Below are 121,896 nucleotides of genomic sequence, written 5' to 3' on the forward strand. Positions count from 1 at the left end.
TAGAATTCTATATGGGAATATCGGCGACGAATAAGAAATAAAGTAAAGAACTTTCTACTTCTATGTATGGTAGGAAACAGTTGGGGGGAACTTAGTGAGGAGAAGGGGGAAGAAGAGTCAGGTAATGTCCGTTGCAGTCTTTGGTTATGTTGTGTCGCAAGTGGCCAGTATTTTTATGTTGGGTCGGTGGGGTAGGCTCTTCTGAACAGGTCTGTCTTTAGTGCTTTCCGAAAATTTAGGTGGTCGAGCGTAGTTTTTACTGCTTTTTGCAATGCGTTCCATAGTTATGCGCTTAGGTAGGAAAAGCTGGTTGCATAGGTGGATTTGTATTTGAGTCCTTTGCTGCTTGGGTAGTGGAGGTTTAGGTATGATCGTGCAGATTTTGTGGAGTTTCTGGTTGGCAGGTCGATGAGGTCTGTCATGTAGCCCGGTGCCTTGCCGTATATAATTTTATGGACCAGGGTGCAGATTTTGAAAGCAATAAATTCTTTGATTGGGAGCCAGTGCAGTTTTTCTCGGAGGGGTTTGATGCTTTCAAAACGCGTTTTTCCAAATATAAGTCTGGCTGCTGTGTTTTGAGCGGTCTGAAGTTTCTTGGTAATTTGTTCTTTGCAACCCACATAAATTCCATTGCAGTAGTCTGCATGGCTTAGTACCATTGATTGTATCAGGTTGCGAAATATTTTCCTCGGGAAGAATGGTTTCACGCGTTTGAGTTTCCACATAGAGTGAAACATTTTCTTTATGTTCTGTAAATATTTAAAGGAAATATTGTCTGTAGCTATTTCTGATATTTCTGACTACACTTATTTAACTCAGGAAAGAATTAGCACTTGGAGCTGGAACCCATTCTACCAGACTTTCACCCTACCCCCCCACCCCCCTCCAAGTTACTTTTGTGCTCTCAATAACCCATATACGCAGAATTACGGGATAACCACAGTCCGCAGCTTGCTTTATTAAGAATGTTCAACTTTCAGTTACTATTACTACTACTACTACTATTTAGCACTTCTATAGCGCTACAAGGCGTACACAGCGCTGTACAAACATAGAAGAAAGACAGTCCCTGCTCAAAGAGCTTACAATTTAATAGACAAAAAAATAAAGTAAGCAAATCAAATCAATTAATGTGTACAAGAAGGAGGAGAGGATGGTAGGTGGAGGCGAGTGGTTACAAGTGGTTACGAGTCAAAAGCAATGTTAAAGAGGTGGGCTTTCATTCTAGATTTAAAGGTGGCCAAGGATGGGGTAAGACGTAGGGGCTCAGGAAGTTTATTCCAGGCGTAGGGTGCAGCGAGACAGAAGGCGTGAAGTCTGGAGTTGGCAGTAGTGGAGAAGGGAACAGATAAGAAGGATTTATCCATGGAGAGGAGTGCACGGGAAGGGGTGTTAACATCAGTAAATGATCTACCCCCCCCCCCAGCTACAGCTGTCAAAAGGCATAGCATCAACAGCCCCCCCCCTCCAACCGCTGCTCGCCTTGACAGCAAAACAACAACTTCCACTTATTGCTGTCGCCGCAACTCTTCCGACTCCGCCCTGACAGCAAGAGCCCTGGCCTGTGTGGACCTCCACACATTTATTCCGGGTCACCCAACCCGCCATTAATGTCCTGGCTCAACCCAATGAGCCATTGCTCCTGTAGCTCGGGATTTTTGCTGCTGCAACAACTCAAACGCACTCCACTTAAAAACAAAAGTACAACACAAAAGTCATGCCTCGCCCCTCCAAATCAGATGTGTGGGTGGGAGGGCAGGAAAAGAAGCCTCTGAGGATCAGGAAATGCTCTAAGCCTTGGAGGAAGTGCTGGTTTCATTCCCTCCCAACACTCCGCCCCAGCAACCTTCCCTCCAATCCCATCTCCGGACGGGCTCATGGGCAGGCCAGCTTCTCTTAAGCCATCCAATAGCCTCTGCCCCTGAGCCCCACCGGACATAAGCACCGCCACCCCCCCCCCCCCTTATATTCTCCTGCCCCGAGCCTTCCCAAACTGGCCCAGCCCGTGTTTAACTGGGCATGTCAAGACAGGGTCTCGGGCCTTTTCTTTCTCAAAATACCGAAGGAGCAGCAATAGACGTGTTGATAAATGAGAAGGAGTTTGATCTAAATTTCTGGAAACATCTCAAGATGATTTCCAGCACTGTGTTTCTCTTTTTGTAACCTTCATGTGCGTGAATGAGAAAAACATGTAGTTTTGCGTGCTTACTTTAAAAATAAAGATGCCTTGTATTGTGGCCAGAAACTCACGATATTTCCTGATATGGCTCAATCCACACAAGTGAAGCATAAGCAATTTCTTGAATTGAAACCATGGCTACTTGTGAGGGAAGTACTTTTTTTTTTAAGTGACCTTGCTAGTGTTTGACCACGTTTCAAGGTAATTATGTTTTCTTGATCCTGGCCAAGTCTAAAATTTTCTTTTGGATAGAATCAGCTATTGTGGACCATAGGTAAGGATTATTTATTTATTGAAAACCCTGCACTATATGACCAATCTAAGTAGGCTACAGTATCAATAAATAATAAAAAAAACCATAAAAAAACATGAAAAAAGCCCAATTAAAACAATATAAAATCAAACCATTAGGTTAATATGTCTTAGGGACATCTAAAGATACAGCTGTATTTTGGTTAGTGTTGTAGTACACCTTTCTTAAAATTTTTGCTTCATAATACACATACCCCCTAATATTATATATAGTGCTCAAAATTATGTGTGCAATTTAATTGCTTAATGAGCCAATTAACAATGATAATTGGGCACTATTATTGGTACTAGTTGGCAATAATTGGAGTTTAAATGTGCTTATGTACAGTTGCTATTCTATCAAGATGCATGCACACATGTTTTTGTGTGGATCTGAAAATGGGGTGTGCCCATGGGAGGGCATTTCTAGGATTTGCGCAGCATTAGAGAATTCGGGATCTATACCAGGATGCAGTTGGTGTAAATCCTTGCACCCAAAATTAGATGCGGATCCCAGCGCTGAGCGCTAGTCTATTTATGGAATAGCAATTAGCACGCATGCTTTATAGAATTGAGTCCTACTGTTCCCACAGAGGTGAGCTTGAGAATTGATTTTTCATTTTCCTTTCTATAGGTCAGTACAGTGAGTTGAGATACAGAGGAACCGGGTTTGATTCCCACTGCTGCTCCTTGTGACTCTGGGCAAGTCACTAAGGGGGTCTTTTACTAAGGCACGCTGGCATTTTTAGCACACGTTAAAAACAGGCGTGCTCTAAACGCTAAAGATGCCAATGTATTCCTATGGGCGTCTTTAGCGTTTAGCGCGAGCCTATTTTTAACAAGTGCTAAAAAAACGCCAGCACGCACTAGTAAAAGACCCCCTAAACCCTCCATTGCTCCGGGTACAAAATAAGTACCTGTATATACTATGCAAACTGCTTTGATTGTAACCACAGAAAGGTGATAAATCAAATCCCTTTCCCGCTATATATTTTTTTTTTGTTACATTTGTACCCCGCGCTTTCCCACTCATGGCAGGCTCAATGCGGCTTACATGGGGCAATGGAGGGTTAAGTGACTTGCCCAGAGTCACAAGGAGCTGCCTGTGCTGGGAATTGAACTCAGTTCCTCAGTTCCCCAGGACCAAAGTCCACCACCCTAACCACTAGGCCACTCCTATGAAACTTAAAAAAAAAAAAAGAATTCCAGATCTAAAGGCTGGTACCTTTAAAACCTATGCTTTAAAAACTTCGACCCACAGAACCTCCTTCTCCCAATCTCAGTCTCCCACTTCAGGTGGAATCTGTGGGGCAGCGTTCTCACTGTGACACCCCTGTCCAGAGATCTCTCGAGCATACACCACAGCTGTAGACTGTCCATCCCTGTGGCCCATGCTTTTCACCTGTAAAATATGCCACACAAATCCATCCACACAGGTCCCAGAAACCTTACATCTTTTGTCTGACCTAAATAGCAGCTTCGGTGGGGGTGGGGGGGGGGGGGGGAGTTGTGTCTTTTTAATTTTCTTTGAAACAGACTCAGATGCTACTCTGGCCTCTGCTGAAAGTGTCTCTGAAGGCTAATGATTCATTAAAAACAAAAACAGGAAACCAAAACTTCCACAAGGAAACAATAAGGGCTGTGTTTCATCACACAGGCCTTCATTAGGGGTCCTCATAAATAAACAAGACATAAAACAAACATTGTGACATGTCTTATAGAACATGGAAAAGTAAGATAAAAATATGAGATAGAAATGTGTGTAATGTACAAGAGGGTAAAAAACAACAACAACAAAACATAACTATATGCTAAAATGACCAAGTAGTGGGATGAGAAAGCTGAAAGATAAACCAACTAACCAAAAAAACTGTAAAAAAAAATAATAAATGATAAAACCCAGTGATTGTGACACCCATCAGTGGTGAGAAGTAGAAAAGCTGAAATATAAAACCAGCCAAACAACCGCTAAAAAAAACAGTGATTGTGAACAGTTACAAAATGACACCCAGTAGTATTGAGAAGTTTGATTTGTCCCTGCCATTCTCAGGGCACAGACCGTAGAAGACTGCCCAGCACTGTTCTTGTATTTTCAGTCCCTGCGCTCTCTGCATTTGGCATGAATCTCCCCTGGTATTTTTAGCCCTTCTGCTTTTTGCTGGAGTCTCCTCTGGTATTGTCTTTCTGTTCTTCAGGGATGGAAACTGGAATGGTTGGAGAGTCCCTGGACATAGATTCATAGTTGCCAGCTCCGCGGGTGCTCTGGAAGCTTGAGTACCCCAAATATTGGGCCAACTACTTCACTTTTTGTCTAGAGAGAGGCAATTTTTATTCAGTTAAGCACCCCTAATACATTTGAAAAAATCGGCTGTTATACATAGATTTCTGTGTCCGAGCAATGGTGCTGCAGATCGGGCCTCTGTGGGGATGGCAATATTTTGGTGGAAGGTAGGTGGGGAAAGAACCACTTCTTGGTGATAAGGGGACCTTCTGCTAAATCAGTTCCTGTGAAGTCTCTTTCTTAGCAAAGGTGGTTTAGGGATTTCCAAGCTGCAATTGATCTTCTTTTTGTTCATTAAATTGGTTAACTGAGAAATATAACAAAACTTTTCCTGTCAGAATGGAGCTAAAGTGACTCATCCTTGAGGTTATATATAGAATCAGTGACAGAACCGGGGATTAGGACTGAGGTAAAGGGAACTAAAGTGGTTCACCCTCGGCTCACACAGACAGAGTCACTGACAGAAGAGCCAGGGATTGGAATTGAGGAACGGGGCAACAAGGTTACAGTCAATGACAGAGCTGGAGATTAGAACTGATGCACAGGGAGCAAGAGTGACTTGTTCTGGGATCACGCCACACACGGAGAGTCAGTGACAGAGCAGGGGATTAGAGCCCAGGTACAGAGAACTAAAGTGACTCACTCTGAGGTCACACAGAGAAAGTTAGTGACAGAGCTGGGGATTAGAACTGAGCCATGGGGAGCCACAGTGATTGCCACAAGCTCATACACAGATAGTCAGTGACAGAGCTGGGGATTAGAGCTCAAATACAGGCAGCTAAAGTGATTCACTCTGAGGTCATACAGAGAAAGTTAGTGACAGAGCTGGGGATTAGAACTGAGGCATGGGGAGCCAAAGTGATTGCCACAAGCTCATACACAGATAGCGACAGAGCTGGGGATTAGAGCTCAAATGCAGGCAGCTAAAGTGACTCACTCTGAGGTCACACAGAGAGTGACAGAGCTGGGGATTAGAACTGGGGCATGGGGAGCCAAAGTAACTTGCCACAAGCTCATACACAGATAGTAAGTGACAGAGCTGGGGATTAGAGCTCAAATACAGGCAGCTAAAATGACTCACTCCGAGGTCACACAGAGAAAGTTAGTGACAGAGCTGGGGATTAGAACTGAGGCATGGGGAGCCAAAGTGATTGCCACAAGCTCATACACAGATAGTCAGTGACAGAGCTGGGAATTAGAGCTCAAATACAGGCAGCTAAAGTGACTCACTGTGAGGTCACACAGAGAGTGACAGAGCTGGGGATTAGAACTGGGGCATGGGGAGCCAAAGTGTGTCATGCCCCGAGGTCATACACAGACTAAGAACTGGGTCAGCAGTGGGCAGTGCAGGTAGGTGGATGGATGAATAAACAGCTGGACAGACAGACAGCTGCGTGGTGGAAGTGAAGCAGGCCGGACTCCCACCGCCGGTGATTCTGTAGCATTGTTTTGTTATCATTTCGGCAGAAAGTAGAAATCCCCTCTTCCTCCAGGTGCTTCACTGAAACCCTTGAGGTTGTACCACTGCATACCTTCTGCCTTTCCTGTAAATGAATTGCGGCAGGGCACATGACAAGGGGTGAAGGGGTGTTAGACATATAGCTTCACTATGTATGTAACTGTGATATGTTGTTTGCCTGTGTGTAGTATGTTGTGTGTGCAGGTGTCTCACTATTGTGTACCACTGTATGCTTGTGTAGAATAGTGTGTTTGTGTGATGTTAAAAGAGACCTGCTTTTCCTCAGGCTGGAATCAGTGTTGGGGGAGGTTAAAGGAGACCTGCCCTTCCCTCATGTTGGAATCAGCCTGTGTGTGATATTAAAGGAGACCTGCTTTTGCTCAGGCTGGAATCAGTGTTGGGGGAGGTTAAAGGAGACCTGCCCTTTCCTCATGTTGGAATCAGCCTGTGTGATATTAAAGGAGACCTGCCGTCTCAGACTGGAATCAGTGTGTGTTCGGTGGGGGGGGGGGGGAGTTAAAGGATACCTGCCCTTCCCTCAGGTTGGATTCAGCCCATATGTGATATTAAAGGAGACCTGACCTTTCCTCAGATTGGAATCAGCATGTGTTGAGGGGAGGACAGGTTAAAGAAGACCCTCTCAGCACTTGTTGGGAGTCGAATCAATCAACGAGCAGAGGGGTTTTTCCTGCATGGGAAAGTTGCACTTTGTTAATCAAACTGGCACACTATTCTTCATAGTGAAAGTTACGGTTTAGCCAGAGTTACAGTAAGAAAGCAAGATGAAAAAGAAAAAAACACAAGCACTGCACTACCACAGGAAAAGCTGATCAGATAAGAATTTAATACAATTGGCTGTTATGTTAAGTTTCTGTGTCTCTGCATTGCAGTCCCTGGGAAAACCTCCAGGGGCACTGTTAGGGTATCACCAAGTATGGCATTTCTTATTCCAGTTGAGTGGTTCATGCTGGGAGTCAGTTTGTAGGGTCACTGGTGTACAAGGTGAATTTGACAAGATGACTGCTTAAAACCATTTCAAAGTTAAAAGAGAAGGGAAGGACCAAGTCAGAGGAAGAAATACCAAATTTATTGTCCAGGATAAACCAAATACACTCAGATTAAATCAGACTCAACATGGAAACATATTTTGGCAACTCAATGCCTGCCTCAGGAGTTGATATTTTTGATGTGTCGTTTGAAGAAACGCGTGCAGGTACTTGTGACTCGAGTCTGCATATGACACTCCAACAGATTGCCAAAATAACCAATACAGACGTGCTCAGGCTCTGAAATAAAAAAGATATAGTGGAATTAGAAAAGGTGCAGAGAAGGACGATGAAATGATAAAGGGGTTGGGACGACTTCCCTATGAAGAAAGGCTGAAGTGGCTAGGGATCTTCAGCTGGAGAAAAGGCGGCCTAAGGGGAGATATGATAGAGGTCTATAAAATAATGAATGGATTTTGGGTAGATGTGAAGCGTCTGTTGTACGCTTTCCGAAAATACTAGGACTAGGGGATATGCGATGAAGCTACAAAGTAGTACATTTAAAACAAAATTTTTCTTCACTCAACATGTAATACATCTGGAATTCGTTGCCAGAGAATGTGATAAAGGCGATTAGCTTAGCGGAGTTTAAAAGGTTTGGACGGCTTCCTAAAGAAAAATTCCATAGACCATTATTTAATGGGGAAAATCCACTATTGCTGGGATAAGCAGTATAGAATGTTTTGTACTTTTTTGGGATCTTGCCGGGTATTTGTGACCTGAATTGGCCACCGTTGGAAACAGGATGCTGGGCTTGATGGACCTTTGGTCTGTCCCAGTGTGGCAATACTTATGTACTTATGTAAATAGCTTGAAGGCTTCATGTGCTGACTCATGGAGCCACAGGCATTGAGTTGCCAAAATATGTTTCCATGTTGAGTCTGATTTAATCTGAGTGTATTTGGTTTATCCTGGACAATAAATTTGGTATTTCTTCCTCTGGTTTGGCCTCTTGTGTGGATGTCCATTGGTCCTTCTTTCCTTTTGAATTCTGTTTATGTGGGGAATCTGCCTTTCGGGTTTTGTTTAAAATCATTTCAAAATGATGAAAGATGAATTTTCAGTAGAAAATTGATGCTTCTAAATTTGACTAAAATAGAGTACAAATTTCGGAGTGTGGTTTCTTTAAATGTCAGGCCTTATGCTTATAAATGCAAGTGTGCCACTTATTTGCTTAGATTTATGACCTTAATGTGGATAATTGATGTTTTGTGTTTCTATTCATGTAATTGTATAAATGCATCAATCAATCCATAAATATATAAATAAAATCAGTGGAAAGCTTATAACTTTTTTCCCCGTCCTAAAATCCACCCTGTTGCCAATCACTTTTAATGGTCCGAAATTTAGGAGTTTAGTTAAATTTTCAGTATAAATTTAGGCTCATACATTTTCAAAGAGGCCCGTTTAGGAGCCAAACTCAAAGTTAGTAGCATAAGCTTTTTACCTGCCTTAGTACTATCATGGTCTAAACTTGCTTAGATATTTCTGCAATTTCTTTCTCTGCTTCTGCAAATGCTACCTGCCAGGATGTGTCCAACGTTGAATTCGTGCCCCTTAACACCCTCTCCCTTCTTTGCATGTGGCCTGGCATCTTCTGTACAGCCCTGGGGATGGTCCTGCTAGTGCCAGCTTCACCGTGCAATGTGTACCTCTGTATAAGTCATTCATCACATTCTTTCATCTCCAAACTATGGGACTTTGCAGCCTGCTCCACTGTACTGGTTCATTTAAGGTTTTCCTTTCAATGCCTCCTATCTGCCAGTTTGCCTGAATGTCTTTCCCAACCTCTTCCCCTCACCACGCTATTATTGTCTGCTATCAAGACTGACATTAACCTCATGACATTCAAGAACATCAAGAGCTGTTGAATATAATTATAAATACAGGGCGTGGCCGCTGATATGGATGTGGTCGTGTCCCGGTTATCTTCCTCTCTGAAGAGCACCTGCAACTTCTGAATGTGTGGCCTACTTCACCAACAGGAATTCATATGGGCTGTTTATATTATGTGATTACAATTAATGTCTGACAGAAGGAAGAACTGCTGGAACAGTTTCCATTCAAAGTGAGGGATGTGAGTGGTTTTGCCCAAGCATATCCGTTTTGCAGGGATAAATAAAAAGGAAAGGGCACCGGAAAATGTAGAACAGGCTTCAGAAAGAGTGACAACAAAGGCGTCCATCTTGGCTTCTCAAGGAGGTCTGAAGCTCCCATGATGCCCTGCAGGTGACTGCATCACAGTGCTGGAAGCTAGGGAGATGGCTAAGGATGTCGGGGGCAGACAGAGGGCGTACTGCTGCACTGCTCGGGGGCACGTAAATGATGTGGCAGAGGCTGAACCTGGCACAGACTGGATAGGCCTTTTGGTATTTATGTGCCTTCGTTTTCTATGTTCTGAGGAAGGGTAAGAGCCTGCACTGTACACATTATACAGGCAGACCACACATCTACCACCTCCCTCCCCCTCCCACTTGTAGCCCTGGGTCTCCCATGACCTCACAGTAGAAGGCCGAAAGCCTCTCCATTTCTTACTTCAGTGCAGCAGTGAGAGAAAAGCAGAGACACTTCCTCACAGTTCACATTTCCCCTTCCTCCCTCTGACACTTCTATGAAAAGACTAATAGGAAGCAACTACCAGTGGGGAAAGAAAAAAAAAGTTTCACTGAGCATTATCTTCTTCAGAAAAAGACACAACATCACCATTGTTGTAACATGTCCTGTTGACCTACAGACACGGTTCAGGTTTTGCTGGAAAGCCTAAAGAGCCCACTTCTAAAGATAAATAGTGGCTTGAAGATTAAAAGAACGGCAAAGTTTGTAAAAATCATAAACAGGCCTGTGCTGGGTAGATGTTCTAATGGGTACTGTAGAAAAGGCCAACGCATATTGTATGTGTAAGTCTTTCAATCACAGCAGTAAAATGACAGTACATAGAGAGCTAAGAACATCCTCATGGAGCTGCAGGAGAGAGAAAGTAGGCTAAGGGACAGGAATATTCTGTTTGTGACACAGCAGAAAAGACAGTGAGTGTGGGACCATGAACACAGAAAAAGAAGTGGGAAGGGGATGGACGATCCAATCACCAGACTCCAGTTACACTCAATGTATAATTAAACTCTGGAAGTCATTGCTAGAGAAAGTGGTTAGCTTAGCAGGGTTTAAAAAAGGTTTGGCTACGTTTCTAAAAGAAAAGTCCATAAGCCATTATTAAGCTGGACTTGGAAAAATCCACTGTTTATTTCTGGGATAAGCCACATTTAATCTCTTTTACTCTTTTGGGATTTTGTCAGGTACTTGTGTCCTGGATTGGGCACTGTTTGAAACAAGATACTGAGCTTGATGGACCTGTGGTCTGTTCCAGTAGGGTAGTGCTTATGTAATGAGTGAGTGAAGGGCCAAGGCCAAGGGGACCATTACCTAGGTATTTTGGAGCTCCTGAAGGATGCCTTAGCCCAGAAGACCTGTCCTGTATTTAATGCACATTTCGGAAACACCCCGTGGGATCTCATTTCACAGACACCCTGTGAGATGTCGCAGGTAACACAAATAGTTCAGTATTTCCCGCTTCATGATGTGAAGTCAGCATTTCTAGCTATTCTAATAGCAGAAGCTGGAAGTGCTGAGTTGTTGGGGGAGTCCCCTTGCTTGCTGTCACCGCCGTGCTGGTGCCATGCTCCTGGGGGAGGTTGGGGCTGTACCCCAGGGCAGCACAGGCTTGGTTTGAATCAAAGGCTGCTTCTGTAACCACAGAACTTTACAAGGTGCAGAATCAGGGATGTATAAAAAGCTGCCAACTCGTGCTGGGAATTTGTAATTTAAACGTGACATTTTATAGGTAAAGAGGAATTATTTTGTAAGTATAGCAGGCCTCTCAGTAGGAGGTGAGGATAGCTCAGGAGACGTTAAACAAAAGATAGTTTTAGGTATGATTGTTGCTTTTGGTGGGGAGAAAAATAGAGAAAACTGGAAACAAGTACTTCAAAAAGTAAATTAAAGGGCCCTGGTGGATGGGGAGAAACCGAATTCAGATCCAACCCATAAAGAAACTTAAAACAAGGACACCAAAAGCTGTTTTTAAATAAATCACCTTTGTTTGGCGTTACGGTTTCTGGAGCTTCTGCTCTCAGTCTGACTTTAGCTTCAACTGCAGATATTTGGGGGGGGGGGGGGGTTCCTACTTCAGTCACCTCAAGGGTAATAGTGTTCTGGACAATAAGATAACAATACTTCAGTTTCTCTAAATGCTGAGAGGTGTATCCCCTAGGCGGGGATATGTATAGGGAATATACCCCTCACTACTATACCCCCTTTTCTATAAAGATTGACCAAATTTGGGTGCATATCCCAGATGCATGTGCTAATTAGCCAGTTAGGTACTATCAATCAATTATTGGGGTTATGTGGAGTTAACTGACACTTTGTGAAAGACATTGCTGAAGGGTAGAAGAAAAGTTTGCCTTTTTGGGCATAAGACGAAGATAGGCAATAGAGTGGATACTCCGGAGGGAGTAGAAACCCTGAGAAGAGATCTCCAAAAATTAGAATAACGGTTAAAGGTCTAGCAGTTAAAATTTAATGCAAACAAGTGATGCACTTGGGATGCAGAAATACAAAGAGATGTACAGATAGGAGGGGAGAGATTGGTAAGTCAGCTCAGCAGAGAGGCCTTGGGGTGATGGTGTTCAGGATCTCAAGGTGACGAAACAATGCAACAAGGTGGTGGATGCAGCAGAAGGATGTTAGGCTGCATAGAGAGGGGCATAACCAGCAGAAGACAGGAGGTGTTGGTGCTCCTCTACAAGTCATTGGTGAGGCCCCCACTTGGAGTATTGTGTTCAGTTTTGGAGGCCTATCTTGTGTGAAGGATCCCTCCGCTCCTCTCAGGAAACTCTGGCATCCGGCCCAAGTTTTCTATATGATATTCCACTAGGTACAACTCCCTGTAATCCTCCAGGTGTACCCTCTGACCTGAGGTACGTCAGCAGTACTATTCCAGGACAGCTCCCGAGAAATCCACCAGGGAAATTATCCCAGCGGTTTCAAGAATGCAATCCCAAAAACAAACAGTTTAGAAAAAGTAGTTTTTAATAATGCAGTTCCAAAAGCAAAGCAGTTCAGGAATCTCCACAACTTCAAAAAAATGCAGTTCATAACCAACAGGACATAAATCTCAGCAGCCCCAATGATGCAATTCAAACTAAGTAATCCCAAAGCAAAAAAACGTTCCACAAAGAAAAACAAGCAGTTCAAAGAAAACAATCACTTCCAACAGGCAGTTCAAACAAGCAGTTTAGAATCCCCTCAGCAGTTCAGAGGCAGAGAGCTCTCAGGGGTCCCCTCCCTCCTCTGGCCAGCTCTGTCTCCTGGCTTCCTCCCACTTGACCCGGTCGCCTCCCTGGCTCCTCCACCATAGTCACTGCCTTCCTTGTTTACCAAGACCCCGCACCAAGCGGTTACCTGCTGTCTGAACCTTTTACTTGTGGATCTTGCCAGAGTTGCAATCTCCATTGGCTCTTTCTTGCCTCATTTCTTCATCCTTTTCTTCCCCCTTCCATTCCATGGGCTCCTCGCCCCATCCATTCCCCAGCTGATCCTCATCCCCGTGATTAGCTCTGCTTAGAGGCTCCCCCTCCATTCCTGGCCTCCCTTCCGTGTCTTGGGTTTCACCTTTACCTGCCTTTCCCTTGGGCTCCACTGGGGGCTGCTGGGATAGGAAGTCTTTGATTCTGTTGTAAGACTTCCTTAAGGGCTGCTGGGAATCGTAGTTTTACCCTGCCTCCAGCCCTCTGGGGAAAATGATCTATGCTTTCTCCTGACATGTGGAACTTCCTGAGCTAAGAATCTGGGTTGTCCCCTCCTCTGGGCCTTATCTTCTCCTCCAACCCCCCCCCCCCCCCCCCCCATTCCCTTATTCCCTTCTTCACACTTGTTAAAGATGTAAAAAGACTGGAAGCTGTGCAAGAAAAGCGACAAAAATGGTATGGGATTTGCGTTACAAGATGTCTGAGGAGAGATTTGAATACCTGAACACGTGCACTCTGGAGGAAAGGAGAGATGGGTGATGTGATACAGACATTCAAATATTTTGAAAGGTATTAATTTACAAACAAACCTTTTCCAGAGATGGAAGGTGGTAGAACTAAAGGACATGAATTGAGGTTGCAGTGGGGACCGACTCAGGAATAATATCAGAAAGTGTTTTTTTTCACAGAGAGGGCAATAGATACCTGGAATGCCCTCCCGCAGGAGGTGGTGGAGATGAAAAGGTAGCAAAATTCAAAAATGCATGGGATGAACACAAAGGAGTCCTGTATAGCAGGCATTAGAACCAAACAAGCTTAGCAACATCGTCTACTGAGCGACTACTGAAAAGGTCAGTGAGCAAAATCTAAATAAATAAACACAGTAATTGGGAAGCAAAGCCAGTGCCGGGCAGACTTCTAGGGTCTGTGCCCTGAAAATGGCAAGGACAAATCAAGATCAAGTATACATATGTAATATCACATAATAACTTATGCTATGAGCTTTTCGTTAGGCAGACTGGATGGGACCGAACAGGTCTTTATCTGCATCATCTATTGATGTCCAAATATTTGAAAGGTATTAATCCACAAACGAACCTTTTTCAGAGACGGGAAGGCGGGTTAGAATAGAGGACATGAATGAGGTTGAAGGGGGGCAGACTCAGGACTAATGTCAGGAAGTATTTTTTCACGGAGAGGGTGGTGGATATGTGGAATGCCCTCCCGCGGGAGGTGGTGGAGATGAAAACGGTAATGGAATTCAAACATGCGTGAGATAAACACAAAGGAATCCTGTTTAGAAGGAATGGTTCCGTGAAATCTTAGCGGAGATTGGGTGGCGACGCTGTAATTGGAAGCAAACCAGTGCTGGGCAGACTGTGTTCTGATCGTGACCTGAATAGATATGGATGGGTGGAGTGTAAATTTTAAGGGGCTTTGACATTAGCTCCAGTACTTAGTACAAGAAGAGTGCTGGGCCGACTACTACGGTCTGTGCCCTGAGAATGGCAAGGACAAATCAAACTCGGGTTATAATTATCACATACCATTGTGAATGAGTTATCTTGTTGGGCAGACTGGAAGGACCTTTCAGGTCTTTATCTGCCGTCAATTACTATGTTACTCTTTGGGATTCTTACAAGGAATGTTGCTACTAATTGGGATTCCGGAATCTTGCAACCTCTTTAGGATTCCAGAATCTTCAGAACTTTTAATAAATGAACAGTGCTGGGCAGACCTTCTACGGTCTGTGCCCTGACAATGGCAAGGACAAATCAAGGTCAGGTATACATATAAAATATCGCATACCATGTAAATGAGTCTATCTTGTTGGGCAGGATCTGGATGGACTGTACAGGTCTTCATCTGCCGTCATTTACTATGTTACTATCATGCTTATTTTCGAAAGTGATCGCCGGCCATCTTCCGACACAAATCGGGAAGATGGCGGCGATCTCCTGAACCCGGTGAAATCGGTCTAATCGAAAGCCGGTTTTGGCCGGGTTCAACTGCTTTCCGTTGCAGAGCTGGCGAAACATCAAGGGGGCATGTCGGCAGGGTAGTGAAGGCGGGATGGAGGTGGGACAGGGGCATGCTCACGAGATGGCCGGCTTCTCCTGATAATGGAAAAAAAAAAGCCAGGCTTGATGAGCATTTCGCCGGCATTACTTGGTCCCTATTTTTCACGACCAAACTTCAAAAAGGGACCGCAACTGACCAAATGACCACTGGAGGGAATCGGGATGACCTCCCCTTACTCCCCAGTGGTCACCAACCCCCTCCCACCCAAAAAAAAACTTTTATGCCAGCCTCAAATGTCATACCCACGCTCCCTGACAGCAGTATGCAGGTCCCTGGAGCAGTTTGTAGTGGGTGCAGTGCACTTCAGACAGGGTGAACCCAGGTCCATCCCCCCCCTACCTGTTCCACTTATGATGGTAAATGGGGAGAGCCCTCCAAAACCACCCCCAAAACCCACTGTACCCACACTGTAGGTGCCCCCCTTCACCCCTTAGGGCTATGGTAATGGTGTAGAGTTGGGGGAGTGGGTTTAGGGGGTGGGGGGTTGGGGGTTTAACAGCCAAGGAAGGGAGCTATGCACCTGGGAGCTATTTTTATTTTAATTTTTAGAAGTGCCCCCTAGGGTGCCCAGTTGGTGTCCTGGCATGTCAGGGGACCAGTGCACTACAAATGCTGGCTCCTCCCACGACCAAATGCCTTGGATTTCGCCGGGTTTGAGATCGCCGGCATTTTTTTCCATTATGGCCAAAAAACCGATGGCGGCCATCTCAACCCCGGCGAACTCTGACATTTGGCCGGGCCCAACCATATTAGCGAAGAAAAAGATGCGCCGGCCATCTTTTTCGAAAATAAGGTTGGCTCTGCCTGCTTGCGGCGCCGGCGTCGGAGATGGCCGGCCAGCTATTTGGCCGGCACCTTTTGATTATGCCCCTCTATGTTACTCTTTGGGGTCTTACATGGAATGTTGCTACTAATTGGGATTCCAGAATCTTGTACTCTTGTTACTATGTTAATTGGAATCAGTTTGGATTTGTGCGCTTCTACCCTAAGGACTATTGTACGACATCTGCGCCTAACTCAAAAGGGGGTGTGGCATGGAAGCAGTCAGCGCTTCTCAATCCATTCCTTGAGGCACATCTAGTCCCATCACTCCCTCAGTATGTATATCCCATCTCATGCATATTCATTCTGGAGATCTGCCATTAGTTGGGTGAGAGGGTTACAGCACGTTTCAGCAGGCATAAATCCTTCTGCCCAATGTCAGGTGCAGGAATCTGCTCTAAGTTCTGTTCTGTGAAGGCTCCTTATAGAGCAATTAGTTTAACGTGGATTCTTTCTGGCACCTAACTTTGGGTCCCATTTACTGAATCCAGCCTCAACCGCGCAAGGAAGCACAGCAAAAATATAAACTCTTTGCCTTGGACGTGATGATGCCCCTGGCAGACAGGTCTAGTTCACCTCAGGTGTGATGGGTAGCAGGTCCCACTTAATATCTCTGAATCTGCTCTCCTCCTTCCCCTTTCCAACAGATGGTTAGACAGTGACCTCTCCCCTTGGTACTACAGAGCTGCCAAATTACCCAGTCCCAAGAGGGAGACTTTTTGGTCAGTCCTGCCTATTTATTTATTTATTTATTACATTTGTACCCCGCGCTTTCCCACACATGGCAGGCTCAATGCGGCTTACATAGTAACAAGTAAAAAAAGAAAAAGAAATAACAAGGTCTTTAAGAAGATTCTACAAATTGTAGAAAACATAATAATAATGAGGTTAATGAATAAGTAAGAAGTAATAGGAGGGATTAAGTGTAGAAGGGAATGAACGTAGGGAGATGGGCGTAGGAAGGATGGAGAGGAAAACAATGGGGGATGAACATAAGGAGAATAGGAGATATGGTCGATGTATAACAGTCTTCGGTACAGAATCATGTGGGTGGACTTTAGTTTTATGAACTTGCATCCTAAAGCACTATGGGATTTGTAGTCCTTTGGTTCTACCCACTGAAATCAGTGCTGCAGGTCCCATAACGCAACAGACTGGGGTTGCTAGAAATCCAGGATTGGCTTAAAATTTCCCTCCAGAACTGGTACCACTGGAGTCTTCTCTTCACAGACCTCCCTAGATCTGTAATTTCCTTCTCACTGGTTTTCAGGCTGTACCTAGTGATCCTAGTTGGCTTGTGAGTGGACTACCTTTGATCTCGTAGGGAAGGCCATCTTTGTTCTCAGTGACTTTGCCTTCCTCTTCCTCCTTGGCCAGCACAAGCTGTCTCGTAGGGATGCCTCAGGCTTCAGTTCTAGCTTCCCTGCTCTTTGATATATTCTTGGTTCCCTTAGCCACCTCAGTCCAGACAATGAATACCATCAAAGAAGCAAAAAACCAACAGACAGTCCACCGTCAGAAGACAGAGTTGGGAAAAAAAAAATCAAGAAAAAAAACCCAATATGATAAAAAATCTTTGATAACGTATAGTTCATTTGATGGTACAAAGTCACCAGCCCGACATTTTCATTTTGCCGCACGTCCATTTTGGGTAAAATTTTTTAAAAAGACAATTTTTTTACAGGTGTGCTGAAAAATTATTCTGCACGCACCCAAAACACGCGTCTACACTACCGCAGGCCATTTTTCAGCACGCCTTTGTAAAAGGACCCCTCGGAATGTTCAGTCTGCCCTGGTCAAAGATAAATATGTTATCTCGAGGCGGATCGAGAACCTGGAAAACTCCATGATGGTTTTTGAATTTACGTTTCCTCAGTTTTCCTAAACACCCTATTTTATCAGCATTATAGCCGTTGAAGAGCTATTTTGAGGAGATATTATTAATTCCTAAAGAAGCTATTCCACTGGTTTCCAAGTTGTATTACATTCCAGTAAATGTGAAACTTCTAGATGTTAAGACTCCTCCTGTCTTAACCTGACAGAATTTCTTGAGAAATTTGATTCTGAAGTGATGCCTCGTGCAACTTTGGTTGTGACTTTAGTTTTTCCCCAAGGACAGACATCATGCCTTGAGACTTTATTTTTGTCACAGACAAAAGCACTTTATGAATCAAAAAATATTGATTTTTTCCTGATTTGACTAAGTCTACACAGGAACAAAGGGAAGGAATTTCTTTTGTTACGTCCTCAGGTGGTTTCACTTGGGGCTAAGGGGTCCTTTTACTAAAGTGCGCCAAAAAATGGCCTGCGCTGGTGTAGACGCGCATATTGGATGCACGCAGGTCCATTTTTCAGTGCACCTGCAGAAAAGGCCTCTTTTTTGGGGGGGCCAAAAATGAACGTATGGAAAAATAAAAATCGACAGGCGTCCATTTTGGACCTAGCAAAAAAAAACAGCACAAAGGACCTTTAAAAACAAAAGGGAACACAGTTCTTTCATTTAAAAAATCCTTTAATAGTGAACTTTGATTGAAGAAAGACCCGACACGGGCCGTGTTTCGGTGCTACCGCACTTGCATCAGGGGTCAGATCAGCAGCCACCAGCTTTATCCACTTATCCCTCCCCATTTTGGACCTGACACCTTAACACCACCCATTGACCTAGCGGTATAAGTCTCACACGTTAACTGGGCAGGAATGGTCTACATGCGTACAGTGCCAATCACTGTTCAGTTAGTGCCGCGTGGCAGAAATTTTCTGGTGCACCTAGTGGACGTGTGGAAAAAAAATGAAAATACCGCCCAGGCCTCGCGGTAGCCGGGTGGTAGTTCAAAACTGATGCACGTAGGATGCATGTACAGGCCTACGCGGCTTAGTAAAAGGGCCCCGAAATTCTTCTAGCGATTTCCCTGTAAATGCTAGGTAACTTATTCTTCAAAAAAGTATGTATTTTTTTATCCTGGCTCCAAAAAAGCTGGAGCTATCTCACGCCCCAGGTGGACTGACTCAGATTAGCGCTTAGTTATTCGGTTATGGCTTCTTCAGTTTAGTAAGTGAATTATTAATATTTCCTTAAATTTACCTATGCGTCTAGGTGTATCTTTTCTTATTCTTGGATCTCTCCCTTGGTGGCCTGCTGAACACTATAATTGTTCCTTTAGTTGGAATTTGGAGAAATGGATTTGACCTGTTTCTTCCTTTTCTTTTTCTAATTAATTTTACTATGATGTGTATTTCTTTTTCAAGTGTATAAGCTTGAAATGATTTAATATACTAATAAATATATGAACATAGTAACATAGCAAATGATGGCATATAAAGACCTGCACCAACAAGATAAACTCATTTTTCATGGTATGTGATACTTTATACCCGAGTTTGATTTGTCCTTGCCATTCTCAGGGCACAGACCGTAGAAGTCTGCCCAGCACAGGTGCGAGCGTTTTGGCAGCGGGTTCGAGGGTTTCTGATCAAGTTAGGGCATAAAGCTCAGGGAACAGAGGGACAGTTTTTGCTAGACCAACCAAGGGCTTTTGCTTCATTGATGCGCTCCTGCAACTCTGTTATGTAGAAAGCTGAGTCTGGTGGCTCGAAAGTGTATACTGCAATATTGGACCTCTCCGGAGGCGCCCGCCTACTGGCATTGGCGTAATCAGGTGCACCTTTTAGCTTCTTGGGAGGCTAGAGATTCGAAATCATCGCCTAAGCATAGGAAGACATTCCTCGGGATATGGATGCCATATATTCAAATTCTTAGCCCAAGGGGACGAAGTTTGCTTATCAATGCATGTTAAGGATGGTATGGATGGGAAAAAGTACATGTTTAAGGATGAGGAGTAGGGAGAGGGAGGGGTCGGGCTTGTACTCTTAGCCTAGTCCCTGGATACATTTCCAAGTTTTGTAGAATGTGAGCAACCCAGGCATACTGAGTTATTGGGTTTAGAAGTAGTGGGGGGGGGGGGGGGGGGGGGAGGTGGATTGGGTTGGATGGTAGGGGGAGGGAAGGGACATATACACGTTATATGGTTTCAGCATGTTATCTTATTGCTTGTATGTTGGGTAAATAGAGCATGTTGAGTTGTTTACCATTGATGTTGTCAATAAATATATTTAAATTAAAAAAAAAAAGTTCTGAAGATTCTGGAATCCTAAAGAGTTACAAGAATCCGGAATCCTAATTAGTAGCAACATTCCATGTAGAACCCCAAAGAGTAACATAGTAAATGATGGCAGATAAAGACCAGTACGGTCCATCCAGTCTGCCCAACAAGATAAACTCATTTTACATGGTATGTGATACTTTATGCCCGAGTTTGATCTGTCCCTGCCTTTCTCAGGGCACAGACTGTAGAAGTCTGCCCAGCACTGTTCTTGTACTAAGTTCTGAAGCTAACATCGAAGCCTCTTAAAATTTACATTCAAGCTCATCCATACCTATTCAGTCATGATCAGGGCGTAGACTGTAGAAGTCTGCCCAGCACTGTTCTTGTACTAAAAGTTCTGAAGATTCTGGAATCCTAAAGAGTTACAAGATTCCGGAATCCCAATTAGTAGCAACATTCCATGTAGAACCTCAAAGAGTAACATAGTAAATGACGGCAAATAAAGACCTGAGCGGTCCATCCAGTCTGCCCAACAAGATAAACTCGTATGTGCTACTTTATATATATACCCGACCTTGATTTGTCCTTGCCATTTTCAGGGAACAGACCGTAGAAGGCTGCCCAGCACTGTTCTTGTACTAAGTTCTGGAGCTAACGTCAAAGCCACTTAAAATTTGCACTCCAGCCCATCCCTACCTATTCAGTCACAATCAGGGCATAGACCGTAGAAGTCTGCCCAGCTCCCATTTTCTTTCCCAATTACTAGCGTCTCCACCCAATCTCGGCTAAGATTCTGCGGAACCATTCCTTCTAAACTAAAAAAAGAAAAAAAAACTATGAAATTGTGTGTTTTTTTTCTGTTGCAAGCTGCAAAACTGGAAGAACTGAGGGTTAGTCCACTTGTCTGTAAGGCCATCCCTGCACGCCTAAATTTTTACCATTTCTGTATTTTTTTTATTTTTGTTACATTTGTACCCCGCGCTTTCCCACTCATGGCAGGCTCAATGCAGCTTATATGGGGCAATGGAGGGTTAAGTGACTTGCCCAGAGTCACAAGGAGCTGCCTGTGCTGGGAATCGAATGCAGGTCCTCAGGACCAAAGTCCACCACCCTAACCACTAGGCCACTCCTCCACTCAAACACTGTATACCCATTATATTTTTTCTTAGGATTATAGGACAGACTAGTCCAATACCTTGAAGACAGTGGGTTACAGGGAGTCTATGGGGCATGTTGTCACAAAAGGAAATGTTGTCAACCATATTTAAACATACTTTATTTCTTTGATGAGATGCTTCTGTTACACAGAGCCTATATTTTTATGGTAGATGCTGCCACCTGGTGGTTATATTAATTAACAGCATCCAGCAGAGTTCTGTAACCTTTGGTGGATTAATATAGGGCTGAATGGCCCAGGGTATACGATGGCCTAGGTTAGTGGTTCCCAAACTTGGTCCTGGAGGCACCCCAGCCAGGTCAGGTTTTCAGGATATCCACAAAGAATATTCATGAGAGATTTGCAAGCAGTGGAGGCAGTGCAAGTAAATCTCTCTCCTGAATATTCATTGTGGGTATCCTGAAAACCTGACTGGCTGGGATGCCATCCAGGACCAGGTTTGGGAATCACTGCCCTAGGTAAATCTTCAGCTATGTGTCCCCCACCCCAAGGCCAAGCCCCTCCCCATACTCAGCACTGTCTCTTCCCTATCCTTTCCATAGTACAGCATCTTCATGCTTTCACTACCCCCTTTCCCCCTTTGCCTTCCTTACTGTCCTGCTCCTGTCAAGTACAGCATCTTTCCCAGATCACAGAGAGCCCTGTGAGTTCAGGAAACTGTATAACTGAATTGGAACTTTAAAAATTGATATGATCTGTCTCTTAAAGTGCAGCTGCCCTCGGTGATCATCTAATCTTGCTTAATGGTTGAACCAGCCCTGCACTCTAGTGACCATCTTGAATTTTGCTCAGAGCAGTCAGTGGGCACTGCAGAGACAGAAACCAGAGGCAGTGCTAGGTCACAGGGAGGGAAAAAGCAAGGGAAATGGCAAAATTAAAACCAAAGGAGTGTGAAGCCTGTGCGTTTTCTGTGATCACACAGAAACCCAATGCCATAAACATCTGAGAGAATCTGCAGCCGCCCTCTCTGAAACTTGTGAACAGAAGCAACAGTCAAGCCTTTATCCTTAACAGCTGACCATTTATAAATAACTAGTAAAAAAGGCCCGCTTCTGATACAAATGAAACGGGTGCTAGCAAGGTTTTCCTCAGAGTGCGTATGTTTGAGAGAGTGTATGTGAGAGTGACTGTGTGTGAGAGAGAGAGAGTGAATGTGCGAGTGTGTGGAGATGGATACAGAGAGCAGGAATGCCTCAGCCATGCAGTCAGCTTCAGAATGCTGGAGGTGCATTTTATTATATAGGACTAGTAAAACAGGCCCGTTTCTCACACAAATGAAATGGGCGCTAGCAAGGTTAACCTCCGAGTTCCAGCTTGGCCCCCTCCCTTCCCCCCTCTCATCCGAGTTCCAGGCCCCCCTCTCTCTCCTCTGAGTTCCAGGCCCCCCTCTGTCTACTCCGAGTTCCAGGCCCCCTCCCTCTCTCCCTCCCTCTCCTCTGAGTTCCAGGCCCCCCTCTCCTCCTCCCTCTCCTCCCCCTCTCCTCCTCCTCCTCCCCCTCTCCTCCGAGTTCCAGGCCCTCTCTCCTCTGAGTTCCAGGCCCCCCTCTCCTCCGAGTTCCAGGCCCCCTCCCTCCTAGTTCTTGGCCCCCTCTTCTCCCTGTCCTCCGAGTTCCATGCCCCTGTGCCTCCCTCCTTCTCTCTCTCTCTCCCCTCCGAGAGGCAGCCCGACCTGCGTTGCCCGCCCTCTTCTCCTAGTCCTCCGCCTGCCCCTCACCTTCCTGTGTGCCGCCCAGAATTTAAAAGTTCTTACCTCGGGGTCCGGCGGCAGCAGTGAAAGGCAAGCAGGCATGGCACTTCAGCCTGCCTTTCCTTCTGTCTCAGCTCTGCCTCTGGTCCCGCACCCTCATTTCCCATTTCTGGAAGGGCGGAACCAGAGGCAGAGCTGAGACAGAAAGGAAGGCAGGCTGAAGCGCCGTGCCTGCTCACCTTTTACTGCTGCCGGCGGACCCTGAGGTAAGAACTTTTAAATTCAGGCCGGCAATCAGGAAGGTGAGGGGCAGGCGGGAGGACTAGGAGAAGAGGGCGGGCAACGCAGGTCGGGCTGCCACTTGGAGGGGAGAGAGAGAGAGAGAAAGGGAGGGAGGCGGGGGTCTGGAACTCGGAGGAGAGGGTGGCATGGAACTGGGAGGAGAGGGGGGGGAGGGCGGGGGCGATTCCCCTGCGATTCTATCCTCATCTCCAAAGTTCTGTGGCTGGCTGGTGCTGGCTTCCATTCCCTCTCACTGATTCGCCCTCTGACGTCATCACGTTTAGACGTGAGGGTGGACCAATGGGAATTGTGTTACGAACTGAGGCATCCAGACGTAGAACGTTGGAGGTGCAAATTATTATATAGGATTATTCAGAATTCAGGTATGTTAAGATATTGCATGTCTTTCATTCATACTAGGAAAGTCTGATGTTGGTGGAGCAATGGTGGCACCTAGTGGTCATAATCCAGATTGCAGCTTCAAATTAATCTTGTCTCAGCAAGAGTAGTTATCTCTCCTTCTAGTACCTGTAGAGACCCCTGGAGAATATCAGAGTAATCTTTTAGGTTCTGATTCCTTTAAATTTATACTTTTTTTTCTTTTTGTTTTTTTCTCTCTTTGCTCTATTATTCAGCAATTATAGCTTCTATTTCCCAAAATGACTAACAGTTCAATGAGCAAATAATCTGCTATTGTTCCACTTACCTTTCAAGCTCAGCTGGTCCTAACAAGTGCTTGTTTCACTCTCGCTTTCTCAGGGGACTTGAGCGGGGAACATTTCCGAATTGTCTCACTGCTGTATGCTGTTAGTAAGAAAAAAACAACAAAAAAAGTATAAATATTTTGTTTGCACATTACAGCATGTTATGCACTAAATTAAGGCAGGAAGAGGTTTTTTTTAGGTCTATGATTATTATAATCACAAGAAAGGGATTGATATATTTCTGAGTTGCTATTTAGCGTCAGGTCCCTGTGATTTATGAGACCCCATTTTTCCTTCTTTAAAGACATCTGCATATATTGGACAGGAAGAAACAGTTATTGAAATAGTCTACTCTGTTTTATGCACTAATATTAGCAATTATATATGACCACTGAAAAAAAATAATGTGGAAGGCCTTACTGCCACCGCAGGTTTCAGACCAGCCTGGCAGCAAATTTAGGGGAGAGCAGTCTTTCTTCACGATCATGGAGCGATTCCATCAACAGAGCCCTTAGCATCAGGTCGCACCGTTGCAGGGTTCATAAGGTAAGTGACAAATTCTTTACGTTTTTTGAGCTGTATCTTCTTTGTTATGAAAGCTGGCTAATATGGTTACAATTGTAGTGCATTTGCTTGATCAGTGTTCGGGTCGCACAATCGCAATAAGCACAAAATAGCACATTATTGCACAATACCACAACAAGAGTGAGCGACCCAATGAATAAAATGCTATGTTTCACCCAAAAGTGGTCTTGATGGACTACCATGTGGGTGTCTAACAGGCTTATTTTCGAAAGAGAAGGGCGCCCATCTTTCAACACAAATCGGAAGATGGGCGTCCTTCTCCCAGGGTCGCCCAAATTGGCATAATTGAAAGCCGATTTTGGGCATCCTCAACTGCTTTCCGTCGCGGGGATGACCAAAGTTCACTGAGGCGTGTCGGAAGCATAGTGAAGGCGGGACTGGGGCGTGCTTAACACATGGGCATCCTCGGACAATAATGGAAAAAAGAAGGGCATCCCTGACGAACACTTGGGCAACTTTACTTGGTCCTTATTTTTTTTACGATGAAGCCTCAAAAAGGTGCCCGAACTGATCAGATGACCACCGGAGGAAATCAGGGATGACCTCCCCCTACTCCCCCAGTGGTCACCAACCCCCTCCCACCTTAAAAAAAATTTTTTTGTAATATTTTTTGCCAGCCTCTATGCCAGCCTCAAATGTCATACCCAGCTCCATGACAGCAGTATGCAGGTCCCTGGAGCAGTTTTAGTGGGTACTGCAGTGCACTTCAGGCAGGCAGACCCAGGCCCATCCCCCCTACCTGTTACACTTGTGGTGGTAAATGTGAGTCCTCCAAAACCCACCAGAAACCCACTGTACCCACATCTAGGTGCCCCCTTCATCCCTAAGGGCTATGGTAGTGGTGTATAGCAGGGGCGTATCTGAGTGGGGCCACAGGGGCCTGGGCCCCCGCAGATTTCTCCCTGGCCCCCCTACCACCGTCAACCCTCCCCTCCGTCGCTTACTTTTGCTGGCGGGGGACCCCAACCCCTGCCAGCCGAGATCCGCTTCTTCCTCCGAGTCCTACCTTTAAAAATATTTCTTCAGCTGGCGGGGGACTCCAACCCCCGCCAGCCGACCCGAGATCTTCTTTAACTTTCTTCTATCTTCGTCCTCCGCGTGGCCGACGTGTTGCTGCTGTTATGCAAAGCTGAAATCCAGTTTCGGAGTCTGACTGATGTCGTAACGTGCTGTGACGTCAGACTCCGAAACTGGATTTCAGCTTTGCATAACAGCAGCAACACGTCGGCCACGCGGAGGACGAAGATAGAAGAAAGTTAAAGAAGATCTCGGGTCGGCTGGCGGGGGTTGGAGTCCCCCGCCAGCTGAAGAAATATTTTTAAAGGTAGGACTCGGAGGAAGAAGCGGATCTCGGCTGGCGGGGGTTGGGGTCCCCCGCCAGCAAAAGTAAGCGACGGCAGGGAGGGAGGGTTGGCAGCGGGAAGGGAGGGGGGTGTCTGGCAATGGTGGGGAGGCGGGGCGGCGGGGGGGGGGCTAAAATGTGCCCCCTCCCTCTGGCTCTGGCCCCCCCTACCGCCGGAGTCCAGATACGCCCCTGGTGTACAGTGGTGGGTAGTGGGTTTTGGGGGGCTCAGCACACAAGGTAAGGGAGCTATGCATCTGGGAGCTTTTTCTGAAGTCCACTGCAGTGCCCCCTAGGGTGCTCGGTTGCTGTCCTGGCATGTCAGGAGGACCAGTGCACTATGAATGCTGGCTCCTTCCATGACCAAATGGCTTGGAGTTGGTCATTTCTGAGATGGGCGTCCTCGGTTTCCATTATTGCCGAAAACCGGGGACGACCATCTCTAAGGACGACCATCTCTAAGGTTGACGGAAATGTTGAGATTTGGGAGTCCTTGACCATATTATCGAAATGAAAGATGGACGCCCATCTTGTTTCGATAATACGGGTTTCCCCACCCCTTCGTGGGGACATCCTGTGAGATACCCTCTGGAAAACTTGGGCGTCCCATTCGATTATGCCCCTCTAAGTGGTCCTTTTACAAAGGCACGCTGAAAAATAGCTTGCGGTAGTGTAGGCGCGGGTTTTGGGCACATGCAGAATCATTGTTCAGTGCACCTGTAAAAAAGGGCTCTTCCCCCCTCCAAAAATGGATGTGCAGCAAAATCAAAATTGCTGCATGTTCATTTTGGGTCTCAGACCTTACCACCAGCCATAGACCTAGCAGTAAAGAATTTGGGTGGTAATGACCTATGCGCATCAGATGCCAGGACGCGTGCAAGAAAATGCAAAATATTTTTCAGACACGCATATCAGACGCACGCCAAAAATGAAATTACTGCAAGAGCCACGCGGTGGTCGGGTGGTAAGTCCATTTTGGCACGTGTTGGGCGCATGTAGATGCTTACGCAGCTTAGTAAAAGGGGTCCTAAATCTCTGAGGGTGCTCCTCTTAACATAGTAAAATTTCTGATTGTATTAGTACATTTTCCTGATTTTGATGTTTGTCTATACAGTGCATTCTCCTTTTGTTCTACCCTCCCCCAAAGAGATTGTAATATACTCTCCTGCCTCCTTGTTTTCACTTTTATTATGTATCTTCTCTTTTCTTTCTACATCTTTGTTCTTTTGTCTGATTGTCTCCTAATTTTTTTTTAACGAGCAACAAACTGAAAAAAATAAGAGAAGAAAAACCTCCAAATATACAAGCAAAGCAAAAAAAAAAAAAAAAAATAACCCCAAAACAAAAACATAAGAAAAGAAAGAGGGAAGACCAATTTAGTTCCAATTCAAGGGCAAATGTTTATTAAAATATACAACTGACGACACAGTCCTGCGTTTCGTCACTAGAGGCGCCTGCCTCAGGAGTCAAAACAAATCAGTTCGCAGGAGTCACAAGAAATCAGTTCTATGGACACCTCAAAATAGTCCAAAGAATAAATGTTGATGTTGCACCATCAAAAACTTCCAATATGTAAGTGCACTTGGAAATTTCTCAGTGTATTTGCTAGGAAAATGCAATCCACACAGCAAAATGAGAAGGCTTTTTTCTAGTGTCTATGCCGAGATATTTCCATGTGCATTTCGATAATGGAAGTTTTAGATGGTTGTAACATAGACATTCATTCTTTGGGCTATTGAATATCTATTTTGAGGTGTCCGTTTTCACTCCTGAGGCAGGCACCTATAGCGCCGAAACACAGGACTGCGTCAAGTCAGTTGTATATTTTAATAACTGTTTGTTCTTGTGTTGGAACTAGATTGGTCTTCCCCTTTCTTTTTTGTTTTATTTCTTACATAAGTACATAAGAATTGCCACTCTGCGACAGACCAAAGGTCCATCAAGCCCAGTATCCTGTTTCCAACAGTGGCCAATCCAGGTCACAAATACCTGGCAATATCCCAGAAAAGCTCAATACATTTTATGCTGCTTATCCCAGAAATAAGCAGTGGATTTTCCCATGTCAATTTAATAATGGTCTATGGACTTTCCCTTTAAGAAGTGGTCCAGACCCTTTTTAAACCCCGCTAAGCTAACCGCCTTTACCACATGCTCTGGCAACGAATTCCACTTAGATGTCTTTGTACGAATTTGAGATATCAAATAAAATTAAACTTTCACTTTTTTTCTCCTGCTGTTCTCCGCTGCTTCACTGGTTCTGCCTCTGGCACTAGAATGGGACTGAAAATGCAGAAACAGGGCATGTTTTAAAGCCTCCCACAGTGTTGGCTGCAGAGCAAGGTGAAGGAGAGAGCAGAGAGAGTAAAAATGCAAACACCCGCTGCTGTACCAAATGGGGAGGGAGGCTGGTACTGTAACTGATAATAGAAGTTGGGAGGGCTGAAGTGGCATTAAAAAAAGGGAGGATGGCAGAAGGGGGGGGGGGTAGATGCTGGGGCTGAGAGAAGTGGGGAGGACGCTGGTGCACAGGTTAGGAAAACAAGGGGATGACGCTGGAAAATTGTGTTTTGGGTCATTGAATGGAATCCACCTAAAAAGTCACAAATTTTTCTTTTCTCATGATTCGAGTATACTGATAAATCCCTATTTTTCTGACCCTGGGAAAACACCTAATTTGCCTCAAATGTTAACTCCTAAAATTCCAAACGATAAACTCTTAGGGGACGATGCCCTAATTTGTTCTACATACTTATTATAGTCGATGTAGTAGATTTATGGCCCTATCTTCCTGCCACAGCTGGGTTAGCACTTAATTTTTTTAAACAGCCTATATCAGTTTAGTGCTGAAGGTGTTTATTGCATTCCTGGGGGAGCGAAAGACAGAGCTGTCACTGGTGAGTCACCGGTCCAGTTCTGTTCCATGAAGACAGAGCTACTAAGTTAACCACTGCCAGGAGAGGGACTTTCTGATTTGTCCATGTGGTATTTACAGAGCCTGATTCTATCCATTGAAATCAGTGTTGCAAGTCCCATAACACCAGAGACAGTCCCTGGATTTCTGAATACCCCATGCTGGTGCATTGTGGGACTTGCAATACTGATTTCAAATCGACAGGATCAGGCTTTACAAATCCCACAGGGCAGCGTTGGAAAGTAAATTCAAAACCAGGACAGGCCAGAAATCTCCACCTGGAACTGGGTCACTTGGCAACTCTGTAATGCATCAGGACAGGGTAGTTAGAAATTCAGGATTGGCCTAAAATCACCCTCCCGGAACTGGGTAATTTGGCAGCACCAGTAGGGTTAGAAGTCAGCTTCTCAGGTAAGGCTATACCTTGGTTTCAGAAGCCAGGTTTTTCTGGTCAGGCCAGATTCTATCTCAAGTCAGTCACTAGTCAGGTGTGTTAGGGTTGCAGACTTTGGCTGGACTGGTTACTGGCAGTTTCATTGTATCAGCTGATAGCGTGTGCATCAAAGAGATAATTATGATAGAAGTTCTACTTTCCGAAATTGAAGAACAGGTATTTTTACCTCTGTCTGACTCCTTTGGGCCCCCTGACGCTCCCTGAAAATGTAGTGTAGACAGTACACTGAGTAGGAACGTTATTAGTGGGGGACAGACAAACAGAAAGACAGACAGGGTAGCTGCTTAAGTTTACTTGCCTTCGGAAAACAGACTGAACATACTTAATGGACAGCTTGAAGCTTAAAAAAAAAAGAGACTGATTATATTTCTGGCGGAATCTACCACACCCCCTTTTTTTCTTCTGGGATATTGCTCAATCCTTCTTGCATATTCATGGGATAATTTTCTCAAACGTCTTTCAAATGACGCAGGCCAAGAGGAATAATTTCTTAACCTCTCGATCTGAAGAATGCGAATGATGAAACGTGGGAGGTTTTTCTGCCGACCGCACCATATTGCCTTGGTGTTTACTCTCGGCCGTCGAAGGCCACCAACAGGGCAACTTTTCAGGATATTCCTAATGAATATGCATGAGAGATATTTGCATGTCCATCACCTCCATTGTATTCAACTGTCTCTTATGTGTTTCCTGAAAACCTGACACATTGGCAGCCCTCAAGGACTGGGAGTGAATCTCAAGGCTATCTTGCCTCATGAATCTCATTCCTTGAGTGAGGTTAACTCTATTTTAGTCAGAGGTCATGTTCTACTTGTGGTGGGTCAGAGGTCAGATTAGGGCAGAAGAAAGTTTTATGAAACATTTTTTTAATCAGAAAAGTAAATGACCCATATCTGTTAATAGTACATTTTATTTGATATTGCTTCAAGGTAATAAATTAATCACAGTATCAATAAATATTAATGTTCTGACAATAAATAACAATTTCCAAATAAGCATATTTATTTTAAGTAAACATCATATGAATTAGCCTTTCTGTAAACAACACAAAATGGTGCTTCTTTAAAGTTAAACCTGTATTACTTTTGAAGTGTGTACAGTGGGAGTCCCGCCCACAGCTATGTCACTTCCTGTCTGTCTTTGTCCCCACAGCTTCTATACCTCTTGGTTATTATAAAAAAAGGTGACTATGGAAATGTCACTGAGCAAGACAGGAAGTGATATAAATGGCCAGTTTTGAACAAATGTGTCAGGAAGTGACATATGTGACTCATTTTAATAACAGGCAGTTAAATTAAAGACAGAAAATACCTACCTACAAGGGCAGACAACAAGGAGCCCTCAGTGGTGTGAACTGATAGGAAATGAGGCAATGACATCACTGAACAGTGTTGGGACCTGACTCAGTAAAACAGGTCAGGGCTCATCACGCTCAGCTTCCCACCATACAAAGTGCAAACTATGACATCATCATAGAAGTCATTACCTCATAAAAGAAATATACTTCAAAAGCTGATACTAAACCCATTAGTTCCATCTGTCTTAATCACAGTATTAGTGCTTTGTGGTCAGTCATTCTCAGTTATAATCCATGACCATAGTCACAGAATTGTCACACCATGGTCAGTCATTCCTAACATATTAGTACACAGTACCAAAATCTTCTATTTTCTGAGGACTATTCGCTGAATCATGCTAGCTCCAATCACACTTAGGGGACTTGAGCTCTATCAGCATTAGGAGAAAACACTGACACTTCAAAATATATAATTATATTGTTTAAATAAATAAATTAGGAAAAATCTAGTTTATTAAAAATGTGCCTCTGTTGAGCAGGAAGGGAAAGTGTGAAAGGGAGTGAGTTGCGTCAGAAGACTGGAATCTGAATGGACTCATGAGTCTGGAAGTTTCAGTGCAGCTATAGTTGACCTTCAAAAGGCTGATGTCATCAAGCCGTTGGCATCTTCCACAACCCCATTGGTTGAAAGAGATCCCAGAGCTTTTGTTTTTGGTAATTACTCAAGAATGAGTAATAATCAAAGCATCATGTGACTATTCTTAGTGAATCAGTGGAAGAAGTCCACACAAAGCTCTAGAATGTAGGTGCTTCACAGCTCAAGACCCGTAGAGTCAACGATGACCTTGATGTAGATGGCATTGTTCTTGAGGTAGGGGCTGACTGTGCCCAAAAGGAGACTGTGTTTGATGAACTGGGGGCTACCGCTGGCCACATTCATATGGGTCTTGGGCTTGTGGAAGGAGGCACTCAGAGTGTCAGGGATGAAAGTCTCCCGGAAGTGCTTCTGCTGCCCAGACTGGTCAACCAACATCAGTGTGACCTTCTGCCTGAAGGGCCAAGGCAGGATGTCATCATAGTCTCCCTTCACAATAGCCAGAAAGAGGGAAAGGTGGCTACCCCTTCCACTGCCATCTCCATTGGGATAAATCCTGCAGCACAGATGGTAGCCAAAAGGGTGGGTGGAGAAGACAGGGGAGTAAAATGAGGTCCTCTGTTCTACCTTGGCTGCCCTCAGTTGACCTGAAATATTCTCAATTTTCCAGACCAGAATCCCGTTGGTACTGGCAGGACCAACGGAGCCTCCAGCTCTAAGCTGGCTCTCTAGAGACCGGTTCTTGACCTGAAGGTCTTGGATGATTTGCTCATACTCCAAACACCGCTGCTGCAAGGCCTCCAGGGCTCCAGCACACTTATCAAGGTCCTTATTAAATCCACTAACTGTGTTCTCCAGCTGCTCTGTTTTCTTGCTGACAGCCAGCATTAGGTCCCCGTTTTTGGTCTCCCTTAGGTCACCTTCTCTATCCCAGTTCTTGAGGTCCTGGCTGACCAGCCCTGTCAGCATCACCATCTTTTCCATTACCAGTTGTTTGAAGTTGGAGTTTGTCTCTTCGACTTTGTCCAGTCGGGACTGGAGGCCGAGGGTCTGGGACAGGAGTTGTAGAAGATGGGCCTGCTGGTTTTCCTCCAGGTGGTCTTTCAAGCTCTCCTTCTGTGACTACAGGAGATAAAAAAAAGAAGAAATGGGATTTCAAGTCCCTTTACCCGTTCCCAACCTTTGAACTTCTCAGAATCCCATTTCTCAGATTGTAACTATACTCCCATCATCCCCTCCGATTCCAATCTTGGCAGAACAGAGTCCCCTAACCTGTCCCCCCTCCCCCACCATCATCTTCAGCTTCTTTTTTGGCAGGCATCACATACCTTCCAAGAAATTCTTTTGGCATTATGCATGATGGAAAGATCTTTATTTTTTAGTTCAAACTTTTTTATTAACATTTTCGAGATGGAGAGATCTTTCTAGCACGTTCCAGATCCCACTGGAAACTCAGTTGGGCTTAACTGAATTCTGATAAATACTGGTGACCGCTGCTGGGAGGAGGAAAGGAGAATCAAACATCTCCAGTGTCCTGAAGAACCGGTGGAAACACTACTGGTTTTACTGGACATGTGCTTATAAACTGGGGTGGCCAGGCATTCTGCTTTATACAGGACTACCCTAGTTTCAAAGAAGTTCTCCTAGGACCAACTTGAACAACAAGCAGACACACAATTACCCTTTGTTTCAAGCTAGCCATAAATAGAAAAAAAACAATTTGACTAATTTTCACATGGGCAGATCAAGGATTTTATAGGGGAGAAGGGTCCCATCATCCCTCTATTCCTCCCCATCTCTCACTCTCATCTGTCCTGCTGTTTCCAGGCTTTTCTTCCTCTCTCCCCCCGTGGGGCCCTCTTTACCCACCTTCTCCCATTTCTATCCGCCTCCCCTCTACAGGTTCTTCTCTGTCCTGTTCTCCTCTCCCAGACACCTCTCTGTCTCTCTTATCCCTTAGATTCATCAGTCATTACCAATATTTCCATAACCTCCTCCTCCATGGAGTCCTTCATGGGAAAGGAAGTGGCCTAGTGGTTATTAGAGCAATGGGCCAAGAGCCAGGGATGCCAGGGTTCACATCTGTTTCTACCACTTGGGCAAATCACTATCTCTTATTACATCAGATACCCATCGACCCCTTAATTCTTATCCCCCTGTTCTTCTCCCATAGTACACATTTCCTTTATAATCAGGACATGTAGGAGGGGGAAGAGGGGCTTACTATGTCCCCTTGCTGTTGGCCTGCCATATGACGGTGAGCAAGGAGGTGAGCTGGAGGAATGTCAGTCTTTCAAATGTGATTTCTTTTTTTTTTTTAAATCAAGGGATGTCCTGTATACAGACAATGCATCAAGAGCCACCTTGTGTTTGAGGTTTTCTCTAAAATGTCTACAGATGTAAAAACAGGCCTGGCTGTCCTAGCTGAGGAAGTGGAAGAGTCAGCCAAAAGGGTGAACAAATGGTTTGCAGAACAGCTTTCCAACTCTGGGAATAAAAAAGAATTCAAAACCAACCTCTGTCTGGCATCCAGCCTCTTGGAATGGACAGGATATAGAAGCTCTGACTTGGTTTTCCGTCTTGTAACCAGACTCCAACAATGAACCCTACAATGCAGAAACACCGTTTGTCAATTGTTTGTTTGTGCATTCATTCTTGTATCCCACTATTATCCAAAAACAAGTTTCTCCGTCCCTCCCCTTTCTGCAGCCTCTTTGTCCCTTCTCTTCTCCTCCCTCCCTCTCTCTGTCTTTCTCCTTACCTCTGATTTGACCTTGGTTGACCTTGAGTTGAGAGGGTAGCAGGGGAACACATCCATCTTTTCTGAGACACTGCAGAAATGATCCTGCAAAGAAAGCAGAACAGGGTTAAACATGGACTGATCCATGCCGTAACCCCCTAGTACTGAACAGCAATTCCTGATCATTTTAAACCTTGATATAACCAAAACCAGGAATCTGTAGTCATAAATCACATCCTTATAGGAAATAACTTTGAGAAGAGTTAAGCGTGGAAAGGAACTGCTCAAGGAGGTGGTGGGACCTTTTTCCCCAGACAGTTTTAAGAGCAGATTGGACACACTTCTTTCTGTGATAGTTTAAGTACAGGGGATCCTGTATGGAGGTAGAAAATGGACTACATAACCTCCTGAAGTCCCTCCAAGTCCTTCCTATGCCTCTAGATGACCTCCAAGATCCCTCCAAGTCTTAAACTTCCTATGACTCTAGATGACCTCCGAGGTCCCTCCAAGTCTTAACCTGCCTACGACTCTAGATGACCTCCTGTAGTCCCTCCAAGTCTTAACCTTCCTACAACTCTAGATGACCTCCTGTAGTTCCTTCAAGTCTTAACCTTGCTATGACTCTAAATGACCTCCTGTAGTCCCTCCAAGTCTTAACCTTCCCCAACTCTAGTTGACCTGTTGCTCCTCCAAGTCTTAACCTTCCTACAGCTCTAGATGACCTCCGAGATCCCTCCAAATCTTAACCTTCCCATGACTCTAGATGACCTCCTTTAGTTCCTCCAAGGCTTAACCTTGTTATGACTCTAGATGGCCACCTGTAGTCCCTCCAAGTCTTAATCTTCCTACAACTCTAAATGACCTCTGAGATCCCTCCAAATCTTAACCTTCCTATGACCTCCTGTAGTTCCTCCAAGTTTTAAGCTTCCTATGACTCTAGATGACCTCCTGTAGTTCCTCCAAGTCTTAACCTTCCTACAACTCTAGATGACCTCTGAGGTCCCTCCAAATGTTAACCTTCCTACGACTCAAGGTGACCTCCTGTAGTTCCTCCAAGTCCTACGCTTCCTTTATAGAATTGTAATTATCGCCTATTTTTTGAGGCATGGAATTTTGAGCACAGTTCCCTCCAAAATGGCTACCTCTGAGCTGTATAAATTGCTCCATTGACAAGGTTGACAAATTTAAATTTGGATGGGATTAGTGGTAGGCCGAAAACTTTGATGGATAACAGCAATGTTCAGCCTTATGTGTACAGTTATATGTATAACTGCTGCTGCATAATTACCAGGTACAACTTTATGCAAATAAGTTGCCCATATAAGGAAATACAATGGTAGCACTTACATGTTTATCACTGCTGAATATGCACATAACTTTATGTCCTCAGGACACACCCAGCTAGTAAGGCTTTTCAGGATGCCCACAATGAATATGCAAGAGATATATTTGCATCCAATGGAAGTCATGCATGCAAATCTATCTCATGCATATTCATTGTGGATATCCTGAAAACCTGACTGTCTAGGTGTATCCTCAGGACTGGGTTGGGAACCCCAACTTTGTATGGATATCTGATCTGTATAAAGTTATACTGCCTTCATCCTGCTCAATGAAAACGGTAACAGAATTCAAAAATGTGTGGAATAAACATAAAGGGATCCTGTTCAGAAGGAATGGATCCTCAGAAGTTTAGCGGAGATTGGGTGGCAGAGCCGGTGGGGGAGGGGGGGGGGCTGGTGGTTGGGAGGCGGGGCTAGTGCTGGGCAGACTTCTATGGTCTGTACCGTGAGGATGGCAGATACTAACCAAGGTCAGTTATACACAAAAGGTAGCACATATGAGTTTATCTTGTTGGGCAGACTGGATGGACCGTGCAGGTCTTTCTCTGCCGTCATCTACTATGTTTCTATGTAATATTGAACTCAAGATGACCTCCTGAAGTCCCTTCCAACCCTATGAATCTAGGTAAACATACTAGGCCAAAAAGAAAGGAGACCTGAGAGTAAGACCAACAAAGGCATTGAATAGCAATGCTGGTATTTCTGAAGGTTCTGAACCAGGGGCATAGTCAGACCTCTGATTTGGAGGGGGGGCCCAGAGGTGGACTGGGGGCCACACATTCCCTCCCTCCCCCCCCCCCCCCAACAGCACGCCAAAAATAATACCTTTCCTGGGGGCGATATCAAAGCCCTGCCAGCCAAACCTCGTCCTTGTGCTACTGCAGTACAGAAGAAGTTGGTGGCATGCTGCCAGCTGACAAAATGCCAGGACTCCCTGAGCATGCTCAGTTCTTGCTTAAACTGAGTATGTGCGAGGAGTTCTGGCATTGGCAGCTGTACTGCAGCAGTGTGAGGGGGAGGGGAGCAGCTCAACATCAAATTTCTTTGGCTGGCAGGGCTTCAGCCAGCTGCACTTTTGGAGGGGGCCTGAGCTGAAAGGGGGGAGCAGGTCCCCCAGTCACCCGTGTCTATGCCATTGACAGCAATCAAGGCTTTATGTTAATTCCTGCCCACGTCTGGTCATCTAAACTTTAGATTCTAAAGGTCAGAAGAGGAAGGAGAGAGTCACAGAAGAGAGGATTAGTGTAGATGTGGAACCCCACCACCACCACCACCACCACCACCACCATCCTCGGTTATACCTGAAGCAAGCTGAAGGAGACTGAGGCAGCACAGCGAGGACAGGACATCATTCTCCATGAGCACTCCTCAGTAAGGTGCATCCCCAGGCTTTTCTCGTCCGCTGCTGTGAAGTTGCATCCCAGAGCGGAGTTTGGGCAGGGTTCAGTGGCGGCGCAGCTGCACTCCGACTGGTGGGACTCCTAAGCCAGGAAAAGGAGAGGGGCATCAAAATGCATCAAAAGTGAACCTTCAGCACACATCTCCAAGAATCTGTTCCTATGGCATAGATTTGGTAGTATCGCTGTGGGCTCGTGAAGCCCTGGAGCACTTACCAGGTACAGTTTGAGCATCCCGGTCCAGGAGCATCCAGTGTTGGGACAGCGGACTTCTGTCACAAGTGTGTCGTTCTCAGCAGCCCGGTCCCTGTAGAACTGATCCCGCAGGAAGGAATAAACTGGGAGTTAGAAAATGATAGCAAGGGTTGACGGAGACACAATCTCCCTCCTCACCAATTCTCTCCTTTCCTTTAGATGCTCCTCCCCATCCCCCATTGCATGCTGGGTATTGTAGTCCCCACTTTCATAGGAAACATCTTGAGTCCCCTGCTGATCTGGAACTTAAGTCCTTCCCTGTTTCACTTCCTCATTCTTTGCCTTGATTCTCAGCCCTATCTAGTTGCACATTTTACTTAATTATTTATTGGGGGGGATTTTTTTGTGTGCCGTGGTGTAGTTTTTTTAAAAATTTGTTTCTTGGCCTTCTTCCACAGGAATTTCCCCTGGCTGTCACTTTCACAGGTGGTTGCCCAGAATAATGAAGGCTTACTTAGCATGTATATTTAACCCTTTATCTCTGTCTTCCTTCATTTCTATCTCACGCTTTCTGTGTCCACCTCTCTCTCTCTCTCTCTCTCTCTCTATTTCTCTCCTCCATCCTTCTCTTTCTGTATGTATATGTATGTATCTTCCTCTCCTTTCCTCCCCCAACCCCCCTTTAGCTGTCACATCTTGTTTTGATAATATGCCGCTTATTTAAGGACATCTCGAAGCCATGGGTCCCCGAGAAGCCCTTTGCTTCTGGTCACTCAAACATCAGGCCATTTGTGATGTCATTCAAGATTGTCGCCACCATGGGCTGGTTGGGAAGTGACATAGATACCACCCCAAATCCCCCTATCATTAACTGGCCCTGTTCTGTCCAGGCAGTAAGGCCCTGTCCCGTCCTAAGACTCACCTGCTTAGGGGAAAGCCGTTCCTGGCACACGGAACAAACCGCTTCCTTCCCATTCCTGCAGGGAAACAAGAGGAAAGTCACTCAGGATGTCACTAACCCCCACCCTCCTTGCAACGACAACTCTCCCAGCTCCCACTCAGGAACCAATTTCACCGTGTGATGAGAGCCCCCATTTTAACATAGGGTGCTTATGTGCAGACTCAAGAAAAATGTCAGGAAGTATTTCTTCACGGAGAGAGTGGTGGATGCTTGGAATGCCCTCCCGCGGGAGGTGGTGGAGAGGAAAACGGTAACGGAATTCAAACATGCGTGGAATAAACATAAAGGAATCCTGTTCAGAAGGAAAGGATCCTCAGAAGCTTAACCGAGATTGGATAGCAGAGCCGGTAGTGGGAGGTGGGGCTGGAGGTTGGGAGGCGGGGATAGTGCGGGGCAGACTTATACGGTCTGTGCCAGAGCCAGTGGTGGGAGGCAGGACTGGTGGTTGGGAGGCAGGGATAGCGCTGGGCAGACTTATACGGTCTGTGCCAGAGCCGCTGGTGGGAGGCGGGGATAGTGCTGGGCAGACTTATACGGTCTATGCCAGAGCCGGTGGTTGGGAGGCGGGGCTAGTGCTGGGCAGACTTATACGGTCTGTGCCCTGAAGAGCACAGGTACAAATCAAAGTAGGGTATACACAAAAGTAGCACACATGAGTTGTCTTGTTGGGCAGACTGGATGGACCGTGCAGGTCTTTTTCTGCCGTCATCTACTATGTTACTATGTTACTATGCTTTAACAAAATAGCTTCCTACAAGATCCCTAGTAGTGCATAAATATTCTCACACAACTTTAATTCTATATTTCTAAAATTAGGTGTCTGGAGAGCGCCTGATAGGACCCTATTCTAAAAGGAACATAGGCCTCTACTTTCCTTTATAAATTACTAGCCCAACTGCTTAAATACACACATATTCTATTAACTTGTGCACCCAAATTTATGCCTAGCACGTAAAATTGCATGCACAAGTTCTAGAATAAGGGCTGTTAGTTGGCTGTTAATTGGTGCAATTGGTGCCACTTAATTGGAGTTAAGTGGCACCAATTGATAGAGGTCTATAAAATACTGAGTGAAGTGGAATGAGTAGACGTAAATTGCTTGTTTACTCTTTCCAAAAATACTAGGACTAGGGGGCACGCAGTGAAGCTACTAAGTAGTAAACATAAAGCAAATCGGAGAAAATATTTCTTCACTCAACGTGTAATTAAACTCTGGAATATGATAAAAGCAGTTAGCTTAGCAGGGTTTAAAAAAAGGTTTGGCTAATTTCCTAAAAGTCCATAAGCCATTATTAAGATGGATTTGGTAAAACTCCACTGCTTATTTCTAGGATAAGCAGCATAAAATCTGTTTTGCTGTTTTGGGATCTTGCCAGATACTTGTGACCTGGATTGGCCACTGTTGGAAACAGGATACTGGGCTTGACGGACCTTCAGTCTGTCCCAGTATGGCAATGCTTATGTTCTTAACAGCTAGGCGGGAGTAGTTACACCAGCGTATGAACTAGATCCTATATATCACGCCTAAAAAAATCGGTGCTGAAACATAATATGCCTAGGCGTATTCTAAAAAGTACACCTAAATTTCCACGTGGTTTATAGAATACGCTGAGCGCCCATCCACTCAACTAAATTTAGTCACAGGCAGTTATGCCAGGTAAAACTTGGTGTAAATGCTGACGCCTAAATTAGGTGCGGACCGGGGAGTATTCTAGAATACACATGCATAGAATTTAGAAATGCCCATGGCCCGCCCATTCCACGCCCCCTTTTCAACTATGCAGCTCAGAATTTACGTGCATCGTGTTATAAAATATGCTTAGATATTTGTGCTTGTAATTTCTAATTAATGCCAATTCGTGTCAATAATTGATTAATTGGCAATTTTTGGCGCTGATTGTCTTAACTAATTAATTTGCATGCACAAGTCCAGAATATGACCAGATTTGTATATGCAACTTAAGTTATGCTGCATAGAATCTGGGGGTATAAGATTTGCGATGGTCTTTATAGAATAGAGTTTCAAGATTAGCATACAAATCCAAATTATTGCCAATTAATGCCAATAATTGTGACGTTAATTGGCTTGTTAGCCAATTGAGTTGCGCTTGCATCTCAAAATAGCACACAATTTTGCATGTGTAAATTTGTATACCATTTATAGAATTTCTCTTCATGTGTCTACATGTGTATTTTATTAAGCACGCACGAACATTATAACTGCATCCAAACTCCATCCCCAGAACCTATGGATGGACTGCGCAAAAGTATGCTTTTCCAGCAAGCCCATGTTTTTCACAATTGTATCATAGCCATTTTTCGCATGTCAAACATGCTTTATCCCCAGAAAATTCTTCCATGAATTATATAAAATTACCCTTCCTGTCAGTGCATTGCAAATTCCACAAAACTGGGGTGTATCGTGTCAGCAAGTGGGATATGTTGCCGGATAAAGAATGAATTTAACGCTGCACGAAATTGCACAAGAACAGTGTGAAGCGATGCAGCAGCACTTCTGAAAATCTTCAGATTTGCATGTCCAAAAAAAACGAGTGCACACAGCCAAAAGCTGAAAAAGAAACCATGCAGAGTCTGGTAGGGGCATTTTTGAATAGTTGATTTGGCAAGGTGGGAGAAGAAGTGTGAATTTTAGTTACGAAAGTGAGAATTTGGTGTGGTGCAAAGTTTTAATTTAACATGTGGAAAATATTGGTCTTGTGAGAAAAGTGGCTGAAGGCTGTAGAAAAAGCCCCTGCTTTACATGTACAGATTTGCTAATCTTGTATTGGAGGAGGGAGGAAAGAAACTTGTGCTTCCCAGAAAGCAAAGGTTCAATGCTTTTGTGAAAAAGTTTCCATTTATTAGGAAAATAAAATACAGCAACGTTTTGTACGAATAAATGCTCATTTCGCATTATAAACTGGCAGAACATTTGTGGTTAACTAGGGCTGGCTCAACCATTAAGCATGACTAGGCGGTCGCCTAGGTCAAAAGCAGCGGCAGTCCAAGCAAAACAATAGATCCTGACAGTCGGAGAAACTCAATGAGAATAAAACCGGTGCAGGGCGGACTTCTACGGTCTGTGCCCTGATCGTGACTGAATAGATATGGATGGGCTGGAGTGTAAATTTTAAGGGGCTTTGATATTAGCTTCAGAACTTTTAGTACAAGAAGAGTGCTGGGCAGACTTCTACGGTCTGTGCCCTGAGAATGGCAAGGGAAGGGAAATGGGACTTGATATACCGCCTTTCTGAGGTTTTTGCAACTACATTCAAAGCGGTTTACATATATTCAGGTACTTATTTTGTACCAGGGGCAATGGAGGGTTAAGTGACTTGCCCAGAGTCACAAGGACAAATCAAACTCGGGTATACACATAAAGTATCACATACCATGTAAAATAAGTTTATCTTGTTGGGCAGACTGGATGGACCGTACAGGTCTTTATCTGCCGTCATTTACTATGTTACTCTTTGGGGTTCTACATGGAATGTTGCTACTAATTGGGATTCCGGAATCTTGTAACTCTTTAGGATTCCAGAATCTTCAGAACGTTTAGTAACGGAACAGTGCTGGGCAGACTTCTATGGTCTGTGCCCTGAGAATGGCAAGGACAAATCAAACTCTAGTATACATATAAAGTATCGCATACCATGTAAAACGAGTTTATCTAGTTGGGCAGACTGGATGGATCATACAGGTCTTTATCTGCCATCATTTACTATGTTACTATGCAAATTAGAGTTACTGCCCGGTTACGATGTGGCCCTTGTGGTAATTTCAATTTTGGTGTGCATCTGCTACGCGCATCCGAAAAATATTTTTTATTTTCTGACGCGTGGCATTTGACGTGCATAGACCATTACTGCCCGGTTGCCACGTGAGACCGTACCGCGGTAAGGTCTCAGACCCAAAATGGACGCGCAACAATTTTCAATTCATTTTACCGCACATCCATTTTCGGCAAAAAATTTTTAAATGGCATTTTTGTAGGTCTGCCCAAAACACGCGTCTACGCTACCGCAGGCCATTTTTCAGTGCACCTTAGTAAAAGGACCCCCTAAGCGTTTCTGTTACAATGTGAGCCACATTGAACTCGAACTTGTTCAGGATAATGTGGGATATAAATGTCATAAAACGAATAAATAAAATCAAGGGGGATTCAGCTAATTTGTAAGGCTGAAATGTTTGCCTATGGCTCTCCGGTTAAACATTTCACGTGCTCTCCCACTCCTCCATTCCCACTCCTCTCCCTTCTCACCTGAGAAGCTTTGTAACGCATCCGGCGCAGTAACGGTGTCCGCACTCAGTCTGCGTGGGCTGCAGGAGCAGGAAGCCGCACGATGAGCACAGTAACCCGGTGCCGACTGTAAGATCCACAGGCAGCAAGGACGTAGCCAGAGCCACCATAGTCACCAGCCCAGGGCCGAAAGGTGAAAATCCAGTGGGAAAAAGCCCTCGACCTTCAGAGCCTCCGAGGATAAGACACAGTCCAAGATTGCAGAGGCCAGGAGAGGGTAACAGCTGTGTTGCTTGCAGAAATGGGAAGTGTTTGTTGACTGCAGGCTTATATAGTTGCTGTACTTACGCAACTGTATGGGAAATCTCCCAGGCTTTGAGTCACTGTCTGTTGAAGTACGTAAATAACCCGGGCTCCCCCTGCTCCCTCCCTTCCTGATATCTTACTGGCACGGACATTGCAAACAGGTTGGGTTTTTGTGTTGGTTTTTTTTTAATTTCTTAGGGAAGCAGTTACAATCACCTTACATCCAGGGATCCCCAGTCCTTCCCCACCTTATAAGCAGAACAGACTCAAATGCACAGAGGTTCAGGCTCAACCCCCCTCCCTCCTCAGCCCAACAGGCTCTCATATATACACAGCAAAACATAACCTCCTCCATCCTCACAAACGCCCATATACAGATGTGGATACATCCCGTCCCCCACACTGAGTGAGACACATAGGCACATGTGTTCAGACACAATCTCTCCATAATCACACAGTCACTGAATTAGAGACAACCACTCATGTACAATGAAAAAAAGTCACAAACACTTCTATACACAACAACCTTCCCAAGCAGACACAAATAAACTCACATTGATAAACATTTCCACAACCACACATATACACTGAAAAAGCTGTCACAAATAATTAAATACACAGCTACCACCCCTCAAAGACACAAACACACTCAGAGTCATAAAAATACCCACAACCACTCATGCACACTGAAAAAACTGTCACAAACACTCCTATACACAACCACCACTCCTTACAGACACAAACACACGCAATACTCATTAACATATGCACAAAAACTCATATACACTGAAAAAGCAGTCACAAACACTCATATATACAACCACCACCCCAGACAGACACAAACACACTCATACTCATAAATATAGCCAGAAACACTCATATATAATAAAAGCAGACAAAACCACAGAAAGGTACAATGTCAAACCCTTTCTCCTCCATAAAAACAAAACAAAACACGCTCATGCTGAGTTAGAGACTTATACAGCCATACCCACAAACACTCATATACATTGAACAAACCCCCTCCTCCATCTCTCACACACAAATTCACATTTGATAATCTTATACCCTTCACTCCAACACACACCAAGACACACAAACACTGATATATATAACACACACATGCACACACACACACACACAGGCATTCAGAGATGCACAATATGATTTTCATTCTAGGACAGATTGTCCCTAGAATTTGCTTGAAACAAGCAGAGAAAATGACTTCAGTGTTCCAGAAGACCCCTGTTATTTTAGGATTTTTTTCTTTTCTTGTGTTGGGAGTTTAACAGTCATAATTTTGAAATAGTTTTATCTGTTAATTTCTGGATCCTGCTGTTGGTTCTTTCTGTGGATTACTGGGTTACAAATGTTCTAAAATAAAAAGTATAAAATGCATTGGATATAATAAACAAATAAAAAAAAATAAGCTAACCAATAAGCTTGTGTTTAGTTGCCTTGAGACATACAGTTCCTGGATTTAAAAAAAAATGCTGTTACTGCATGTAGGAAATGGCATAGAAAGCTCAGGATGTATTTTTGTCTGAAGACAGATGTAAACAGATAGTGACTGTCTCCTTGCGATGCGACTTCAGCTTTAGGAATTCAACACATCCTGACCATCATGCTCCATTGCAACTCTGCAGTAAACAGGTGTTAAAAGGTTCACATTTCTCTTATAGTTCAAAATATCCAGGATATGCCTGAGAATTAAAACTGGCTTCTGACTGTCCAATCCTCACACACAGAGGCAACTCATTGATGAACAGATAGAAATAAACTGATAGATAAATGGATAGTATGACTTTGGGGATCCTGATTGAAGTCCTGAATGTTCTTTTTTAATTTAATCAGAGGAGTGTGGTAGCCGTGTTAGTCCACTCTTAAGGTTATCAATAGAAATCAAACAAAATAAAACATGGAAAAGAAAATAAGATGATACCTTTTTTATTGGACATAACTTAATACATTTCTTGATTAGCTTTCGAAGGTTGCCCTTCTTCGTCAGATCGGAAATAAGCAAATGTGCTAACTGACAGTGTATATAAGTGAAAACATTTCTGAATAAATTGAAAAATATCAAGCAACTACCACCTAACACCCTTCTGGTCACGATGGATGTAGAATCACTATACAGCAACATTCCACATGCGGATGGCATAGCTGCATGTGGAAGACTCCTAAAAGAATCCACAATGGACCATCAATACTCACCAGAAACTATTACAAAATTAATCAAATTCATTTTAACGCACAACTATTTCCGCTTTAACAATGATATCTATCTACAAATAATGGGCACTGCGATGGGCACCAGGACAGCACCCCAATATGCCAACCTTTTTATGGCTGAGCTGGAAGAGACATTTCTGAATACACACCAGACCAAACCTCTAAAATACTACCGGTACATCGATGACAATTTTATGATTTGGACGGAGGGTGAAGAAACTCTGAAACAATTTTATTCTGCCTTCAATACATACCATCCTACAATCAGATTCAAAATTGACTACTCCCCAGAAAAAGTCAATTTTTTGGACACCACGGTCTCAATCAGTGATGGCTGTATACAAACATCTATATACAAGAAACCCACAAACAGATGCAGCTACCTCCACAACTCCAGCTTCCACCCTTCACATACAGTGGGGGAAATAAGTATTTGATCCCTTGCTGATTTTGTAAGTTTGCCCACTGACAAAGACATGAGCAGCCCATAATTGAAGGGTAGGTTATTGGTAACAGTGAGAGATAGCACATCACAAATTAAATCCGGAAAATCACATTGTGGAAAGTATATGAATTTATTTGCATTCTGCAGAGGGAAATAAGTATTTAATCCCTCTGGCAAACAAGACCTAATACTTGGTGGCAAAACCCTTGTTGGCAAGCACAGCGGTCAGACGTCTTCTGTAGTTGATGATGAGGTTTGCACACATGTCAGGAGGAATTTTGGTCCACTCCTCTTTGCAGATCATCTCTAAATCATTAAGAGTTCTGGGCTGTCGCTTGGCAACTCGCAGCTTCAGCTCCCTCCATAAGTTTTCAATGGGATTAAGGTCTGGTGACTGGCTAGGCCACTCCATGACCCTAATGTGCTTCTTCCTGAGCCACTCCTTTGTTGCCTTGGCTGTATGTTTTGGGTCATTGTCGTGCTGGAAGACCCAGCCACGACCCATTTTTAAGGCCCTGGCGGAGGGAAGGAGGTTGTCACTCAGAATTGTACGGTACATGGCCCCATCCATTCTCCCATTGATGCGGTGAAGTAGTCCTGTGCCCTTAGCAGAGAAACACCCCCAAAACATAACATTTCCACCTCCATGCTTGACAGTGGGGACGGTGTTCTTTGGGTCATAGGCAGCATTTCTCTTCCTCCAAACACGGCGAGTTGAGTTCATGCCAAAGAGCTCAATTTTTGTCTCATCTGACCACAGCACCTTCTCCCAATCACTCTCGGCATCATCCAGGTGTTCACTGGCAAACTTCAGACGGGCCGTCACATGTGCCTTCCGGAGCAGGGGGACCTTGCGGGCACTGCAGGATTGCAATCCGTTATGTCGTAATGTGTTACCAATGGTTTTCGTGGTGACAGTGGTCCCAGCTGCCTTGAGATCATTGACAAGTTCCCCCCTTGTAGTTGTAGGCTGATTTCTAACCTTCCTCATGATCAAGGATACCCCACGAGGTGAGATTTTGCGTGGAGCCCCAGATCTTTGTCGATTGACAGTCATTTTGTACTTCTTCCATTTTCTTACTATGGCACCAACAGTTGTCTCCTTCTCGCCCAGCGTCTTACTGATGGTTTTGTAGCCCATTCCAGCCTTGTGCAGGTGTATGATCTTGTCCCTGACATCCTTAGACAGCTCCTTGCTCTTGGCCATTTTGTAGAGGTTAGAGTCTGACTGATTCACTGAGTCTGTGGACAGGTGTCTTTCATACAGGTGACCATTGCCGACAGCTGTCTGTCATGCAGGTAACGAGTTGATTTGGAGCATCTACCTGGTCTGTAGGGGCCAGATCTCTTACTGGTTGGTGGGGGATCAAATACTTATTTCCCTCTGCAGAATGCAAATAAATTCATATACTTTCCACAATGTGATTTTCCGGATTTAATTTGTGATGTGCTATCTCTCACTGTTACCAATAACCTACCCTTCAATTATGGGCTGCTCATGTCTTTGTCAGTGGGCAAACTTACAAAATCAGCAAGGGATCAAATACTTATTTCCCCCACTGTACAAAAAGATCCATTATTTACAGCCAAGCCACAAGATACCACCGTATCTGCTCTGACCCAGGGGACAGAGACAGACACCTTAAAAGCCTGACTGCATCCTTCAAACAGAAAGGCTACAACCCCAAAATAATCTCCAAGAATATTGCCTCCTCCCTCAAAACACCCAGGGAGAATCTGCTACAGTACAAGGAGAAAAAATCCACAGACAGAATCCCCCTTGTAGTGACATACAATCCAGAGGTGGAAAAACTGAGGAAAATCATAAGAGATCTACAACCTATACTCCAGGAGGATGAATTACTGAAAGAGATATTCCCATCCCCACCAGTACTGGCCTTCCGACAGCCACCCAACTTAAAACACAAGCTAATCAGAAGTAAACTTCCTACACAGACTGAAAAGGAACAGAAGGGCACACTTCCCTGTAATTTATCCAGTTGCAAACTATGCCAAAATATTTCACAGGACCCCACAGTCATCCACAAAGGAAAGATATTCAACATAAAGGAATCTTTCACTTGCTCATCTTCCATTCAGTGTAAAAAATGTAACGAAGGATGCTATATTGGAGAAACAGGCCAGATGCTTAAGACAAAATTCAATTTACATAGACATCACATGAACAATACTGGTGCCAGTAGGGTTCCCACCCCTGTTGGTCAGCATTTTACAGGACCAGGACACTGTACCAGTGACTTCACAGTGAGAATCCTGAAAGGTAACTTTAAAACCATACAAGAACGTAAGACCTTTGAAGTCAGTATGATTGAATATTTTAACACCCAACAGAAAGGTCTTAACAAGGATCTGGGGTTCCTAACCCATTATGAACCATAAAGCTGTATGTCTCTGTTGATCACCCCACCCCTCACCTATCCACACCCATCCTGTTAGAATATCAATGATATGCTTTGATGTCCCCATGCATACCTCCGACCCACACCCATCCTCCCACCCTGTCAGACTGTCATAGTAATGCTTGAATGTTTTCACTTATATACACTGTCAGCTAGCACATTTGCTTATTTCCGATCTGACGGAGAAGGGCAACCTTCGAAAGCTAATCAAGAAATGTATTAAGTTATGTCCAATAAAAAAGGTATCATCTTATTTTCTTTTCCGTGTTTTATTTTGTTTGATTTCTATTGATAAGATTAATTTAATCAAAAATCCAGACTTGAATTCCTCTTCTTCAGACAGAGCAACTCTGCAGAAAGGATTACATTAAAATACAAAGTAACATTTTAAATACTTCCCTCCCATTTACACTGGGGTTTGTTTGTTAATTCACTTGCTTTGGAAATGATGTGCTTACATTTGAAAAGGGGGGAGGGTTAGGGGGGAGGGGGGAGGGCTAGGGTCTAGTTAACGACTGATTTTGCTATTGATAAAGGTTTTCTTAGCTGCTTAATGAATCAGTGTGGTTCTTATGTTCCAGTTTGCAAGTCGAATGTATAGACACCAATAATGCAGAGTGACACACAGATACTGGAGCTAAGTTGGGATAGGGCAGTGTCGCGGGGGGGGGGGGGGGGGGGGGGTTAAAGTAAATTGTCTGGAGCCAGATTTGTATGCAGAAGTGTACATGCATATGCGTTTCATTTTGTTTCTTGGAGAACTGTTTCTGTGTTATATTGTTATTAATAAAGATGATTTAAACATAAATACTTCCCTCCCAATAATACAAAGAAAACATTTTAGAATACCTTCCCCAAGGAGGACAGAGGATCCACATCCTTTATTGGGGGAGCTCCCCTTCCCCCCCCCCCCCCCCCAATAAATGATGAGAGGGAGGGAAGAACTCTTGGGGCAAAACATGGACCTAAATGTCCCCGGCCCTCCATATAAGACACCTGTGCCAGGAACCCACCCTGCACAAGACCTGTATAGTGGGAGATTAGTATTATAAGACATCAGCTCAGTGATGCCCACCCACTGCACTTGAGGGCATAACTGGGGATTCCCTCAGCACCTGAGACACAGGGACAGCCTTCTATCACTGCCCCCCGCCCCCCCCCCTGCACAGGGAGAGCCCACCCTAAAGAATGACGAGGATATGTACGTATTTCCAGTTGCCCTGCTTTAACGCCTCTGACGATTCTTGGCCCTGGCATGCCCAGAGCAGAACTGAGCTAAATTCTCCAGGTATGGAATCAGTAGTAGACGGGTGGGTGGTTCCTCATAAAACAGAAACTGGATTTTATTTTTCGAGGAAGTGTCTCCTGTCCTTTATTTGTCCCATTCCTTATGCTGAATTCTCTCCCTAACCTGGGTGCTGAGCACCAGAGTAAAGAGATTCCCCAGTTAGCCAGTTCCAGAAAAGAGATTAAAGACTGGCCATGGATTTCTGAGGCCTGCAGCACTGATTTTAGTGAACAGAATTGGGGCTAGGGGATGCCACATCACTCCTTCCAGGAAACTGGGAAACCTGGTAGCTTTGAGGTTAGGAGGACAAGATGATCAGAGGGGGAAAGAGAGAGCGAGAAGGGGGCACAGGGAGGGACCATGCGTTTGACAAATACAGAGATAGGCATCAAAGCTGGTTCTCTTTCTGTAGAGCACACAGATACACGTGGGTCAGGGCAGGTCTCCTGTAACACCAAACACACCCACCCATACATCACGCACACACATTCAAATTGCAGCCACATGACGGCAGGTCTGATGTAACACTGGCTTTAAGAAGGAACAGTTTGATCTCAGACTGTTGCTAAGGTGATGATACAATTCTCACCCATCAGGAGAGGTTAAGGTTGAGGTGTGAGTGTGGATTACAGAACCGAGGAAACAAACACAGCTGAGTCACGCCAGCATGTGGCTGTGACCATGTACCCTGACAGGAGCTGGGCCACAAGAGAGAGAGAGAGAGGGACAGGAGGGAAAGAGCATGGGCAATAACCAGAGATACAGGAACTACTGAGAGGGGCAGGAGGGGAACAGAAGGGGCAATAACCAGAGACACAGGAACTACTGAGGGGGGGGGGGGGGGAGACCAGGGGCAATAGCCAGAGATACAGGAACTACTGAGAGGGGCAGGAGGGGAACAGAAGGGGCAATAACCAGAGACACAGGAACTACTGAGGGGGGGGGGGGGGAGACCAGGGGCAATAGCCAGAGATACAGGAACTACTGAGAGGGGCAGGAGGGGAACAGAAGGGGCAATAACCAGAGGCACAGGAACTATTGAAAGGGGCAAGAGGGGAAGAGCAGGAACAATAATCAGAGAACTATTGAGAGGAGCAGGAGGGGAAGAGCAGGGGCAATAGCCAGAGATACAGGAACTACTGAGAGGGGGAGGAGCAGGGGCAATAGCCAGAGATACAGGAACTATTGAGAGGGGTAGGAGGGGAAGAGCAGGGGCAATAGCCAGAGATACAGGAACTATTGAGAGGGGCAGGAGGGGAAGAGCAGGGGCAATAGCCAGAGATACAGGAACTTTTGAGAGGGGGAGGAGGGGAAGAGCAGGGGCAATAGCCAGAGATACAGGAACTTTTGAGAGGGGCAGGAGGGGAAGAGCAGGGGCAATAGCCAGAGATACAGGAACTACTGAGAGGGGGAGGAGGGGAAGAGCAGGGGCAATAGCCAGAGATACAGGAACTACTGAGAGGGGGAAGACCAGGGGCAATAGCCAGAGATACAGGAACTATTGAAAGGGGCAGGAGGGGAAGAGCAGGGGCAATAGCCAGAGATACAGGAACTACTGAGAGGGGGAGGAGCAGGGGCAATAGCCAGAGATACAGGAACTACTGAGAGGGGGAAGACCAGGGGCAATAGCCAGAGATACAGGAAGTTTTGAGAGGGGCAGGAGGGGAAGAGCAGGAACAATAATCAGAGAACTATTGAGAGGGGTAGGAGGGGAAGAGTAGGGGCAATAGCCAGAGATACAGGAACTACTGAGAGAGGTGGGAGGGGAAGAGCAGGGGCAATAGCCAGAGATACGGGAACTGCTGAGGGGAGAGAGAGAGGGCAGAGAAGGAAAGGAGAAGCAGGGGTACTAGGGAGCGAAAAGCAGAGCAATAACCAACAAGGTCTGTGCACTTATTGCGACAGGGCTACATTTTTACCAACCAGTATGAGATTTGAGATCTGCACATAAAGTTCTTTTGGAGGTTCCATCATTCGATTGGTGCATCTTGAAGAATATCGTTCAGCCATTTTTACAATAGTGGTCGCACAACCCTGGAATTCTTTGCCCTTAAGTTTGAGGAAGATACAGAGCTTTGGTCTTTAAGAGTTGAAGACATTCCTGTTTGTAAGGTTTATGGAAGAGTCTAGCATTAATTAAAGGAGAATCGAATACTGTGATTTTGATATTTGGAGAAGATGAATATTGAAATTCGGGGAGAAGTGTTTTATGTAAATGTTTGACTGATGTATTTTTAAGTATGTTGTTGTTTTACTGTTGGTTTGATTCTAGTGTGTATGTTTTATTTGTTATTCACTAAGCACTGTTTAGATCTTGTGAAGTATAAATTTCTTAAATAAAACCAGAAGTGCAGGAGCTGCTGAAGGGGAAGGGAGGGGGAGACAGCAGGGAGCAAGAAAAGAAACATGGGGAAAAACAGAATGGGAAGGAAACAGAAACCCACTTATGACCTTAAAACAGAAACACACTGGAGATGAAGCCTTGCAGCCTGAAGCCCAAGAACAGAAAATGAGAAGTGAGTGGAGTCTGGACTGAGTCACTCTGACAAGTCCCTTCTCTCATTCCTAAGAAGACTTTACCAAGAGGCTGACAAATGCCTGGAACAAAATCCACCTCCCCGAGTCAATCTAAGTACGCCTGGGACGGGCAAAGAGCAGGTGATGGATAGTAAGGAAGGGGGGGGGGGGGTCGAGCGTTTACTCAAATAAAATGTGGCAGGCCAAAGAAGGAAACGTGGAAAGGCATTTCCAATAGTGCGTCTAAGTCGGACATTGCATGTTTTGCGCTAAACGTACCAAATCCGAATTATTATTATTTATTTGTTACATTTGTATACCACATTTTCCCACCTATTTGTAGGCTTAATGTGGCTTACATAGGACTGCAGAGAGGCGTTTGCAGACGCCGGTGTGAACAAATACAAAGTGATGTTGTGGTAAGATAAAGTTCATGTGGCACAGCCACACTAGGGAATCGTACAACGGAAGAGTTGTGTTATGTCCATTACATTCTTTAGTTTTGTTGTGTAGCTGAGATCAGGCATTTACGTTGGATCAGTAGGGTATGCCTTTTTGATCAGGTTGGTTTTTAGTGCTTTACAGTAGAGGAGTGTGGTAGCCGTGTTGGTCAACATTTTACAGGACCAGGACACTGTACCAGTGACTTCACATTGAGAATCCTGAAAGGTAACTTTAAAACCATACAAGAACGTAAGACCTTTGAAGTCAGAATGATTGAATATTTTAACACCCAACAGAAAGGACTTAACAAGGATCTGGGGTTCCTAGCCCATTATAAACCATAAAGCTGTATGTCTCTGTTGATCACCCTCCCCTCACCTATCCACACCCATCCTGTTAGAATATCAATGATATGCTTTGATGTCCCCATGCATACTTCCTACCCACCCCCCTCCTCCCACCCTGTCAGACTGTCATAGTAATGCTTGAATGTTTTCACTTATATACACTGTCAGCTAGCGCATTTGCTTATTTCCGATCTGAGGAAGAAGGGCAACCTTCGAAAGCTAATCAAGAAATGTATTATGTCCAATAAAAAAGGTATCATCTTATTTTCTTTTCCATGTTTTATTTTGTTTGATTTCTATTGATAGTGCTTTACAGAATTTTAGATGGTCATGTGTCGTTTTCAAGGCTTTTGGTAATGCGTTCCACAGTTGTGTGCTTAAGTAGGAGAAGCTGGATGCATAAGTTGTTTTGCAGCTTGGGTAGTGCAGATTCAGATGTATTTCTCGTTGGTAAGTCGATCATGTCTGTCATGTATCCCGGGGCTTCACCGTAGATAATTTTGCGAACCATGGTGCAAAGTTTGAAAGCAATGCATTCTTTGATTGGGAGCCAGTGTAATTTTTCCCGGAGGGATTTTGCGCTGTCAAATCGCGTTTTACCAAATATAAGTCTAGCTGCCGTGTTTTGAGCAGTCTGAAGTTTCTTTAAGATTTGTTCTTTGCATCCCGCGTAAAATCCATTGCAGTAGTCTGCATGGCTTAGTACCATAGATTGTATCAGGTTGCGAAAGTTTCCCTTGGAAAGAATTGTTTCACGCGTTTAAGTTTCCACATTGAGTGGAACATTTTCTTTGTAGTGGATGTCACTTGGCTCTCTAGTGTTAGGTTGTGGTTCAAGGTCACACCGAGGATTTTTAGACTGTCTGAGATTGGGAGGGTGTGATCTGGGGTGTCGATACTTGTGGGGTTGCCCGCGTTGTGTTGGGATGATAGGATGAGACAGTGTGTTTTTTCTTTATTGAGTTTTAATTGAAATGCATTTGCCCATGAGTTCATGATGTTCAGGCTGAGCTTGATTTCGTTGGTGATTTCTGTCAGGTTAGTTTTGTATGGGATGTAAATTATGACATCGTCAGCGTAGATGGAAGGGTTAAGGCCTTGGTTGGATAAAGTCTTGGCTAGTGGGAATAGGAATAGGAAATATACCCATTTTTGAATAAAGAAAAACATCTTTTTTTTTTTCAAAAATACCGTTTTGAACCAAGTTTTGTGCGTTTATCTTTTAGGCCATTTTGGAAAAAAAAGCACAAGTTAAAAACACACAAAATCAAGCCATCGGGGAGCCAGTATTTTTAGTAGACTGGTCCCTCAGACATACCAGGAGAGCAATGGGGCACCCTAGGGGACACTGCTGTGGACTTCATATAAATGCTCCCAGGTACACATCTCACCATTGCTGAGCCCTCCAAAACCCACCCAAAACCCACTTCCCCCAACTGTACACCACTACAACACCCCCTAAGGGTGAAGAGGGCACTTATATGTGGGTACAGTGGGTTTCTGGTGAGCTTTGGAGGGCTCACAGTTTCCACCACAAGTGTAACAGGTAGGGGGAGGTATGGGCCTGGGTCCACCTGTCTACAGAGCACTGCACCCGCCACTAGACTACTCCAGGGACCTGTACGCTGCTCTAATGGACCTGGCTATAACATCTGATGCTGTCATAGAGGCTGGAGAGTACTATTTTTATTCATATTTTTTGGTGGTGAGAGGGGGTCAGTGACCACTGGGGGAGTAAAGGGGGTCATCCTTAAATCCCTCCAGTGGCCCTCTGGTATTTAGGGCACCTTTTCTGTGTCTTATTCGTTAGAAAAACAGGTCTAGACTAAAACATTGAAGTTTTCGCCTAGAGGTTTTTTTTGTTCCATTATTATATAAAATGTCCAAGTATTAGACATGCCCTAATCCCACCTTTGAAATTACCCCAACACTCCTCCCTCTCCTTCTCTGCACATATTCAACAGACTGCTAAAACCTGTCGTTTCTTTCTGTATAATATCAGCAAAATTTGCCCTTTCCTTTCTGAGCACTACTACTACTACTACTATTTAACATTTCTAGAGCGCTACAAAGTGTACGCAGCGCTGTACAAACACAGAAGAAAGACAGTCCCTGCTCAAAGAGCTTACAATCTAATAGACAAAAAGTAAAGCATTTAAATTTAAAATATTTAAGCAGTCAAGCACAAGAGAACAGTCACAGAAGCACACTACCAGAACCCTCATCCACACTCTTATCACCTCTCATTTAGACTATTGCAACTTGCTTCTCACAGGTCTCCCACTTAGCCATCTCTCTCCTCTTCAATCTGTTCAAAATTCTGCTGCACGACTAATATTCCACCAGTGTCGTTATGCTCATATTAGCCCTCTCCTCAAGTCACTTCACTGGCTTCCTATCCGTTTCCACATACAATTCAAACTCCTCTTATTGACTTACTAGTAAAACATGCCCGTTTCTGGAGCAAATGAAACGGGCGCTAGCATGGTTTTCCTCCCGAACCCCCCTCCCTACCCACCCCTTCGGCGTTGTGAAGCCACTGACCGCCATTGCTCCGCACCTCGTCAACGCATGCCACCTTCATCTCCTGAGTCGTGAAGCCACTGACGCCATTGCTCCGCCCTCGACGTCATCACATTTGACACGAGGGCGGGGCCCAGAGACAATGATTTTGGTGGCTTCACCACCATGAACCCTTCGATCCCGAAGGAAGTGACACTGACGTCAGTGTCCTCAGAACGTTGAGGGTGAGTTTTATTATATAGGATAAATGCATTCACTCTGCAGCTCCTCAGTACCTCTCCACTCTCATCTCTCCCTACATTCCTCCCCGGGAACTCCTTCCCATTCACTAGGTAAATCTCTCTTATCTGCACCCTTCTCCTCCACCGCTAACTCCAGACTCCGTTCCTTTTATCTTGCTGCACCTTATGCCTGGAATAGACTTCCTGAGCCGGTACGTCAAGCTCCATCTCTGGCCGTCTTCAAATCTAAGCTAAAAGCCCACCTTTTTGATGCTGCTTTTACTCCTAACCCTTGTTCACTTGTTCAGAACCCTTATTTTATCATCCTCACTTTAATATTCCCTTATCTCTTGTTTGTCCTGTTTGTCCTATTTAGATTGTAAGCTCGGTCGAGCAGGGACTGTCTCTTCATGTTCAAGTGTACAGCGCTGCGTATGTCTAGTAGCGCTATAGAAGGATAAGTAGTAGTAGTACTTGTGATTTGGACGCACTGCAGACGAAATGCATAGATAGATGTCTAGAAAACAGGTTTCAAAAATACCGATTTGGATGTTTTGAGAAGAAAAACGTCACTTTTTGGACATTTTTCTGTTTCGAAAATGAGCTCCATAGTGTACTAGGCTTAGTTAAAGTCTTAAAATCGTGGTATGGGTGTAATAGGCTGCCATGGTTAAGCTATAACTATCCAGGACAACTTCTTTGAAGCACAGCCAGCATTAGGCGAGGCACCCTGGGCAATTGCGCTGGTCCCTCCCTGCTACAGGGTCCCCAAGCCTTTCTCAAGTTGAAGGTGGTGAGGTTGCAGATTACTAATTAACACTTCAAAGACAAAGTGATCAGTTAAGCCTTTCTTTATTTACAAGGATAATTGCCATTAATGAAAGGTATAATCTGCAGTCATCACTCCCCAGTTTCTGCCCTGGGCCCCCCCCCCCCCCATGCTGATAGGATTACAAGCCTAACAGTGGAAGGACAACCGCAGGGCACACACAACTTCCAGTAGGCTGAGGTGACTTGCAAGGAGAGACCAGCATTAAAACCCAAATATCAATGAGCTGCAGGAGGCCAGATATTTTTGGGCAGGCACAAAAGCAAGGATAATTTAAAGAAAGCAAGGATTTGCTGTCTGTCACCTCTCTGATGACACACCTCTCAGCTTTTGGTGACACACTGGTTGGGAACCACTGCTTTAGAGGTAGGGTTAATAAATAGCAAAACACAAAATTGCAAGTAAATAGATTTATTAAATTCCACTGAGTGCTAAAACAGGTAGAACCTTAACAGCCAAGAGTATAAAAAGGATAGTAGCTAGGTTTGAACCGTACTAAAAGAAAGTTATTCTGTCTTCTTGCCTGCTGAAGAAGTAGCACAGCAGTTGACCTGAATTAGGTGTAAGGTGTGAGGAAATAGAACAGTTGCTAAGGTTACTAAGGGCAATTTGATTACTGGGCTAGTTTGTTTGAAATAGTCCGCTTAGAATCCAAACTATATAGAAAGGTGAGGTCCCACTCAGCTTTCTTTCTGAGAAGTTCTGAGAGAAAAGGACATCTCTGTGGGTAAGTGACATTACTTTATTCTGAGCTGGTAACTTAAAATAAAAAAACAAGCAAACTTTATTAGCTAGTCTCCATACCCTTTCCCCCATAGTTTTAAAACTTGAAGTTTCTGCCACAGATTAAAGATTAGGGTTTAAAAGAGGAATTGTAGGATACTGATAAACACAGTTAGAATTTTCAAATAAAAAAAAAACAAGCAAACTTTATTAGCTAGTCTACATACCCTTTTCCCCATAGTTTTAAAACTTGAAGTTTCTGCCACAGCATTAACAAGATAGTCTCTAGAAGGCACAGAAAGGCCCAGTTCAGTCTTCAGTAATCAAGTGATGTATAAATAGAAGATTCAAAGTGGAATAGAGAAATTATGAAAGAACTTTATTAAAATGTTTTAAAAATATTTTAAAAATTGGAGGTTTTTCTGACTTGTGAAGCAGCTCCTCGGTGAAATTGTGCTTATTTTGCACCGATAACTGAGTGCCTGAAGTCTTTTCCTCCTGTTTAAACACTCAGTGGAATTTAATAAATCTATTTACCTGCAATTCTGTATTTTAATGTTTATCATATTTGCAAGTATAATGCCCATTGTTTCTTAGGGTTAATAAACAGAAATAAAACAAAACAGAGAAAAGAAAATAAGATGATATCTCTATTATTGGACTAACAATACGTTTTTCGATTAGCTTTCAAAGACAACTTCTTCTTCAGATCAAAAATGAGCAAATTTTGTCAAATATCAGAATATATAAGTGAAACACAAAAGCATCCTTATGACAGTCTCATAGGAATAGGGTGGGGTGGGGTGGGTTAGGTGAGAAACGGGGAGAGCCGGGTGGGTGAAAGACAGGGAGAGATGGATGGACGGTAAGAGGATGACAAAGTAGTACAATTTTATGGTTTATAATGGAATAGAAAACCCACATTTACCCTCGGATTCTATATAGGACGCCTAGAGATCTGCGTCGATTTCGGCTTGGATTCTGTAACAATGCTTGTAACTTAACAAGCTAATGAGCGCTGATAACAAGCAATAATGAGCGCTAATCGTCACTGATTAAAATTTAGGCACACAAATCACAAAACGTGTTCTGTAACGATGTGCGCTGAACTTCTAACGTGCGCAGGCAAAAAGGAGAGTGGTTATGGGCGGGGAAATGGGTGTTTTGTTGGCGTTCCAAAATTTACACGCCTAGTTACAGAATATGGGCCCAGGGCGCCTCTATCTACACGCTGGGATTTACGCCACATTTTCGTTGGTGTAAATGGTCGTGAGCAGATATCGGCGCTGACATATCAACCAAGCATATTCTATAATCAGGCACCGATTATAGAATACGTTTTTTAGGTGCCATATATAGAATCTCCCCCTTAATGTATTACCATACATAGGGCCCTTATACTAAAAAGTGGCCTTCGCTATCCCCAGCACAGGTCTTTACCACACGCTATGGCCACTTTTAGCGCTGCCCGGAAATGGCCAATTTTTCTATTTTGCCAATAATAGTCATGCACTAATTTTCCCGTTAGTGCGTGGCTATTAGCATGTGAACACTTACCTACAAATAGAATGTTAGTTATTATTAGGAAAGGAATGGAAAACAAAAATAAGGACGTTACAATTTTTGTATCGCTCCATGGTGTAACCGCACCTCGAATATTGTGTTCAATTCTGGTCGCCGCATCTCAGAAAAGATATGGTGGAACTAGAAAAGGTACAGAGAATGATAAAGGGGATGGGACGACTTCCCTATGAGGAAAGGCTGAAGCGACTAGGGCTCTTCAGCTGGGAGAAAAGACGGCTGAGGGGAGATATGATAGAGGTCTATAAAATAATGAGTGGAGTGGAACGGGTAGACGTGAATCGTTTGCTTACTCTTTCCAAAAATACTAGGACTAGGGGGCACGCGATGAACCTACAAACTAGTAAATTTAAAACAGATCGGAGAAAATATTTCTTCACTCAACGTGTAATTAAACTCTGGAATTTGTTGCCAGAGAATGTAGTAAAAGCAGGTAGCTTAGCGGGGTTTAAAAAAGGTTTGGATGACTTACATAAGTGCATAAGTATCACCATGCTGGGACAGACCAAGGGTCCATCGAGCCCAGCACCCTGTCATCGACAGCGGCCAAAAGAACAAGCAATTTGTCCCGCCCATCCTAGAAATACTGTATTCCCTCGTCCATTCAATAACATTCTATGGCTTTTTCCTCCAGGAAGCCGTCCAACCCTTTTTTGAAGTCCGCTAAGTTAACCGCCTTAACCACCTTTTCCGGCAGCGAATTCCATAGTGTAACTATGCGTTGAGTGAAGAAAAGGTTCCTCCAATTCGTTTTAAATTTACCACACTGCAGCTTCATCGCATGTCCCCTTGTCCTAGTATTTTTGGAAAGCGTAAACAGACGCTCCACATCGACCCGTTCCATCTTATAGACCTCTATCATATCTCCCCTCAGCTGCCTTTTCTCCAAGCTGAAGAGCCCCAGCCTCTTCAGCCTATCCTGATAGGGAAGCCGTCCCATCCCCTGTATCATCTTTGTCACCCTTCTCTGCACCTTTTCTAGTTCCACTATGTCTTTTTTGAGGTGCGGCGACCAGAATTGAACACAGTACTCGAGGTGCGGTCGCACCATGGAGCGATACAACAGCAGAATAATATCCTTATTTTTGTTTTCAATCCCTTTCCTAATGATACCCAACATTCTATTTGCTTTCCTAGCCGCAGCAGCACATTAAGCAGACGTTTTCAACGTATCATCTATGATGACACCTAGATCCCTTTCTCGGTCTGTGACTCCCAACGCTGAACCTTGCATGACGTAGTTATAGTTTGGGTTCCTCTTTCCCACATGCATCACTTTGCACTTGCTCACATTAAACGTCATCTGCCATTTAGACGCCCAGTCTCCCAGTCTCGTAAGGTCCTCTTGTAGTTTTTCACAATCTTCCCGCGATTTGACTACTTTGAATAACTTTGTGTCATCGGCAAATTTGGTTACCTCACTAGTTACCTCCATTTTTTTTTTATATATATACTAGTAAGAAATGCCCGTTTCTGGCAAAAATGAAACGGGCGCTAGCAGGGTAATCCCCCCCCTGTCCTCCCTCCCTCCCTCCCGAGTTGCAGACACCCCCTCCGTGCCTCCGTTCCGAGTTGCACACCTCTCCTCTTCGTCCCTCAGTGACGTGGTTGCGAGGGCCGCCCCGCCCTCAACGTCATCGCGTTTTGACGCGAGGGCCGCCCCGCCCTCAACATCATCGCGTTTTGACGCGAGGGCGGAGCTACAGTGACTGGAGCCTGCAGGCCAAACCGGATATCTCGGGCGCCTCAAGTTTCCGGCTTGAGGCTTCAAAGTGCCTTTTATATATATAGATAGCATGCAACCCAAAAGGGAGCACAGCCATGGGAGGGATTTTCAATGATTTGGACACAGTGTTACTGAACAGTTGGCTATGTGCCCAACTTGTGTTCCAAGATTTACGCCTGATTTCAGCAGACCTAAGTCCTCACAGCCAAAGGCGGGTTTGAGAATCTGCATTCAGCACTATTCTATAAAAGGGTGCTCAACTGGGAGTGTCCTTTATGGACTAGCACTGTGTTGTCATTTACTGAATCCAGTCTTTAGCATCCATCTTCCAAGGCAACAGGTATTGTCATGTTTACACAAAGCACATTACATGCTTCATCTGCTTGGTATGACTGAGAATATGAACCATTAATCAAGCTCACTTTGTTTTGCAGTAGAGGAGTGTGGTAGCTGTGTTAGTCCACTCTTAAGGTTATCAATAGAAATCAAACAAAATAAAACATGGAAAAGAAAATAAGATGATACCTTTTTTATTGGACATAACTTAATACATTTCTTGATTAGCTTTCGAAGGTTGCCCTTCTTCGTCAGATCGGAAATAAGGAAATGTGCTAGCTAACAGTGTATATAAGTGAAAACATTCAAGCATTACTATGACAGTCTGACAGGGTGGGAGGATGGGGGTGGGTAGTTGTTTTGCAGTAAACCTTAACAAAAAAGTTGATTCAGTAAGAATCAAGCCAATAGCTGGGGCATGCAACAGAATTTAGTTCCAGTTCATCTGTCTGCATATGATCAAGGGTAGCAGGACTGGGAAAGTATAGACAGAGGCAGATTAAAAGGAGCAATTCAATTGATTCATTTTTATTAAACATGTTTATGCTACAGCTGCTAGATCCTTTCCAGTAGGCATGTCCCATGCTTTGTTAGTGGGGGAGGTTTTATTTTTCCTATATATTAGGAATTAAGGGGGCCCTGCTGCAGATACCTCAAGCTAATCTTTAGAAAGAGACCCTCGTAAGTTTTTTAACAGTCTAAAAACAGGGCAACTGAGCTGTAATCCATGCAAATGTATCTTTTATTTGGAATGTAGAAATTGGAGGCCAGGTACTTTTTGGAGATTATGGAATGACAGTGAACAAATTGGAAAAAGACTTTGGGGCAGTTGACAGAAGTAACCAGTGTGCTAAGCTAGCAGAATGTTGAACTCAAGACCGTTTTGTGAGTGGAAGTAGTAAAGTTTCACTTTGAGAATGCAGTAGCCTGTTCCCCACCCCCCACCAAGTCTGTCCCTGAAATACCCGTTTGCCAGTCAGATTGTAAGGAAGGATATCCACAATATGCATGAGAGATTTCCATACATTGAGGTAGTGTATGGGGCCTGCCTATGACCTCGACTACCAGAACTGGACTCCAATAAGATGCGCATACGGTAAGAATACATCAAAGCAACTGATTTGCTATTTGCATATGCCACTTCCGTTTAGATAAAACCCAAAATGAAGTCCACCTCATAACATGGAAAGGATCAAACGACCTTCAATACAAAGCAGAGCATATGATTTAAGGAAAAATTCTCCCCCTCCCCCCAATTAAAATAAAAGTGCATCTGATTTGACTACTGAATATTTATTACTAATACAGATTCAGACAATAAAGAAAGGCATTTCAAAGTGTTAACCTGCTCTGGCCACCAGTTTATTCTTATGGGGAGAAGTTTAGAACATTAACATAATTAAAAAGTGTCACAAAGATCCATTTGACTAGTTATGGTGAAGCAGTTAAAGATGATGTGGTTAATATGCACAAACTGGCAACCTTTCTCATATTAAAGGAATAAGTTGCCTCTCCTACACTGAACCGTTGCTGCAGTATGAAGACCAGTCCAAATCAGAAGCTGAAAATATCAACAAGTTCATAAGCCATTATTAAAATGGACTTGGGGAAAATCCACTGCTTATTCCTTTTTTGGGATCTTGCCAGGTGCTTATAACTTGGATTGGCCACTGTTGGAAACAGGACGCTGGGCTTGGACCTTCGGTCTGGCCCAGTATGGCAACGCTTATGTACTTGGGATTCTGAATGGAATCTTGCTACTCTTTGGGGTTCTACATGGAATGTTGCTACACTTTGAAATTCTGCATGGAATCTTGTTATTTTTTAGAATTCTAGAACCTTGCTACTCTTTGGGGGTTCTACATGGAATGTTGCTACTCTGGGGTTCTGGAATGTTGCTACTATTTGGGTTTCTGCCAGGTACTTGTGGCCTGGATTGGCCACTGTTGGAAACAGGATGCCAGGCTTGATGGACCTTCGGTCTGTCACAGTATGGCAACACTTATGTACTTATGGCACCTATTTTCTAGGCGGAAAGGGCTCACGCACTAATCGCTTAGCGCAGAACACGCCACGTCTCTGTCCCAGTGCTATAAAAAATAAAAACTGATTTTTAATGCATGGGTAGCACACGCACATGCAGAAACTATCGCAGGATGCGAGTGCTTTTTATCCTGTGGTGAGCACACGTTACTGCTCCCCACAGCTTAGTCAATGTATTTAAGTTAGTCCAATAAAAAAGGGTATCATCTTATTTTCCTTTCTATGTTTTGATTTATTTCTGTTTATTACCTATAAAAGTGGACTAACACAGCTACCTCACCGCTTTACTCGAGGTAGACTTAGAAACCAATGTCAGAATAGCTGCTTTCTGTGCTTCCGAAAAGATTCCTAGCGTTACGCCATTTTAACGCGGAATTATAGAAGAGTGCTTTGGCGTACATTTATCCATGTGAAAGGCAGTATTATATACATTTAAGAAATGAAATGGTGCTTCAGTTTAGGTGACCTGTCATACAATGAGAGAGTGTACGTCTGGGAGGAGATGAACCACAGCAGAAAGTTCCTGATGACGAACAGCACAGGTGCTCCCAAGCCCCTGGATTCATTCAGATACATGGGAGGAGGCGACAGGGGGATGTGGAACTGATATGACCTCTAGATAGATGGAGGTCTGTGCAGATGGGAGCTAGTTGACGGTTTTCTTAATAAGCCCTCCCAGAGCTTGTAAAATACAGAAGTACACACACATTTGGCTGAGCACACAGAAGTGACACAGGAAGGAAATTATCTGGTTTGTTTAGCCTGACACAATTTCCTTACTGAAAGCAACCTTAGAAACTCCTGTCCAAAGCAGTGGAAAGGGGATGTGTCCACAAACGGTGGGAACCCATGGAGGAAGATTTACATAAGTGAGGTCAGAACTACTCTGTCCACAGCCAGGAAGCAATGGGGTAGTATTAAAGGAGACCTACCTGTCCTTTCCACAGGCTGGTGTGTGCCTAGAGGGGGTTAAAAGAGACCTGCCCTGTGTACAGTTTTTATGGAGCTTTGTCGCTGACTGGAATTAAAAAGAAAACTCTTGCAGAATGAAATGGTCACTTGTAGTCATGTATTCCCTTGCAAATAAAGTTTCACGGAACGTATTCTCTGAGAGATTACACACCACGACCAAGAACCAACACTACAATTTGCTTTGGTTATATTGCAGAGGTTACATGTCACAGAGCTATCCACCACTGTCTAATTTAGAGGTTCCAAACCTGTTTTTGAGTACTCCCAGCCGGTTGGGCTTTTGGGCTATCTGCAATGATTATGCATGCCTATGCAAATTTAGATCATGAATATCCCAAAAGCCCAACTGGCTGAGGGTTCCTAGGACAGGTCCGGGAACCACCAGTCAAATTCATTCTATACAGACAATACTCACGTCATGTGATTGAAAAATGGCCAGTGTGGTTCTATCTTATGCAATTACTCAGGTCCATATGATTCAGAAGTGACTTCATTAGCCATTACATATGCTTGCCCAAAAGTGAGCATCCCATTGACACTTAGGTTCTTCCTGCACCATGACACAGTTCTCGGAGACCAAATTGTTAGGCTCTCCATCTCTCCATGAGGCGTAGTCAAATGCCTCACCAGAGACCCACACCCAGTGCCCCCAAAGCTGATGGTGGCTCAGGCCTATCCACACCCCGTGCCCTGTGGCGTTTCCGCGGAGGAGGGCTAAGATCCTCGCCTGGGCCACCTCACTTGTGATGCTGGCCAAGAATCGCTGCTGACGTTGGCAGTACCAGGCTGCATCCCACCAGGTCTGGTTCTGCCTGATGAGGTGGGGGCCTGGCTCTTTTCTATCCCGTGTACCTGGAGAAACAAAGGGCGCCAAATTATGTCTAGAAAGACTTGATTGGTTCATGCTCTGTGATGTCAGCAACTCTTACGATGTCATTAATGACATCACAACCCACAGAACCAATCAGAACCAATATGTGTGTAAATCTTTTGGTACCTTGTGGACTGTTTGCTGTGCTGGGTGTTTTGTAGACTGTTGTCCCTGGTGTGACTGTGGACTGCTGGCTCATGTCATGGGTGCTCTGGGGAACAGAGCTAGGGTCACTTTTTAGGGTGCTCCCCTGGGATTGTCTCAACGAGTTTTCATCTGGCTGAGTGCTGAACCGTCCTGAAGTGACTTCTGAGAAAAAGAAAATTATTCCTAGATATATGCACACATATATGACATGGAAAAAATATTTCATTTAACTGAATTCAATCATTCATAGCCTGTCTATACCATACAGTGGCGTAGCCAGAAGGCAATTTTTGAGTGGGCCACTAGAGAAACACCTGCCACCTGATATGCCCTGCCCACGCCCCTACTCCTACCGCACACCTACCCCACTCCCAATAACTTCAATGGGAGTAGCAGTGCTGGCCTCAGTGGCTGCAGGACACTTTGAGAGCTAGGGGAAATAAAAGAGGGTGCACGCTTCATCCTCCACTGAGCCACAGTCCGCCAACACACATATGCTTCCCCCAAATATGCCCTAAATATTACAGTGGGGCCCTAAAATATCAATACATCAAGAAAACTGAACAAGTCAAAGTACTATAGAATACTACATAGAAAATTGGTGCTAACAGAATACTTTGGTCACACACACAGAACACAAATGCCAAATACAGAATAAGTGACCACAAACCATAAACAAATTAAATCAAAATCCCAAGAGGCCAGACCTTGCATTTAGCACAGCACAGAGAAATACAAAGAGATGCATTTTTTCCTATACTGTGCAAAATGTGATAGTACATGCAAGAGACAACATTAGGGGAGGTACAACTAGGGCAACTTCGTTTGGCCCCCTAGCCAGAGAGAACCCTAGTCCAGCTGGAAGCTGAAGAAGGTGCAACCTGTTAGTATGACTGGGGTCCCAAAGCAGATATTTAGAGGTCCCCTCCTAAATATCTGCCGTGGCCCCAGTCATATCTAACACCAGCTCTGGCAGGATGTACATTTCAAATTTGACATATTCTAGTCACAAAATAGAAAAATAAAATTCTTTTCTCTACCTTTTGTTGTCTGCTCATTTTATTTTTCAAGTCATGTTGATCCCAGTCTCTGGTTTCTACATCATTCTGTCTTCTCTTAACTCACTCACCAAGGTCTCATGTCCATTTGATATTTCTACTCTCTCTCCATGTCCACTATCCATCTTCTTCCATCTCTGTACCTCTATCTTCCTCCATGTTTAGTATCTCCTTTTCTCTGTGTCCCTATATTACTCTGTCTAGCTTCTCCCCTCTCTTTGTCCCCAGTGCCAATATATCTCTACCCTCTCTGACCCTACCCCATCCAGCTTCTCTCCCTCTCACTCCCTCCTCTTTCCAGCATCTGGTTTCGTTGCTTGATTCCCTGCCTCCCTCTTTCAAGCTGTAGGTTTTATATTCCCTTTTCCTTCATCTCCTTGGTCTGGTATCTCTGTTTCCCTTCCCTCCCTCCTTGTGCTGTACCAGCAGTTCTCTCCTTTCCCTCCAGTTCTCCTCCCATGTCCAGCAGCTCTCTCCCTTCTATCCTGATCCCCTCCTCCTTTTCCTCCCACCTCCAGCAGCTATCTTCCTTCCCAGTTCCCTCTAATTCCCTTCCTCCCTCAAGTCTGACTCTGGCAAAAGTATCCCTTCCCTCTCCCCCCCAACCAACCACAAATCCAGCACTTACTCTTCCAGGCCCGCCCATCCAAATCCTTCATCGCTGTTGCTGCCTTTTCTCCCGCGGCTCCGGGGAATGGCCGTCCGGGAGGTAGCGATCAGCGTTGCCTGTCAGTGCCTGCCCTGAAATTGTGCTTCTCTTCGCCCAGCTCTTTTCTTCGCTCGTCGCGCAGCACTGCGCTGCCATTCAAACAGGCAGCTCTGCTCCTCTCTGCCGCGTCCATCCGGCCCTACTAAACAGGAAGTACATCAGAGGGCTGGATGGATGCGGCAGAGAGGAGCTCCTCCCATATCCAAATGGCTTGAATTTGGATTTCGAAAATCGCCGAAAATCAAAGACGTCCAAATCCAAGGACGTCCTTGGTATTTTTGAAACGAAAGATGGACGTCCATCTTTTTTTGAAAATGACCTTTTTCACGCCTCCGAATTTTAGACGTTTTATAAAGACGTCCAAATTCCAACTTAGATGTTTCTTTCGAAAATGCCCCTCACTGTATCCTGGTGTAGGGATTATAGTATGAAAAGTTGGTGCGGTAAATATACCACAGCGAGATATGGGGCCCCTTTTACCAAGCTGCGGCACACACAGAGGCCCCCTTTTACCGCAGCTGGTAAAAGGGAAGTCTCGCCTTCCTGCAGGAAATGGCTGTGCGGCAAGTAAAGCATTTGCCGCATGGCCATTTGGGGGGGGGGGGGGGGTGGGAGCCCTTACTGCCACCCATTAAGGTGATGGTAAGGGATCCCATCTAACCTGGAAGTAACCGGGCAGCGCACGGTACTGCACGATTACCACCGGGTACACTCCGGAGCTACAAAAATACCCCCCCCCCCCCCAAAAAAAAAAAAATTTCCCACAATTACCACATGAGAGCGGATTCTTTTATGAAACATATCTATAAACCCCCAGATTCTGTTCAGGTCACTCAAAGTTGAGTGCACAATTTTCGGCATGGATCGCAAATTCACACGTAGACTATGAAGGGAATTCTATAAATGGTGCTCAGGAATGGGCACCGGAAAAGTTTGGCGCTCACCCCCCCCCCCTCCCCCAATTCTATTAATCATGCCTAGAATTCTGTGCCAAAATACATTTTTGTAGCACTGGAAATTATGGCGCACTAGGGGTGGGAAGTACCGCCTGACTGTACTTTATGTATAACGAGCGGTAAAGCCCGTGTTGGGCTTACCGCCACTTATTAAAAGGAGCCCATAATGAATCAGTACTGTGGTACAGTGGTGGAAATAAGTATTTGATCCCTTGCTGATTTTGTAAGTTTGCCCACTGACAAAGACATGAGCAGCCCATAATTGAAGGGTAGGTTATTGGTAACAGTGAGAGATAGCACATCACAAATTAAATCCGGAAAATCACATTGTGGAAAGTATATGAATTTATTTGCATTCTGCAGAGGGAAATAAGTATTTAATCCCTCTGGCAAACAAGACCTAATACTTGGTGGCAAAACCCTTGTTGGCAAGCACAGCGGTCAGATGTCTTCTGTAGTTGATGATGAGGTTTGCACACATGTCAGGAGGAATTTTGGTCCACTCCTCTTTGCAGATCATCTCTAAATCATTAAGAGTTCTGGGCTGTCGCTTGGCAACTCGCAGCTTCAGCTCCCTCCATAAGTTTTCAATGGGATTAAGGTCTGGTGACTGGCTAGGCCACTCCATGACCCTAATGTGCTTCTTCCTGAGCCACTCCTTTGTTGCCTTGGCTGTATGTTTTGGGTCATTGTCGTGCTGGAAGACCCAGCCACGACCCATTTTTAAGGCCCTGGCGGAGGGAAGGAGGTTGTCACTCAGAATTGTACGGTACATGGCCCCATCCATTCTCCCATTGATGCGGTGAAGTAGTCCTGTGCCCTTAGCAGAGAAACACCCCCAAAACATAACATTTCCACCTCCATGCTTGACAGTGGGGACGGTGTTCTTTGGGTCATAGGCAGCATTTCTCTTCCTCCAAACACGGCGAGTTGAGTTCATGCCAAAGAGCTCAATTTTTGTCTCATCTGACCACAGCACCTTCTCCCAATCACTCTCGGCATCATCCAGGTGTTCACTGGCAAACTTCAGACGGGCCGTCACATGTGCCTTCCGGAGCAGGGGGACCTTGCGGGCACTGCAGGATTGCAATCCGTTATGTCGTAATGTGTTACCAATGGTTTTCGTGGTGACAGTGGTCCCAGCTGCCTTGAGATCATTGACAAGTTCCCCCCTTGTAGTTGTAGGCTGATTTCTAACCTTCCTCATGATCAAGGATACCCCACGAGGTGAGATTTTGCGTGGAGCCCCAGATCTTTGTCGATTGACAGTCATTTTGTACTTCTTCCATTTTCTTACTATGGCACCAACAGTTGTCTCCTTCTCGCCCAGCGTCTTACTGATGGTTTTGTAGCCCATTCCAGCCTTGTGCAGGTGTATGATCTTGTCCCTGACATCCTTAGACAGCTCCTTGCTCTTGGCCATTTTGTAGAGGTTAGAGTCTGACTGATTCACTGAGTCTGTGGACAGGTGTCTTTCATACAGGTGACCATTGCCGACAGCTGTCTGTCATGCAGGTAACGAGTTGATTTGGAGCATCTACCTGGTCTGTAGGGGCCAGATCTCTTACTGGTTGGTGGGGGATCAAATACTTATTTCCCTCTGCAGAATGCAAATAAATTCATATACTTTCCACAATGTGATTTTCCGGATTTAATTTGTGATGTGCTATCTCTCACTGTTACCAATAACCTACCCTTCAATTATGGGCTGCTCATGTCTTTGTCAGTGGGCAAACTTACAAAATCAGCAAGGGATCAAATACTTATTTCCACCACTGTATATTATCAACAGCTGGACTGTTCTGTACTCTTGACAGCTTTGCACTAGTTTATAATGTGACCCTAAAATGTGTTCAGTGCTTTTACTGTTATTCTCATTTCTAAGGATTTTCATTGCTGCAGTTTCCACTGCAAAGATACGTGAGCAATGCATTGTGTGTAATGTAGTTCACAGGCAATGCAACCACACTTGCCTATCCATATAAGAACTGTTACCATTGGTTTGTGTCGCTGCCTAGACCTCCTCTCTTTCTCAGCCAAGCTTGGCTCCTTTGTCTACCTGCAGTCATTTCCTGGTCATTCTTACTATCTCTGTCCTGAGAGGTCAGCCAGGTACGACCTTTCCTTCCAATCGAGGGCTGTCCTCTAGGACCACCCCTTGCTACCCAATGGCAGGCTCTGTCCTCATTGGTCCTCCTCCTCCTCCCTGGGCCTGTGTGAGCCTTCTTGACCTCCCTGTCTCTTTCACCCTGAGGCATTCTCCATCTTGCTTCAGACAGCACTTGTCCTGCTTCCAACTCCCTGGAACGAACTTGTTTTTTACCTTGAATATATCTTCCTAATGAGATATCGCACTTTCCAGTCACCCAGCACTGAGTCACTTCTATCTGTTCAACTATTTCTCACCTTTGCAATAAAGCTGCCTCTCTTCAGATTTCTACCGCCAACCACTGAAACAGCTCTCAGAATGACGGAGTCTCTCTGCCCTGGGGCAAAACTTCTGAACATCTGATTGTGAGTAAATTATCTGTGATTTATTCAATAAAGGAAACATCAGAAAATAATAGAGACTTCAGGTGTGTTCTGGTGTGCCAACATTATACTTCAAGATATTGAGACTTTAAAGTTAAACAAGTCTTAAGAGGCTTGACATGGACCAAGCTGATATCATATATTAGACAGTAGACAGATCCGCCTTACAAAATGGAATAGCTTTTAAATGTTTTCTAATCGGAAGATCTCAGAGACAAAGGAAGCTGATTCCACAGGTTAGCTAGTTGAGATTGAATAGACAGTGGAAGATGTTTGACAGATTTTAAGTTCTTATACATTGGAAATCTTTGAGTTCTGTGTCTAATACAGGACCCTTGTAACAGTGATACTAAATTCAACATATAATCAGGAATGTCACTAGTAAGGATTTTGAAAGTCGTAATATCTCATTTGAACTGAATTCTCTCAGCAACAGGTAACCAATGAAGTTTGGAATAGAAAGGTTGTAGAGACTCGAATTGGGATAACGCAAAAATTAGTCTAACAGCAGAATTCTGGACCAATTGTAAACGGTGGATAAATGATTTAGAATGATAAGCCAACGTAAGGGTACAGTACATCATTTCAGTGGCTACCAGTACAATACAGGGCCAAATTTAAAACTCTCTGTTTGACCTTCAAGGTCCTTAAAGGAAATGGTCCAGAGTACTTGAAGAACAGGATCTCCCTCTACACACTTTCGAGGTCACTAAGGTCCTCCCAAGGATTTTCCCTAATCACACCCTCTCCAAAGGACACCACACGATGTGATACCCACAAGCGATCCTTCTCCGGAGTAACCCCCACACTCTGGAAGGCTGTCCCTGAAAGGCCCCGCATAACATAAGACTATCTCTTCTTCAGGAAGTAGGTCAAAGCTTGGCTCTTCTACCAGGCCTTTAATGGAAGAAGTAAATGACACCAACTGCACATACTATAGCAGGACATGTTTATCCACTCCTACCCTAGCCATGATAATGTTCAAGCACCTTTTTGACCTCATTTGCAATTTTTTTAAAACTAGTCCCTTATTTTCTTACTCCTGCTACTCTATCTTATCTATCTAAATATCCCATCTTTGCTTATACCCTATGCTGTCTATTAAAATGTTCTATTATGTATTGTGTTGACATTGTAAGTAGTATACTATGCCATATTTTTTATTGTTATTTGAATATTTTTACTGCTGTAATTGTCTGTTGCTTATGTTTGACGTATTCTTGCTGTACACAGCCTTGAGTGAATTCCGTCAAAAAGGCAGTAATTAAATCCTAATAAATAAATTAATCCAATCTGAAAAGAATTAAAGATTGAACCAAAATTCTGAAGACCTCTAAATTTTCTCAGTATTACAAAGGAGTGTCTAATAGTAGACCTTATGTGACACTGCCTAGACGATAAGTGGTCCACTTCCAGCCCCCCAAAATTTTGAGTGAAGGTCCAGAGAAAACCAGTTACCATCTAAAGATACAGTCTTAACATATCATGGATAATTTAGAACCCAACCATAAAAATTTAGTTTTGCTCTTATTTAATTTGAGCCTATGAAATGCGATCCAATCGTCTATTGTACAAACACAAGTTTTAATAGGAGATCACATATCAGACCACAGTTGAGAAACAGGTAGAATCACGGTGATATCATCTGCATATATAAAATGTTTATCTTAATTTGCTCAAGAGTTGCACCCAGAAGTTGGAGAACAAGGACAGTGCTGGGCAGACTTCTACGGTCTATGCCCTGAAAATGGCAAGGACAAATCAAGAACAGGTATACATATGAAATATCACATACCATATATCATGAGTTCATCTTGTTGGGCAGACTGGATGGACCGTACAGGTCTTTATCTGCCGTCATTTACTATGCTACTCTTTGGGGTTCTACATGGAATGTTGCTACTAATTGGGATTCCGGAATCTTGTAACTCTTTAGGATTCCAGAATCTTCAGACCTTTTAGTACAAGAAGAGTGCTGGGCAGACTTCTACGGTCTGTGCCCTGAGAATGGGAAGGACAAATCAAACTCGGGTATAAAGTATCACATACCGTGTAAAATGAGTTTATCTTGTTGGGCAGACTGAATGGACCATACAGGTCTTTATCTGCCATCATCTACTATGTTACTATGTTAATAAGTTGAAAAGGGACATTAGAGTGCAGTTCCATATCACCTCATCGGTGGCATTGGTGAGGACTGCTGACTTGTGTTAGGAGCGCGCTGGGAAATAGAGAAAGTGTCACCCCTCAGGGAGGTCTCATGGGTGTGTCTCATAGAGGTCCCTTCTGCTGCAGGGTTTATAGTGAGGCAAAATGGGTATCTAGTGTTATGCTCTAGTGACTGTAGTGTAAACTCCACCTGTATTGACTGTGGTCTGAAGCACAGCTGAGGACTGCCAGCTCTTTACATCAATGCTCCCTGGGGGGGAGATGCCCTCGCTCTGGGAATGCAGATCAGGGGGCTGCTTTGCAGTGGTTTCTTCCAAAAGGGCTTCTGGGAAAGAAAATTGAAAGCAGTTTCAGGTACAGCAGTCACCCATCTGGCTCCCATCAGATTGCATTACTCATTCCCCCTTACCCCCCCCCCCCCCAACCATCTCTTCTCTTGGAGTCATCACACATGCACACTGTTCCTTAATCCTTCCCATCTGGCTCTTATCATAAAGCTATCATGCATTGTCTCATCCCTTACTCCTTCCTCTGGCTCTCATCAGGGAGCTATCATGAATGGCCTCTTTACTCACTTCATCTTCCTTCAGGTTTACATCAGGGAGCCATTATGTCTGGTTTCTCTAATTCTTCCCCCATTTAGATCTCATCATGGAGCCAGCATGTCACCCCTCTCCTTGCTTCTGCCCCATCTCTCTTTCATCAGGAAGCCATTGTACCTGTCCTCTCTTCCTAGCCCTTCTCCCAACCAGTTCTTGTTAGGGACCCCTTGCCTATGTCCTCCCTAACTCCTTCCATTGTTGGCTCTCTTCAGGGAACCATCATGCTTAGTTTCACTTCCCATTCAGTGTCAAGCAACAGTTGTACCATAAGTGCTAAGCTCCGGGTATGGTGGCACCATCGATGGAACTTCGGGCTTGCTGGGACAGTTCAAAAACAGACCGAGCTTCAGCGTCAGAGTCCCCCGGGGCCCTGAAATAAAAGTGTCAGGATAAATCAAAATATATTGAATGCCCCCTCCCTCCCATGCCCACCTCCTGGAGAGGGTCACTGCAGGGACCAGTGCAGCATAGTGCACCTCCTCAGGGAGCAAACGTTTAGCACTTTTATGGCATAAGGATTCTCTCAAGGTCTCCAAAAATCACTCCCAACAACTATCTCTTCCGCAGTGACAGTCTGACACAAGATGGACTTTCTAGGAGGCATATGGGAGATTAATTTTTGTAAAGCTATAACATTGAAAGCAGAAGTTATAGAGGCATAGTGCAGGTACCCTAAGTGAGTGATTTTAGGGGTTCCCCCTCAATCCACTAGGACAATGTCTGGCATCTTATATCTAATGTCCCCAATCATCTCCTCTAGGTTCCCCTCTCCAGGGCCGGTGATATAAATGCTAGGGCCCAGGGCAGAAATTTGGGAGGGGGTCCAAAGTCAGTTTCACTTTCTTCCACTTTGGGTAGGTTTGGGCCCCCTATAGCATGTGAGACCAGGCCAGTTGCCCCATTTTCACACCAGCCATGCCCCTGTCCTTCTCGGTGCTGATTGGACAGCTCCTCCTCGAACCCTTCAAGTCTTCTTATTTTTTTATTTTAAAAATGGGTATACCACCTATAACCTAGGTAGTTTCCACAAAAAGATACATAGTTAAGACAACATTCAATTAGTCAAAAAAAAACGTGAATTTACATTCCACTAATATTAACCCCCAAATCACTATGCAATAGCAGGTGAAAAATAACTCTATGTGCAATCAGAAAAACGTAGTCACAAAAAGTTGTGTCTTCAGAAGTTTTTGTGACTACATTTTTCTGATTGCACATAGAGTTATTTAAACTGCAAGATATTACCACAATGATGAAGCTGACCAGATAAAGCATTTCATAAGGAAATTGCAGCTGGAACAAAAACTGAAGCTCGTATATCTGCATGTACTACATCAGTGGAAACCCGCATGGCAGTCTCTGACTGCAGTGCTCATTTTGGTTGATAAAAACTCAATCAAACAGAATGAAGCATCACCAAATAAAGTCTGATGCACTATCGTCAGTACCAGAGCTGCTGGGGGGAGGGGCAAAATTCCCTGGGGCCAGCCTCCAAGGGTTCTGTCTCTCTCTTGCTCCTGTGGGGACCTGGGTGATTGCGTTAATGTGATTACCTGGTCAGGGCCACTGAGAGACTGGGCCAGGCCTGGGGCAAGGCTGCCCCCGGGGCCCCGCCCCCAAGGTCATTGCCACCGTCCCCCCAGGCCGCCGCGCCACAGTCCCCACCCGCCCCCCTCCGTCCGCCACCGGGCCGGGGCCCCTGCATTGAAATCATCACAGCGCCTCACCTGTCACCTCGTTCCGTGACTGAAAACGCAGCAGCAGCAGCAGATCAGATTCGCCTCCCTTCGGGTCTTCCCTCCCTGTGTCCCGCCCTCGTCTGATGTAACTTCCGCGAGGGCGGGACATAGGGAGGGAAGGCCCGAAGGGAGGCAAATCTGATCTGCCACTGCTGCGCTTTTAGTCACGGAGGTGACAGGTGAGGCACTGTGATGATTTCAATGCGGTGGGGGGGGGGGGGGGTCGGCCCAGCCCAGTGGCGGACAGTCGATGGAGCCGAGGGCGGGTGAGATCAGGGACTGTGGCGCTGGGCCCCCCTTGGAGGCCCGGGCCTGGGGAACTTTGTCCCCCCTGCTCCCCCTCTCGGTGGCCCTGTACCCGGTTCTGGCACATAGGAGCAGGAGAGAGACAGACCCCAGTGCCTGGCCCCCCCTTTGAGGCTGGGAAGGAGCAGTCATACTGATGCAGGAAGGTAGGGGGCGGGGGCGGGGGCAGCCTGAGCAAGCGAGTGAGCAATGGGTGGCAGCACCAGCTGCATTCCAAGTGGGGGGGGGGGGGTGCAGCAGCTGAGGTGTCCCTTCCCCAGGCCTGGGTCTGTCTCTCAGCGGCCCTGGTCAGTACCTTGAATTGAATTCTTTGTAAACTGGGTAGCCAATGTAGTTGTTTAAGAACAGGTATCACATGAGAAAATTTTGACATACCCACTACTCTTCCACCAGGCACCAGATTGGAATCCTTCTCTTTGGACTAGCACCTGGAGGTTACTTTGTACAATAATGGGATCATATACTACTACTACTTAACATTTCTAGAGCGCTACTAGGGTTACGCAGCGCTGTACAGTTTAACAAAGAAGGACAGTCCCTGCTCGAAGGAGCTTACAATCTAAAGGACGAAATGTCAAGTTGGGGCAGTCAAGACTTCCTGAATAGTGGTGTAGTGGTTAGGTGCGACATTGAAGAGCAGTGGCGTAGCCACAGGTGGGCTTAGGTGGGCCAGGGCCCACCCATTTATGGCTCAGGCCCACCCAACAGTAGCACATGTTTAGTGGTAACTGGTGGAAATCTCAAGCTCCGCCAGCGGAAGATTTTCCCCTGATGGTAACAAAAACGCTACTCTCCACGACACCTGCGCATGCTCAGTTTTCAGTGCATTCCTGCTGCCAAGATGGAAATAAATGTTTTCCCACCAGCTGAGATTTTTTTTTTGAAGGGGGAAGAACACTTGGTGCCCACCCAATTCATGCCTAGGCCCACCCAAAATCTGTTGTCTGGCTACGCCCCTGTTGAAGAGGTGGGCTTTGAGCAAGGATTTGAAGATGGACAGGGAGGGGGCCTGGCGTATGGGCTCAGGGAGTTTATTCCAAGCATGGGGTGAGGCGAGGCAGAAAGGGCGGAGCCTGGAGTTGGCGGTGGTGGAGATATGATAGAAAACTCCATTTCCTTTGCAAATATTTCACCCAAAAAGTCAGTGCATGGTTGCCAGAACGTTTCTGACAACTCAACATTAGCCTATAGCCAAGATGTGGAAAAAAAAATTTGTAACAGAGAGCTACAGATTCTAGACCAGAGCTTGTCAAACTGTGGCTCAGGACACCAAATGGGGTTGCAATACCTGCATTTGGGGTCATGACCTCAGTGGGTTTCCGCCTTTTTGAAGGAATTTACTCAAGGTGGTGTACAGCAAGAAAAAGTCAACATAAGCAATAGACAATTACAGCTGTAAAAATATTCAAATAACAATACAAAGTATGGCATAGTAGACTACTTACAATGTCAACACAATACATAATAGAACATTTTAATTGACAGTGAAAGGTGTAAGCAAAGATGGGATATTTAGATAGATAAGATAGAGTAGCAGGAGTAAGAAAATAAGGGACTAGTTTAAAGGAAATTTCAAATGAGGTCAGAAAGCTGCTTGAACATTATTTTGGCTAGGGTAGGAGTGGATAAACACGTCCTGCTATAGTATGTGCAGCCGGTGTCATTTACTTCTTCCGTTAAAGCTTGGTTGAAGAATCAAGCTTTCACCTGCTTCCTGAAGTAGAGATAATCTTGTGTTAAGTGAAGCCTTTCAGGGAGAGCATTCCAGAGTGTGGGGGCTACTCCGGAGAAGGTGTCACATTGTGTCATGTCCTTTTTAACTGATTCTTTTTAAATTGTAAATTGCCTTGATATTGTTGACAAAATACAATATATTAATTAAAACCATAAACTAAACCTCTGCTGGGATAGTTTTCCAATATGATAGAAACTCTCCCTTCCTTCCCCCCCCCCCCCCCCCCCATACCTTGGTAGCAGACAAAGGAGTGCCGCTCCAGACATGAGGCTGAAACAAAGCGGCCAGAGGACAGGATGTTACAGGGTTTTCCAGGGTCCTTACTGCCCCAGACCTGGAAATGGACAGGATCTCCGTTGGTCCAAGCCCAGTTGAGTTTCTCCACATTGAAGAAGAGACCGATCCAGATGGAGCAGCGAGGGCAGAGGGCAGACACGGCCTGCAGCTCAGCATCATTCTGGATGCTGACTAGGTCGCTGTACCATGCCTGCAGTAGCAATAGGCGTCGTGGGCAGTTTTGGATTCTTGTACTAGGACGTAGTCTTGCTGTCCGCCCAAGAGACTGAGGGAAGCCACTTCTGTTACTGTGAAAACATGAGTATGACTAGTGTAACACCCACACACACTGCTCCATCACACATCGGGTACTGCAAAACTTCTTACCTGCTACAAGTGAGATCTTTAGCATCCCAAAATACAGATGTAAGATATTCATTCCTCTGGTCCTTTTTTGGTCGATGCGATGAAATAGTGAGGGACTGAGGCTTGATGATATCTGGGTTCTTTCCTCCACACCTGGACGCTCTTTAATCTACCTGGTTGCTTGAGCAGGGAAACTGAGATATCAGTCAGCGGAAACCTGAGATCACAACAAGGTGGAATGCAAATTATTCAAATGAAGTCTGGTCTCTAGACCTCAACACTAATCACAGGACTTCGCTGCCAACTGACCCAATTGTAGGAGGGAGATTTCAGTCCAGTGCCGGATTTCTGACAAGCTCAGGGCAGTGGCGTAGCCACAGGTGGGCCTGGGTGGGCCGGGGCCCACCCACTTAGGGCTCAGGCCCACCCAACAGTAGCACATGTTTAGTGGTATCTGGTGGGGATCCCAATCTCTGCCAGCTGATGGTAATGAAAACGCTGCTCTCCATGATGGCACCTGCACATTCTCAGTTTTTAGTGCATGCTTGATACAGACTGCCAAGGTGGAAAGAAGTGTTATCCCACCAACTGAGATATTTTTTTTGGTGGTGGGGGAGAATACTTGGTGCCCACCCACTTCTTGCCTAGGCCCACCCAAAATCTGTTGTCTGGCTACGCCCCTGGCTCAGGGACTCTAAACACCAGCATGCATTGGGATGTAAGTTCAAAAAGCCAGGTCTGGCTAATTCATATCCGTCCTGGAACTGGATAACGCGGCAGTTCTGCCATAGCACCTCTGGCTCAGTTCAGCAAGTTCTCAGCATTCACAGCGTTAAGCGCTTCAGGTTCTGTTCAGCGGGTCGCTCACAGTTCCAGCCTGTAGCAGCACCTTTAGCTCGGCCCAGGTGGTCAATCCAAGCGCAGAGGCATACCTAGAATCTCTGGGTTTTATACAGAGTCCATTAATTTGCACAAATTGATATGGGGTGGGGACATTAAAAAAAAAGGAGGAAACCTCCGCCAAAAAAAAAAAAAAAAAGCAAAAGTCCAAAAGAACAGCAGTGGTGGTCCAAGAAAGTCGAAAAAGAAACCAAGGGTTCACCAAGGAGTTTTTATTGAGGACCTACTTGACTGAGTTTCGGCACAAACCTTCATCAGGAGTCAACTCAATCTTCCAAATGAATTTAAGAGAGCAAAAGTCCAAGTAAAATCTCCTTTTGGAGCTGGAGCCAGAGCCATCCTGCAGACAACTGCTGCATGTACAGTCATTCCGCAGTAAAAATTCCTTGGTACATAAGTACATAAGTAATGCCACACTGGGAAAAGACCAAGGGTCCATCGAGCCCAGCATCCTGTCCACGACAGCGGCCAATCCAGGCCAAGGGCACCTGGCAAGCTTCCCAAACATACAAACATTCTATACATGTTATTCCTGGAATTGTGGATTTTTCCCATTTAGTAGTGGTTTATGGACTTGTCCTTTAGGAAACCGTCTAACCCCTTTTAAAACTCTGCCAAGCTAACCGCCTTCACCATGTTCTCCAGCAACGAATTCCAGAGTTTAATTACGCGTTGGGTGAAGAAATATTTTCTCCGATTTGTTTTAAATTTACTTCACTGTAGTTTCATCGCATGCCCCCTAGTCCTAGTATCTTTGGAAAGCGTGAACAGACGCTTCACATCCACCTGTTCCACTCCACTCATTATTTTATATACCTCTATCATGTTTCCCCTCAGCCGTCTCTTCTCCAAGCTGAAAAGCCCTAGCCTCCTTAGTCTTTCTTCATAGGGAAGTCGTCCCATCCCCGCTATCATTTTAGTCGCCCTTCACTGCACCTTTTCCAATTCCACTATATCTTTCTTGAGATGCGGCGACCAGTATTGGACATAATACTCAATTTGCGGTCGCACCATGGAGCGATATAACGGCATTATAACATCCTCACACCTGTTTTCCATACCTTTCCTAATAATACCTAACATTCTATTCACTTTCCGAGCCACAGCAGCACACCAAGATGAACCCTTGGTTTCTTTTCCTCCTTCCTTGGACCACCACCGCTGCTGTTTTGAACTGTGGACGGAGTGGGGACAAGACAGGATCTGAGACTGTGATGCCCATTTGAACTCCAGTTCCTTGTACACTGGAGAGTGAGGGACCTACTACTACTACTATTTACTACTATTTTAGCCCTCCCAGGGTCAATCCGACCCATGTCCTCTTCTTCTCCACACCTCCTTCCCTCATTCATTCTCCCTGTTCCTTCCTTTCCCTCAGCCCACTGCTGCAGTGGAAAGAAATTAGCACAAGGATTATGGACTGAGGCACATTCACAAACCCTGCAAAAGTTCCATCTCCTTCTCTGCAAATGCTTTTGGTTACTAAGGACACCTATGTGAGGAATAGATTTTTTTTCAAGGAGGTTTAATTGACAGGAGACGGCGTCATGTGACAAGGCTGAAGCCGTGTACACTCAAGGAGGTTTAATTGCTTCCCTACCATGCAGCTGCCATCTTGATACACTCAAAATACATTCAGGCTCTGCCTACTGGCTTCAGGCCAGATAATGGGCCAAGCACACTCCCACCATCTCTTGTCAATTACACCTTTTTGTGTTTTTTAGTGTACAACAGGTCCTAGACATTGTAGTAACTTCTTTTCATTGTTGTGCAGGGGCGTAGCTACAGGTGGGCCTGGGTGGGCCCAGGCCCACCCAGTCTTTTGCGACCTTCCAATCAGTGCTGGTGTGGCTGCAGATGCCTCCAGACCAGCAACAGCAAGACCCGACATGGTGCCTGTTTTTTTCTCCCTCTCTCAGCCATGGGTGTAGACTGGGGGGGGGGGGAGGGGTTGCATTGCCCCCCCAAACGACGACGATGACGACTTAGTCTTCTTGCCCGCAGTGGCAAGCAGGCGGGCGTAAAAGCAGCAAGCAGCCAGGCTCGACTCTGTCCTTCACTTCCTGCCCTCTCAGTGTCCCGCCCGCCCAAAAGGAAATGACATCAGAGGAAGGCGGGACGGCGCAGAGAGAGGGCAGGAAGCGAAGGATGGAGTCAAGCCTGGCTGCTTGTTGCTTTTACGCCTGCCTGCCCGCCGCTGCAACTTCGGGAGTGGAGTGAAAGTGAGCCAGCCCATCTAGTCCACTGTAAGGAAGGAAGCGCCATTTGGTAAATATCTTTCCACTCCCCCGCGCAGCCATCGCCGTTCACTCATAACACAGCAAGCAAACCTGTGAGCTGCTGCATCCATGTTGTCATTCTTTATTAAGAGAGGGGAGATGCTGCGAAGGGGGAGGGGGGGGGAGACGCCGGATAGAATGGGGAAGGGGATGGAAAGAAACAGGATGGGCAGGGGAGAGAGGAGAATTGCTGGACAACAGGGATTGATGGAGGGGACAGGGGAGAGAGGAAATTTGCTGGAGATGGATGGAGGCGAAGGCAGGGGAGAATGAGAGTTGCTGGATATGGATGGATGGATGGAGAGGAGGGCAGGGGAGAGAATAGAAATTGCTGGACATGGAGCAGAGGGCAGGGGAAGGAGGAGAATTGCTGGACATGGATGGATGGAGGGGAAAGGGGAGAGAGGATGGATGGAGGCGAGGGCAAGGGAGAATGGAGAGTTGCTGGACATGGATGGATGGAGGGAGGGGAGGGCAGGGGAGAGAGGAGAATTGCTGAACATGGATGGATGAATGCAGAGGACAGAGGACATTTGCTGGATATGGGTGGATGGAGGAGAGGGCAGGGGAGAATGGAGAGTTGCTGGACGGATGGATGGAGGGAAGGGAGAGAAGTCAGGGAGGAGATGCGCATGGATGGAGGGGAGGGAAGAGAGAAGAAATGCTGGACATGAATGGAGTGGAGGGCAGAGAAGAGAGGAAAAATGTTGGACAAGGATGGAGGGAAGGAAAGACAAAGGAAGGAGATGCACATGGATGGAGGGGAAGGGAGAGAGGAGAAATGCTGGACATGGATGGAGGGGAGGGAAGACAGAGGAAGTAGATGCACATGGATGGAGGGGAGTGAGGAGAAATGCTGGATATGGATGGAGGGAAAATTGCTGAGTTTAAGGGCTGGTTTGGAACACGTTGAGGGCAGATACTGAAACTCGAGGAAGGATAGGGACAGGGCTACAGGTGGTAGACAGGACACATAAGGACACAGGAGGATGGTGGACATGGTGAGAGAAAAAATATCAAATGGAAAGAAGACACTGCATAAAACAGAAGACACTGGGACCAAAGCGAATAGATCAGACAACAAAGGTAGAAAAAGTATTTTATTCAGAATTTATTAATTGGAATATGTCAGCTTTTGGAAATGAACATAAATCCCATATTAAGACCAAAATAATGTCTGCTCCGATTGTTCAACATTGGATAGACAAAAACCATCAAATAGCAGACATCAAATGGAGAATTATAGATCACATCCAGCTGGGTTGGGAGGGTGGTAATGCTGGTTTTCTTTTGAATTATAAAGAACAAAAGATGATTTTTCAATTACATTCATTACAACCCTATGGGTTGAATTCTGAATTGGATTGGTGGTCTCTCATCTGATTGGTGGTTAGTAGAGGTATGGAATCCAATCAGATTAGAGTATTTAGAATCAGCTGAGGTCTATTTAAATTGTAGTAGCGTTAGAGAACGCCGCAGCCATTTTTTCTGGGACACGGAAGTGAACACAAAATGGTAAATAGTTTGATGAATTAAATAAGAATGTGGAACTATGAAAAATATATGTTAAACTTTTTTAATATTATTGTTTTTATTGTAGCAAACCTCTTCCCTGACGAAGTATAAACGAAACCTGGCCAAGTCGGCGGAGGTTTGATTTGAAAGAAAAATTGCTGCTCTACTGCTAACTAATTGAAGCTAAGTAATGTTAAATAATATTTGGAATTTAATGAGAGAGCTAAATAAGATATAGATTAAATGAACAAGAATAAAAAAATCATAAAATCGGGTTGATCCATGAAGATATAAGGAACACCATTAGAACTGGGGAAAATTCCCCATATGGTGGAAACGATCTTGAAATCTGAAGATCCCCGTATAAAGTATAAAATATATTGCTTGATTAACATATATAATGACACCACTAATTAAAATGTTATAATACTGGACTTAAGATATATGTGTTTGGGACTGTATGAGAACTAGCTTTTGGAAATGTGCATCTGTGATATTTTCCATGTAAGTTTCAATTTTTCTGGTATTGCTGCATGCTGAGTCTGACTTCTTGAGTTAACTTTCCAGTTCAGTATTTTGCCTTCATATTTTTTGATTTCTAGTTCCTTGTGTCATGTCCGTTGTGTCATGTGTTGTTCATGTGTGATCAAGGTGCAGTATTCTGATAGCGTGTAGTATTTGCAGCCCTTTTTGTTTTGCTTTTTTTTTTCACGAGCTAGTGTATTGGTGTTTTAGAGCCTAGTGTAATTACAGTTCTGCCTTTTCAAGCATAAGGTTGTAGCTTGTCCTGTCCTTGGAATTAGTGCTGTTATGATTTAGTAAGGATATGAGTGTGTTTTTGCACAAGTCTGTGTATAGCATTTTGCAGTGGAGAGATTGTGGGATAATGTTAATTATATTTAAAAATATCAATTTTTCCTTTAAGTATGTATGTGGTTATACTGATGCAGGGCAGTTGTTGGGCAGACCAGGGGCGTAGCTACGGGTGGGCCTGGGTGGGCCCAGGCCCACCCAATTTCAGCTCTGGCCCGCCCACTCCCATTGCTCCCATTGCCGGCCACTGCTGCTTTTCCTGTTGAGCAGCAGGGCCGGCACTACAAAAAGAAGAAGCACTCAGCTGATTGAGCTGAACGCCGCCGCCAACGTTAACAATGAGAAAAAAATGTTAAAAAAAAAAAAAGCGCGGCACCGTAGGCAGCCTCGAAGCATTGGCTGCTGGCTCTGCAGGCTCCTCCCATCTCTTATGTCACTGCCCCTGGAGCGAAGCAGGGGCAGTGACGTAAGAGACGGGAGGAGCCTGCAAAGCCAGCAGCCAATGCTTCGAGGCTGCTTGCGGTGCCACGCTTTTTTTTTTTAAACATTTTTTTCTTGTCTTTAGCGTTGGTGGCGGCGCTCAGCTCAATCAGCTGAGCGCTTCTTCTGTTTGTAGCTGGGGCTGGCGGGCCTGAATCGGATGGCAGGATGGGGACTGGGGAGAAAGAGGGAAAACGGATGGCAGGGATGGGGACTGGGGAGAAAGAAGGAAAACGGAAGGATGGGGAGAGAAAGAGGGAAAACGGATGGCAGGATGGGGACTGGGGAGAAAGAGGGAAAACGGAAGGATGGAGAGAGAAAGAGGGAAAACGGATGGCAGGATGGGGACTGGGGAGAAAGAGGGAAAACAGAAGGATGGGGAGAGAAAGAGGGAAAACGGATGGCAGGATGGGGACTGGGGAGAAAGAGGGAAAATGGATGGCAGGGATGGGGACTGGGGAGAAAGAAGGAAAACGGATGGATGGGGAGAGAAAGAGGGAAAACGGATGGCAGGATGGGGACTGGGGAGAAAGAGGGAAAACGGAAAGATGGGGAGAGAAAGAGGGAAAACGGATGGCAGGATGGGGACTGGGGAGAAAGAGGGAAAACAGAAGGATGGGGAGAGAAAGAGGGAAAACGGATGGCAGGATGGGGACTGGGGAGAAAGAGGGAAAATGGATGGCAGGGATGGGGACTGGGGAGAAAGAGGGAAAACAGAAGGATGGGGAGAGAAAGAGGGAAAACGGATGGCAGGATGGGGACTGGGGAGAAAGAGGGAAAACGGATGGCAGGATGGGGACTGGGGAGAAAGAGGGAAAACAGAAGGATGGGGAGAGAAAGAGGGAAAACAGATAGGAGGATGGCAGAGAAAGAGGGAAAACGGAAGGATCGGGAGAGAAAGAGGGAAAACAGACTGAAGGATGGCAGAGAAAGAGGGAAAACAGAAGGATGGGGAGAGAAAGAGGGGAAACGGATGGCAGGATGGGGACTGGGGAGAAAGGGAAAACAGAAGGATGGGGAGAGAAAGAGAGAAAACAGATAGGAGGATGGCAGAGAAAGAGGGAAAACGGAAGGATGGGGAGAGAAAGAGGGAAAACAGATAGGAGGATGGGAGAGACAGAGGGAAAACGGAAGGATCGGGAGAGAAAGAGGGAAAACAGACGGAAGGATGGCAGAGAAAGAGGGAAAACGGAAGGATGGGGAGAGAAAGAGGGAATACAGATGGAAGGATGGCAGAGAAAGGGGGAAAACGGAAGGATCGGGAGAGAAAGAGGGAAAACAGACGGAAGGATGGCAGAGAAAGAGGGAAAACGGAAGGTTGGGGAGAGAAAGAGGGAAAACAGACAGAAGGATGGCAGAGAAAGAGGGAAAACGGATGGAAGGATGGCAGAGAAAGAGGGAAAACGGATGGATAGGAAGAGAGACACTGGATGGAAGGATGGGGAGAGAAAGAGGGGAGATGGATCAAAGGATGCAGAGAGAAAGGGGCGAGACTGGAAGGATGTGGAGAGAGAAGGGACACTGAACAGAAAAGGGTAGAGAGATAGACACTGGTTAGAAGGAGGGAGAGAGAGACATTAGATGGAAGGATCAGAAGAGAGGGTAGATGGGTGGAAGGATGGGGAGAGAAAGAGGGAAGACGCTGGATGGAAGGGTAGGGAGAAAGAGGTGACACTGGATGGAAGGATGCAGAAAGAAAGAGGGGAGACTACTGGAAGGATGGGGAGAGAGAGGGGAGACACTGGAAGGATGGGGAGAGAAAGAAGAGAGCTGCTGGATGGAAAAGGAGAGTAGTGAAAGACTGGAGAATAAGAGGAAGGGGCATGGGGAGAACAAGGGTGAGAAAAAGATGAAAAGCCATAAGTAGATGAAGGAAATTAAAGAATGGATAGTAAGAATGAATTAAATCTGGACAGAGAGAGAGAGGCAGAAAAATATTGAAGAAAGCAAAGAAAAAGGAGAGAAAAATGACAAATGGCCAGGAAACCCTGGCAGAAGAGTTAAGCGAAAACGAAGGAAAGCAGAATCTAGAGACTGGGAGCAACACAATGAGAAAAAGTAAATGGCCATACAACAAAGGTAAAGAAAATAATTGTATTTTTAATTTAGGATAAAGTAATATGGTGTTAATAAATTTTCAGAGACCAATACTTCCTTCCTTAGGTCAGGAGAGGATACCGTAACAGCATTATACTGACCTGAGGCAGGAGGTTTTGGCCTCTGAAAGCTCACTGAAAAGGATTAGGCTATTAAATAAATTGTCTGAAATCTGATGCACTGAAAAGCAGCACTTTACCCTGTGTTACAAATGTATCTGAGTGTGACTACATTTTGCTGGGGGAGGGGGGTAGAGAGAAAATTTTGTGCCCACCCACTTTGGGTTCAGGCCCACCCAAAATTGGCAGTCTGGCTACGCCACTGGGGCAGACTACTTAGAAATCCATCAACAAGTGAATTCTAATGCATTATTTTGTAGGATCCCAAGAGACACTATTCATACTTATATAGACAGTGCGTGCCCACCCATGTTAGCTCTGGGCCCACCCAAAATCTGAGGTCTGGCTACGCCACTGTTGCTGTGGTGAGCTGGGTCAAAGTAGGGAGATGGGTGTGGCACCATTTGGACTCCTGCTGGTGTGCTGAATGCATGAACTGCTGCAAGGACTGTACAGTGCCTTCAATACTGGACACCTTAGGCAACTACTTATATTGTGTAAACCAGGCCTAGAGGGGGTGAAATAGAGGAAATCTCAGAGTAGAAGTCTGGCTGTTTTATGTTACATCCCCTCCCCTTTGGACAGTGTGCAGCAAAGAGGAGGACAGGAACTGGAGAAAGAAGCCAGGACATTGTGTTCTATTCTGCTGTGTCCATTCTTGCTTAACCCCCTCCGCTCCTGTGTGAACAGGCAGAATGAAGGGAGCTTGGCCTGTAGCTCTGGGAGGCTGCAAGACTCAGTTAATAGGCAGAATTGGGAAACAGGAAGGAAACAGGCTGAAATAGAAGTCAGGGAGATATGAGTGACTTACAGAAGGAGGAGAAGTGTGCTGGGGTCAGGGGGAAGGTGAACAGTGATAGGGTCAGGAAAGGGGGAAAATGCTTGGATCATCCTTGGGAAGGGGGTAAAGTGGAAAAAGAGTATGAGACTAGCTGGGGGCTTGGGGGTAGAGAGAGAGAGAGAGAGAGAGAGAGTTGATACACATTTCTCCCTTTCCCTGCTCCTATCTCAGGGTGACTACAATTTGTGTCATTTCCTGGCAAGAGTTAAATTTATTTGGTAATATGTCATCTTTAGGATCCAGTTTGTGAATTCCCGCTATTTTAGGCAGGGGAAGATGTGCCGATGGTCCTTCCAGGCAGAAGGAAGATGATTACACAGCTGTGGTTGCTGTTCCCATTCTTAATCATGGGGTTAATATGTTGCTGATATTCAGAACGTAACTGGCCAGGTTAACTGCATAAAAATCAGTTCTATCTTTATGCACTTAACCAACTCTGCATTAACCGGCCCCGCAAACTTGGAAATTCAATGCTAGTGCCCAGATATGACCCAGCAGTGAATTTCAGGATTTAGCGCCAGTGACGGTCAGAAATTGTAATTATTAGCATATATTTTATAGAATTACTCTCCACGTGTGTACCTAGGGCAGTGGTCTTCATTAATTTTTAAGCTGGGACCACTTTGGGTTGAAGTTTTGTATTTGACAGTATATTGTGCTCGTTATATACTTTGATGTATGTATATTCTGTTAACCGCTGAGAACGTATTGCGGTATAGCAATTTTTAAAATAAATAAATAAAAGATGAAGCTGCCAAAAACCTTCCCATGCAGGACCACGATACTGTTGACCAATGTGTGTCAATGACATCCATCCCCACCAGCCCACCTTCATTGGGGGGGGGGGGGGGTATCCTCAAGGTTATGAGCATTTCCAAATGCTCTTTTGTCTGTTGAGCAATGCCTTGTCCTTCAAGCATGCGGCTCTTCTTCCCCCTCCCCCATCCACGTTCGCCTACAGAGGCAGAATAGCAAAAAAAAAAGATGGACAACGGGGGCCACCCCAGAGGTCTTCAGGGCCACTGACCAAGGGCGATGGAGAGTTAGGTGGCTTGCCCATAGTCACAAGGAACCACACTGGGATTTGAACTCTGGCTTCTCCACTTCTCAGCCTGCTGCTTAACCATGAGGTTGACAGCCTCAGTGGTTCTTTTACGAAGCTGCGGCAAAAGGGGGCCTGCGCTGCGTTTTTGGTGGGCGCCAAGGCCCCCTTTTATCGCAGCCGGTAAAAGGCAGGTCTTTTTTTTTTTTTCAAGAAATGGCCATGCGGCAAGTGAAGCACTTGGCGTGTGGCCATTTCGGGGGGGAGCACTTACCACCACCCACTGAGGTGACGGTAAGGGGTCCCATGCTAATCCAGCGGTAACCGGACAGCGCACGGCACTGCCCGATTACTGCTGGGTACACACTTGTGCTACAAAAATGGAAATATTTTTGCAGCGACCGAAATAGTGCACAAACTTCCCTTTTAGAAAGCAGTAAGCCTGCATTGGGCTTACCGCTGTTTCATAAAAGGGTCCCTCAGTGATTGAAGTTGTTGACTGTCTCTTCTTATTAACAGGCATCTCAGGAATTAGGAGTTTTCTGGCTTTGCATTTTCACTTTCCATGCAAAGTTTTTGGCTAGTTTATTAACGCTCCCAGCAAAAATGGCAGATGTTGGTTCTTATGTTATGAGGTCATGAGATGAGGTTGCAGGGTGGGAAACTTAGGAGCAATATCAGAAAATACCTTTTCACAGAAAGGGTGGTGGATGCCTGGAACGCACTCCGGCAGGAGGTTGTGAAGACAAAAACCGATGACAGAAATCAAGAATGCGTGTGATAAACACAGAGGATCACTGTATAGAAAAAGGATGGAATTCAATTTAAGCAATTAAATTAATTAAACATTGGAATTTGTTGCCAGAGAATGTCTTAAAGCAGTTAAGCTTAGTGTAAACTTTTGCTGCCTCAGGCCTGTATTGATGGCTCAGTGGGGTTACTTACCCTTAAGGAGGGTTCTCTGTGGACAGCAGGATCAGTCAGCCACACACTGGTGATGTCACCCAACAAACCCGGAAATGGATAAGCTCTCCCAGAGCTCAGAGGAAAAGCTTCTGAGAGAGAGAGAGAGAGAGAGAGAGACCCCTTCTGAGCATGCGTAGGTAGGACACCATGTATACCCCTGTGCAACCCCTTCCCCCTCAGGTGTTCCCAGCTAGTCCCGTGGTTTCATCCGTAGGGGAGGAAGGAGGGTTTGCGTGGCTGATTGATCCTGCTGTCCATAGAGAACCCTCATTAAAGGTAAGTAACCCCACTTTCTTCATGGACAAGCAAGATGAGTCAGCCACACACTGGTGACTCACCAGCTGAGGGGGCAAGAAGGGCCAGGTAGTGATTGGGTTTGAAGGGCCCCTTCGAGACCCCGCTATCTCTCTGAGGTAGGATGAGGCTGTGGGGCAAGGCAGTCATAAACAGTAGAGAAAGAGAGACCTCACACTCAGAGATAAAAGAAGGTGAGCTTTATTTAAGAGAACTGAACCATAGCCAACAAGGCTATAATGAGAACAGTGCCAACATGGCAAAAATCGAACAGAAGCAGGAGCCAACATACTTGAAAACAGTACGGGGGGGGGGGGGGGGGGGGGGGAGGACCCCCCCCCCCCTTCTGGAAAAATAGGCCACGGAAATGATCTGAAACTCTCTTACCAGCATGGCTAGTTTTTAGAGTTTCTTTCAGGCTTATTTTCAAAAGAAAAAGGCACCCATCTTCCGACACAAATCGGGAGATGGGCGTCCTTCTCTCAGGGTCGCACAAATCGGCATAATCGAAAGCCGATTTTGGGTGTCCTCAACTGCTTCCTGTCGCAGGGACGACCAAAGTTCACAGGGGCGTGTCGGCACCATAGCGTGATTACAAGATGGGCGTCCTCGGCCAATAATGGAAAAAAGAAGGGCGTCCCTGATGAGCACTTGGCCGACTTTACTTGGTCCATTTTTTCTTGTGACCAAGCCATGAAAAGGTGCCCAAACTGACCAGATGACCACCAGAGGGTATCGGGAATGACCTCCCCTTACTCCCCCAGTGGTCACTAACCCCCTCCCAACCTAAAAAAAATTTTTGCCACCCTCTATGCCAGCCTCAAATGTCATACCCAGCTCCTCTGCTCGGACTGAGCTGGGAAGTTTATTCTATAGCATAGATGCAAACCAGAAGGAGGCACCTTCACTCTAGCGGACCATCAACATGCATGTACAGCTGACAAAATGACCATCCTGTGGTCAGAGAATGATTTCAAAGCCCTGGTAGGGATATATGGGATAGCAAGGCAGGCTAAATACAACGGAGCATGGCCAAATCCCCCACGTTCAATGTAGGTCGCGGATTCCAGATGCGCGGGCAAACTCATTAGTCAGTTAGGCGCCGACAGTCAATTATTGAGGTTAATTGGAGTTGATCAGCACTTGATCGGCATCAATTTTATAGCGTGCAACTTAAAAGGGGGTGTGGCCGTGGGGGGGCATTCCCAGAACTTAGGAGTGATATTCTAGAATTCTTGCATTTGTGTGCCAACAGTCAAACGCAAGGATTTACACCTGGTTTGTCATGTCCCCTACCTCAATGCAAGCGGCGTCCCGTCAACATGCACACTTGACTGGCACAGCCCTTAGCCATGTGTGTGTGGTTCTTCTCTGGCTGCAGGCTCCTTGATTGCTTTGCTTCCATGCACCTGGCTCTGCTTTCTCTCTCTGCCTGGCTTCCAGGCGCCTGCAAAAAAGGCCTTTTTTGTGGCTGAAAATGGATGTGTGGCAAAATTAAAATGAGCGGGCATCCATTTTGGGCCTGTGAGACCTTATTACCACCTGTTGACTTGGCGATAATCGTCAGTGCGTGTACACTGCCGATTACCACCCGGTTAGCGCCACACGGTAGAAAATGGAAAATATTTTCTGCCATGCATTTTGGACGCGCATCAAAAATAGAATTACCGCCATAGCCAGGTGGTAGTTATAATTTGGCGCGTGTTGGACGCTCGAGGCACCTATATACCTTAGTAAAAAGGCCCCTGAGAATTCTAATCTCAAGTAAAGGGAGAGGTTGTAAATTTAAAATGAATTGGAGAAAATACTTCTTCACTCAACGTGTAATTCAACTCTGGAATTCATTGCCAGAAAATGTGGTAAAGGCGGTTAGCTTAGCAGAGTTTTAAAAAGGTTTGGACGGCTTCCTAAAGGAAAAATCCATAGACCATTATTAAATTGGACTTGGGGAAAATCCACTATTTCTGGGATAAGCAGCATAAAATGTTTTGTATTTTGGGGGGATCTTGCCAGGTATTTGTGACCTGGATTGGCCACTGTTGGAAACAGGATGCTGGGCTTGATGGACCTGTCCCAGTATGGCAATACTTATGTACTTATGCTGTGACACTGAAGCAGGAATGATATATGAATTTCCAATGAACTTGGTGATATGACGGGACAATTAATAGACGATACATAGAATGAAAAGGACATAGGGGATTGTGCGGTATAAGGAGGCTGGCCAAACATTTTGACTGTTCAAAGGATTGAATTTGGTGGCATAAGACCAGGACCTTGTAAGAGGTTTTGTAAAGAAACTGGCAGCCAATATTCTGGGATCCTTTTACTAAGCCACAGTAAAAAGTGGCCTGCAGTAATGCAGACGCGTGTAGTGGGCACACGCCGAGCCAGTTTTGATCGCATCTGCAAAAATGTTTGTTTTTTTTAATGGGACGGGAAAAGGGCCTGCAGTAAAAATTAAACCAGCGCATGCCCAAAAACGACCTAAGCCCTTAACGCCACCCATTGATCTAGCAGTAAAAGCTCACGCGCTACACGCGCAATGACCAGTCAGCACGCACCGATTGCCGCCGGAACCGGTGCACGTAGGAGGAAATAAATAATTCATCCAGGCATTATGGGCATGCACGAAATCTGAAATTACCGCAAGAAGGGCGCACTGGCCCGGTGGTAGTCTCATTTTTGGCGTGCGCTGCATGCACATAGAGCCTACCGTGGTTTAGTAAAAGGGCACCATTTGGGAAAAAAGGGGTGAACTGGTGTGCAGAACGATGAGACAGCCACAGGCTAAAATAAACTAATTCTTTCTGAATTTTATCCAAAGTTCGTGGAGATGAACACTTCATAAATGCAATACCTTCAGTCGGATGTCTCCCTGCTTCACTGCTCTGCTTCACAGCTTCCGAAAATGCAGCACCAGCCAGAATTATAGATTAGTATAGTTTTTTTTTTCTAAAAGACCACGCTTCACTTTGCAAATCAATAGAGCAAGGTTCATACCACACACAAATGTTCTCTGTACCTTCTCTCTCAGAAAACATTTTGTAGATAATATAATGCTAAAAAGTCTAGTTATATATCAGAAGGCATTTTCCTTTCTTATAATTTACATTCTTGCAGAGCTGGAACTATTGGTGTCAAGAAAATTGAAAAATCGACGTCCTCAGAGGACTCTTTTGGCATCATCTTTAGAGGTACAACTTTCAAGATTTCTCACGGTCAAGGCCAGGGTTGACAATTTACCTCTTGTTCAGATCACATCACCTCCAAAACCAGGGGGAAGGAAGAGTATTAGGAGGGTATTTCTTCTGCCGTACATTTTATACAACTGATTGGGCCATAGACAAAAAGAAACATCATTTCACCCCTGATTCTCATATTTTTATCTGGCTCATGAGAACCAGCTCAGAGATGGCAGTCTTCAGGAATTGGGTGTTCTGGTGATATCTGATCCTAAGGAGCTTAGCCGAGATTGGGTGGCAGAGCCGGTGGCGGGAGGCGGGGATAGTGCTGGGCAGACTTACACGGTCTGTGCCCTGAAAAGGACAGGTACAAATCAAGGTAAGGTATACACAAAAAGTAGCACATATGAGTTTATCTTGTTGGGCAGACTGGATGGACCGTGCAGGTCTTTTTCTGCCGTCATTTACTATGTTACTATGTTACTATGACCCTGCCATCAAACGACCTCAGGATGCATTCTGGGTAATGGAACAATAGTGTTGGGAAGAACCCAGTAGGTCATCTTGCATCCCAGCAAGACATGGCTGGATGGATCTCATGGGTTAAAGAATCCAACTAAGATCTCTTCCACTAATTGGAACTGGTTACTTAATCTACTTCTGTGATTCTATTAGCCAGTCTACTCAACTTTGGTCATTACTGACTTGAATGTCCAACATTGGTCTTCAGGAAAACCCACCTTTTTCAAACCCCCTCCCCCAGTATTTAACTGATTTTTTTTTTTTTAAATCAGTGTGTCTTAGGGGGTAATATTTAGCCCACAATGGTAAGCGACTTATAAGCCCAAGGAGGTTTTATGTCAGGAGACTGCATGACGTCAAACAGTTTAAACTGTCTCTCCCAGCAGCTGCAATATTGTGTGACTCTAAACATTCGTAGATGCTATTGAAAACAATAGAAAACTTGTGAGATTTATGACTACCTATGTGTGAGTTTTTTTAATTATGTGACAGCTTTTTAAATTTATTTTAAAGTTTCCCATATGTAACCCAAGGTTTTGTTTTTTATTACCTCGGGGGGGGGGGGGGGCGTAGGGTCTGGGGGTAAGCTGCAGTTCTGCCACAGGTGCGAGTGTTCCAGAGCAGCAGACTTGTTTTTGGAGCCACCCCAGACCACCTCAAACTCCACACCAGACCACCTCAAACTCCACTCCTACACCATCTCAAACTCCATCCCCAGACCTACTACTACTACTACTATTTAGCATTTCTATAGCGCTACAAGGCATACGCAGCGCTGCACAAACATAGAAGAAAGACAGTCCCTGCTCAAAGAGCTTACAATCTAATAGACAAACAATAAAGTAAGCAATCAAATCAAATTAATGTGAACGGGAAGGAAGAGAGGAGGGTAGGTGGAGGCGAGTGGTTACAAGGGTTTACAAGTCAAAAGCATGTTAAAGAGTGGGCTTTCAGTCTAGATTTAAAGGTGGCCAAGGATGGGGCAAGACGTAGGGGCTCAGGAAGTTTATTCCAGGCGTAGGGTGCAGCGAGACAGAAGGCGCGAAGTCTGGAGTTGGCAGTAGTGGAGAAGGGAACAGATAAGAAGGATTTATCCATGGAGCGGAGTGCACGGGAAGGGGTGTAGGGAAGGACGAGTGTGGAGAGATACTGGGGAGCAGCAGAGTGGAGTACATTTATAGGTTAGTAGAAGAAGTTTGAACAGGATGCGAAAACGGATAGGGAGCCAGTGAAGGGTCTTGAGGAGAGGGGTAGTATGAGTAAAGCGACCCTGGCGGAAGATGAGACGGGCAGCAGAGTTTTGAACCGATTGGAGAGGGGAGAGGTGACTAAGTGGGAGGCCAGCAAAAAGCAGATTGCAGTAGTCTAAACAAGAGGTGACAAGGGTGTGGATGAGGGTTTTGGTAGAGTGCTCGGAAAGAAAGGGGCGGATTTACGGATGTTGTAAAGAAAGAAACGACAGGTCTTGGCAATCTGCTGGATATGAGCAGAGAAGGAGAGAGAAGAGTCAAAGATGACCCAAGGTTTCGAGCTGAGGAGACAGGGAGAATGAGAGAGCCATCACAGAAATAGAAAATGGGGGGGGGGGGGGGGGGGGGGGGGGTGGGTTTTGGGGGGGGGGGGGGGAGGAAATGAGAAGCTCGGTTTTGGTCATATTTAATTTCAGGTGGCGTTGAGACATCCAGACAGCAATGTCAGACAAGCACGCTGAAACTTTGGTTTGGATGCAAGGTGAGATATCAGGGGTAGAAAGGTAGATTGGGAGTCATCAGCATAGACCACCTCAAACTCCACCCCAGACCACCTCAAACTCCACTCCCACACCATCTCAAACTCTATCCCAGACCACCTCAAACACCATCCCAGATTGAGGACCACCTTAACATAAAGCATTATTCAGATTGTTAATTCATTAACAAGTTACCTATTCTCCAAAATCAAGCTTCTGAACAATCACTTTCAGCTAACCAATTAGCTGAATATTTTCAGGAAAAATAATTAAGCTTAGAACAGGTTTTCCAGACAATAACTTAATGTAATTCTGGACAATCTTCAAAGGAAGGGATACCTGCTGACAGAATCTGGAACAATTGTTTTCCCATTCACTGGAATGAATTCTCCATCTATTTAAGAAGTATAGTACCTCTGGCAAGCCATAAGTACTAGCCTAAATCCATTTTTATTAACCAAGTTGAATATACATTATTTACTGTCCTCAAGATTTGGGGCATTCAGGTCGACAGTTCTGTTTCTATGGAAGCACAGGTTACCTCCCTGGTCAGGAAATGTTTCTTTGTTATTTATTTATTTATTAGGATTTATTTACCGTCTTTTTGAAAGAATTCACTCAAGGCGGTGTACAGTAAAAATACATCAAACATGAGCAACAGACAATTACAGCAGTAAAAATATTCAAATAACAATACAAAGTATGGCATAGTTACTACTTACAATGTCAACAATACGTAATAGAACATTTTAATTGACAGCGTAGGGTATAAGCAAAGATGGAACATATAGATAGGTAAGAGAATAAGAAGAGTTAGAAAATAAGGTGACTAATTTAAAGAAAGTTGCACATGAGGTCAGAGAAATGGTTAAATATTATCTCAGCTAGGGTAGGAGTGGATAAACATGTCCTGCTGCAGTATGTGCAGCGTGGTGTGTGGCAGTGGCGTAGCCAGAAGTCAATTTTGGGTGGGCCAACAGGTTGGATGGGGTGGGCACTAGACAGTGGTGTGCTAGTAAATGTTTAACAACAGGCTCTCCCCCGGTCCACCCCGCCCCCCCCCCCCCCCCCCCCCCCCCGTCCACCTATGCGCCTCCCCTCAAAATTGCAGAGCTGGCTATAGCCGGGGAGAGAGCCTGGGGAGAGGGGGAGGCAATGTATTACTCTCTCCAGGAAAAAAAACATTAAATGATCTCAGTTCCAATCTAATTCATGTTTAAGTGGGATAAAATGCCATAAATAAGTAATAAATATAAACTTTTAATGTTGAGCACCTGATTCTCAAAGTGGACATGTTCCAATCATTATAATAAAAATAAAAATGATTTTTTCTACCTTTGGTGTCTGGCGACTTTGTTTTTCTGATCATACTGGCCCAGTATCTGATTCTGCTGCTATCTGTCCTCTTTACTCCGTTTCCAGGGCTTCCTTTCCATTTATTTCTTTACTTTCCGCCTTTTTTTCTTCATTTCTTGCTCTGGGTCCTCCGTAGACTTGACTGTCCAGTGGATCCAGCTTCTGCCTATTTTCTTAATCCATTTGCAATTTTCTCCTCTCTTCCTTTCCCCTCATCTCATCTCCTTCCCCTCCATCCATGTCCAGCATTTCTTCTCTCTCCCTTCCCTCTCCTCCATCCATATCCAGCAGCCTCACTCTCTCCTGCCCTTGCCCCCATCCATCCATGTCCAGCAACCCTCCTCTGCCTCCTGCCTCCCCTCCATCCACCCATGTCCAGCAACCTTCCTCTCTCCTCTTCCCTCCCCTCCATCCACCCATGTCCAGCAACTCTCCTCTCCCCTCCATCCATCCATACCCAGCAATTCTGTTCTCTCCCCTGCCCCTATCCATCCATCCTCAGCAATTCTGTTCTTGCCCCTTATCCCCTCCATCTATCCATTCCCAGCAATTCTCCTCTCTCCCCTGCCCCCACCTCCATCCAGCCATCCATCCCACAAATTCTCCTCTCTCCCCGGCCCCCCACCTCTGTCCATCCCCAGAAATTTTCCTCTCTTCCCCTACCCCCCCACCTCCATCCATCCATCCATCATCCATCATCCCCAGCAATTCTCCTCTCTCCCCCCTGCCCCCACCTCCATCCAGCCATCCCCAGCAATTCTCCTCTCTCCCCTGCCCCCACCTCCATCCTCATCCCCAGCAATTCTCCTCTCTCTCCTGACCCCCACCTCCATCCATCCATCCATCATCCCCAGCAATTCTCCTCTCTTCCCTGCCCCCACCTCCATCCATCATCCCAGCAATTCTCCTCTCTCCCCTGCCCCCCACCTCCATCCATCCATCATCCCCAGCAATTCTCCTCTCTCCCCTGCCCCCCACCTCCATCCATCCATCCATCCCCAGAAATTCTCCTCTCTCCCCTGACCCCCACCTCCATCCATCCCCAGAAATTCTCCTCTCTGCCTTGCCCCACCTCCATCCATCCCCAGAAATTCTCCTCTCTCCCTTGCCCCCACCTCCATCCATCCATCCATCATCCCCAGCAATTCCCCTCTCTCCCCTGACCCCCACCTCCATCCATCCATCCCGTGACTCTCCTCTCTCCCCTCCCCTCCCGCTCCCATCCATGTGTCCAGCGATTCTCCTTCACCCCCATGCATCCTTCCTTCCCATTCCACCTGCCCGCCTTCTCTCTGACGGCAGCGCTTCCCAGACGCTGCCTACCGCCGCCACGATCTACCTCCTCTCTCTGTCTCACTCTCAACAGCAGCGGTAGCGCTTCAAACACGCTACCTCCTGCTTCTAACACCGGAAGCAGAGGAGACGCTCCGGGTTAGAAGCAGGAGGCAGCGTGTTTGAATCGCGACGCTACCGCTGCTGTTGAGAGTGAGACAGAGGGAAGTCGGTAGGAGGTAGATCGTGGCGGCGGTAGGCAGCGTCTTGGAAGCGCTGCTGCCAGAGAGAAGGAGGTAGATGCAGGATCAGCGCTGCCTGCTCCCTCCGCTCCGCTGCTGGGTGGGCCTGAACCCAAACTGGGTGGGCCCAGGCCCATCCAGGCCCACCCGTGGCTACGCCCCTGGTGTGTGGGCTGTCACCTGCTTCTTGAAGTAGAGATAGTCTTGTGTTAAGAGGCGCCTTTAAGGCAACGCATTCCAGAGTGTGGGGGCTACTCCAGAGAAGGTGTCACATCCTGTAATGTCTTTTGGAGAGAGTGCGGTTAGTGATAGTCCTTGACAGGACCTTAGTAACCTGGCTGTGCGTAGAGGATCATCCTGTTCTTCAGGTACACAGGGCTATTTCCTTTGAGGGCCTTGAAGATCAGAGTTTTAAATTTAGCCCTGTATTGTACTGGTAGCCAGTGAAGTTTTGCAAAAATGGTGTGATGTGGTCACGTCGCTTTGCAACCTTCTATGAGCCTGCTGCAGCATTCTGAATCAATTGGAGCTAGTGCAGACCCTTTGTAGTCAGACCGTTGTAGAGTACGTTCCAGTAATCCAGTCTTGATGTTATCATGGCATGCACAACTGGGATAAGGACACTGCGCAGTATTCAAAATATTTTGAAGTAGATCAGTTCAAGCATTTAACAATGCGCTTTTATTGTCACATCTTAATTACTGTACTTTAGTTGACATGGGTTGTACTAAGGGTCTGTAGACTGTAAACCATACAAAATACAGCCATACGTTTAATTTTTGGCTTAAAGAAATATGATAGTGTCTCTTCGCTCTGTGTTAAAGTACACTGGTTACCAATTGAAGCCAGGGTTCTTTATAAATTTGCTTGTTTTCTTTTTAAAGTTTTACATGGTCCTGGTACCACAGTATTTTTATTCCCACTTTTGCTTTCCAGCCTACCACAGGAGCCCCCCCCCCCCCCCAGTGTGCGCCATTTCCAGCATGCCAGAAAATTATTATTTTTTTAGTGCTAGGGACTTATCTGGCAGTAATTGGGCCCGCTCAATTTTGGTGAACAGTGGCCAAGACACAGGATAATTACCCCAGACGCAGCTTTGGCGAAACAGAGATTCCCTGTCGGGTTTTGGGGTTCTACTGGCAGCAGATGCAAAGATAAGAAGTGTGACAGGGGCGTAGCCAGACCTTGAGGTGGGAGGGGCCACATTTTGATCGCCACCCCCCCTCCGCCACCCACTGCTGCCACTGTAACATCTTGGCTGGTGGGGGTTGGGGACCCCCGCCAGCTGAAGCACCACCCCCAACCCCCACCAGCTGAAGATTTCATCCAGCGCTGTCACATTGCCTGCCCTGCTCTCTCTTCCCCTCACATCTGGGCATGCTCCTTTTAGTGAAACTGAGCGAAAAGTCGCTTAAAAATCTCTTCACTGTATCATTCCTCTCTGTACACTACAATATCTTCTCTTAACACCTCTTCCCTATGCCATTGACCTCCATAGATTTCAGGGATTTATAATCAAAATAAATTATATTTTGTGTCCATTTTTTTCAATTCATTTTTGTTTTGCACATTGTTTGTTTCTCTTTTTTATGGTTAGAAAAGGAAATGAGAAATTCTAGCGATCACTCTCCCAATGCCCCCTACCCATCCGCTGATTTCAATATCATATTATTGGATTCAGGGGGTCCCTTTTCATCTGTTCAACCTTTAAAAAAACATCTGTGACTGTCTGGTATAGCTATCATATCTTTGCTAGAGCAATGCTAGGTACCGAGTAGGACACAGATAAAGGGGGTCCTGCTTCCTGCTTGGTGTGGAGGATTTTGGAGTGATCAGAGGGGGAATCATGAATCAAGGGGTATTCTACTGCCTGTAGCCACATTTTATTTACAAAACTTGAGTGAAGGGTCAGTGAGAAGACTCTGGACCCCCAACAGATTATGTTTTTAAAAGGGTGGGCAGTGGGGTCCATGACTTGACCAAATTTTATTTTAAATGACAGGCATCCAAAACCACCAAAAAGATATGAGAAAAACCTTTGAATGAAAGCATATCCATGGCAAATAGTCAAAACTAGAGGAGAATAGGTCCAGAAGGCAGAGAAGTAGTTAGGAGCCAGCTCAGGACGTACACCAGAAAATCAATCCAATAAAGGTGAGAAGACAAGCTCAGGGTTGATCAGGAGTAGAACCAAGCATGAAAGGAGAGGACAAGCTGGAAGTGAGGAACAGTTCTCGTGTACTAGAGAATGACACGGGGACAAACTCCCCGTGGGTTCTGTCCAGTGGTGTGCTGGAGCAGGCTCTCACAGGCTCGCAAGAGCCGGTTGTTAAGTTTTTAAGAATTTTGGGAGCCGGTTGTTAAAGTAGGGCCCTCCATGGCTACTTTAACAACTGGCTCCCAAAATGTGGGCTTGGGCCCCCTGCTGAAGTATCTTTTACTTTGCTGGTGGGGATGCTGAGCCCTGCCAGCCAAGTAAATAGACTACTGCTGCTCCCCGCTCCTTGTTTCCAGCTCTGGGCAGCAGGCTGGGACTTCTCGAGCATGTGAGAGAAGTTCCAGCATGCTGCTCAGAGCAAGACGTTGGGAGTGGTGGCAGTCCATTTATTGGCTGCCAGCAAAGATATGCCTAGCGTGCCCGCAAGAAAGGAAGGGAGGAGAGAGAGGCAAGTGTTGCTCCCCCCCCCTGGCCCTTCCAACTGCAGAGCTGGCTACATTCGGAGAAAGAGCCTGTTGTTAAAATTTACCAGCACACCCCTGGTTCTGTCTCCGTCCCCATCCCATTCCCGCAGGTTCTATCTTTGCCCCAGCCCCGTTCCTGCAGGCACTGTCTCCGCTCCTTCCTCGTCCCTGCAGGTTCTGTCCCCGTCATCACCCTGTCCCCATGGGCTCTGTCCTCATCTGCGAAGCCTCAAACAATTATGATTTTATATTTAATCTTCCTATTAAAGTATAAAAAGGAACAATATGGTGTGCAACTGTTGTGTATAAATTACAAATAGAAAACAATAATAACAGCGAGCAGCTATAATAACCCTCCCACCACCACCACCCTTCCAACCCCAACACTAACTGACTTCTACTTCCCCAAGGAATCATAATCCACCCTGTTAAATTGTCCCGTTCTGTATGCCTTAGAGGGGAGAAATATGCCCTATGAAGCACTGTTATGATTTTTTAATCTGTGGATGAATAAGAAGTCATCAACAATCTCAAGATTCAGTCTAGCTCTCCTGTTTTCCACAGTCCTTCCTGCAATAGAAGATGTCTTCTTAGAAGATGTGCTGGCAGCAGGACGAACAGGATCCCCCATGCAAATTTTGCTAGTTCTGGCCAGCATGTTTGCTTGTTTTTTCAAAAAAATCTAAATATCGTCTTTATCACTCAACATAAATAACAGTCCAGTTCATTAACAGGCTTCAAAGTAGAAAATGACATGGGACAAACTTTGTCCCCATCTCTGCCCCATCCCCATGGGATCTGCTCCTGTCCCCATGGATCTGTGCCCCAGTGCCGTAGCAAGGGCGGCTGACACCCGGGGCGGGTCACCGCTGCGCCCCCCCCCCGGGTGCAGCACAGCACGCACCCCCCCTCCATGGCACGCACCCCCTCTGGAGCGCATTCTTACTTGCGGGGGGAGTGGGCGGGAGGGCCAATCTGCCCCGAGTGCACGTCGCTCGGAGCTGCATCGGCTCCTCTGGTTCTCTGCTCTCTCTGCCCCGGAACAGGAAGTAACCTCCGGGGCAGAGAGAGCAGGGAACCAGCGGAGCTGACACCCCCCCCCCCCCCAGCGCGTGCACCCGCGGGCGGACCACCCCCTCCCGCCCCCCCTTCCTACGCCACTGCTGTGCCCATCCCATCCATCCCCACAAGCTCTGCCCCGTCCCTATCTCTGTGGTTGCTGTGTGACCCATCCCAGTGTCATTCTCTTTTGTGTACATCATAACCCCCCAGCCACCTCTCAAATTATGTTGCTGTTGGCAATTATCTGGTCTGCCTGAAAGGAGGATTTGCCCTGATCATGTCAGTTTTCAAGTTTAATGCAAGCAGCATTTTATTTCTTATTTAATTTTTTGATTTTGCTCACACATTTTTCAGTAGTAGCTCAAGGTGAGTTACATTCAGTACTCTGGATATTTCTCTGTCCCAGGAGGGCTCACAATCTAAGTTTGTACCTGAGACAATGGAGGGTTAAGTGACTTGCCCAAGATCACGAGCAGCAGCAGGATTTGAAACCAGCCACCTCTGGATTGCAAGACCAGTGCTCTAACCACTAGGCCTCTCCTCTACTCCATTGTCCATTTTGCATAATAACAAGCTGCTTTACAAATATTTGCAAGCAGCCCTGTAGGTGTGGGTCAGATTTTCATAGGTTAGGGTGAAATAACACAATGTTAAGTAACTATCAATGTAAGTTTCAGGGACTCTTTTACTAAGCTGCGCAGGCACCTATGCGCGTCCAACACATGTCAATTTGGAACGACTGCCTGGCTACCACGAGCCCCGGGCGGTAATTCCATTTTTTATGGCGCTAACCAGGTGGTAATCAGCAATGTATGCACGCTGACAAGTACCGCCCGGTTAACACATGAATCCTTACCTCAGGTTGCCTAATGAGCATAAGTGCAAGTTAGATGGCAACTCCAGTACTTGGGAAGCAAGACTAGTGCCGGGCAGGTTTCTGTAGTCTGTGTTCTGAAAATGGCAAGACAGATCAGTAACATAGTAACATAGTAGATGATGGCAGAAAAAGACCTGCACGGTCCATCCAGTCTGCCCAACAAGGTAAACTCACATGTGCTACTTTTGTGTATACCTTACCTTGATTTGTACCTGTCCTTTTCAGGGCACAGACCGTATAAGTCTGCCCAGCACTATCCCCGCCTCCAAACCACCAGTCCCGCCTCCACCACCGAATCTGGCACAGACCGTATAAGTCTGCCCAGCACTATCCCCGCCTCCCAACCACCGGCTCTGGCACAGACCGTATAAGTCTGCCCAGCACCATCCCCGCCTCCCGCCACTGGCTCTGGCACAGACCGTATAAGTCTGCCCAGCACTATCCCCGCCTCCAAACCACCAGTCCCGCCTCCACCACCGGCTCTGGCACAGACCGTATAAGTCTGCCCAGCACTATCCCCGCCTCCCAACCACCGGCTCTGGCACAGACCGTATAAGTCTGCTCAGCACTATCCCCGCCTCCCAACCACCAGCTCTGGCACAGACCGTATAAGTCTGCCCAGCACTATCCCCGCCTCCCAACCACCGGCTCTGGCACAGACCGTATAAGTCTGCCCAGCACCATCCCCGCCTCCCCACCACCGGCTCTGGCACAGACCGTATAAGTCTGCCCAGCACCATCCCCGCCTCCCGCCACCGGCTTTGCCACCCAATCTCGTCTAAGCTCTTAGGATCCATTCCTTCTGAGCAGGAATCAAATATGGGTATTTATATCATATGTATGAGTGTGAGTGCTCTATATCTCAATGGAGATGGGGAAGACATCTTAAGGTTGAAATTAGCGAGTAGACGTTTGTTAGCAATATTATTTGATTGTCGGTTTAATCGTTATTGATAATCAATGTGATTATGCTGCAGCCATAATAATAAAACCAGACTTATTGACATGTGTTGTGCAATTGTTCCAAGGACTGTGTCTTGTATAACTTCTATATGTGGGTTGGCATGTGGCAAATTGCCAACTGCTCTGTTTGTAATGCCACAGAGTTGTGGGTGCAGTTCTGGCTGCCGTGCTGGGCAGGACTGGATGGACCATGCAGTCATTTACCATGTTACTATGTAATATGCATCAATTGCTATTTAGATTTAATAATTTGATATAGTGCCTTTCATTACTTCTTTGCCACGACACAACGTAATAAAACACCTCTTAGATTGTACGCTCTCTGGGGACAAGGAAATGCCTACTTTATTTGAAAGTAACTCTTGAAAAGCTAGATTCAAATAAATAATAGCTTTACTTGTTCTCACCAGCAGAGGGAGACAGAACCCCTCTTGTGTAATTCAGATTTAAACTCATTATGTCTTCAAATTTACTAAGTAAAACTATTTCCAAAGCAAAAATAAAAAAAAATGTATCATCTTATTTTCTTTTCTATGTTTCATTTTATTTTAGTTCTATCGATTACCAAAACAAAATGAAATAGACTATAATCTATGCTTTATTTATTTTTTAAAAATCTCTGCAGGTACATCTGCCACAGCTCCTAAGGCAGTGGTGGAGGATTTCGTTCAGAATGCAGCCTGCAACAAATTCCCTTTTACTAATGTGCATGAGAATCCGATAAATTATGGTAAGAAGAATGCCTGATTTCAACTTCTACAGAAACGCAGGTGTGGGTATGAGCGTAGGAGCCAACTTTTCAAATGATTGGGGGTGCTGATTTCTTTTTAACAGGTGGTGCATTCCCCCCTCGCTCTCCCCTCTCCCCCTCATCCCTGTCCCCCTCCAAGTTCCAGGCCCCCTCCCTCCAAATTTTAAAAGTCATCTAACTTACCTCATCGGGGTTAGGGTGGCAGCAGCGGGTAAAAAGCATGCAGGCTCGGCTCGGTGCTCAGTTCAGTTTTCCCTTCTCTCTCTCTCAGCTCTGGTCCCACCCTTGCGGAAACAGGAAATTACTACTACTACTACTACTATTTAGCATTTCTATAGCGCTACAAGGCATACGCAGCGCTGCACAAACATAGAAGAAGACAGTCCCTGCTCAAAGAGCTTACAATCTAATAGACAAAAAATAAATAAAGTAAGCAAATCAAATCAATTATGTGAACGGGAAGGAAGAGAGGAGGGTAGGTGGAGGCGAGTGGTTACGAGTCAAAAGCAATGTTAAAGAGGTGGGCTTTCAGTCTAGATTTAAAGGTGGCCAAGGATGGGGCAAGACGTAGGGGCTCAGGAAGTTTATTCCAGGCGTAGGGTGCAGCGAGACAGAAGGCGCGAAGTCTGGAGTTGGCAGTAGTGGAGAAGGGAACAGATAAGAAGGATTTATCCATGGAGCGGAGTGCACGGGAAGGGGTTAGGGAAGGACGAGTGTGGAGAGATACTGGGGAGCAGCAGAGTGAATACATTATAGGTTAGTAGAAGAAGTTTGAACAGGATGCGAAAACGGATAGGGAGCCAGTGAAGGGTCTTGAGGAGAGGGTAGTATGAGTAAAGCGACCCTGGAAGATGAGACGGGCAGCAGAGTTTTGAACCGACTGGAGAGGGGAGAGGTGACTAAGTGGGAGGCCAGCAAGCAGATTGCAGTAGTCTAAACGAGAGGTGACAAGGGTGTGGACGAGGGTTTTGGTAGAGTGCTCGGAAAGAAAGGGGCGGATTTTACGGATGTTGTAAAGAAAGAAACGACAGGTCTTGGCGGTCTGCTGGATATGAGCAGAGAAGGAGAGAGAAGAGTCAAAGATGACCCAAGGTTTCGAGCTGAGGAGACAGGGAGAATGAGAGAGCCATCAACAGAAATAGAAAACGGGGGGAGCGGGAGGTGGGTTTGGGGGGGAAAATGAGAAGCTCGGTTTTGGTCATATTTAATTTCAGGTGGCGTTGAGACATCCAGGCAGCAATGTCAACACGCTGAAACTTTGGTTTGGATGCAAGGTGAGATATCAGGGGTAGAAAGGTAGATTTGGGAGTCATCAGCATAGAGATGGTAGGAAAAGCCATGGGATGAGATTAATGAACCAAGGGAAGAAGTGTAGATAGAAAAGAGGAGGGGACCAAGAACAGAACCCTGAGGTACGCCGACAGGCAGAGGGATAGAAGTAGAAGAGGATCCACCAGAGTGAACACTAAAGGTGCGGGGAGAGGTAGGAAGAGAACCAGGAAAGGACAGAGCCCTGGAATCCAAGTGAGGACAGGGTATCGAGAAGTACTGTATGCTGTGATCGACAGTGTCAAAAGCAGCGGAAAGATCAAGAAGAATGAGGATGGAATATTGACCTCTGGATTTAGCCAGTAATAGGTCATTGGAGACTTTAGTAAGCGCAGTTTCGGTTGAGTGGAGAGGGCGAAAACCAGATTGTAATGGGTCAAGAATAGCATGTGAGGAGAGAAAATCAAGGCAGCGGCGGTGAACAGCACGCTCAAGTAATTTGGAGAGAAAAGGAAGGAGGGAGATGGGTCGGTAATTAGAGGGACAAGTAGGGTCAAGTGAAGGCTTCTTAAGGAGAGGTGTACCACAGCATGTTTAAAGGCAGCAGGGACAGTCGCAGTGGAAAGTGAGAGGTTGAGAATGTGACAGATAAAAGGAATAAGAGTAGGAGAGATGGCATTAAGAAGGTGGGTGGGAATGGGATCAGAGGAACAGGTGGTACATTTTGAGGAAGAAAGGAGAAGTGTAGTTTCCTCAATAGTAACTTCAGGAAAGGAGGAAAGGGAATGAGGGGAAGGAGAGGGAGGGGAACGGACTAGTGGAGGGAGAGCTGGTGAGGTAGAGAAAGCAAGGTTTATCTTTTGAACCTTGTTGTGAAAGAATTCAGCAAGGGTCTGAGGAGATAATGAAGGGGGAGTTGGGGGAGGGGGCACCTTGAGGAGAGAGTTCAATGTGGTGAAGAGAAGTCGAGGATTAGAGCCAAGAGAGTTGGTCAGTTGGATATAATAATCCTGTTTGGCACGTAAAAGAGCAGATTGGAAGGAGGTCAGCATGAACTTAAAGTGTAAGAAATCAGCAAGGGCCCGAGATTTCCGCCAGAGGCGTTCGGCGGAGCGGGTACAGGAACGTAGGTAGCGGATATTAGAAGTCAGCCATGGTTGGGGTTTTGTACGCCTTACAGGGCGGGTCATCAAAGGTGCAAGAGTGTCTAAGGAAATGAGGGCGGGACCACAGCTGAGACAGAGAGAAGGGAAAACTGAACTAAGCACAGAGCCAAGCCTGCATGCTTTTTACCGCTGCTGCTGCCCTAACCCCGATGAGGTAAAATAGATGACTTAAAATTCGGAGGGAGGGGGCCTGGAACTCAAAGGGAGGAGGGAGGGAGGGAACGAACTTCCGGTCAGAGACATAGCCAGGTTTTGCTGTCAGGGGGAGCAGACTTTTGTACATTAGGCACTGGTCAGTGTTTGACAGGTGGTTTTGCCGGTATTGTTGCTCAGGTGCAGTGACTGTGGCTGGCAACGATTAATACAGGCTGCCTCTGTTGCATCCCACCTACAAGGAAACTGGAAGTTACATCAGGAGACGGGAGGTAGCAGAGGTCCCAGGACCGACCAGAGCAGGCAGCCTGTCTTAACTTGCAAGTAAAATTAATAAATTGTGACCATCACCTCAGGAATACTCCTTTCACCAGTAGAAACTTTGCTTAAATCGATGGACTTTATTTGTGTGGTGACTCTACTAGGATGTGGAGCCCATTAGTCCTGAGCATTTTATTTTGGTGACAAGGGCCCCAAAGGCAGCCCTTGCACCAGAGCCTACTTTCAATAGGGCCAGACAGTTAACAACATAAAACCCTGCAAAAGACACTAAAACCTATACACCCTAGCAGTCCTAATCCACCTATGAAAGCTACTACTATAATATTACACAGGGCCCTAGAGCACCTGCTACTGGGAAACTGGAACAAGCTGACTGTTACAGATTCTTACACAGACACCACACACTAGCAGAATCCTTTACCTCAGCTGCTCATGTAGAATATGACAGACCCTCACCTGATACAAAATAGGGACCACAAGAAACGTGCAGAAAAAAACTGACATGGAAACCCCCCTCAAGGAATCTAGACTATAAGCCCGGGCAATAATTGGTAAAAGAGAAACAGAAAATGTATTGACCCATGTAGTTGCAAAATAAACATAGAAAAAATTGTACATTTTACCAAAGCAGGCACATCTCGTCCTTAAAGTATTACATTAAATGTATCTTCTACCTTTGTGTCTGGAATTTTATTTTTCTAATTAGACTCCCTTTCTCTCACCATCTACTCTCCTTTTCACTTCTCATCTACCTATTGGATTTTCCTATCTTCTTCTCATTCTCTTGCCAACATTCCCATTGCCCACCCCCCATCCTCTGTACGCACCCTGTGAATCCTCATCTACCCTGACCAGCACCACTATCTCTCTTTCCTTCCCTTGCCTCCAGTCTATTCTTCTATCTCTTACCCTAGTCCCCATGTCCTATTGCCTCTCTTTCAGCATCTTTTATCCCCATTTCCACCCTCACTCAACATGTCAGAGACTCATACCCCTCCCAGTATCCCCATCCCTTTTCATTGCCTCTCATCCACTCCAGCCTTTCAGGTCATTCATATTTTGTCTCAACCTTTTCCAAATGTCATCCCTTTTCTTGCCCCTCTTCTTTATTTCACAATCTCACTCATCTCCCAACCCATTAACATATGCCTCTTCATAACTACCAATTGCCAAGTACTCACTATCCCCTCAAAATTCTCACTTCATCTTTTCTGTCTATAATCCCTGCTCTGTTCCTCAACCCTATTCGACTGAGAAGGTCCCAGCTCTGTTCGCTTTCTTCCCACCCCCTAGTTCCATTCATCATCTTCTCTGATCTGTCCCCTCACCCCATCTTCAGCTCTGTTCCCACTTCTCCCCCTCCATCTGCTACTCTGTATCTCCTCCCCCCACTAAGTGCCATTCAACTTCTGCTGTTTCTAGATCTCCTCTCCAGTTGACATTTTCTCTCACTCCATGTCCACCATCCAGGGCGTGCCGATGCGGTAAGCGGGGTAAGCACCGCAGGAGGGCGCCCACCTCTGGAGGGCGCCGCCGCGGTGCTTACCTTCGCCCCGCGCCGCCGAGGCCTTTAAATCTTTTACTTGCAGTCGCAGCAGCGTCTGTGAAAGCATAGCGCTGCCGACGTCTCCCTTCCCTTCGCGCTGTTGGTTCCCTCAGTGTCCCGCCTTCTTCTGACGTCAGAAGAAGGCGGGACACTGAGGGAACCAACAGCGTGAAGGGAAGGGAGACGCAGCAGCGCTACGCTTTCACAGACGCTGCTGCGACTGCAAGTAAAAGATTTAAAGGCCCCCAGGGCGCGCCGCGATCATCTTCACGGGGGGGGGCGCGCACGGCACGCGCCAACTGTTCATCTGCGGGGGGGGGCGCCAACTGTTCGTCTGCGGGGGGCGGCACAGACCCTTGCACTGGCCTGCCCACCATCATTCCCTCTAGTCCCTATCTTTCCTATAAAGCATCTCCCCTCTGTGCCTCTGTCCCTGCATTCTGGTATTTCTCATCCTCTCTTCCCTTACTCATAGTCTGGCATCTTTTACTCTCTTCCCCCCCCCCCCCCCCCCCCCCCCCCACCCCCCCCCCCCCCCCCCCCCCACCCCCCCCCCCCCCCCCCCCCCCCCCCCCCCCCCCCCCCCCCCCCCCCCCCCCCCCCCCCCCCCGGGTCTGGTATTTATCATTTTCTTCTTTCCTTCTCGCTAATCCTCCAGTGTTTCTATGGCTAAACAGCAGCATCAGCAAGTAAAGCAAACTGCCTCTGACTGGACCTGCAAGTGTTTCTTCTGCTGTGTCTCACCTCCTCTGACACAACTTCCTGTGTCAGCGTAGGTGGGACACAGCAGAGGGAACGCTTTGCGTGGCTAGCTGAGGCAGTTTGCTTTACTTGCCGATGTTGCTGGCAGGCATAGAAACAATGGAGGTCTGCCAAGGAGGAAAGGCCAAGACACAGGACTATGCAGGACAGGGGAAAGAGGGAGAAATGCTGGATCGCGTGTTGTGCCTAAGGCCAGTGGTTCTCAACTTTTTTCAGTCAGGACACACATGATGGATTATGCTTGTATCCATTACACACTGCACACACAATCCTCATGGACCTTGGTCGGATACAGTACATCAGTTCTTATATATTAAATGTAAACATGCTCTGCGTCCACAAAAACCTTATCTCCCTCCCCCACTACAACAGGTGCAGATCATGACTAGCACATTTTTCCATGGAAGTTGTTATAAAAAAAAATTATGATTCTCACATCATCTCATTAATAGTGAAATAAATCTGTCCACTATCAGGCACATTGTGAAATAACACAAAACCTGAAAAAATCCTAACTCGACATACATGTTGCAAATCTGCTATAGAACGGTAGCACTGATTTAAACAAGAATCCTACTTAACATGCAGCACTACAAATATTTTACGTGGCCCTAGAACACCAATACATCTACTACTGGTAAAACAGAATAAGTGGGACTGCTACAGAGTTGTACGCAGAAACTACTTGCCCACAGAGTACCACACCTTGGTCACACACCAATACAGAACAAGGGATCACAAATTTAGAAATATAAAGATAAAAATTGAATTGGGAACCCCAAGAATTCAAACTAGGCATGTTCCACAACATATGAGAAATGAAAACACAAATGAATTTCCTCTTGTACTGAAAAAAAAAAATTCAAAGATATCAGTGTTGCACATTTTCCAAAGATAACATATTCCAACAAATAAATTCAAAATAAAACACTTTTTTCTACCTTTGTTGTCTGGGTATTTTATTTTTTCAAGCATGTTGGTCCCAGTTTCTTCTTTTGTTTTCCTGTCTTCTGCTCTCTTTCCGTGGGTGCGGCCCATTTGTCTTTCTCCACTTTCCTCTTCTCTTCTATTTCCTCACTATATCAGTCTCTGACATTTCCTCTTTCTTTGTTTTCTCTCACCCTCAGATTTCGTCTTCTCACTGTTCAGTCCTCCACTATATTTCACTTACCAGTACCTATCAACTTTCCATCTTCTCCTCTAACCCCTACCTCTCCCGTCTCACTCCTTCCCTGGCCTCAGATTCCCTTCTCTTTCACCCACTCCCCATTATACAATTCTGTACTTACCATCCTCCTCTCACTCATCTCTCCTTGAGAGCTGCTATTGTCTTTCCCCACATTGTTCCAACATGCAAATATCCTCCCCTCCCTCTCCCTTACATCCTTGTAGGCCCAGCATCTCAATGTTCCCCCATCCCGTCTCTCTCCTATGGTCCAGCATTTCCCTATCCCCTTCTCCCTGTCCCCTCCACCCCTATGGTCAGCAATTCCCTGCCGCCTCTCTCCCCCAATTACTCCTTATTGTGCCAGGAGACATGGCTACACAAATCCCTAATGCCATGAGCCTTTCAGTTGGTATAGGCAGCAAACTGCACACCAGAAGTGAAAGCCTGCTAAGTGTGGTTTACTGTGTACACAATCTGGGAACAAGCAAGCCATCAGGGTTTGAGTTGCTGCATCTGGGAGTCCAGCATGTCTCCCCTTGTCTTACTCACTTTCCCTCCTCCTCCTATGGTCCGCCATCTTCCTCCTCTCTTCCTGCTTTCCATATTTATACCACCAGGCTTCCCAAGGCAGATTGCATCAGTTAACATGAACCCATCAAGAAACAGGATATCCTCACTGACATTTGTACATCTGTATTATATAGAACGTGTAGAAAATGAGCACAAAATACAGGTTTATTAGTACTGTTTCTACCAGCTATGATAATTTTTAAGCTGTTTTAGTGATATTCAATTGTTTTTTCTTTATATTTATATCTACAAATGGGAAGCTTTCAATTAAATTGAAAAGCTATAAAAAAATAAAATATTTTTATCCTCCACCTTTTAAGGCACTGCCTACCCAACTTGAACAGCTTTAGACTTTTTACAGGTGGACCACGCATAGGCAGTCCCTTATTTCTAATGATCTTTGGCTATTGATTTCAATAGCGTTTATTATTGTTTTGGGTTCAAAAGCCAGGTCTAGATAGCCTCCCTGTCTCTTGCTTTATCTAACCTTCTTGCCTTCAACCCCCCTCCCTGACTCCAGCACCACTTTTTGTTCCCCCCTCTCTATCTCCACCCCCCCCCCCCGCCCCCCAAGTCCAGCACTACTTTATTTCCCCCTCTTCCTCCCTCCACGAGTCCAGTACCGCTTGTCCCATCCAGAGTCCTTCTCTCTCTCTCGTCCCTCACCCCTCCAAAGTGATGTCCAGCGCTCCTTTCTGTATCCCCTCGGACCGTCAAACCTCCTTCTCTCTCTCTCGTCCCTCACCACTCCGAAGTGACGTCCAGCGCTCCTTTCTGTGTACCCTATGGACCGTCAAACCTCCTTCTCTCTCTCTTGCCCCCACCCCTCTGAAATCCAGCACTCCTTTCTGGTGTCCCCTCCGGAGTCCGGGACCGTCTTCGTTTAAAGCCCCTGCACTGCAATGCAGCGATTAGCACGTTGCCACTAGAGCTGACGTCAGATCCAATTCCTTCCCTACCACGTCTTGCTCTGAGACTGTCACTTCCTGTCTGCGCGAGGGTGGGACTCGTGACACAAGCAGCTTCAGAGGGAAGGATCTGACACCGGGGTTCAATCAAATAGTTTTGCAGCAGGAGTCTGAAGATATTAAGCGAAGTAGGCTTCAGTCTTGAAGTGCTGGGGGGGGGGGGGATGATACTAGTACGGACGGTACAGTACTACGGTGGACGTGGGAGACAAAGTACAATTTTTTTTAAATCTGTCGGCCCCGCTGGACGCCCGAACTTCCGGTGGGTAAAATATTGGGGGTGCTCGAGCACCCACAGCACCCACAGAGTCGGCGCCTATGGGTATGAGAATGAGAAATTAGAGGGTTTTAGAACTCAGCACTCTCAGAAGGAATCTTTACCCATTCAGGGTTAGAATTACTGAAATGCATTACCATGTTAGAACATTATTATCAGTCCAAAGGTCTCATTACATAGAGCACTTTGAGAAATCTAGACCTTAGGGTGTTATTTCTAAAATTACACTGCCTCTTATATCAAGACATATTTTACCATTTATATGCAAACTTCACTCTGTATTAATTGGCTGGCTTCAACTTAACCGGCCAAGATGATATTCAGCACTGCCGGTTTAAGTTGGAACCGGCCAAAAATATTCAACCTTTTTCTGTGACCAAGATGGCCGCCAAACATAGCTGGCTTCACACTGATATAACTGGCTATCTGCTAGGCGCTAACTGGCGATATTCGGGGGGGGGGGGAGGGATAGCTGAGGAAAAGCCACCTTTGCAAGTGGGAAAGTTTCAACAGTGCAGATGATCTTATAGATCAGGGCTTTTTTTTGTGCCGGTCGCACCGGTAACAGCATACCGGCCACCTTTCCCCCCCCCCCCCCCCCCCCCCCAAGCGAGTCCTGCACCCTTCCTCTCACTCCCTACTTACTGCAGGTGAGCTGTTGGTGTGTGTGTGTGTGCATTTGTATCCCACATTTTCCCACCTATTTGCGGGCTCACTGTGTCCATAAGTACATAAGTAGTGCCATACTGGGAAAGACCAAAGGTCCATCTAGCCCCGCATCCTGTCACCGACAGTGGCCAATCCAGGTCACGGGCACCTGGCACGCTCCCCAAACATAAACAACATTCCAGACAAGTTATACCTAAAATGCGGAATTTTTCCAAGTCCATTTAATAGCGGTCTATGGACTTGTCCTTTAGGAATCTATCTAACCCCTTTTTAAACTCCGTCAAGCTAACCGCCCGTACCACGTTGGGTGAAGAAAAATTTTCTCCGATTCGTTTTAAATTTACCACACTGTAGCTTCAACTCATGCCCTCTAGTCCTAGTATTTTTGGATAGCGTGAACAGTCGCTTCACATCCACCCGATCCATTCCACTCATTATTTTATACACTTCTATCATATCTCCCCTCAGCCGTCTCTTCTCCAAGCTGAAAAGCCCTAGCCTTCTCAGCCTCTCTTCATAGGAAAGTCGTCCCATCCCCACTATCATTTTCGTCGCCCTTCGCTGTACCTTTTCAATTCTACTATATCTTTTTTGAGACACGGAGACCAGTACTGAACACAATACTCCAGGTGCGGTCGCACCATGGAGCGATACAACGGCATTATAACATCCGCACACCTGGACTCCATACCCTTCCTAATAACACCCAACATTCTATTCGCTTTCCTAGCCGCAGCAGCACACTGAGCAGAAGGTTTCAGCGTATCATCGACGACGACACCCAGATCCCTTTCTTGATCCGTAACTCCTAACGTGGAACCTTGCAAAGTAGCTATAATTCGGGTTCCTCTTACCCCATGCATCACTTTGCACTTGTCAACATTGAACTTCATCTGCCACTTGCACGCCCATTCTCCCAGTCTCGCAAGGTCCTCCTGTAATCGTTCACATTCCTCCTGCGACTTGACGACCCTGAATAATTTTGTGTCATCAGCGAATTTAATTACCTCACTAGTTATTCCCATCTCTAAGTCATTTATAAATACATTAAAAGCAACGGACCCAGCACAGACCCCTGCGGGACCCCACTAACTACCCTCCTCCACTGAGAATACTGGCCACGCAATCCTACTCTCTGCTTCCTATCTTTCAACCAGTTCTTAATCATAATAATACCCTACCTCTGATTCCATGACTCTGCAATTTCTTCAGGAGTCTTTCGTGCGGCACTTTGTCAAACGCCTTCTGAAAATCCAGATATACAATATCAACCGGCTCCCCATTGTCCACATGTTTGCTTACCCCCTCAAAAAAATGCATTAGATTGGTGAGGCAAGACTTCCCTTCACTAAATCCGTGCTGACTTTGTCTCATCAGTCCATGTTTTTGTATATGCTCTGCAATTTATTCTTAATAATAGCCTCCACCATCTTGCCCGGCACCGACGTCAGACTCACCGGTCTATAATTTCCCGGATCTCCTCTGGAACCCTTCTTAAAATCGGAGTAACATTGGCTACCCTCCAGTCTTCCGGTACTACACTCGATTTTAGGGACAGATTGCATAATACTGTGGCTTACATAATACTGTAGAGGCGTTCACCATCTCCGGCGGAGAAACAAGTATAAACAGTTATAGTGGTCGAAGAAGGTTCATGTGTTAACACATGTGGGATTTGTAGAGAGGAAGAGTTTTGCAATATCTTTTCAGGCTTTGGTTTCGTTGTGTTGCAAGGTTTAGGCATCTAGGTTGGGTCGACGGGGTATGTCTTTTTGAACAAGTTAGTTTTTAATGATTTCCGGAAGTTTAGGTTTTTGTACGTTGTTTTCACGGCTTTTGGTAGTGCGTTCCATAGTGTGTGCTGATGTAGGAGAAGCTGGATGCAAATGTGGGAAATAGATTAAATTGATCCTGGATGAATATATGAATTGCTCTGCTCAAAGTTGAATTTAAGCCAAGAGGCGCTGGGCTTTTTTTTGTGTTTGGACTTTGCTACCTGGCCCCCGCCCGGCGAAGTAGTGTTACGAGGTTCCTACTTGGCTGACATTGTGGGGTTTGCCTACTACGCCAGTGAAGTGGGAACAACTCATTTAGAAGCAGCACATGGGATTTCTTTAAAGTACTCTACTGCATGATTTTGAATTGAAAATTATGGATTCTGATTATGTGTGTGTATGTGTCTGTCTGTCTGTCTGTCTGTGTAAGCAACAGAAACTGTGTCCTGTATAATCCAGCCTTCTGCCTGATCCCTCTAGTGTTGTCAAAGTGCAATGTGTGCATGTGTGTGTGTGTGTGTGTGTGTCTCTGTCCTGTTTCTCCTGCCTGATCTCTCTAAGGCTGTCATAGCACATTGTTCCATCTTTTTCAGATCACCAGGACTTTTAAAATTTCCACCCAGCAAGGCATCATCCAAGATTCTGGAATTCCTTATAATAATCTCAGTGTTCCAGAGACAATAAAGCGTTTGCATGCCAATTCCAAAGTGCATCTGTCTTGTGGTTGAATTTCCTATTTAGGGTTCCTGAAGTTCTTGCATTTCTGATCATGTTTTATATCACTGGGATTTTACGGATTTCATACTTTTCCATCAAGTAAGTTCACAGCACGTCACGGCTGGTTAGGATCTACCCAGTTGGGATTCAATGAATAGGGACCTCACATGTGGGCGGAGCATGGGCAGACCAGGGGCGTGTCTCCAAGTTATGTGTGTCACTTGGCAAACATTGGTGCACCATTGACATGATATAAGATGGTACACCAATGATGACTTATACTAGTATTCTGTGAATGGCATCTTGGCACCTAAGATGAGGAGCTGAGTTATAGAATTGCCATCACTGTTCCCTCTAAGCTGAGTAGGAGTCCTTCAACTGCATTGCTGCCAGTAGGGGGCGGTGCTTCAATATTATATTTTCAATTGCTAAGGACAGGCTGGAGTCCTTCAGAACTAGCCCGTCCCTCACTATTGAAAATGTGATAGTGCAACAGCACCCCCCACTGGCAGGGCTGTAGGTGGAGGACTCCTGCTCAGCTTAGAGGGAGGAATCCAGGCAGTGTGCATTGAGCCTCCCTGTTCTTACGCAGTCTAAGGCCTGCATAACGTCTCTTACAAGAAGCAAAGGGGCTTCCCAAATCTGGGAGAAATGCATTGTCCAGTTTCCTTTTTGATTCTTTTGTAAGCACACAGTCAAAAAATAAAAACTTAACTTCTGTAGTGAGGCCTTCCACACATTATTTAGGAGCTTAAGTTATGCTTATAAAATCTAGGCCTCGATAAATCAAATACACTGTCCAACTTAAATAAATTCAGTAGTGGGTGTCATTCATACATGTACCATGTAACAGCCAACACTAATCCAACGTTATCAACCACCATATCATATACTAGTTTTCTAGACCTCAGTGGCAAACGTTTTTCACATGGACCACTCAATCTGCAGTTTCCCTGCCTCCTCGTGATCACTATCAGCATTATAATTCCTTCATTATCAATATCAAATCCTCTTTTTTTTTAAATTCATATAAATTTCATATATAAGCAACACTACTTATCTTAATTCTATAATGGGCCATGTTTCGCTTTGGCTGCATCCGGGTGTGGTTCTCAACTTCTAGTGTGGGTGTTATATGGTAGATATAATCTAGGCCTGCCATTCATTTGCCTAGATTTATGAGCTTGATTGGTGAGTCTGGTGCGGAAAATCAATGCTAAACTACTGACTTGTTTTCCTCCACCCTAAACCTGCTCTTGTTGCCAGTGGCGTAACTACGTGGGGCTTGAGAGGGCCTGGGCCCCCGTAGATTTGGCCCTGGCCCCCCTGCCGACGATCCCCTTGAAACTCCCCTCCCACCACCAACCCTCCGTCGCATCAGATACCTTGTTTGCTGGCAGGGGTCCCCGAACCCCACCAGCCAAAGAGTAGCGGAGTGGCCTAGTGGTTAGGGTGGTGGACTTTGGTCCTGGGGAACTGAGGAACTGAGTTTGATTCCCACTTCAGGCACAGGCAGCTCCTTGTGACTCTGGGCAAGTCACTTAACCCTCCATTGCCCCATGTACGCCGCATTGAGCCTGCCATGAGTGGGAAAGCGCGGGGTACAAATGTTAAAAAAAAAAAAAAGAGAGAGTCTTCTTCAGCGCTGGAGTAGCGCCTTTGTTCAACGAAGTTCCTGGTGCGATCAGCTGTTTCGATGCACCATGCATGTAGCCCCGTGCAGGACGTAAGGTGTCGAAACAGCTGATTGCACAGGAACTTTGTTGAACGAAGGCGCTACTCCGGCGCTGAAGAAGACTCTCTTCAGGTGGCGGGGTTCGGGGACCCCCGCCAGCAAACAAGGTATCTGATGCGGCAGCGGGGCGGGCAGCGACGGCGGGGGAGGGTTGGTGGCGGGAGGGGGGTTCAAGGAGGTTGTCGGCAGGCCGGCAGGGGGGGGTCCAATGTGGCAGCGGCTGCTCGGGGGGGGGGTGGCTAAACAGTGCCCCCCCACCTCGGGCTCGGCCCCCTCCCAGCGAGGTCTGGCTATGCCCCTGCTTGTTGCTAACTTTATACGCTCCTAAATTTAGGAGTTCAGTGAAATTTTAGTATCAATTTAGACACTCAGCCCTAGTATATTTTCAAGATATCCGGCGAGTAGCCACTTGGACAGGTCCCACCCACCAATTCCCCTGGGACAATTCCTACCTAGGGAAATTCCCCCAGGGACAAATCTCAACTTAAGGGGGACAATTCCCACCCAAGACTTCTCCCCCGTCATTCCCACCCTCCCTAGCCTTTTCTTTTTACCTTTGTTTTCATTCTTGTATCGCATCTCTTTTTGTTTACCAAGTGAATTCCCATAATTCTCAGTCGTGTTTCAGACGCTGACAGGGAGGATCGGGTGCATGACACGAACTAGGTTGAAACCTGGGAGCATTCAAAATCTTTTTTTTCCTATGCCTACATTTTCCATTTAGTAGTAGGCAGGGTGTAGTTGCATGTCTGGAAGGGGAAAGGGATGTGTAAAAGGTAATACTCTAAAATGGAAAAGGGAAGGAGATTAATTGTCCTAGTGTGTTTTGGGGGTTTTTTAAGTTATGGCTGGGAATTGTCCTCCCTGGTGTGGTAGGAATTAGGTCAGTCAGAATTGTCCTAGGTAGGAATTTTGTCCAGATGGGAATTGGTTGGGTGGGAACAGTCCAGTGGGAACTGTCCAGGTGGGAACTGACCTAGAACCATTTTCAAAGAGTCTGATTTAGGGTCAAAAGTTAGCAGCATAAATCCTTTGAATATGAGGCCCTAAGTATGCATCTGAGACAACTGAGAATTAAGTAACTTGCCCAAGATCACAAGGAGCCACACTGGGATTTGAACCCTGGTTTCTCTGGTCCTTAGCCTGCTGCTCTAAACATTTGCTTTCTATCAGAAATCAGAACGTCTCCCAACATTCTTTGTGGGAAGGAGCCATGGAACGATGTAGGAGAGATGAAGCCTTCCCAATGGAAATCACTGTCTGGACCATGTCACTCAAAATTGTTAATATGCTCTGTAAACACACAACCCCTGAAAAGCTTCCTCCAGTCTTGGTTCACTAGTCTACCACAGGAGCAGTGCATCCTAGGAGACTCGGGCAGTAGACATCACCATGGCCTAGAGATCATCGCCGGCACTTTATCAGTAAGAAAAGACATCACATCCCTCTGTTTTACAGTAAACAATTCTCCACCGCCACCAGTGCCCCCAACCCGCTGTGCTGCCTCCCTACCACTGTGTTGCCGCTGTCCCCCCCTCTACCTTGAAGGGCCCTAGTGGCTGTGGCTTCTTCAGGGGCAGAAAATAAATCCCCTCTTTCCTGCCCACCCGCTGCCTCTATTCTGCCCGGCGGGGGAGTCTCAGCAGCCATTTTGTAAATACAGCGGTGGAACCCAGGAGAATAGTGGCAGCAGCCAGTAGACCACCAGGGCCCAGTGGGGGCTTTAGTGTGCAGAGGCTCAGTGGCGTACCGAGGGCGGGGTGGTGGGGGCGATCTGCCCCGGGTGCACGCCGCTGGAGGGGTGCTGGGAGCAGCTGCGCAGCTGTCGGCTCCACTGGTTCTCTGCTCCCTCTGCCCCAGAACAGGTTACTTCCTGTTCCGGGGCAGAGGGAGCAGGGAACAAGCGGAGCCGACAGCCACGCGGCTGCTCGCAGCAGGTAAAAATGCACCCTGGGGGGATGAAGGTTTGGGTGGGGGGGGTGTCATGCTGCACCCGGTGGGGGGGATGCTGCTGCACCGGGGGGAGGGGGTGCGCAGTGACGATCAGCCCCGGGTAGCAGCCGACCAAGGATCGTCGCTGCAGAGGCGGCAACCAGGCAGGGCCTCTGGGCTCCCTAGAGCCTCTCTCTGAGCCTCTGGGCCCTCTGGTCAGTTTGCCCCTGTCACCTCCTTTTTCCTGATGGCCATTACCACAGGGGTCAATTCTATCCAGGGCATCAAAAAATAGGTGCCAAAATGCAGATGACATTCTGGATGCTAAGCACCATTCTTCAATGGCATCTGGTCACTCATTGAATAGACTGTCACAATGTTGTCTAAGGTATCATTCAATAAATAGTTGTACTAAATTCATACAATATACTCAACAACTATTGCATTTATTTTTATCTTTATTACATCAATTAATCTCATAAACCTAACAATTATTGTCTAAAATCCCCATATATCTATCATTCATTCAGTCATCCATTCACTCTAATTCACATTTATAAAACTAATATCAAAATATCAAACTCTATAACAATATAACAATAGAACACCCGGAATAATAGAATCACTTATGATCTTATAACAAAAATGTTGCTTTCAATAGCAATATTGGTGTAAAACTGTAAATTATACTGACATTCAAAACATTTCTTCTTCATTACGATCCTCTCTTAATCTATTGGTAACCTGCTGTAAACTTTCTGTTGCCCTGTGGCAATTAGTCCATTGATTAAGTCAATTGTCCATCACAGCAGGTTAAAACAAAAGGTTACATTCCATCGTAAACCCACAACTGATAACTCTGTGCTGTGGTATTGAATGACAGTAGTTCCATTCACCGTGACTCCATACTTCACGGGACTTTTCCTTGAATTTCAAACTGCTTCACTGCAGCAGTCCTCTCATTTGTGTGCTAAAACAGTTGTACACAGACCCTACACGATCGTGTTTCGCAAATTTTGCGTCTTCAGGGGTCAATAATCTATGTAAACAACAATAATAACATACATTTGTATTTCACAAACAATATTACAATCCTTCTAAAAACCAATATTATAAACTCTTACCGGCTCTACAGGTGGCCAGCATTCACAATCCTGGATGTGCTGGTGGTAACGCCTCAAAAGACGCCCACACATGCGCATACCAAGGCTTCAAGGAGACTGAGTTTAAATACCCTCTCTCCAATTTAACAATCCTGGATGTGTCAAAAACAACGCCTCAAAAGACGCTGACACATGCGCATACCAAAGCTTCAAAGGAACTAACTTTAAATACCCTCTCACAAGTTTAACCACTCTACTTCTTTATTTAACCCATAAGGGCTTACAGTGTTCCAGAGGTAAATTAGCCTTTGTTCTTTACGCAATAGCATGCGAGGCACATTACCTCCTCTTTCAAAACTAATTTGACTCAAAACTACAAAGCGAAGATCAGTTAAATGATCTAACATTTTACAGCCCGTTACAGGAAGATCCTACCACCCAGTATCAATCGAGGGTGTATGAGCTGTTAAAGGAAGCTTGTGAAAAAGGTGTTATTTCTATTCAAATATTTCGATACTTGTTCAGACAATTTCCAAAATACCTATAATTTACTTCACCCCAAAAATACATAAGAGTTTGGGAAAAAACCTCCTGGCCGTCCCATTGTTTCTGGATGTGAATCACTGTTTGAACCGCTCTCTCAATTTTTGGATTTTCATTTGCAACCTTGTTTAAAGTCCATAACTTCTTTTGTGAGAGACTCAGATCACCTGCTTAATATTTTGCAAGATGTAAAAATTGATGCTAATGCAGAGGTATGCTTGGTAACACTAGATGTTACTGCATTATATACAAATATCCCGCAAAGGGAAGCTGTGATTATGATTAAGGGATTATTGGAAACTTTGGAGTTATCCAATCAATTAATAACTTTACTTGGCAATATAGCTGAGTTAGTCATTTATCACAATTTTTTCAAGTTCAAAGAAAACTTTTTCATCAAATAAAGGAGTTGCGATGGGTGCCACAGTAGCCCCCACTATTGCATGCTTGTATATGGACCAGTTAGAGAAGCAGTATATATATACCAATCAACATTTTGAGGGTGTTGTTAAATGGCTACGATATATAGATGACATTCTGGTAATATGGCAAGGGACAGAAGATAATTTATTGAAACTGTTGGAAATTTTGAATACAGTGAGCCCTCATATAAAATTTGTACATTGTATCGGTCGTCGAGAGGTGAATTTTTTGGATGTAAATATCCAATGGTATGACGGTAGATTTATTACTAAGATTTACCGTAAGGAAACTGATCGTAATACAATACTACATTATCGTAGCCATCACCCTTCTGGGTTAAAAAACAGTATACCATCGAGTCAACTGCTTCGAGTCCGTAGGTTGTGCAGTTCTCGTGAAGAATACACTTATCAAGCTTTTCAAATGATTTCACGTTTTCAACATAGAGGATATCCTGATAGAATTTTAAAAAAAGCGGCTAAGAGAGCATTCAACAATCACAATGAATGGCATCCATCATATGATAACCAGAAATATAGATCTATAAAAAAAGATCCGTTGACTTGTGTGTTACCTTACACTAAGTCATCTAGTCAATTATACAAATTATGAAACGTCATTGGTCTATATTAGGTATACATAAAGTTTTTCAGTAATTTCCTCGGTTTGCATTCTCTCGAGGTAGAAATTTAGGTGAACAACTGGCAAGGCATAACACTGCATGTAATGTAAGACATGAGGAATTTGGCCATGGGAGGTGCGATCGGTGTGTATATTGCAGGTATGCCATGCAAGTTAATGAAGTGAATGTTCCTCATTCAGAGAAAATATATCGTTTGCAGGCTCACACTGACTGCAATACTACAAATTGTGTGTATGGCATAAAATGTCCTTGTGAACTATGGTACATTGGATTGACTACTAAAAAGATTAAAGTTAGGATAGCACAGCACCTTAGTAATCTCCGTACTAAACGAATGGAAGCCCCTTTGGTTTCACATTGGGTGGATGTCAAACATGAAGTTCAGGATCTTCGCTTTGTAGTTTTGAGTCAAATTAGTTTTGAAAGAGGAGGTAATGTGCCTCGCATGCTATTGCGTAAAGAACAAAGGCTAATTTACCTCTGGAACACTGTAAGCCCTTATGGGTTAAATAAAGAAGTAGAGTGGTTAAACTTGTGAGAGGGTATTTAAAGTTAGTTCCTTTGAAGCTTTGGTATGCGCATGTGTCAGCGTCTTTTGAGGCGTTGTTTTTGACACATCCAGGATTGTTAAATTGGAGAGAGGGTATTTAAACTCAGTCTCCTTGAACGCTTGGTATGCGCATGTGTGGGCGTCTTTTGAGGCGTTACCACCAGCACATCCAGGATTGTGAATGCTTGGCCACCTGTAGAGCCGGTAAGAGTTTATAATATTGGTTTTTAGAAGGATTGTAATATTGTTTGTGAAATACAAATGTATGTTATTATTGTTGTTTACATAGATTATTGACCCCTGAAGACGCAAAATTTGCGAAACACGATCGTGTAGGGTCTGTGTACAACTGTTTTAGCACACAAATGAGAGGACTGCTGCAGTGAAGCAGTTTGAAATTCAAGGAAAAGTCCCGTGAAGTATGGAGTCACGGTGAATGGAACTACTGTCATTCAATACCACAGCACAGAGTTATCAGTTGTGGGTTACGATGGAATGTAACCTTTTGTTTTAACCTGCTGTGATGGACAATTGACTTAATCAATGGACTAATTGCCACAGGGCAACAGAAAGTTTACAGCAGGTTACCAATAGATTAAGAGAGGATCGTAATGAAGAAGAAATGTTTTTGAATGTCAGTATAATTTACAAGTTTTACACCAATATTGCTATTGAAAGCAACATTTTTGTTATAAGATCATAAGTGATTCTATTATTCCGGGTGTTCTATTGTTATATTGTTATAGAGTTTGATATTTTGATATTAGTTTTATAAATGTGAATTAGAGTGAATGGATGACTGAATGAATGATAGATATATGGGGATTTTAGACAATAATTGTTAGGTTTATGAGATTAATTGATGTAATAAAGATAAAAATAAATGCAATAGTTGTTGAGTATATTGTATTGAATAGACTGTAAGTTGGCATTTACTCACTGGGAGACCCAAGCGGGGTTAGGGTGTGGCTGGAGAGAAGAACGCAGCCGGGCAAAAAGGGTAGAAAGCGAAAAATAAGTATTTATTCACCAGAACCGAAATTCCTTGGCCTGTTTCTTCACAGAGCTGAGTATTAATAGTGAGGGTAATAAACCCCTGCGGTTCAAGAACCACAGTTCGCTGCTGCGGGGTTTCCAAGCAGCCCCATACACAGCCTTGCAGTTCTACTCTACGTATCAGGTCTGGCTCCGGCCAGACCTCCAGCAAACTTGCAAAAGTTCAATCAGTTAGCAACAAGGGCTTACCTCAGCCCGATCACAGCATTAGGAAGTCTTCAGTCAAGGCATTCACTGGGGCTTCTTCTCTTTCTCCCTTGGGCCTCCCTCAGTTCTGCTCTGTCTCAGGGCTTTTAGCTTCCAGTCTGCTGTGAAGCCACTCCTTCCTGTCAGTCAGCTTCACTTTCCCATAATGCACTAATCCTGCCATGGTAACTCTACAGTTCAACCTGTGACCAGCAGGGTTAACACCATCTACTGACAATGTGGCTGAACTACAGCTCCCCACAGGGAATATCTCTAGGGATGTCCACACTACGTCCCTC

The 121,896-nt window shown here is 45.4% G+C and overlaps 2 protein-coding genes and 2 long non-coding RNA genes across 5 annotated transcripts; 2 read left to right on the plus strand and 2 right to left on the minus strand.

The window, feature by feature from the left end:
• Positions 1-29,908: 29,908 nt before the first annotated feature.
• LOC115466229 (TNF receptor-associated factor 2-like) lies at positions 29,909-43,371 on the minus strand. Its single transcript, XM_030197357.1, has 7 exons — positions 41,720-43,371; positions 37,420-37,474; positions 36,519-36,617; positions 36,207-36,386; positions 33,584-33,667; positions 33,339-33,428; positions 29,909-31,944 (listed from the first exon to the last, which is right to left on the minus strand). Exons 1-7 carry the CDS (start codon positions 41,866-41,868, stop codon positions 31,039-31,041), a joined length of 1,563 nt encoding a protein of 520 aa, XP_030053217.1. The 5' UTR covers positions 41,869-43,371; the 3' UTR covers positions 29,909-31,038.
• An 18,246-nt stretch (positions 43,372-61,617) lies between these two features.
• Positions 61,618-121,666, minus strand: LOC115466230 (C-type mannose receptor 2-like). Of its 2 annotated transcripts, XM_030197359.1 has the most exons (7): positions 121,601-121,666; positions 76,139-76,334; positions 75,707-76,059; positions 71,961-72,065; positions 71,284-71,418; positions 63,649-63,831; positions 61,618-63,503 (listed from the first exon to the last, which is right to left on the minus strand). In XM_030197359.1, exons 4-7 carry the CDS (start codon positions 71,992-71,994, stop codon positions 63,145-63,147), a joined length of 711 nt encoding a protein of 236 aa, XP_030053219.1. In that variant the 5' UTR covers positions 71,995-72,065; positions 75,707-76,059; positions 76,139-76,334; positions 121,601-121,666; the 3' UTR covers positions 61,618-63,144. The 2 variants fall into 2 exon arrangements, with proteins under 2 accessions (XP_030053219.1, XP_030053220.1); XM_030197360.1 differs by lacking the exons at positions 75,707-76,059; positions 76,139-76,334; positions 121,601-121,666 and having other exon boundaries at positions 71,961-72,736.
• LOC115466231 lies at positions 101,967-108,880 on the plus strand. The gene is made up of 3 exons (XR_003941517.1): positions 101,967-102,083; positions 103,820-103,822; positions 108,870-108,880. It is a non-coding gene; the product is annotated as an uncharacterized LOC115466231 (long non-coding RNA).
• Positions 120,476-120,974, plus strand: LOC115466232. Its single transcript, XR_003941518.1, has 2 exons — positions 120,476-120,559; positions 120,645-120,974. It is a non-coding gene; the product is annotated as an uncharacterized LOC115466232 (long non-coding RNA).
• Positions 121,667-121,896: the final 230 nt, after the last annotated feature.

Source organism: Microcaecilia unicolor, chromosome 3 (genome assembly GCF_901765095.1).
Source record: "Microcaecilia unicolor chromosome 3, aMicUni1.1, whole genome shotgun sequence".
Classification (NCBI taxonomy): domain Eukaryota; kingdom Metazoa; phylum Chordata; class Amphibia; order Gymnophiona; family Siphonopidae; genus Microcaecilia; species Microcaecilia unicolor.

Bases quoted from the DNA above. Each gene is read 5' to 3' on its own strand.
- LOC115466229 (XM_030197357.1), bottom strand. From the start codon at position 41,868: ATGGTGGCTCTGGCTACGTCCTTGCTGCCTGTGGATCTTACAGTCGGC. The intron at 37,475-41,719 runs GTGAGAAGGGAG...GTTTCCCTGCAG, and splicing joins TGCGTTACAAAGCTTCTCAG to GAATGGGAAGGAAGCGGTTT. The intron at 33,668-36,206 runs GTATAACCGAGG...CTTTCTTTGCAG, and splicing joins TCTCCTTCAGCTTGCTTCAG to GATCATTTCTGCAGTGTCTC.
- LOC115466230 (XM_030197359.1), bottom strand. From the start codon at position 71,994: ATGGTGCCACCATACCCGGAGCTTAGCACTTATG. The intron at 71,419-71,960 runs GTACAACTGTTG...TTTCTTTCCCAG, and splicing joins CCCGGAGCTTAGCACTTATG to AAGCCCTTTTGGAAGAAACC. The intron at 63,504-63,648 runs GTACCAAAAGAT...TTGTTTCTCCAG, and splicing joins CACAGCAAACAGTCCACAAG to GTACACGGGATAGAAAAGAG.